This window comes from Ixodes scapularis, unplaced genomic scaffold (assembly GCF_016920785.2).
Source record: "Ixodes scapularis isolate PalLabHiFi unplaced genomic scaffold, ASM1692078v2 PGA_scaffold8__174_contigs__length_109621045, whole genome shotgun sequence".
Taxonomy (NCBI): Eukaryota; Metazoa; Arthropoda; class Arachnida; order Ixodida; family Ixodidae; genus Ixodes; species Ixodes scapularis.
Window position 1 is genome coordinate 109,017,867 of NW_024609883.1, and position 141,777 is coordinate 109,159,643.

At 47.1% G+C, this 141,777-nt stretch overlaps 6 protein-coding genes and 1 pseudogene across 11 annotated transcripts; 4 read left to right on the forward strand and 3 right to left on the reverse strand.

Moving 5' to 3' along the window:
* Positions 1–353: 353 nt before the first annotated feature.
* Positions 354–18,232, reverse strand: LOC8054044 (uronyl 2-sulfotransferase). The gene is made up of 7 exons (XM_029977859.4): positions 17,970–18,232; positions 14,820–15,081; positions 12,632–12,711; positions 7,102–7,240; positions 5,764–5,873; positions 3,583–3,743; positions 354–1,068 (listed from the first exon to the last, which is right to left on the reverse strand). The coding sequence occupies exons 1-7, from the start codon at positions 18,020–18,022 to the stop codon at positions 896–898; spliced, it is 978 nt and encodes a 325-aa protein (XP_029833719.3). The 5' UTR covers positions 18,023–18,232; the 3' UTR covers positions 354–895.
* A 12,747-nt stretch (positions 18,233–30,979) lies between these two features.
* Positions 30,980–33,710, forward strand: LOC121833653 (annotated as a pseudogene).
* A 2,576-nt stretch (positions 33,711–36,286) lies between these two features.
* LOC8024790 (EGF domain-specific O-linked N-acetylglucosamine transferase) lies at positions 36,287–61,291 on the forward strand. Of its 5 annotated transcripts, none has more exons than XM_029977846.4 (16): positions 36,287–36,305; positions 45,695–45,858; positions 47,534–47,625; positions 48,376–48,484; positions 48,827–48,927; positions 50,081–50,185; positions 51,994–52,100; positions 52,619–52,722; positions 54,433–54,519; positions 54,576–54,647; positions 54,705–54,788; positions 56,266–56,334; positions 57,154–57,240; positions 57,317–57,408; positions 58,215–58,317; positions 59,799–61,289. In XM_029977846.4, exons 2-16 carry the CDS (start codon positions 45,724–45,726, stop codon positions 59,961–59,963), a joined length of 1,512 nt encoding a protein of 503 aa, XP_029833706.3. In that variant the 5' UTR covers positions 36,287–36,305; positions 45,695–45,723; the 3' UTR covers positions 59,964–61,289. The 5 variants fall into 5 exon arrangements, with proteins under 5 accessions (XP_029833706.3, XP_042142789.1, XP_029833687.3 ...); XM_042286855.1 differs by lacking the exon at positions 36,287–36,305 and adding an exon at positions 38,255–38,281; XM_029977827.3 differs by lacking the exon at positions 36,287–36,305 and adding an exon at positions 44,220–44,412 and having other exon boundaries at positions 59,799–61,290.
* A 1,813-nt stretch (positions 61,292–63,104) lies between these two features.
* LOC8024781 (pre-mRNA-splicing factor 18) lies at positions 63,105–73,072 on the forward strand. Its single transcript, XM_002407060.5, has 8 exons — positions 63,105–63,620; positions 63,875–63,979; positions 66,929–67,003; positions 68,529–68,792; positions 70,179–70,463; positions 71,328–71,445; positions 72,053–72,090; positions 72,693–73,072. Exons 1-8 carry the CDS (start codon positions 63,555–63,557, stop codon positions 72,768–72,770), a joined length of 1,029 nt encoding a protein of 342 aa, XP_002407104.3. The 5' UTR covers positions 63,105–63,554; the 3' UTR covers positions 72,771–73,072.
* Positions 73,015–79,090, reverse strand: LOC8024782 (BLOC-1-related complex subunit 6). Its single transcript, XM_002407061.5, has 5 exons — positions 78,330–79,090; positions 75,906–76,084; positions 74,575–74,658; positions 73,541–73,617; positions 73,015–73,139 (listed from the first exon to the last, which is right to left on the reverse strand). The coding sequence occupies exons 1-5, from the start codon at positions 78,934–78,936 to the stop codon at positions 73,082–73,084; spliced, it is 1,005 nt and encodes a 334-aa protein (XP_002407105.1). The 5' UTR covers positions 78,937–79,090; the 3' UTR covers positions 73,015–73,081.
* A 1,479-nt stretch (positions 79,091–80,569) lies between these two features.
* On the reverse strand, positions 80,570–101,149 carry LOC8024783 (mitochondrial-processing peptidase subunit beta). 2 transcript variants are annotated; one of them, XM_002407062.5, is made up of 13 exons: positions 100,869–101,149; positions 98,569–98,787; positions 97,007–97,136; positions 95,791–95,989; positions 94,632–94,711; positions 93,314–93,429; positions 91,113–91,217; positions 88,895–89,034; positions 83,292–83,360; positions 81,774–81,890; positions 81,556–81,613; positions 81,335–81,410; positions 80,570–80,725 (listed from the first exon to the last, which is right to left on the reverse strand). In XM_002407062.5, the coding sequence occupies exons 1-13, from the start codon at positions 101,097–101,099 to the stop codon at positions 80,661–80,663; spliced, it is 1,605 nt and encodes a 534-aa protein (XP_002407106.5). In that variant the 5' UTR covers positions 101,100–101,149; the 3' UTR covers positions 80,570–80,660. The 2 variants fall into 2 exon arrangements, with proteins under 2 accessions (XP_002407106.5, XP_042142671.1); XM_042286737.1 differs by having other exon boundaries at positions 81,335–81,613; positions 100,869–100,992.
* Positions 101,150–102,231: 1,082 nt separating this feature from the next.
* LOC8024786 lies at positions 102,232–103,890 on the forward strand. The gene is made up of 2 exons (XM_029977819.4): positions 102,232–103,555; positions 103,689–103,890. The coding sequence occupies exons 1-2, from the start codon at positions 103,298–103,300 to the stop codon at positions 103,815–103,817; spliced, it is 387 nt and encodes a 128-aa protein (XP_029833679.3). The 5' UTR covers positions 102,232–103,297; the 3' UTR covers positions 103,818–103,890.
* Positions 103,891–141,777: the final 37,887 nt, after the last annotated feature.

The following is a 141,777-nucleotide window of genomic DNA, read 5'->3' on the forward strand; positions in this document are numbered from 1 at the left end:
CGCGCTGCTCGTGCCTTCAACGGCGGGCTCAAGATCGCCATCAGTGGCCGTCCCACAAAGCGCATGTTCTTAAAAACTTACAAAACAAATGTAAAAAAAAAAGTTTTTTTTTAACTGCAAAAATAAAGTCTACCTCGCCGATGCCTCGCAATGGGAAAATCGGGCCGTTCTCGGCAGTCTACGCCATTTAGCCCCGTGCATTCGCGCAGGTGCAGCGGGCGTTGTCGGTCTCCGTTTTACCACTGGAAATTTCCAGAAATGGCTTATAACTGTTCATTAAGACAACAGTTCATTCTGGAACGTTGCACCTGGCTCGGAACCATAACGCCATAATTTGGGAAGAAACTGAGAGGTCACGGCGATGAGTAGTTTACTTTTGCGATTAAAAAATGCAGTACATTTTGTTTTTCTGGGACACCCGTACACAGGGGCGGATGCAGAAATTTCTAGAGGGGAGGGGGAGGGGGGGGGGAGGGGCAGGTGTTGGTCAGGGTACCATATGTTTAGAACCCCCCCCCCCCCCCTCCCCCGTTTCCACGCCCTAAATTTTTACGCATGCAGAAATCAAAAGGGGGTCAGGACATCCGCCCCCCCCCCCCCCCCCCCCCCTTCTAAATCCGCCCCTGCCCGTACACCAATTTTGAACGCAGGCTACTTACTTAATCATGCCATATTCTTGCCAAGTAATCCCCCCCCCCCCCCCCTCACACACACACGCAAACACACACAATCACTCGCATTTCATAATGTCTGGAGCTAAGAGCTATCCTGAAATTCGAGGCCATCAGTGAGCTCGTGGAAGTCTTCTGGACCAGGTGTCAGGTTCGTGTCATTCGTCTCGACGGGTTCGTGCAGTATTCGGCCGCCTGCACTCGCTGCGATGCCGTGTCGGCGTTCAGCGCCTCGTCGAGGCACGGGCGTCCTCCAGTCGGAGCGTCCGCAGCTGGGAGTAGAGCCGCTGCCTGACCAGGCCGTACAACTGGTACTCGGTGCTCAGGTTGTGCCGCAGCTGGTCCCGGATCTCCGCAGGGACCGGCTTCCTACGCTCGTTCCGGTTCTGGTGCAACGCTGCAAAAGATATCGCTCTCCGTCAGTTAAACCCTACCCCCAAGAAACACCGACTCTTACAAGGGACTAAATAGAATACGCCTGTTACAAAAAAAAAAAAAAAAAAAGGAAAAAAAAAAAACCCTCCCTCCCAAAAAAAAAAAAAAAATGGCGCAATATATTTGCGTTGCGAGAATCATTTCAACCATTTCGTAACTAGAAATTAGTCTCGGAACGTATAGATTGAAGAAGAATTTTTTTTTTTTTTTTTTTTACGTAAACGTGCATTCTGAATGGTTTACGTTACTTTACCTCATCTTTACGGATATCGTTATCCGAGTTAGATGTTTGCATGAGGTCTCTAAAATGGCTATACCATTCTGTTTTTGGGGTTTTCACCGGCATCCTAAGGCCGAGCGATCACACCGCTAATTCGTCGTATACAAAACACAGTCTGCATGATCTCTGAGGGGTGTTCGGACATTTTGGTGTAGGACGCTTCGGTGTAGGGCGTTTCGGTGCACGGACTTTTCGGTGCACGGACTTTTCGGTGCACGGAATTTTCGGTGCACGGACATTTCGGTGCACCTTCAAGATGTGTTGTCCCGTCCCCTGTTTTTACGTATATAACTCTTTCTAAACCTACATCATTACCAACGCGCTCACTAAGAAGTTTACCTTCAATCAAAATCGCGTTTTTTTTTTCTTTAGAAGTATGAAGCACTATTTTAGCAAAGAAGTTTTTTTTTTGCACTTTTTAGTTTTGTAGACTTGGTCATCCATTTACGGCCACTTACTGGTATACAACCTAAGTGACTTTGTTAGGCTCAGTACAATCCTGCGTGAGGACTGGAGACGTTGGACGTTATGGTTCGTTGGCCGGTGCCTCTTTTCCAAGACGCACTAGACGCATCACACTGTGTTTGCGCGTCGGGTCGATACAGGCTTTCTCGGCGTCTTGTGTAAAGGTGTTGGCATTATTATTTATTGGTAATCTGTCTAGGAAAGGCCCCAACAACAAGAATCTTGAAATGTTGAAAATTGCCCGAGATTTTAGTAAAAGATGGTAAACTTCGTGGAACCTTGAGACGTCCTTCTTCCTGTGTCCTTTTCCGTCCACGGCGTTTCCCATTTTTTTTACCAAAAGACTCGGGTAATCTTAATGTGTCTTATGTCTTGATATTACAAACCTTGCGACGCGTGACGGATAGGGAAAACTTTAATTTCTCCTGTCAGAGGTGTGCTAAACATTCGATGCTATACGATTTCGCGGTGCACGCACATTTCAAGACATTCCAAATTGTTCTGAGCTATCACAAATAAAGAGCTTCTCATCTTTACGGGAAAAAAAAAATGGTGAGTGTGCAGGCGAGCTGGTGGATGTTGATCATGTTGACAATAACCCGAGACTGTGGTAAAAGATGGGCAACTTCGTGGAAGAAAAAAGACGTAGGAAGAAGGACGCGTCTCGAAGTTCCGCGAAATTTCTTAACTTTTACTCGGGTTATTTTCAACATTCTCAAGCTTCTTGCTGTTGGGGCCTTTCCTGCACGGATTACCAATCATAAAGCCAATACCTTTAAAGAAGTCAAGAACGCCCCTATCGAACCAACGCGTAAACACGATGTGATGCGTCTAGTGCGTACGTTGGAAAAGATACACCGGCAAGCGAACCATAACGTCCAACGTCTCCAATCCTCACGCAGGATGGCACTGCGCCTAAGAAAGTCATTTAGGTTGTATATCAGTAAGTGACCGTAAATGAATGACCGAGTGTACAAAATTATTAAATGCGGAAAATGAATTTCTAGCTAAAATAGTGCTAATTACGTTTAGAAAAAAATCATGATATTGATTGGCTGTGCACCGAGATTTCCGTGCTCCGAAAAGTTCGTGCACCGAAATGTCCGCGCACCGAAAAGTCCGTGGACCGAAAAGTCCGTGCGCCGAAAAGTCCGCACCGAAACCTTCACAGCGAAAAGTCCTAGACCCTGTCTGAGGTGTGTACCTTCCCTGTATGACAGCCCTGTCACGTTGGTCATACAAAAACAGTCTGCATGCATGTTCAAAGCATCATGAAGGAAGCATGCTTCTAAGATGATTTTGGGGTGTCCGCAGATGTCATCATGCCTGCAGTGTCTTTTGTACTATGTATGAGCATTGTGACTGCGGCTTAGGGGTGTTGCTGTAACACCCTTAAGGTGTTATCCCTGGGATAAGCTGATTTACACCCTTAGGACTGCGGTCTAGGGGTGTTCCTGCAACGCCCTTAAGGTGTTAGCTCTGGAACAAGTTGATAATTACACCCTTAAGACTGCAACTTATAGGGTGTTGCTGCAACACCCTAGAGGTGTTAGCCCTGGGACAAGGTGATCTACACCCTTAGGGGTGTAAACGTTTAGAGTGTAAGATATAAGCTATCCTCAGATTAGGCATGCGCGTGGCGGTCAGACGAGCGTGGCTTTTAGGAAACGATCGGAATGCGACCGTTGCCTCCCGAAAGGAGGACACTCGAACTTGGCCCACGATACCCACCGAATTGGCGGTACAGCTGCAGAGCGCCCCTAAAGAAGGCGGGCAGCCGTCGCTCGAACAGAGCCAAGGTGGCATTCATGTCCTCCAGCACCCCGACCACGACGAAGTGCCGGTCCACGTGCTCCATCGCAGTGCGCAGGGCCCATGGGTCTCCCACCGTCCTGCAGCAGCGGTAAAGATCGCACCTATATGGGCACACGCAGGACCAGTCTCGGCACGAAATTCGGGTTCAATTATCATCCCGGTTTTGCGCCGCCAGCCTTGCGCTAATTGTTGCACGGGCGGCAACTTTAGCGCACCCCTGGCGCTTCCCACGCTCCCCCAATTTCGTTCTAAGATTTATCGAATTAAAGGTTTTCGATTATACTTTCAGCAGGTTTCTGACTGGAACCATGTGTTTATTCTCACTAATTAAGAAGTTTAATTAACAGATTTTAGTTAATTGAGTAGTAGTAAGCGTTTTATTGGAAAGGAAAACCTGAACAGTTGGCCACTCCTAAAAATGGGGGCGAGTCAGTTCAGGTTAGTTAATTGACTGACTTATTGTGACGACTGTTCCCCTATATTATGTCCCTCTGGCCGTATAACTCACTTCCACAGACAGCATTAGTGTAGCTTTCGTGGCTTTTTAAAAACCTTCCTGTAAAAACAAACAAAAACGGAAATGTTTTTATTTAATGTGCACATGCGGCCCAATCCAAATGTGCGATAGCGCGTCATTCACTTAGTGGCGTCGGCATGCCCTCTCTGCACATAAAGATCGAAATATGGAGTTTAAAAAAAGGGTGATTGTCTCGATTTATTCATTTAGCCGTCATATGCAGAATGGCGTATCATGAGAAACGAATCCGACGCTTATTTACACGATGAGTATTCACCTGTCTGGCACGCGCCGTGGCGTCTTTTCGAAGGGTTGCCTCGTCGTCCTCTCCTCTCTTCCGACGACACGGAGAATGCACAGATTGAGGCGAGGAAACGTCGTGTGGGGTGACTAAACAACATTTTGACACGCGTGTTTGTTAGCGCCCCCATCCAGACTGAGAGCAGTTAATAGTGCTGCCGTTCATAGGCTTGCATTGTATGCGAGATTGCCGTGGAAACAAAATCTGCGACGTAGGCCGCCTTGTTTCTCTTGAAGGCAGACGACCAGACTCGGAATTCTGCCAGGCGGAAGATCCTCCTCACCATGGGGGAGGAGGAAACAGGCAACGGTCGACAGGGTAGGAGGGGGGAGAGGAGGAAGCGTGGGAAAAGTGGAGAGCGCGAACCGGTCGTCGGAGCCAGAGGCTGCAAAAATTAATTTTAACGGAAAGAGAGCGCCTGGTATGCAGATTTCGGTAGGTCAACCTGTGTCCCGTAAAGAGAGAAGCCTGGATGAACCCAGGGCAGCGAACAGGAGGCGCCTCGGTCGGCTAGAGTGCCTTCACACATGCATGCGCGCGCTTTTGCTTGAGTAACACTGTACTTGTGTGGTGACATCTCAGCCATTTTTCCGCCCAATCGTTTTTTTTTTTTTTTTTTTTATGCGTTTGGAAGTGCGCGCAATCCGGTGTCACTCAGCTCGAACGCGTAACTTTGGCTAATGCATAGACGCCATCTTATACCGCCTATGTCACGCACCGAGTGCGTCAGAGCGTCACGCGCTGGCACATTCAGGGCAACAATGGATGTCTTCACCCTCAGACAGAGAGACATGTAGGCACTCTATGGTCCACTCTACTCTACGGTCGGCTGCTAGTCAGCGCGGCTGGTGGCCAAAACGGGCAACTTTGAGAAGGCCGAACCACCTACCGACTGGACGCGAGCTGTGCGTCAGAGTTCGGCAGGACGTTCGAACTCGGGGTCGGGTCCAATGATTGCTGCCGCCGGCCGTCTCAGAGTTGCAAAAACACCGCATAAGGTGCCGCCACCTGTCGAACGAGTCAGATGGCTGACCACCGTGCGTCCGAATGAGCGCTGCCGGACCCGCAGCTTACAATTTCTCGAGGGTAAGTCGATTTTGTAAGCCCCTGACGAGTCTCATTCTTCGACGCTTCGCTAAGCTTCGCTTTCCAACCTTCTTTCAGGATGACGGGAAACGAGGAGGATTTCGAAGCATTCTTGAGACTCGAGAGTGCATACGATAGCAAATCGCAACTACGCGCGTAATGCGTTCTAATGAAATGGTGCCTTCATACGTACGTGCAGCGAACGTCGTGGCCGCAGAAGTACGGCATCATGAGCGAACGGTGCGTCTGTCCAGCCGCAAAGGTGCACTCCTCGTCGCCCCTTCGCACGCACTCTTCGAAACTCTGCGGGTAAAACGTGAACGCCGTGAGCACGCAATGGAGGGTGCCCGCGCATATGCCCGGCCCAGCGGGGTTCCGCGTTTTCTGTGTTTCGGTAATGTTCACATAAGCGTAGCTTTTATAAATTAAAAGAAGGTGTTTTGTTTTGTTTTTGGTGGGGATTCTCGGTTCGGCTTGACGATGGCGCCCCCTGGCGAAATTGAACCTCTCTCAGTGAATACTCCTTATACGATCCGATGGAGTCAATAGGGAGTTTTCGTAGACCGCGCTGCTCCCTCCGCTAAGCGTTCCGCAACGAAGAAGTTGCTACTGCGCCTGCGCGCCGATAGCTTTGACTGTGGAGTTCCCGCTATCGTAGCGGGTTGCGGAGGGCCCTTGCGGGACGGCGAAGACGATCTACGAAAACTCCCTAATCAAACAGCGCCAAAACTGCATCGTCACGACGCTCGCGCTCGTCGTCTTCTTTGTGCGTTCGCTACCACCGACTAAACCAATCACACAACGTAAAAAATGTGTTGTGCCAAAAAAAAAAAAAAAAAGGAACGAGCGCGGCGACAAAGCGATGCGTCGATGCGATGCGTCAAAGGCGGCAGGAGCGAGTGTTGAAGGGTCGGCGTGACAGCTGGATAGCGCGAGAATGCGAGAGCGAGTCCGCAAGGCTGCGCTGGGCTCCTTCTCTATTATAATAATAATAACTTTATTCACCACATCACATATAATGGGAGCTGGAGAAAAAAGCTGACAAAGCAGCTTGACGGCCTCGGAATCTCGAACGTTCGGTCCAGACGGTCCAGAGTGTTCGAGCGTTGAACACTGCGGAGGCTGACTCGGCGAGGTTATGTGGGCCTCTTGATATCTATAGGTAGACTAAACACGCATCCTCTAGGAGTATAGCGTTTCCTCTCGGTCATGCACGCGGCAATATGGACCGACTGGTGATGATTGTTAGAGCTCGGGCGTTTGTCGTTCTCTAGACTGGGATTCAGCGGGGAAAGAAAAGGTGGGGCGAGAGAGGCAGCAATACATTGAGAGCGCACAGTAACGTGACTCTGAACTTAGTAACAGTATGTACGCTTTGAACGCTGCCAGAGCTTTCACGCGTAAGTCGTTTGCGCGAGGAGGATCGGTGGCGGAGCCTCAGCCGCTCAGCCCATGCTCAGCCACAGCTCGCACATATAAGAGAGCAGGTGCCTCCAGTTGCATGCAAGGAAACATCGTAGAAGTGAGCAACCTTGGAGAGCCAGAACCTGCTGGGCTTGCCGGTGCCCTGCACTCCGGTGGCCACGGCTCGCCGGTAGTAGAAGGAGGACACCAGCCTGTCCACGGGGTCCCGAATCACGTTCACGTACGCGGGCGAAGGACGGCCGAACCTGCACCGACAAAAACGTCGTTCCCGTGACACGAGCGCAGTCTCCACAGCGTTAGCCTCGTGCGCTGCACAGACTTGGTTTTAAGTCCGGACGCAGGCAACGTTACGAGCTGATGGGACCAATCAAACCGCGTCCGGAGCGTAACAACATGGTGTTCGTCACGTGTCGGGTTCCATCATCTCTGTGCCCCAAATATCGTACAGAGAGTGACTTGCGCTTCCGAGGCTGTTTGAGTGGTCCTCTCAACTATAGTATCGGCTGCGTCCCTGAGACGAAGTATGTAGAAGAAAAAACAACGAAAGATGTTTACAAATATCCGTAATGCGAAACTAGGGCGCAGCGGAGGAGAAGGGGAGGGTACAAAGGAAAGGGTATGCCCCTCCTCCTTTCCTTCTCCGCCCCTTTTCCCGCTGAATTTGTTCATGGGTGACGTGACACAAAGTCATGTGACGTCATTTTCACCGCTAAATTTAGCGGGGAAACTGAACTGGTGTTGAGGTCACGTGACGTCAGTTTTCCCGCTAAACTTAGCGGGGAAGCTTAATCCGATAAATTTAGCGGGGAAATTTTCCCGCTAAATTGAGCGGGGAAAAATTACGTCCCACGACTTCGTGTCAAGTCACCCATGAACAAATTCAGCTTCTCCGCTAGATTTAGCGGGAAAATCGACGTCACGTACGTGACCTCAACACCAATTCAATTTTCCGCTACATTTAGCGGGGCGAATAGCCGACGGCGACGCCGACGCCGCGAAGCGCGGAAACGGGCACCCAAGAGCTGCGCTCTTTCAAAACGCGCTGAAAGTCGAAGATGGGCAGAACAGATTCGCATCGTTCTTGAGAATACAAACTTTATCTCACCGAACAGTCGTACGTGCTCAATCCACTATTGTTAGACAGAAAACCTTGTGTATAATAATATAGTTCAATAGAAGGTTAAAAGTGTTGTGAAGCCCCCTCATTATTTTCCCTCATTCATCCTGACATTCGGGTCATCTTCTGTAGGCATAATCCCTTGCAAACACCAACTGGAGATTTTGCTTTACGGATATTATCACACCGTGTCGATATCTTTCATGTCGTTATTTTTAGGAATCTCATAGCAAACCTCCGGTAGTTAAATAAATCTATTACTAACTATTATGCAATGTCCGCACGACACGAGAACGGCGACGGGACAGCGTGTGATACGAGAGCGCCGCGTCATGGGAGCGCGCGTCACAGGGGCGCGCGTCATGGGAGTGCGCGTCATGGGAGCGCGCGTCACGGGGGTGCGCGTCACGGGGGCGCGCGTCATGGGAGTGCGCGTCACAGGGGCGCGCGTCATGGGAGTGCGCGTCACGGGGGCGCGCGTCATGGGAGTGCGCGTCACGGGGGCGCGCGTCATGGGAGTGCGCGTCACGGGGGCGCGCGTCATGGGAGTGCGCGTCACAGGGGCGCGCGTCATGGGAGTGCGCGTCACAGGGGCGCGCGTCATGGGAGTGCGCGTCACGGGGGCGCGCGTCATGGGAGTGCGCGTCACGGGGGCGCGCGTCATGGGAGTGCGCGTCACGGGGGCGCGCGTCATGGGAGTGCGCGTCACAGGGGCGCGCGTCATGGGAGTGCGCGTCACAGGGGCGCGCGTCATGGGAGTGCGCGTCACGGGGGCGCGCGTCATGGGAGTGCGCGTCACGGGGGCGCGCGTCATGGGAGTGCGCGTCACGGGGGCGCGCGTCATGGGAGTGCGCGTCACGGGGGCGCGCGTCATGGGAGTGCGCGTCACGGGGGCGCGCGTCATGGGAGTGCGCGTCACGGGGGCGCGCGTCACGGGAGTGCGCGTCACGGGGGCGCGCGTCATGGGAGTGCGCGTCACGGGGGCGCGCGTCATGGGAGTGCGCGTCACAGGGGCGCGCGTCATGGGAGTGCGCGTCATGGGAGCGCGCGTCACGGGGGTGCGCGTCACGGGGGCGCGCGTCACAGGGGCGCGCGTCATGGGAGTGCGCGTCATGGGAGCGCGCGTCACGGGGGTGCGCGTCACGGGGGCGCGCGTCATGGGAGTGCGCGTCACAGGGGCGCGCGTCATGGGAGTGCGCGTCACGGGGGCGCGCGTCATGGGAGTGCGCGTCACGGGGGCGCGCGTCATGGGAGTGCGCGTCACGGGGGCGCGCGTCATGGGAGTGCGCGTCACAGGGGCGCGCGTCATGGGAGTGCGCGTCACAGGGGCGCGCGTCATGGGAGTGCGCGTCACGGGGGCGCGCGTCATGGGAGTGCGCGTCACGGGGGCGCGCGTCATGGGAGTGCGCGTCACGGGGGCGCGCGTCATGGGAGTGCGCGTCACAGGGGCGCGCGTCATGGGAGTGCGCGTCACAGGGGCGCGCGTCATGGGAGTGCGCGTCACGGGGGCGCGCGTCATGGGAGTGCGCGTCACGGGGGCGCGCGTCATGGGAGTGCGCGTCACGGGGGCGCGCGTCATGGGAGTGCGCGTCACGGGGGCGCGCGTCATGGGAGTGCGCGTCACGGGGGCGCGCGTCATGGGAGTGCGCGTCACGGGGGCGCGCGTCACGGGAGTGCGCGTCACGGGGGCGCGCGTCATGGGAGTGCGCGTCACGGGGGCGCGCGTCATGGGAGTGCGCGTCACAGGGGCGCGCGTCATGGGAGTGCGCGTCATGGGAGCGCGCGTCACGGGGGTGCGCGTCACGGGGGCGCGCGTCACAGGGGCGCGCGTCATGGGAGTGCGCGTCACAGGGGCGCGCGTCATGGGAGTGCGCGTCACGGGGGCGCGCGTCATGGGAGTGCGCGTCACGGGGGCGCGCGTCATGGGAGTGCGCGTCACAGGGGCGCGCGTCATGGGAGTGCGCGTCACAGGGGCGCGCGTCATGGGAGTGCGCGTCACGGGGGCGCGCGTCATGGGAGTGCGCGTCACGGGGGCGCGCGTCATGGGAGTGCGCGTCACAGGGGCGCGCGTCATGGGAGTGCGCGTCACGGGGGCGCGCGTCATGGGAGTGCGCGTCACGGGGGCGCGCGTCACGGGGGTGCGCATCACGGGGGCGCGCGTCATGGGAGTGCGCGTCACAGGGGCGCGCGTCATGGGAGTGCGCGTCACAGGGGCGCGCGTCATGGGAGTGCGCGTCACGGGGGCGCGCGTCATGGGAGTGCGCGTCACGGGGGCGCGCGTCATGGGAGTGCGCGTCACGGGGGCGCGCGTCATGGGAGTGCGCGTCACGGGGGCGCGCGTCATGGGAGCGCGCGTCACGGGGGTGCGCGTCACGGGGGCGCGCGTCATGGGAGTGCGCGTCACAGGGGCGCGCGTCATGGGAGTGCGCGTCACGGGGGCGCGCGTCATGGGAGTGCGCGTCACGGGGGCGCGCGTCATGGGAGTGCGCGTCACGGGGGCGCGCGTCATGGGAGTGCGCGTCACAGGGGCGCGCGTCATGGGAGTGCGCGTCACAGGGGCGCGCGTCATGGGAGTGCGCGTCACGGGGGCGCGCGTCATGGGAGTGCGCGTCACGGGGGCGCGCGTCATGGGAGTGCGCGTCACGGGGGCGCGCGTCATGGGAGTGCGCGTCACGGGGGCGCGCGTCACGGGGGTGCGCGTCACGGGGGCGCGCGTCATGGGAGTGCGCGTCACAGGGGCGCGCGTCATGGGAGTGCGCGTCACAGGGGCGCGCGTCATGGGAGTGCGCGTCACGGGGGCGCGCGTCATGGGAGTGCGCGTCACGGGGGCGCGCGTCATGGGAGTGCGCGTCACGGGGGCGCGCGTCATGGGAGTGCGCGTCACGGGGGCGCGCGTCATGGGAGTGCGCGTCACGGGGGCGCGCGTCATGAGAGTGCGCGTCACAGGGGCGCGCGTCATGGGAGTGCGCGTCACGGGGGCGCGCGTCATGGGAGTGCGCGTCACAGGGGCGCGCGTCACGGGGGTGCGCGTCACGGGGGCGCGCGTCATGGGAGCGCGCGTCACGGGGGCGCGCGTCATGGGAGCGCGCGTCACGGGAGCTCATTTGTGCGCTGTGCAAAGTTTCGGCGAGAATATTCACGACTATACAACTATACCTAAATGGTGACTATTCGATAAAGAAGGCATATCCAAAAGGTGTTCTGTAGTAGTTCTGTGCGTGTTTTTTTTTTTTTTTTTCTTCTTTTAATTGTGGGCGTGATGATAGCTTGTGTTTTTAGACATGTCATATTTTCATCCTCCAGACTTGATTTAGGGAGAATTTGCTGCCGATCCCAAGCAAGAATCGAAAATTCAAACCTAACCTACTAAGTTTGTCATGGCATGGACAAGGTGAGGGAAACAAAATCTCGATCAAAATGATCTCGTACAAATGGTCCCCGACTGAATTTCACGTAGAAATTAATCTTAGAGGCTATAATCGGATTCAGCCATCTTTCCAACGTGTCGCGTGATTTTGTCCTGCACGCGGCGGTTACGGCCAGTCATAAACTGGTTGCGCCCTCTCGTGTCGCGCGCTATCCCATCGGCGCTCTCCGATCAAATCTAAAATCACACTGGATCCTGAGTAAGTAGCGCTGTAGTGGCGCCAAGCTTCCCGTATGGTCGCCATTTTGGCTCATGAAATGAGCAATTTCTCAATTCACCTCTGCGTTCTTGGTGAGCCAATCTAAATTCGCCTGTGATGGGTGGCTTTATAGAGACGTTTCCTGTATATCGATATTTTGCTATGCACACACCGGAAGAAACAAGCGTAGAACTTTGTAACGCCACCACATGCGCTGTCGGGGCTTGGAGGCATTGAAAAATAATCTTCTCGTCTTCCAATACTAAAGACTAGAAATACAATTGTAAGAGATCCGTAGACGTGGGTGTGACTGACAAGTTGATTGCCTACACAGTGCCAAAGAAGTTTATACATTGGCGAGGAATGTTTTCCGTACGATGATGCTCCATGGCGATCTTGGTGCGACTAGTTTAGGACGACCCTTCGAAGCTTCGAAAATTTAAAGGGGCCAAATAGCGATTGTAATGGCAACGGACAACGATCAGCCAATCACCTTGCGAGGTTTTGGTCGTCTGTACGTTAGTATCTGTTTGTGTCCGGCTAGCAGGCAGGGAAGGCAATGGCGCTACTTTCCCAAGATACAGCGACTTTAATATAGATCTTGCTTCTGGTATCTTTGTTAGAGAGATGATATAAGGAATTTTGGCCTTATTTTAACATAGTATTATTTGTTATTTGACTATTATTACTACTAAAAACACGATTCATGAATAAAATAAGCCGCACTCTATTCGAGCAAGCAGCGAGTCTTGGCGGCGCTGGTCAGAGTTCAGAGTTTTGGACCTTTATGCGGCAATCAGGGAGAAACGAAAATAATACTGAATTGCCGCATAAAGGAGGAAGAACCAGAAACAAGCGCGGGACCCTAAGAAGGGAGGAGTCGTTCCACTCACTGTCCGAAGTCGACGAAATAGATGTGTCTGTCGTGGCTGTAAGGCGCCGGCGCAGCCGACATGTCTCGCACAAACTGGGCCTGCGCCGGTAGTGCAAGTTTTGAGGAACCACAAAACGTCATATAGCTTGGAAACAAGATGGCGTACAGAATCGCTCTGGTCGTTGGAGCCTGGACGTAAGGAAGAGAATCGATATGCGTTCCAGTGTTCTTGTGCCTCATCCAGGGTGTAAGATAGACAGGTGGGGAAACGAGAGCTAAATGAGTGACCGCATTGTGTCCTCCTCGGTGTTCTCTTTTTCTGTGGCGCCATCTATGTGGAGCACCGCGAACTCTCACTCCGGGTGGGCGACCGATGGCGACCGGCTAAACTGACGGAGATGGTTTTTTGTGGATTTTTAATGAAAGACGGTCGTGCTCTCGGTTAATTTTGCGCAGTCTCCCATAAAGTTCCACGCAAATCCGATTCCGATTTTTTTTCCTCTCGCCGTAGCGCCATCTGTCGAAAGTCGGGGGTACCCGCAAGCAGACGAGTACACAATCCGGTCACGGCGCTGCGGTAGGCTTCTATGGGCCGTTTCCCCACCTGTCTATCTTACACCCTGGCCTCATCTGACTCCCTCCTTCATTCGGTGTTTTCCCCTTTTCTCATGACTGCCTCGTTCTAAAGCAAGACTCGCAGAATGTGTGCCTGCAGGAAACGCCGAATAGACACTTTTGCGAAGTTCAAACCCCACCCCTGCCGGTTTCGATCTGAACGAGCATCTGACTGAAACTCCCCGCTGTCTAAACAAACGCACCACGCAATTAAGTGTACCGTAAGTGCACGTGTGATGTCACCGCTCCAAACAAATTGTTGCCAGTGACGCTGTTATATGCACGAATACGTGGGACTAAATTTCGCTCCGAAAGAAAGATCGTTTAAAAATCGGACGTGGAATTGAAACGTCTAAAAATAATATAGATGAATGGAACTTATATTTTACACTTACCACGACAGAAGTTTGCCGAGAATCGGCTGTTTCTCAAATATTTGCGACGAGAACTTCCGGTCCTCGAGACGCCTTTAGTGTGTAGAAAGTTAAACTGCTTTACGAGCTACCAGATTGCATTGCATTTTGAAGAAGGTCTATTCTACTGTTCGATTGGAACGAATATACCCATTGCAATATTACCCAACACTCTCAGAAAAAAAAAAAAAAGCATATTTTTACACCCCCTGTCCCATATACGACACCCCAAAACTTCAGTTCCACGTACAGCGCACTGTATAGTCGAACAGGCGGCCCCAACTTTTACGAGGGGCTTGAGAACGGTGATATATGCCTCATTAAACAGCTAAAGTACGTATAAAAGACTACAGGAAAAAAAAAAAAAACAGGTTTTGCAGTAGGGTTAAAAGAGCCCCGATTACTTTTTTTGTAGTCAGTATCTCGTGCATTAACTATTTTAATAAGTTGTACCACTCCGCTATCAAGCCGCTCGTGAAAGTTGGTACCGTCGGTTCGACGTCAGCGCGGTGTACGTCGAAATAAAGTTTTGGGGCGTCGTATATGGGACAAGGGGTGTGAGAATATAGGGAGTATTCACTGGCGGTTATAGTTGTGTGCGCGACTGCTGAGCGCGTGCTGCTGGTGAGCTTCCACGGTTCTTTTTCAGTGTGCATTCCACACCATCAGGATTGGCGGTCTTAGCAGCCTATCAATGTGACTTCGCCCTGAGCATGCGCTTTAAAGAGCACCCACAAATATGGCATCCAGTGAATACTCCCTATACCCTCTTTTTCTGAGAATGAAGAATCAAAGAGCATGCAGGGATTGGTGTTTCACGCGCGGCACACGCACGCCTTCCTCGCATAACAGATTCGAAGTAAATAACCAAAATAAAGCGTTGACGAACGTGCATACAAGATGCCGTTTGTTTTAGGTATTTGCTTTATATAGAGAAGTTACTACTTCTGAGGGCCAGCACGTGCGGCGCGTGGAACACCAATCCCCGCATGCTCCTTGATGCTTGGGTTATATTATATATAGCAATAGGTCTATTTCTTTCTCCCTTCTGCTCGCGATATCCTTCAATAAAAAAAAAAAAGAAAAGGATCAATTCTATTGTGGCACGAATTCTTTGCTTCCTTCTGCAGGTCGTGATACTCTTCCACCACGAGGGACTGAAAGAACCCAGGAGCGGACCTGTTGCTCGGGAGAGAGCAGTCTCTGGTTGTACGTCTTCGAGTGGACGTGGCTGAAGCCGTTGCTCTTTGACAGCCTCCTCAGCAGGTGGACCAGCGTCGTCGAGCCGCACTTGGGCACCCGGTTGTACAGCAGGCGGGCCGACGCGGCTCTCTCCGCTGCGGGGCGCTGCGGACAAGATGGCGGCGGGACGGCGTCCCGGATCTCTTGTCGACCCGAGAAGAACCAGAGGAGTGAGGCGCCCAGCAGGACTGCGATCACGCTGTTGGGGTCAGAAAGTTCAACGACGGCACACCACCATAGGCGGAAAGTTTGCAATTTCATGCACACCATGGCCACTGCATTTCCGTACGCCTGAACCTTTTTACGCATTCGGTTGTCCCAGAGCTAACATCCTAAGAGGGCTACAGCGACACCCTTAAGGCGCGTTCACACTCTTGCAACCGAGTACGACCGAGAAAGACTTCTTGAGACCGGATGCGCTGAGCGGAGCTGGTCCTAAGAGATCGCAAGAGGCTTAAAAACCGGTTTGGTCTCTCTCAGTCGTACTCGGTTGCAAGAGTGTGAACGGGCCTTTAGGCTGCTGGCGAACGTCCCGAAACAGGCCTCATATGTATGCATACATTTTTGCTGATGTGCATTAGCATCCTTCCCTCGCAATAGTGCTTTCAAGCGCTGCGAGGTAACGAAATAAATGAGTAAACAAAACTGGCTATCTTAACAGTGGATATATTTGTAGGAGCAAACGAGTTTACAGGCAGCGGACATCACATAGTTGTACGTGCACAGAAACCATAAATGTATACAGACGCGACGACGCACGCAGGAAACAGGAATTAGGATTCTGTGGACTGCTCTATCGCCTTACAGATTTAATGAACAATTGAAAGATACCAGTTGGCTGGTGACCGCCACTAAAATAAAATAATGAAGACTGCAGTTATCTTGCTTTGTTCTCGTCAATATTTCACATAAGGCGTTATATGTCGAAGTTCGAGCAAGTTCGAAGCATTGGTATAACCGTCAACGACTATTCAATATAATCGCAAAAAGAAAAAAAAAGCCTTCCAGTTAAATTGTTTAACGCGGGTGTAAGGTCGTTTACACCCTTTCCAACAGTGACAGCCGTTTCACACCCGATTTTACGCTTCATACAAAACTGAAGGTATATCCCAAGCAACAGTATCCCGGTTGCAGTTATGGGTGTAAGCTTCTGAAACATAATTTTTACACCTTAAGGGTGTAATCTTTTTTAGTCCTTGTTGTTTCAGCAACTATTGAACTATTAGTATGGAAACGCGCCGATTCGAATAAGAGAGAGAGAGAATAAACTTTTATTGAAGCGCCATGGTCCGGTGCCCGACCTGATTCGATTAAGAATAGAAAAGTGGGTGGATTCGAGACATGTCAATTTCTTCATGTGGCGCTTATTATTTAAGTAATAATATTAGTTTCTATTTGCGTTGTTTAGTTTTCTCTTCTCTGGAGCCTGCGAAGGTAGACAAAACGGTTAGGCAGGTGCGCCGGCTATCCCGCCATCGATTGAGACCTACAAAATGCTCGTAATTAAGCTGAAAGATGTGGTTGTGTCGTCTTCGTCTCACATGTTTATTCTTTCTTCAATCTTGACCCGCACCAACACGCTCTTCGTGCATTAATTAAGCTTCAGTTTCTGCCGCACTTGATATCAAGTTTACAGCTGCAGTTACTCTTTAATAACCAGAACAGATGTCAACTATCGCAAAATTTTAGCTCTATATATCTTCTGGTAAGTAATCGAACAAATGCAGAAGAATTAATCGTACTTGATCGAGTGTAACAAAGGCCACGAAGCCGCCGAGAGACAATCTATGGCGGTGGCGGGATTTGAACTCCGGGTCTCCCAATATCCGGTCGGGTATACTAACCCTTACCCGACCGGATATTGAAAGACCCAGAGTTCAAATCCCAGCTTTAGCAAACTCAACCGAGCACGGTCCATTCACCTGCATAGTTTCGACTGTTTCTCCTTTGGAGAGCACGCACGATGTTGAAAGCGCCCATCTTCAGGTAACTATATCGTTATTAGAATTGATAGTTTATCAAGCTGTGGTTGAAATTACGCATTTTCTGTGAAGTGCAGCAATTCTGATGAAGTGTAATGATTGTAGTGCAGGGGCGGCTTTATGCAACAGGCTTTGGGGAGAGGAAGGGAAAGGGGGGAAGTCTGACGTCACGAAGAGAAATGATGTTACGGGTGATGCGTTGCCCAGCTTTATTTTGTTCCTAATATTCACCATTCCACCAAAAGCTAAACTTTTTTTTTCATAGAAAACAACTAAAACGTGGCCCTTGGGGGCCGTTGGGGGGGGGGGGGGGGGGGGGTCGATATCCTTTATGTAGTGAAAGCTCGCGGTTAGCAAGCGCTCAACGACAATGCTAGCGCGCGCAGCTTTCACAGCAATTGAACGTGTACGAAAGGTAACAGTTTAGTTTGCAATAAGAAGAGTACAACGGCACGTCCTTGGCAGTCGACAAGCGAGGAATGCACGTACCAAGTGTATTATTTCAGAAGTCGGGAAGGCATAGCTCAGATCTGCGCTCAAGGTGATAGAAAGCACGTGCGCCTAAAACCTTAACTTCCTTGCAAAAAAAAAAAAAAAAGAAAAGACGGAATTTGAAAAGGCAATAGTTCCCATAGAGGAGATACCAGCGAAAACAGAAGCAAGAATGCTGCGAGCGATGAAAGACTGACTTCAACCAAGAGGGGAGCGAGATGAAAATCTAGTGTGGATGATGGGCTCAGGACTCCTCTGTGAATACTGGCTCGTTTCTGTACCAGCGTCCTTACGTGATGTGCTGAATTTAATGGGAAGTTCACCATCGACCAATCTTGGAAGCGTTCCAACCCGAGGACGCACACGTGTGCATGGAGTATGCAGTTAGCAACCTTAGAAATGTTGCGCAGGGTAGCACTTTCTCGTAACACGCAATGTGCGGTCAAATATCTGTTCACTGAACCTATTTACAATTGTCGAGTATTATAACGACTCTGAAAAGCGTGATATCACTTTTCGTTTTTTTTTTTTTTACGGAGCGATTTAACTTGATTGCAGGCGTCGAGTAAGTCGCGGAAGTCTTCTTTAAGTTTGCTCGACAAATCTCTCTTACCAGTGCAGCGTCCGTTTGAGCCGATGGCCCGAGAGCCGCTCCTCCGCGTCCATGTCAGTCGTCTGCTCCCCGGTCACGCACCGCCGCTGCCATCCAGACCTCCGTCACCATTTTGAAGCAGACGATAGAAAATGTATTCCACGCAACCCACTCGTTAAGCCTTATTTTTGTTCTTCGCAACGAACCCTTCCGAATAACGCAGACTCCCGCTGCCGCGTGGGCAGGTCGAGGCACTCCCGGTTTTTCGAGCGCCTTCGCACCGGCAGGAGGCGCCCTTTCCACGCTCGTCGCAGAGGCTCGTCGCGCCAAGGGATGGGATATGACGTTCTGATGACGTCACAGGCGCTCGGCTTGCGGCCGTGGCTCGAGTCCGCGAGCCCCAGCCGTGCATCCGGGTGGTCCGGAATAGCTCCGTGCGGCGGCGCACCCTCGACGCGTGGGAGGCCTGACGGCTTCAGCGTGCGTCCTTGGCTCTTTTGTTCGGATGCTTTTCCAGGACGGCGTCCGAGGCGCCGGGAAGCCGGTGTCAGTCGGGACCCATTTATTCGAACCCGGAAAAGGGCTCGTGGCCTTAATTGGAAGGTTCGCGCGAGCGTTACAAACACAACAAAAACACGTGCGACGAAGGGGCGCGGATCATTCGGATGCTTCTCATTTCTGCGGAGTCCCGACGACCGAAACATTTCCCTCTCTCGCTGCCAACAACTTTTAAAAGTAGAAGAACTTGTAGTTGGGCTAGTTGGTAAACGTTGGTATTCATGTTACAAGGTGCAAAAACACGGACACAAGAGAGAAAGAGACAAAACAGGCGCCACTCACAACTATATTTGAAAAGTGCAGAAAGAAAGGAATACAATCCTCGTCATCTTCATCTCGTCCACGCACGCGCTTAGCCATGTGACATACGCTTATCGCCCAATTTACAAAAACTTATCAAATAATCTAACCTCGGCATTATAGAGTGCAAGAGATGTGTCACTTACGCATTGTGCACCCCTTTTTCCAGTGCGGGGCGGTGTCAATAAGGCCTTACAGGAAGTGGTCACGTACAGTACTTTAAAGATAATGACCTTTGCCTTCTGGAGTCGGACAAAGAGGGTGGATTTGTGGCAATAACGAAAGGTGCGTTTGGTGAAAAGGCGGACGCTGCTATAAGAAAAAACTTTAACCAGGCCCAAACGAAGTCTTCGAGAGTGAAAAGTGCGTTCGTCAATCTGTGTAAGGGATTAGGTTTGGATAGGCTGGTGAGAGATGTATCCAAATGTAAAAATGATGCGCTAAGTGTGTTTTTTCCCGCTAAAACTCATAAGCCGGATGTGCCACTCCGTACCATTGTGAGTGAAAAAGGCGCTTGCCAACAGCATGTAAGTCGGTATCTTTTGAAAGCGTTGAACAGCCTGCAGGTGACAGACCCATTCGTCACGAAAAGTCTGACAAGGTGGCTGATTTCTTCAAAGATAACCAATGCATAGGGTATGCCTTTTCCGTAGATACTGAGGATCTGTTTTATTCGGTTCCTCACTGTGAATTCTTTGAGGCCATAAGGGCATGTATAGATGAAAGTGGCATCATTCCTTTCCAGAATGAGGCAGGAGTGACTGTTGACAATTTTTTAACTGTACTAGAAGCGTACCTTAATAGCACCTTTGTATCGTTTGATAACCAGCTGTTTTTACAAAAAAGAGGCATATGCATTGGGTCGTGCGTGGCTCCCATTCTGTGTAACATTTTTTTAGCAACGATCGATTGCACGCTTGAAAAAACACTCAGTGATTTTAACGTTTTCAAAGTGTTTAGATACGTAGATGATTTTTTGATTCTTTTTAATGAACGTTCGTCCTTGACGTACCTTGACGATATAAACTCTGTTTTAGAAGCTTTTAGACACAATGGGAAAGGATTAACATTCACCCATGAACTGCCTAAGCAGGGTAGTTTACAGTTTTTAGATTTAAGTCTTAAGGTTTTAGTACGACACACGTGTTGGATGTACGCCCCGCGGTCCCAAAAGGAACTCTTGCCGTATGATTCTGCGCACTCTAAGGTGATAAAAAGAGGTATCGCTATGCTATGCCTAGAGTCGGCTCTTAAAAGGTCGTGCTCACACCGGATGAAGACAAGTTTTAAGAACCAGGTGACAAGGCTATTGTCAGCGAATCCCGGAGAAAAGCTCACCGGAGAAAAGCTCACCGGAGAAAAGCTCACCGGAGATAAGCTCACCGGAGAAAAGCTCACCGCGAAACCGGCGGATGCGGAGAAAAGCTCACCGGCCATTGAGCGTATGCGGAAGAAAGCTCACCGATATTTTTTCTTCGTTTTATATGGTGGCTCTGTGATTATGCGTAACATATATCAATTTATTGTAATTAAAATTCGTCAGCTTTGTAAAAAAGAAAATGTCATTTTCTATATTTGTTAAACTTTTTGGGTATACTGCTCCCAAATTGATAATTGCGGGCGAGTGTTTTCTGTGGCTTATTTTCTTGGCAACTAAAGCCTAACTGGAAGCTTTATAAACTTGAAGAACAGGAAAAAGTTCGAAAACTTAATAAAGTCTGTCTAAGACCTAAAAATCAAAACTGTAGATGCCCGAAATTCGAAAGTGCATGCGGAACAACGCTGTGCCTGAAATTCTCTTTGAAGCTTTTGTTAACCTTTGAAAACTGCATAAAACAGTCAGTAGGATATCGAGGCTTCTTTCTTCCACGGACAAGCACGTTTTTTAGCCGTTCGTGCTGGTGTTTCCACACGTTGCGTTTGTGTAATAGTGCCCTTCTACGGTGAGCCACCCATGACCTTCAGAGCTGCACACTGGCACCGTTGTTACTCGTGACCTATATAAGAAGTAGTCTTCTGTAATATAGCGAATAGGGCGAGTTGGTAAGCGTTATATATGATGAAAACGGCTCAAACGACGACGACGGAGTGAGGACAACAAACATGACAAGACGAAGCTGTTCTCGAAACTAAAGGTTTGTTAGTCAAATTAACAGGAAGAGAACAGCGTAGCCGCCACTGATTACATCAACAAACACCTACTTATCTATTAGGCACTACACAATATTTGGAGCTGAAACGTTTCACACACCGCCATTCATATTAGCTCGCAAAAAACGAACCTCTTCATCTGACAGAGCTGCCGACGGCGCACTGTCAGCTGTCAATAAATTGTTGTCTCTTTCACCGGTGTACGATGTTCTGATTATATACTTGCGGCTTCATTAATATACAGAATGGGAGATTACTAATTTCCGAGGAATTTGTAAATATGCACAATGAACTTCAAGAATATTACAAAAAAGATGATTTATTTTTAATGAAGTGATGAATGCGAATCGTGTTAAATTGCCACGTTTGACGCAGAATCCGCTAAGTTAAAAAGGAAAAAAAAATGGTGAGCTTTTCTCCGCATCTGCCGGTTTTGTGGTGAGCTTTTCTCCGGTGAGCTCTTCTCCGGTGAGCTTTTCTCCGGTGAGCTTTTCTCCGGTGAGCTTTTCTCCGCCGCCCATTGTCAGCGGGCTACCCTGAAAAGGTCGTGACGAGTGTCGCAGAAGGCATTCTTCAAAAGGTAAAAGGCCATACCACGACGGCAAAGGCGAAAACGGCGCGGTGTCGAATGAGACCTGAGGTGGTACCTTATGTGCACAGAATGTCGCACAACCTCAAGAAGGTGGCGAACCGCTTTGGAGTGCCGCTCGTGTTCTCAGCACCGAGCAAACTCGGCCAACTATGCTCTCGTATCACCGGTGGCAGCGGTAAGAGGCAAGGCTGCACCACAAAACATGCCAGGCCATATGTTGATTGTGCCACGGGGGTGGTTTATGAAATCCCCCTTACGTGTGGGAAGTCCTACGTAGGACAGACGGGCAGGTGTACAAACGACCGACTAAGGGAGCACGCGCAAAATTTCAAGAAGAATGATGGGGCACATTTGCCTGAACACTGCAGCAAATGCCGGTGTGAGCCACGTCTTTCTGAGACAGCGATTCTGGGCAGAGGCAAGTGCCAAAAAGCGCGCGAGTTATTAGAGGCGTATTTCATTAGAAAAAGGGGTGCACAATGCGTAAGTGACACATCTGTTGCACTCTACAATGCCGAGGTTAGATTATCATGATAAGTTTTTGTAAATTGGGCGATAAGCGTATGTCACATGGCTAAGCGCGTGCGTGGACGAGATGAAGATGACGAGGATTGTATTCCTTTCTTTCTGCACTTTTCAAATATAGTTGCGAGTGGCGCCTGTTTTGTCTCTTTCTCTCTTGTGTCCGTGTTTTTGCGCCTTGTAACATTGAATACCAACTTTTAAAAGCAACAGTTTTTTTTTTTTTTAACACTTTCACTCGTTTGATTTGTGTTTCATCGTTCGGCCACCTTGCTAGTTTTGGCGAAAAGCGTCATCCTAAGAGATATGGCATTCTTAATAGCATGCTGAAATGAGGGGTTATGATGACCGACAATATACAGAATGCTGAAAATAATCCCTGGAGAAAGGGAACAAGAGGGACAAGGGACAAACACAAATCCCCAAACACAACTAGGTGACTGGTGAGCGACCGAAAAAATCCGCCTGGTCCGGGTATCGAACCCGGGACCTCTCCATTACAAGTGGAGTGGTCCCGGGTTCGATACCCGGACCAGGCGGATTTTTTCGGTCGCTCACCAGTCACCTAGTTGTGTTTGGAGGTCATCTCCAAACACAACTAGGTTTGTCCCTTGTCCCTCTAGTTCCCTTTCTCCAGGGATTATTTTCATCATTATTGTCCAGCTCGCTTGCCCCTTTGCATTTAATTGCATTATAATCATACAGAATGCCTTTCTTAATACGACCAAAATTTAAAAAAAAAAAAAAGCTAACTTGCGTTAGAGCTTTTGTAGTCCTGCGGTCTCAGGGGCCTCTAGAAAAGATGCGACATTGGTGAATTAGTGAGATATACAGGGGGCGTTTCCACAAACGCGAGGAAAATCGCTCCTGAGAAAACTACGCATCGCACAGAAAAAAAGGTTGATGCCGTAATGGTCTATTTCAACCATTCAGAGGAATTATTAGCTTTCAATATAATTGACTAATTATAATTAATTTCGAGTAATCAAACTGTTAAATATTAATTTTAAAATTATGTTTTTTTTATTAGAATCCTTCTGGGAGTCATCGAAAACTACTAAACACACCTACATTATGATGATATGAGACACGCGCAGCATTGTACGGCGTTCCAAAAAAAAAAAAAAAATGCTCCATTTGGACGCGTTTCTGGGTTTTTAATTCTTATCGGATCAGCTAATAACGGAACTAAATAATTCCTTTTTCCTAGTTTGTAACGACCGCTATGCCCCCCCCCCCCCTCCCCCCCCCTCAAAAAAAAAAAAAAAAAAAAAAAAATTTGGAATGATTACACTGTGATGTACTCGAATAGCATACTCTAAATTCTGAGCTGTTTCGGGCAGCTGTTTTGCTGTAAAAAGTCGAACAGGACTAAAGTGTTTCCGTGTTACGATAAAATCCAATAATACTCGCCGAATTTCGAGGCTCTCCGTTGCACGAACTCGGACCGGTTTTCATATTTTTCTGGGAAGCTCAGATATGTTTTGCGTTATGGAAACCTAATGCACCTATAAAGGCATCGAGCTCCACTCGTTATGTGTGCTCCCACCACGCGTCATGACGAGATGGAAGTAATTCGAGTTTCATGGCTTTAACAGGTATGACAAGGGGGGAGGCCCTCATCTGATCGAATAACGTTTATATAGCGAACGCCCACGTTTCATCGAATGATACTTTAGCGAATAGTCGGCCGCCATGAGCGTTTACGGGTGGGCCAAGTGGGTTCACAATTTTGTAATAAGCCGCCGCAGACTGTCGCCGCGAAGCGGCGTAAGCCAACACCTCCCAGAAAAGAAGGCCTTAGCGCTCTTCTCGTGACGTCGCAAAGGAAGGCCATCGGGGGCGCGCGTCGAAGCGAAGGCAACGCGCGTGGATCGAGCGTCGTAACGCGCTTTTCGTTACATACGCGTGTCTTATTAGCTAAAATGAAAGCTGCACATAGCAACGGGTCCAAGAAACACTTTATTACACGGGCAAAACATTACACCGCTAAATAATCGGTATGAAATGGCACGAGGTATGCGTAGAAGACGTCTATAGAAAAATGTGATTGTTTAAAATTGGGTCACGCAATTATTGCCAAAGGAATGCATATTTTACGCAGAAATACTTCGACAAAATGGCGAGACACGCAGTGATTGGACACAGCAATACAGATCAGTTAAAAATCAGGCAGACGTAGCCAACGCGGACATATGGCTCGATCGACCAGTGTCACTTAAGATGATGTAAGCGATTTTATCGCGTGAAGTCACTGAATTAAAATTAATGTAATTTCGATCGAATGACAATATGGGGTCGACAAATCAGCTTGCGACGCTCGTATCACTCAAAACAGCGAGCTGATTAAATCTCGTATCATTTAATCAAAATATATACTTTTCCGTGTGGCAGGGGTACTAAACTTACTATTTATACAGTCAACTAATTTACTTCTCCCTATGGGCTCGAGCTGCCTAATAAGAAAATATAACCTATTTTGTATACAATAATACTATTACCTTAATATAGTTAAGATTCTAGTATAAACGCGGTAAAGGCAATAAAATGACATTAGTATAAATAAACACATAAGCACAAACAACGCACTTTCAATAATAACACAAACTTGTTACTTACCTTCCAGTAAAAACTAGAATATTACCGCACATACTTACAAATGTCGACGCAATAGCAAACGGATAAAGACGAAGAACAAGATTCCATTAACCATGTTGAATTAACCTGAGACTGGGGTAGAGACGAAACATCAAAACGTAAAAGGGACAGAAAATAGACAGGACGACGTCGTCCTGTCTATTTTCTGTCCCTTCTACGCTTTGGTGTTTCTTCTCTACCCCAGTCTCAGGTTAATTCAACCTGGTTAATATTCACCAGCTCGCCTGCACCCTACGATTTTTCCTAAAATTCCATTCTATGACGAAATTTTAAAAAAAAAATCGACAGAAGCACTTTACTTGCGTCCCGTACGAAAATGTCAGATACAGGCCGGAATGAAACATGACGGTTCCGCCTGGACCCAAAATTGGGGCACCAGTTTGAATCCAGCCTGGAAATGCGCAGTTCCAGACGGGATACTAACTGGTGCCCCAATTGATCCAGGCGGAACCGGCTGGTTCCAGTGGCGGTGCCCCGATTTCAGACCCAGGCGGTGCGCCGCCGGAATTCCCGCTGCGCTCACCACTGGGCTCTACAAAAGTATTTTGCGCGATGTCCTTAGCCGTTACAAGCGAGAGATCGTCACGATTTCAGACCCAGGTGAACTGGGTCTGAAATCGCGACGATCTCTCGCTTGCAGCGGCTAAGGGCATCGCGAGAAATACTTTTCTAGTCCAGTGGTGAGCGCAGCGGGAATTCCGGCGGCGCACACGGTCATCCAGACCAAACACGGTGCACGGAACACACACACAGCACGCACAAGCACAGTATCCAGTGTTGAGTGCATCGGGAAGTTCCGGCGGGCAAGTGGTATCCGAGTTGTCCAAGTATTGTCACCAAGCACACCAGCGCCAAGCGCATCCAGATGCCGAGCCAAAGTGCATTGGGTCAGCAGCTTCACAATATATGAAGAATAAAAGCCGAGGTCAGTGGGTGTCCATCCAGGGCAACGATGGGCGCGTCAGTATTCGTGCGCCCGCAGCGCGAACGTCGCCGCCGGGCGAGCGCCGGCCAACAGTCCGACGAGGGCGAAGAACCTAAACTCTCGGAGCGCTGCCGCCGACTGCAACAGACAAATCCAGGCGCACGCGCGGAGAACGCCCGCAAGCGCCTGCGTCGCGGATGCGCCTGTCCCTGCGTGACCTGCGAGAAACCGCAGAAGCTCCCCGCTGACTCCCCCCGCCGCCGCCGCCGCCGCCCCCCCCCCCCCCCCCCCCTTCTCCACCGCTGGCTGGGAGCAGACCTCCACCCATCACCGTGCGGTTCCAGGTTGCGTCCCACTGGATCGGACTGGTTAGACCCAGAACCGCGCGATACCAGATCGGATTCGCGCGGATCTGAACTGTCCACCGCGTGGATCCGAACTGGACCCGCTCCGATCTGACATTTTTGTACAGGGTCTTACATGACCATGAAAGCCCGTAAACAAGTTGTTTCTCACCTGTCGATCGTATCGATACGTCCCACAAGATCCACCACGAAAACATTTGAACACGAACTTCAAGAAGTCGCTCTCTGCCGAGAGAGGCCATCGACCAGTGCCATCGTTGACTATAGTTGCCACACGTCACTCAAACTGTCGCAGGACTGGTTTCGCGAATCCGTGTAAATGCCGTAGTATCAAGCGAACACACACGCAAAAAAAAAAAAAAGAACTACCCAAAATTGCTGTGACGACAAAAAAAAAAAAAAAAAACGACGGGTAGGAGGATTAAAAGAACCACTGCACACACACACGAGAGCAGCGGCACCAGGACGAGGCTTAATATTGTCGACCCATCTCTTGCTCGTGTGCGCTCCTTGCGGCGATGACAGGATTTTTTTCGGATCCTTTCCCTTCTGAAATGTCTCAACGTTCCTTTTCAGACAGTCAGCAGCTCCCACACAACGTAAATTTACCAGAATCGAAGAAGATGTCGCATCGGAAATTTGGAGCCGGTTCATTCGAAAAAGGAGCGGGTTTTCGGACGTCGCTTCGGTACAAAAAAAGAAAAAAATCCCGGATGTGACGTTTGCTTACTTTAGGTCAACAATGTAGCTTTCGATTGCTTTTTTTATGTGTTTAGTTTTTTTTTTTTTTTTTTTTTTTTTTGTAACGCAGGTAGTTTACGTGTGTTTCTTAAATTTGTCAAATATCGAAACAGCCACTAGGTTGTAGATTCTGTGCGCATGCGCTCGCAAACTTCCCGCGCACTTTGAGAAAACGAAACTCCCACCGAAACCAGCTGTTCCGGCGATGGATCCTGCTTCGGTATCTGAATGCTTAGAAAGTGCGTCATCTGAGGAGTTGCGCGAGGAAGAGAACATTATAAGAAAGTACTTAAAAGACGCGAAGAAGAGTGACGGGCGATGGATAAGTTATCTCGACGACGATACCACGTTCAAAGAGTTTGGACGCTCACTGTTGACAAGAAATGTATCGTACCAAACCGAGTCCTCACGCTACAGCGATGATCAAGATTCGAAAGGTAAGCGCATATGACATATGTAAATCACTCTAGTTTTGTGGCGAATATAATCATCTTCACGCGATATCAGAAAAGTTCAGGATAACTGTGAGAAGTGGAATATTTGGTATTGGATGACATATCTCTCATAATCTCCGTGAAAGAGAGATTAGGTTCTTTTTCTTATCAACCGTGGATATCATAGAGGTTTAGTGAATAATTAAACACGATAAAGTATACAGCGATTTTTTAGAATACTAGTTTCGTAGAAAAACCAAAACAAAAATGAATCCCGTTAAAATTTGTGCGAACAGTTCTAAATTTATTCACAAAAAAAAACAACTAAATATAAATAACTTGAAGAAACTGGGCTAACACATTTGCTTTGTCGTTGGGCATATGCAGGTAAAATATGATAATCATAGCTAACTTATTTTATTAGATAATTAACAACTAAATAACGCTCATAATGAAAAAAAAAAAAAAAAAACACCGCGACTGGGACAAAGATCAAAGGGAGAGACACAAGGAATTAAAGAGCTGACTAGGAACTCAATTATTGGAATGAAATCATGTTTTCGTTCAAATAATAATTGAGTTGCTAGTCAGTGTTTGTGCTGTGTATCTCTTCCTTTTGTCCTTGTCCTAGTCGCGCTGTTTTTTTTTCGTTATGAATTTTTATTCCTTTGTCCAGTTATATTCTAGTAGGTTTTAATTGTGGCCACGGGTTTCATATATTTTCTCTAATATTAATGTTAGGAAGGTGAAACTTTTGCATGAATACTAAGTGTTTACAAAGTATTATAACAAAGTAGCAAGAAACCTTTTTTTTTGTTGAAGTGTCTTTTATAAGTTGTTTTGAGGAAAATCGTTTTATTTCTATAACTTAAAGCAAAAATTCCAGGAGAGCTCTCAGCCACTTAATTATTATTATTATTAGTAGTAGTAGTAGTATTATTATTAGTATTATTATTCTTATAAATCTTTATTTTGAAAGGATGACTCTGCGGTCTGGGTGGGGAGAGGGAGGCGAAAAACCTCATTATAAAAATGAGGATGCGATGTAAAATTCTCACCGTATTTTTATTATAAAAAAAGAAAAATACGGAACCAGTGGAAATATTTATTTGTTAGTTATCTAATTAAGTAATCTAGGTATGATTAATATGTTTTACATCAAATGCCGAACAGAAAAGTAAATATGTATGTTAGACAAGAAGACGGCCACGATCTATATTTTTTTGTTTTGTTTTTTGTACATGAATTGAAAATCGTTCGCACCAATTTCAGTGGGAGCAATCAGCTATCACAACATTCTTGCGAACATGAGTAATATTCTCAGGGTCGTATGAATATTTCACAGATGAATAGAGTTGGTCTGTTCTGCTGTTCTGCGTGTCTCAATTGCCTTTTTTTAAGGATGATTAGCTATCATTATTCTCACAATATCTTGCTTGAATGTTCTATTTATTTCTTCTTTCAGCACGACTGATGTGTGGTGCTAAGAGTGGAGCTGCGCCAATCGAGTTTGATGTGCCGTTTCGGATTGTTTCCGAAATGAGCAAAGGGTGCATATTTGGAAGAGAGCGTCACAATGTTCATTCAAACAAAAAAACAGGTCCGTGTTTTTGCGAATAAAACACTCTTTTGTTACATTTTACTGCACATTTCTATCCCTAAGATAACCTGTTGACCGATAAACTGTTTTTCTCTACTGTGCTGCAATTAAAGTTCGACACTATATGTTTCGACAAGTGCTTTAACCGTACAATGCGAAGGAATGATTTAAAGGAATTATTGAACCCGAACACTGCGATATAATGAAAGATACTTTTTTGTCCACTCTGCGCCTACAGGTAAGTCATGCAACTGACTGGACTGACGCTACCTTTGCAAGGAAGAAGACAAAGCTGCAAGCTTCAAAAAAGAAGGGGTGCACAGCAACAATGCACGTCAAGAAGGTCGAACTGTTCCCCGACTACAAGGTACTGTCGTACACACTTGTTATTTTGGTTGTTCGTTCCAACTTTTAATATTATCTTTTAAGCAGTTAAAAGCCAAAGAGAATATGGTTTTGGAGCATACCTACTTTTTTAAAAAGCGAACTGGTTGATCTGTGCTGCTTCATGACTCTATACACACAAACCAAATTTCAATGAGGGGACCAATTAAATAATACTTAAGAACAAGCCAGCTGGTGGTGATTCATTACGTAAACAAAACCCGAGACTCGAGAACACAGAGACGCTCTGTGTGTTTGCCTCCTTCTGTGTTGCTGAGTCTCGGGTTTTGTTTACGTAAAGACAAATGAACTTGTGTCTCAGTAGTAGGAAACTGGAGTAGGAATTTAAAACCCGTGGAATGTCTTTTTTATATTAGCCATGGTTCTGCTAACAAGTTACCATAGCAAAAGCTGTTGGGAAGAGCTATTTCCATGATAAATATCCCAGAGAGTCTTATATTGAGAGCTGATGTGCTCTACTAAGAACCAGCAATGCCGTTTCTGTGCTATTTGGAAATACAAATATTTTACAGTGTAAACAGTACTTTTCAATGTTAAGGGAAATTTAAAATCACCTTACTAGTGTTTCTTTGCATAGCATCACAGATCAATTCTAATTGTCAAACTGTTTGAATAATTTTTAACGAATCAAGTAATTTCGAGCTTGAGATTTATTAAAAGATATATAAAACATTGATTTCAAATTTATAATCTATTTAGGTTTAAACAAGTTTCTCAAATGGTATTTTGACAATGCAATGCAGGCAATGCAGCAGCTTCAAATAAGCATTTCTTTGTTAACCTTTTAATAAATGAAAAGTACAGACTAGGCCATAATTGGCATCCATAGCACCATCTAGTTTCTTCTTCTTATTCATAAATGGCATTCCCAATCAAGAAAGAAATCTAGTGTAATAACAGTGCATTCCACATGTCTACTCAATACGCTAATGAAACTGCTGCCATTGTGTTGCTTCGTTTCAGTACACCTGTGCCGTGGGGGAAGCCCACTGCACGGGGCTAAAATTCTAAAGTTCGAAAACTATTCACATTTTTTTTCATTGACTCGTATTTCATGAATTTACAATTGCATACACTGACATTAGAAGTAACATGAGAAAGTTTGGGACAATTGCACACATCTGCACTTTATAATATCAAGATGCTTAGACAATCAGCTTTTACTACCTGTTGTTTTCAGAAGTGTTGTCAGAGGGATTCTGCAAACCTTATGTTCACTAGTGGAGGATACCTCATTCCACCAACAAAAGTGATTTAACATAAGAAAGCTTATTATAAAAATACATAATTAAAGTTGATCTTGTTATTTATTTTGTTTTTCGTTATATGCTGCATTTACACTATTTTGCTATTTACTGCTGCTTTTCATTTAATGTTGGACTTTTCATGTTTCTCTTTTCATTTGACACATGTTCACATACGCGCAGAGTTAATATGCTGACACTTCGTCCTTTGATTTTATGTGATGTGCCTGTTTGGTGCCTTAAGGTGAAATAAGTATGTTTGCAGAAAGAGCAAGTCTGAGCTGTACCTGTTCTTCACAACCCAAAAATGTTCTTCATTGTCTATGTAGCTTTATTTTCCTGTAGATGCAGTTATGATGTGCAAACACACACTTCATAGCAGGTACAATAACATACAGCTTACAGAAAAAAGGAAACTTTTTCATATTGATTCCAAAACATCTGAAGCATTTTTCGAGAACCTCCGTACTAACAAAGTTTGACTACTTCTCCTTGGTAGAAGTTTGGTTGATGTTACAAGCATATTCTGTCTTATTATGACCTTTAGATGGATCTTCCACTACTGCACTCAACGGAAGAAGAAAGAAATTTCCAAGGCCACTCTGTCCAGGCTGCGCACTGCACTGTCAGCTGAAGATGGTGCTGGGGTGGTGTGTCAGCAAAGAATTTACGTAAGCATGTCTGGGAAAGATGCACACTGCAATCACCAGTTCGGCATGGCCCTTAGCTATGCACAACCAATGGATGCAGATGTTGCATCCAAATTCAAGTTGCTTGTAAAGGAAAGCGTCACGTCGGTGAATGAGGTTCAGAAATGCCTCCGTTTCTTTGTAGAGGATGTGCTTTTTGCTGGCAAACAAAAACCATCTGACTCTTGCCGTGCATTTTATCCCACACGTCAGGATCTATCCACACACATTCAGAGTGCCACCTGTAAAGACCGGTTCAGCTCCTCTGACCAGGAGAATGTCCTGAAACTGGTAGAAGAAATGAAAAAGAGTGACCCAGCTGCAAACTACTTTTTCCGCCCCTATCGGGTGCATGATACACCTAGCTCCGAGGAGCTCCAAAGCACCTCCGAAGCAGTAGCAACAAATGCTTTGGCTTTGGATGATGAGGTGTTGTAAGTAACGGCAAAGGAATGTGATGAAACACTTCTGTTTTGTCATCAGACAGCTTTCATGAAATCTGCAATGCAGAAATATGCAGGAGATGTGATTTGTCTTGATGCGACAAACAAAACGACTGACTATGCCCTGCCCCTTTTTGTTTCTTGTGGCAAAAGCACCCACGGGTTATATCATTGTCGGTGTGTTTATTGTGCAATTTGAAACTGTGGAGTGTATTGCAGAGGCATTGGAGCTGTTTCGGCAATGGTGCCCAGATCTTAGTCCTAAGTTCTGGATGGTTGACTTCAGCAATGCCGAGATTAAGGCAATTTCCTCAGTCTTTCCCGAGAGCCGTGTTGCTCTTTGTGACTTTCATCGCAAGCAAGCTTGGGAAAGGTGGTGCAGAAAGAGGGAAAATGGGGTAGCTGACAAAGACGCACTGCTGGGTCTCCTTCGTAGACTTGCGCATGCCAGTTCCGAAGACGATTTTAATACTGCACTCGAGTGCCTCAAAGCTTCCACCGTCTGGAAATCAAATCGAAAGCTGCAGAGCTATGTGGAGGGACCGTGGTTGAACGTAAAAGAAATGTGGGCTTCCTGCTTTAGGAGTGAGCTAACTGTTAGAACTAATAATGGAACAGAAGCCCAAAACAAAATGCTCTAAGAGCACTTCTTGAAATTCCACAGTGGACGAAAGAGCCTGACAGGCCTGCTGCAGACGTTGAAGACTTTTCTGAGCGATAGAGAGATGCATTTCTCAAGAGACAACTTGCACTTCTTTTCAGACTACAGAGTTTACCACTTGTCTGTACCGACAGCACAACAGGCCTCCTGCTGTGGTCAAACACATAATGGCAAGGCTACATGCTGCCGAGGACATTGCTGAGGACCACATAACAACAGATGAGCCTAGTGGCATATTTCACGTTCAAAGTGCTGCATCGGCAAATGTTTCTTACCTTGTGCGGTTCTCCACACCGAGCTGCAGTTGTCCAGATTTTCAGAAGACAAGACTGCCCTGCAAGCACTTCTGTGCCATATTTTTGCACATCCAAGATTGGTGCTTCGACAGGCTGCCTCTTATAGGAATGGCCCTTTGATGAGCCTTGACAGCTTAACTGTCACAGATGTTGCAGTAGCCACCCCGTCGGAAAGCTGTGGACATGTTGCGGCTAATGTGAGTGAAGAGTGCAATGCCAACCGCACTCCCAGACTTGGAACGTCACGAAAAGTTGGGAATAGAAGCGCTGAAAGCAAAAGCCCTAGCCGAATTCGAAAGGGGAAAAAGCTTATCCTACTACTGCACCAGCCAAGATAATCTGAATAAAGTGCTAGAAATGCTTGGAGAGTGCAGCTCCCTGCTTCAAGAAGGGACACCGTCTTTTGGCGGTCTGGGTCTGCGTGGCTTACCCACCAAGGGGTGCTCTGGTCAGTGCAAGAGACAATCGGGCAACTGCAGCGTGCCCAATGTCTCCGAGCTGAAACGACACGGCCCTCTTCACCAAGAGCATTGGTGTGCTCGGGGACGTGTTGGGGAAAAGTCAGCCATGCTACGAAAAACATACAATGTTGCACCGATTATGAGTTTTAGTTTGGTGAAAATTGGGTTTCGGTGGACGTCGGCTCATAGAGAAGTTGGTTTTTCTCATCTTTTGAATTAGGTAACGTCTCGTGCTCAAACTTTCGGCATTTAATCCCACCGCTATAGCGTCACAATCTCACAAAGTTTCAGCTTGCTGCGATGCGTCATTTATTTATGCGGGTCGAAAAATCCGTTTTTTATTTTCTCGATAGGATCCTACAAATAGTCTTGGTGGCAGTCCTTCGATATACGGAGAGAAAAGCAGAGAAAAGCGGCGATGGCTCGTTCGCCCTAACAGTGTCGCGAAGTGGACGTCGGGTCACGATAACATAGTACAGCTTTCCTAGGAATAAAAGCCACATCCAGTTTTTCATAGATAAGAGTTTACAATAAAAAAAAAAACAAAAAAAACTAGAACTATCAATTTGTTTAGAACTTGATATTATGAACTTACACCGCAGTTAACTGTTTCAAATCCAAACATATTCTTCGAGTCACACGATGTTGTCGCGTAACTGCTTTTAGTAGGTTTTTGAGCAATTCTTTTTTCGCAGGTCACTCGGCTTCTCCGTGTAAAAACTAAAAAAAAAAAAAAAAACACGCCGCAGTTTTTTTTAAATTTTTTTTTTAAACGCTGGTAGATTTTTTTTTTTTTTTTGTATTTTTGAGGAGTTACCGAGACCCGTACGTGGTGTTTAATGCTGCGTCGCCAGCTCCGGTTAGAAGAGGTGAGACGAGATTTCTTCGACCCAACGAACGTGGACTCGAATTCTTCCGAGGCCTCCTATGATTAGGATTCCGTGTTTTTCGGAGTTTAATTTACGTCGATAAATTGAGGTTTATCGCGGTTTATTTTTCGTAGATTCACAATTCCTTGAACTTTTTAGTTTGAGTTTACTCTGCTCCCAGTTTTTCCAAAATTAAAAAAAAAAGAAAGTTACAAAAAAAGTCTGGACATGAACGCATCCTAAATTTATCAGAACTCGCCTACATTGAATTATATTTCTCAACTGCATTTGGCACTGGCGCTTTGCTCTTGGTCATTAACTATATATCACCATAAATGTTGCAAAGAAGTGTTGCATCATCAACAGTCGATACTTTGAAAAACTAAACTCGTGGACGGAGTCGCTAGGAAGCATGGAAGCTTAGCTGCCCTACCCATCCATATATATATATATATATATATATATACAACGGGCATGGTGGCGGGAGGCCGAAGGCGTGGGTATATAACTGAGAAGAAAAAAACCCTTCGTGAAAACAGCAACGGACGATTTATTTTTCGTCGTTTCGGCCGGAGTCCGGCCGAAACGTCAAAAATAAATCGTCTGTTGCTGTTTTCACTAAGGGTTCTTTTCTTCTCAGTTATATATATATAGGGTGGTTCAAGTCACCAGGTTCGATCTAAAACGGACCGTAAAAATCGACGCCTGCACGTATACCAATCTAAACTTTAATTTCGTCAAAGGTGTATTTCACAGGTCGGTTTTTTCTTGTAAAATTACAAAGCGTAGCTCTCTTTTTGTAAAAAAAATAAGGCCAAGAAACTTGCTAGGGCTACTGCCGGCAGCAACGGCTGGCAGCAGTGACTTGAATCACCATATATGGGTGATTTCATATCAAATCGTGCCGGCAAAAAGGGTCGAATTTCTAATTTCGCTGAAAAAAAATCTATGTTATGGCGTCGTCTCTAAAAATGCATTAGCCACAAACCGGAAGTTCGTCAGATTTTTCGTTTTCGACTTACGAATTTTCAAAGAGGCCGCGGCAGAAAGCAGTGTTTTTCACATGCGTCGTGGGTCGGATGTTTCGCTCAACCTCCCGCCGTGGATTTTCAGCCCACATTATATTAACTTTTTTCAAGCACTCTGTGAACACATCTGAAAGGCTCTAATACAATAACACAATTTTAGGCTTTTTTCTGTTTTTCTGTAAAAATGTCAAAAACGCCCTTCCGGTCAATTGTTGACGAACTTTGACAACTAATTACTGGCGATCTACTTGGGTTACATTAATATTTTTTATGTCCACGGAGAGCCCAAAACACTCTCTTTATATATAATATAGAATGACACTGTTTTATAAAATATTTTTTGCGGGACATTTACGTTAATATTATGCGAAAACCAAAAAGTACCATTTTTGAAATCGATTTTCTCAAAAAACCTATTTTTAATTTTTTTTATTTTTTGTTAAAATGTAGATATGGTAGTTGTCTACACGAAAAGCAAGTCAATAAAGTGTGTAGTTTGTTTGTATGTTCTATATTTAAGCGTCAATAGCGTACAAAAACGTGTTTTTACGACTCGAAATTGACTTACGCCTTCACAAACGGTAAAACATTTTTTGCCAGTTTTCAACGTTCCCGAATAAAAATGAAATACAGTAGTTCCACCCTGTTCTATTTATTGATTAATTAAATTTTATTATAGGCGGCAAGATACATTGGAGGAGTTCAAAAGAGAAAGCAACACTTCTAAACAGATCAGCAGGCGTCGTAAATTTTTAATGTGTAGAAATCGGCCGACGTCGTATTGATTCGGGGCCTTCATTGGCCTATATGAACGTCCCGCCCTTTCGGAACCAGCAGATGACAACGACCTTTCGCGCTCGTTGTGTTAGATAGGACGGCCCGTGACAGTAAAGCGAGCAGCGCACCCCGTGTCACGAGGAGTGAAATGGTACGATTGTGTCGTTGACGCGGCGAACATCTCTCTCCGCGGAGATCAGATAACACCGAAGGGTTATCTCTTTTGGAAACAGCAAAGCCCGGAGACTGACATTAAAAACGAGCGTGTTGGTAAATATACTTGTGTTTATTCTGCCCGGAGACTAGTTGGGTCGAAGTCAGCCTCCTTCTTCTTCCGAGATGAAAAGTTAGCGCCGGCTGACGTGTTCTTTTGAAAAAGGGAAGGGGAAAGAGAAAGTTTGAGTAACTGCAGTAACTACCTCGAAAGCTCCTCTCCCGATATGAGGCTCGAGGCATGTTACGTCACGGTTACCTTCTCGCGCATCGCTGCTCGAATCTATTCTTCAGTTTGTTCCGCACAGCTACTGTTCCGCACAGCCGTCGTGGATGTGCGCAATAGAGTGAAGAACACATTTGAGCATCATCTGGACACCGTCATCCTGCCAGGCTCCAGTGTCGTGGGACTGGACTCGGCATCGGTCAGTTGACTTTTTTTTTTTTTTCGTCTGTGTTTCTTCCTTCCGCTGAACTTTGTTTCTCGGGAACGGTTTTGCTGAACGTTTTTTTTTTGTTTTTTTTTTAATGTTTTATGACTAACTGTTTGTTAGCATTGTTTAGTTAGGTTTCATTCGTCATGGCGTAGCGGCCTAACGGTGCTGTAGAGGGCGTGTACGCGCGCATTCGGTTGTGTCCCGTTTAGGGAATGCCCAGAGGAGTCGGTTTTTGTTCTTGCCATGTGCGGCTGAGGTTTTTCGTCTTTATTCAATCTTTGTTTCTTTGTCTTACCTTTACGTGTCGTCGACTTCTTTGTCTGACTCTCCACCAGGCGTGGACCTATCGCCTTGCCACCGCTCAAACCCGAACCTTTCTTTTTTTTTTTTTTTTTTAACGCAATTTTTGTTAAGATGGGGGTTGGGTAATTTTATTTTTATTTATTTATTTTTATTTCCTACCCCTCTCCGTGACACTTTCTCTGTGTGTTTTGGATCGTTTCTGTGTCATCACTTTTGTGTATTACGAAAGTGAAAGGATATTTCCTGGTGATCTGTGCGATGTGCGGTAAACAAACCCTAAAGCTTTTGGTTTCGGAAAGAATTGTATATAATATATCAATGACGCGGTGACTTTCTATGCCTTAGTAATATGACATCTAACCTAAGAACAATCTTTTAGCTCCACCCACAAGCGCATTGCGCCCATCTGAAGTGCCTCCGCCGTCGAGAAAGTAGTTCGCTAGCAACGTTGCTTTTTCTTCCTCCAGGAAACGTGTCTTAAACTACTACAATATTTATTTAATTCATTCAGGACATTTAAATAAGTTAGAATACGTTTTTGTCAACGAAATAGCTGTTTAGTAAAGAAAGAAAGTCATGTCCAATGTACCGTCTCCCCAATTCATTTTCTGTCCAAGATACTGTCTAACATACCGTCTAACATACCGCTCAGCAGTGCTAAGCCTCGCGCCCGCTTCGAAATTTTCGTTGGCGATAGCGTCGCTGGATTCTCACGTTGTCGCGCAAAAACTGCTGCAAACGCAAGCCGATACCATTAAGATTTCGTGGCGTAACCTCGGGCACGTAAAACACGGTGCAAAAAAGCAGAATAATTGTCACGAGAAACTAGCGTCGCGTTGCTAAGACCAGCAGCCATGTTGAGCTTTTTTTTTTTTTTTTTTTTTTTTTTCAAAAGGATCGCGATTGTACCACGGAATCGTGACGTCATGAAAACGATTGGCTGGCGTTTCTCGGCGTAGGATTACATTTTCCTCTGAGAGGCATTTCCGGTTTTTTCTTAGCTTGCAACCAACGTTACTAAAACACTCAGTTGGGAAACTCGCCGTCGAAACCTGGGCCGCTGGCGTCCACCGAGACCGAGCTAAATGCGACAACAGCGCCACTCTTTTTCGTTTGTCTGTACTATGGTCCCCTTGAGCTTTTTGAAAGCCTGTTTTTCGCGTAAAAACAAACGGGAAAGACTCTTTTTGTATGAAATTTATTGGAGTTTAGTACCAAATGATGGGCGCGTGATGTTTTTATCATCTTTAGTTCGCAAGGTTTTGCGGAACGATTAATATTGTTTTTATAAAACCATGCCTCAGCGGGCCTTTCAGGTAGCGCGTCCCGACCTAGGTGCATTTTAACTTCAGTACTTCAACGAGGCGCGTCCGCCGGGGAGGCGGAGGTTCACCCCTGTCAAAGCCAAAAATAGAAGTCACGTGCAGTTTCTCGAGTGGCCGCTGCGGGGGAAATGGTGGCGTTGTGTTCGTCATTAGCTCGGTGCTCGGAGACAGATTGGGGCCATATTTTTAGGGCTGTCTCTATGGGAGTTTCCCAACTGAGTGTTTTAGTAACGTTGCTTGCAACCGACTATAGTTTACAGTCAAAGGTTTATAAATCGAAACAATACAACGTCTGCGCCTCTTGGATATTGAAGGTCTACTAGGCCTGCTGATTTGGTGAGATATGTTTCTCGTGATTTCCCGCTCTTATCAAAACATAAATAACTATTCAATACCACGAAATACGTTTATAATTGATTACAAACGCAGACAAAAATTAAAAAAAAAAAAAAACGTTTTCACAATTCATAGAAACGCACTGGTCGCTAGTCTGACTTAGGTCTTGCAAAACGAAAACGGCTTTTTCCGATATTGAGGCTTAAATATAAAACATACAAACAAAATACACACTTTCTAGACTTGATTTTCGAGTAGACAACTACCACATCTACATTAAAAAAAAAAAAAAAAAGATTGAATTTTTGAGAAAATCGATTTTAAAATTGGTACTTTTTTGTTTTCGCATAATATTAACATAAACGTTCCGCAAAGGATATTGTATACAGCTCAGTAATATTTTAATATATATAAAGAACGTGTTTTGGGCTCTCCGTAGACATAAAAAATATTGATGTAACCCAAGTAGATCGCCAGTATTTAATTGTCAAAGTTCGTCAACAATTGACCGTGGTGGCATTTTTGACATTTTATAGAAAAAAAAAAGCAAAACGCCTAAAACTATTTCATAGTATTAGAGCGTTTTAGATATTCTCACGGAGGGCTTGCCAAAAGTTAATGTAATGTGGACTGAAAATCCACGGCGGGAGATCGAGCGAAACATCCGACCCACGACGGATGTGAAAAACACTGCTTTCCGCCGCGGCCTCTGAAAATTCGCAAGTCGAGAACAGAAAATCCTACGAACTTGCGATTTGTGGCTACTGCGTTTTTAGAGACGACGCCATAACATATATTTTTTTCAGCGAAATTAAAAATTCGACCCTTTTTGCCTGCAAGATTTGAGATGAAAACACCCATATATATATATATATCCTTTCCCGCAGAACACGTGGACAGCCAATCACTGCTGTTTGCGGAATCAGCTCAGCGAGTGACAATGCCGAAACATGTTTAGACCAAAAAGCGAAGTCTGTGATGTAGCATCACGCAATTCAAGCGTGATGCTACTGTTCTGTTCTAAAAACCACTACCCATCCTTATTCATCTAAGAAGCACAAATATAGGTACCAAAACCGTCATTTTTGCCTTTTATTTCGCGTCATATGGCCTCGACATTTTTAGTTTTTTGAATAAATTCGGGGAATTGACAGAAAGTATACCACCCAGGGATTTTTCGGATATATACTTTTTGTATAGGGGGAGAAAAGGGTAATCCAGGAGAAAAGCTCACCGGAGAATAGCTCACCGGAGATAAGCTCACCGGAGAAAAGCTCACCGCAAAACCGGCGGATGCGGAGAAAAGCTCACCGATATTTTTTCTTCTTTTTATATAAAGGCTGTTGGGTCGTGCGTAACATATATAATTAAAATTCGTCAGCTTTGTAAAAAATAAAATGTCCTCTTTTGTAATATTTGTTAAGCTTAACGGGTATACATCGCTCGCAAATTAATAATTACGGGCCAGTGTTTTTTGTGGCTTACTCTCTAGGCAGACAAAAGCCTAACTAAAATCTTTATAGGAAGCGAGCAAGCCGGCCGTGTCGCGGCGGTCGCCTATTGTTCGCCGCGACCTGGCGGTAGCCGCCGCAGGAGCATCGGGCAGCAATGGCGACGAACAGCACGGCGGACAGTGTCCCCGTCGTGATTACGGCGGAATTTAAGGCAGTTACGAGTTCGGAAAGTTCCTTCGGAAGCCGGTGCCGCCGGCTCAGAATCATCGCGAAGTACTAGCAACGAACAGCACAGAGGACAGTGGGCGACTACGAATCCGGAAAGCTTCTTCTGTAGCCGGTGCAGAATCATCGGGGGGAAGCAGTGGCGATAGCAGCACAGCGGACAGTGCTCCCGGTGTGATTACGACGGGGTTTAAGGCGGTTACGAATCCAGAAAGCTTCTTCCGTGGTGCCAATATAACGAAGAGAAAACTGTTTCACGAATCTGGCCGCATGTTCGACGTGAAGGAGGTCCGTTTCGACGAGCAAGTGGATGTCACGGAGCGCCGTACTCTGCAAACAAAATTAAGCGCGCCCGCAAAAAAATTTAGTTGGCGTTGAGTGGACTGCGGTAATTATGTACGTTTATTTCTGAATCAGCTTGACAATAACTGGGCGATTTTTTTTTCGCGCCGTTCCGCGATTCTCTTTACTATCTTCCTGTAGGCTGATGGAAACATCCAAGGGTAGGCTTAGGAGGGCGACCGCACTCCGCTTCTCGATTCCGGTGAAGTATTTGCTGCATACTTTAGTTTGCCGTCGGTGTCGATGCTGTTCCATCGTCGCTAGAAGAGAAAAAAAGTTAATTGTATTATTCGTCAGCAGCTTAAACAAAGCGCGAACTGGAAGGTAAGAAACACCACCAACCTGTATGGACGCATAAGTCGTACCCAGGTCGCGCAGTACTCCGCCTCGTACGGCTTTCAAGAGACGATGTAGTACTTCGTGCCACGCGCGATCTTGCCGACCACGCAGCAATTGTTGCGGCTTTCTTGGTGCGGAATAGCCATCTCAGAAATTACAGCGCTCACCCACTACAACGCACAACCAACGCAGCGACTGGCGGAAGATGCCCGATGCAACGGACCCGTTTGCCGCTAGGGGCGCCCTGGTCGGGGCCTGAATTAGATCCGCACGGTTCCTATGATCTTGAAGAACAGGAAAAAGTTAAAAAAACCTAAAAATCAAAGGTGTAAATGCCGAAAATCCAAAAGTGCACGCGGAACACCGCGGTGCCTGAAATTCTCTTTGAAGCTATTGTTAACATTTGAAAACAGGGTAAAACAGTCAATAGGATATCGAGGCTTCTTTCTTCCACGGACATGTACGCTTTCTAACCGTTCGTGCTTGTGTTTCCACCATAGAGATCATATACTAAATCTAGAGGAAAAGGTCCGCCATTTTCCCATACATTCTGGCTGCCGCAAGCGGCGGACCATGCAGGCAGACACTCTGGGTCCCAAACACGGTTACATCATCAGAGCAGTTTCGTGAACTTCAACAATCCACGAACTTACCGGTGGAAAGATACTCGCGTTCCTTTCGAAGGTTTCTTTTTGCATAGTGCGCAGATGTACGGCCTCGCGTTAACGCTAAACTAAACCATATACCCGGCTTCGCTGGTGGGGCGCGGCTGGGCGCGGTTGAGGAATACGAAACCGCGCAACCACCAGATTTCCGAGATTTCGACAGAAGGGAAGTTAATGCAGCGTAATGACTTTATTGCTTTTTATAAGCGTTAGAATAGCTCAGAATTTAGTTTACAACGTTAAATTATCACTGTTTATATTGCTGAGAGTTTACACTCTTCGCGTTTACCGCGTTTACCATGGCAACGTTGCTTTCTTTCTCTCGTGTTCTGTCGCTCTCTTTCGCGATCGTTCACTCGGGACCCAGGATGTCGGCGCACGGGATTTGCCACTCCTCCTCACCCACCTTTACCCCCCTGGTTTCCACACGTTCCCTTTGTGTGATAGGATGGATGGATGAATGAATACGGCTGAGCCCTTTGGATCGGGCGGTAGCTTGCGCCACCTAGCCATTTTGTTTTACCATTTAAGTTTAGAATTTAAATGTGAAATCTATATTCACTCCGCAGTGCAAAGAAAGCGAGGCTACGAAACCCCCTTGCCATCAGTGAATAAGAAAGTGTCCTTCTACGGTGCGCCACCCATGACCTTCAGAGGTGCACACTGTCTCCGTTGTTATTCGTGAGCTATATAAGAACTAGTCATTCGTAAGGTAGGTAGCGAATTGGGCGAATTGGTAAACGTTATACACGATGAAAACCGCTCAAACGACGACGACGGAGTGAAGACAACAAACACGACACGACGAAGCTGTTCTCGCAACTAAAGGTTTGTTAGTGAAATCAACAGAAAGAAAACAGCGTAGCCGACACTGATTACATTAACAAACATCTACTTATCTATTAGGCACCACACAATATTTGGACCTCAAGCGATTCACCACACCGCTATTCATATTAGCTCCCAAAAAACAAACCTCTTTATCTGACAGAGCTACCGACGGCGCACTGTCACTTGTCAATAAACTGTTGCCTTTTTTACCGGTGTACGATGTTCTGATTTTATACTTGCGGCTTCATTAATTTACAGAATGGGTGATTACTAATTTCTGAGAAATTAGTAAATATGCCCAATGAACCTCAAAAATATTACAAAAACGAGGACATATTTTGAAATGAGTGACGAATGCGAATTGCGTTAAATTGCCACGTTTAACGCAGAATCAAGCTAAGCTAAAAAAATATCGGTGAGCTTTTCTCCGCATCTGCCGGTTTTGCGGTGAGCTTATCTCCGGTGAGCTTATCTCCGGTGAGCTTTTCTCCGGTGAGCTTTTCTACGGTGAGCTTATCTCCGGTGAGCTTTTCTCCGCCGCCCTGGAAAGGGGGGGGGGGGGGGGTGGGGGGGGGGGGGGGGTGATTCATCCGAAAACACGGAACCCTAGCTATCGTGCAAGGATGCAGTTTTTTTTTTTTTTTTTTTTTTTTTTTCATTTGATGCTTTTACCACCTTCGGGCACCGCTGTACGTAGGCGGGCTTATCAATGCAATTTCAACGAGCAGGCCAACTTTTTTTTTTTCTTTTTTTTGCGAGAAAGTTTAGTGCGCAAGTATGCTTATTTTTTTTCTATTATGCTGATGTAATTTAGAAGTCCGAATTCTAGAGGTCACTTTCTACATTCTAAATTAATAGCATGTAGCATTACTAGCCTTGAGTCTCTCGCTTATTTAACCTAGAGCACTATATAGCTCCTTCGGAGCAGAGTAGCGCAATCTAGAACGCCGTCTCTCGGCGACTAGCGGCGAACGCCCGGAGGTTCCAACTGCGGTCAGAAATGCATGGAGAACGTGAGAAAATCGTTGTTTCTTGAGTTTTGTGGGGATGTGCGGAATGGAAATCATTTTTGACATAATAATGAAACATTTTAGAATAATATGCGATAATTTTTGTGCCATACAAGGACGTAACTTTTTTTAAAAAATTGCCTGAGCGGCATCATGCAGCAGACGACACGGCGACGTCACACCATTCACGTGACCCGCTCCGGCCAACCCGAAAAGCCCATCTCCGCTGCGAGCAAAAATCGTCTGCTTCGAACGCCATTGCCTTGGAAATTGCCTTCTCAAAATTTGCACACGCATCCGATATTATTAAAACGTTGATAAAGTGTTTAGCGCTTTACTAACTTCACAACAGGCTAGTTTTGAAAAATGTGAACTCGCCGTTAGTTTTTTAATCAGCCCTGTTATGTCGATCTCCATGTATTCTCCCATAGGGCGGGCCGCCTCCTGGAACCCTGAGTACCACGTGACTCGCGCCGAGCCGCTCTGTCGGCCATGTTGTCGGCAAAACACGGGGTTCAAAGGATTGCGCTACTCTGCTCCGTAGGAGCTATATAGTGCTCTAATTTAACCCATGCTTATAACTCGCCGTTCTCCATTGGTGTTCGAGACCTTGGAACGCGGGCCCAACAAACATGGTCGTCGGAAAACATGTTTGTTGGAAGTATAGCCCGCGTTCCAAGAAAAGCCTCGTTTCTTACAAACGTGCACATTCCAAACTGGTCAAGAGAGGTATAGCGCTAACATGTCTTCAGGTAGCTCTTGCAAAAAGTTGCATGGACATTAGTTTTGCTCAGCAAGTAAAAAGGTTCGAAAACGTAGGGTACCCACCGTACCCACCTAACCTAGTTTCGAGCTGATCTAAAAACCTACTTAAAAAAAAAGAAAAGCCTAAGAGGGCAGCCACACAAATGAAAACACTTTAAAAAGGGGGTTGGGACATTGTTGGGAAGGGGTGTGTTAAAACAAAATTTATGCAAATTTTAGAAAAAAAATAGATGACGAAATGTTAGGCTAGGTGGCGCAAGCTGCCGCACGTTACAAAAGACATAGTAGTTACCATCTATCTATTCATTCATCCGAAGGGGAATGTTGTCACATGACCGCGATATTATCACGTGACGGCCCTGTACCGGCGTGGAAAAGGCAAAAAAAGAAAACAAAAGACGTCCACCGAACACCGAAGCCCTCGAAGTTACAGGTTACAGGGTACTTCAGTAAATTACCAACCACCGAAAGAACGTTCATGATGGCAAGGTTCACACTTGGTGAGTGCAGCTCTCACTGAACGTTTAAAAGCGGTGCAAATTTTGCGCGCGGGCGTCAGCTGTTCGCAAAGGTGATGTTACCTCGTGCAAAGCTGTGAATAGCGTATTCATGAACCTGAGAGCGGTCACCCCGTCAGAAACGAACGACTGGGACATGGCTTTCTGTTCACCGCTTGGCGGCTGTCTGGTTGCATAGAGCAGGCGCCACGAAAATATTTCGAAGCACGCAGAACCAAACAAAAACGAGTATTCAGTTGCAGATTGCTCGAAAATATGGCGCCATATCCTTCAGTTTTCGAACTCCTGGTTTGAGAGTTTTTCAGCATGTCGTTGTGGGGGAGCGGCGCGTACAGTGGGTTCCTTGACCTACGAAGCTAGATCCTAATGGGCCTTTTTCACATAAAGGCGGCACCAAGTGGCAAATGCTCCCAACAACGGTTGTTAGATGAAATGGGAGCTGCGATACCCTTCCTGCCTCCTCAGCTGCTGATCCGAGTCGCGGAAGAGGCAGGAGTGGTCGTGCAAACCATAATTGTAAAATTACCCGAGACTGCGGTGACGACAGGAAGAAGGAAAGACTTCTTTCCTTCTTCCTGTTGCTTTTCTGTCGCTACACAGTCTCGGGTAATTCTACAGTTATGAACTTGCACCAGCTCACTTGCACCCTCACGTTTTGTCCATTAAATACTTCAAGACGCAAGTTTTGCCCCTCCCGCCTATTCCCTTCATCCTTGCTCAAAATTGAGACTTCTCTCCCTCTTCCTGTCTTTTTTTTTTTGTTTTTTGTCAGCGCAGTCTCGGATAATTCTACAATTATGAACTTGCACAAGTGTCGTGATGTAGGCGAGTTGGTTCATGGTAACGGAAATAAACAGCTTGCAAAAAATACACAAGGAATAGGAAGGTGCGAACGACACAAGCGCTGAACTTGCACAAGTTCACATGCGCCGTCACTTTTGTTGCAAACCATTCTTCCGGACGCCAACCGAAGTTAGAGCTTTTGCCGCTGCGAGAGGAAGGCCAGCGCACGTGCAGAACCCTGCTTGAAAAAGGTTAATTGTTGGCTGCCTTGAGCTGCAGTGATCTACATTTAGCTACTGACGCGTCACTTCTGCACCCATTGTAGCTTGCATTTGGCTCCCGAGTTCTCGCTAGAAAGCTTCTGCCCTTCCTAATGTCACCCTTATGTTTTTTGTTTATGGATTGAAACGCCAGGGACACTCTTCCTGTGGTGAGCCGGACAAAGAACTGTGTTTCTTTCCTTTTGTCTCCTCTACAACAGGTTTCACCCTGGCTGTAATCACTGGCAGAATGTTTGCGACTGTCGTAGCCACCGAGCGAAGGCCTTACGACGTTCAGCTTCCTGACGAACACATGGCCCACTTCTTCTATGGACACCCTGCAGCGCGTCAAAGCTGCATCGAGGATCCGGCCTGTCCTTACAAGGTAAAGAGAGACTGCATTATCAGAGTCTGCTGGAGAGCAGCTTCTACATTGTTTCCCAGGAATATTTGCTGAACATTTTCATTATATAGGGTGTACCTAGTGGAGCTTGCGCTGTAAAATGAGCTGGAAAAATTGGTGCCTACACATAGAAAGCTCAAACTTTCATCAAATGTGCACTGAGGTGCTCGGTATTACCTCGTGAAATTTTAGGGCATAATTTTCTTCCTATAAAAAATGAGACCAAGAAACTTGCCTCCTTTTGTAATGCTTTTAACAAGCCCCAAGATCTAATTTTTTTTAACCGTCTCAAACATTTTAAAAGTATGTGGTGAAAAACAAAAAAAAACACCATTGCGAAAAAAAAAAAAAAAAATCTGCTGCGCAAAAGAGCTTGTAAACATTTCTGTTCTCCCCCAATTTAAACTTCTCGCTTGTTTTTTGTTACGTTATTGGCGAAGGCATTTTTAAAAGCACGAAGAGGTGCCGCAGTAAGTGTTATTGTCATTCACAAAATATCTTTCTTTTGCGACGACTGTAAAGGTTCTACAATGCTGACTTAAAAAAATCAAAATGGGAGACCAGAAGTGTTAAAAAGTTGGCCGTCTCTTAGCTTTTTCTTCATACTTTTGACATGGCGGCACCTGGTAGCTGTGCTGAGGGCATCGAGAAAGGTGCGCACAATGGACCGGACAGGTTTTTGTTTTTGGTGCCGGGTGACCTTTTGGATAACGTCTTGCACTGCACCTTTGCGACGTCGCCCCTCATGCTGCTCACCAAGGGCTGCTACACGTCGTTTCCTCCCTTACATCTTTAAAAATTGTTTTAGACCGACAAACAATGCTAAAAAATAGAGGCACTGAAAAGTTATGCGTCGTCTGCATGTGAAGAAAGGTCTGGCGAAACACTCGCGCGTGTGGCCATGAATAATGAGGGGGAAAGAGAGAAAATAAAAGGACGCTTCCTGTTTGAAGTCATCCAAAAAGGCAAGGAAGGCAGCATTTCGCTAACTATGTCGTGGATTAGGGTGGGCGTTTCAAATCAAGCTTTCTGAAAATATTTTTTTCTCTGCGGATGCGCAGTTTTCAAGCTTGATATCATTAGGCTACCCCGGGAAATCACTTCTAGTCGTTTGCAATATTAATAAAAAAAAAATTTGATCTTGGGGTTTTCAGTGGCCCTTTAAGGTGAAACAAATAATGAATGAATGCCCATGGCAGACATGTTCGCAGACAGCCTAGTTTGTGATTAATGAACTTTGGCGCCATCTCTTGATGGGTGCAGCAAGCAGACAACAAAGTATGTTGTCTAATCGCTGCGCCTTTTGGGAGACGGTGCCACAAGTTACGTACCTCACTAACTCGGTCGTCTTCCTAACACATCCGCTGTTCACTTTGGCAAGTTTGTATGTCTCATTTTCCACAAGAAGAGAACTACGCCTTGAACTGGTCACAAAGTAAAACTGACCACCTCAATAGACACTCTGTAAAATTACAATCTTTTTGAGTACAGGCGCCGATTTTTCCGACTCTTTTTACAGCGTAATATCTACTCTGTGCACCCTATATTTGTAATTTGTTACGACACCAGGGCACTTGGGAGCACTTGCTACAGTGAATTGCCTGCACTTGTTGCAACGTTTTTTCTGCAATCCGAGACTGTATATTCACACTGCCAGAAACAGGCGAATGCGTCGGTGTGTTGGGGCTACGAGCTGGGCTGCGACAGGAGGAGCGAACCTGCTACTTGCCCCGGGAGCGCCAATGGATGGTGCGTTCCTTTCTCAGCTGGTCTTTTGCGGCGACTCTTTTCGTGTTGCAGGGAACAATAAGGATTGCAGATGGCTATTTGAGGACAGTCAGAATGCGTTGTCTGGATGTTGTTTTCGCAGGTCTCTGTTGTCTGAAACTGTGAGGTAAAATATCCACATTTCCGAAGCACGAGTGCATGTTAGGGAGTTTTAGTAGATAGTCCCAACCTCTCAGATATCGACACCTAAAACTCCACTGAGGCCTTTGCGCATGCATCGTACCATTATCGGGATCGTTATTGGAGTTATTGGAACAATTCACTAAAACTCCCTATTGACTTACCGAGGAATGTCCCAGTTACAGCGCTCATTCCTAAGAGTACCGCACTACAAGATTCAGAGAAGGGGCACAAGGAGTAACACACATCTGGCCACAGCAGATGTAGGCATACGTGACGAGGTATTGCTGGGAACTCGACCAACAATGCTGCAGGCATTCGGGCTTTCTTTTTTTTTTTTTTTTTTCGCGCTTAAGGCATTTACAATTTCTTTTCTTATAATTTTATAAATTACAGGTTTGGAAACCTATACATCTTCAAAATGGGGTAGTCTTGCATTGAAATCTGGTCCCAGCCCAGCGACACCTGTGCCCCCGTTTTGGACAAGTGGGGCAGAGCAGGGCCAAATGCCATCTAGGAAGGACTAGCCCGTCGAAACGCCGAACATCTCCATCGAGACTTGCGGTAACGTCTGCCCTTGCATTCTTCCAGGGCGGAGGGCAAGGAGGCACAGCTGAATCTCTTCTTCGACCAAGGGGACTTTGGGTTCATCCGCGAGCGGAGAAAAACACTCAGTCTGCTCTGCCGTCCCGAACAGCCAGTGAGCGGGCCCACCCGGGGCATTGGCCATTTCTCCACCTTAGCAAAATTGTACCAAATAGAATAGACAACTCTCTTCTGGCACTTTATGCGGTGGGCTGCATGGCTGAGTTCGGTCAACCTCGTCACTTTGGCATGGAAGTTGTAGGGTAGGGGTCTGTGCGGGCTGGAATAGCCAACCACGAAAGGTTGGCCATTTTTGCCCTTCCGTTTAGCTATCGGTTTAGCTGCAGTGAGCTGATAACATTTAATCGAAGTGCTGACTTTGCACACTGACTAAACTCGCTGGGCTTTGCTTCTTAGAAGACGAAGGAAGTTTATGCCTCACCTTCTTGCTTTCGAGGGAGACTCTCTGCTGGAGTGCGTCCGTCACATGGAGCTCTGCCGAGCCAAGAACATTCGGATGGACTTTGAGCGACTCGTCGGAATGCCGGAGCCAATGAAGTAAGCTGTTGCAGCTGTCTTTTTGTGAATTGGGTTGGCCGCGTTTGATTTTTGCACTGATCGTCATTGAGGCAACTTGTCATTTACTCGACGAACATTCATACAAGTTTTTTTATAGCTGGCTGTTGTTGCATTGTTATTTTCACAAATGAACACTGGTGGCACCAAATGTACTCTAGTTATTGACAATCTCTCGTGCCTCGGCGTCACCGAGCAGCGACAATAGGCCACGCTTGTGAGTAAGCAATGCTCGAGTTTGCTTGGGTTTCCAAACGGCGGCTTTTGCTGTTTGTGCTAGCCAGCTAGTTGTTTCTTCGCCTAATGAAACAACCGTTCCAATGAAAAGCCACTCTTTGCCCGCAGCGTGGCATGACTGGGCAGCAGTTTTATTTGCTATACAAGAATCGCATCAGGCATAATGAGTCCGCCCGACGTCAATGCCTCAACTGATTATTGGTGGCGGGAAATTTTCACGACCCTTATGGGGAACGGATGGGCCACAGAGGCATTAGTTTTGTGATTACTGAAGTTTAACTTGACTTGTGAATGCTGACGTCTAGCACACTTTGCCAAAATGGACGCACAGATCCCTGGCAGCCCACATGGTCCTGCAGACATCCTCGAGTGTCTTAAAGTTCCTTGGTCTTTTTCAAGGACGGTCACAGGGCACGTGATCTGCCGTGCTCCCAAAAAGTAGGCCCGTGAAGAGCCAGAGGTCTTTTCGCTCCTAAGTGCTGCAGTCACACATCATACAGAAGTCACTGTGTTTGCTACAGACATAGTGACAAATTTAGCCATAGACATGCATGGCCGAAGCATGTTTATTTCATACATGTGTATGTTTCAAACATCTCTGCAGACAGTTTCGGTATAACCAGTGTGACGGGACTGACATACAGGGAAGAACCATGCCTCTGGCAGCACCTGCAGACTGCCTTCCGTACAACATATGAAGCAGGGTGATTGCGGCTTTAGGCTTACAGACGACTGCTGTTTTCTGGCTCTAACAAGTTGATCCACTGGAAGTGGTTGAACATTGCGACACAGACAAAGGACGGTTGCAGTCTTTCGGCATTCCTTGGCAGAGGTCGGCAGGGCTGCGGCCTCGGTCGCAAGGGCGAGCTGTAGCGTGTGTCGGCCCCATCTCCCGCAGGTACCGAGAGGACGTCCTGGGGCCCGGCCTGGTGGGGGGCCGCTGTCGACTGGACGGGGCTTCGCTGCGCCTTGAGGGTGGCCGCAAGAGCCCGCTCCAGTCCTGGTACTTCCCCCGTCTGTGCTTCGACTGATGGGAGGCTTTGACTGTGCCAGTGTCTACGGCGTGTACCTCCTGATTTTTACGGAGTATTTCAATGAAAATATATTCAGTGCATTGCCGAACGCTTGGCCTCTGCCCAAATGTGACGCTACTATAACGGTCTGGACCGGATGGCAGTTTCAGAACAAACCGTTATCTCATTCAAAAGTTGCGTGAAGTTCTGAAAATTTTAATGGAAAAATGGAGTTTGTTCTTGGTAGCACCATTTGGCTCCATGTATTCGAAGGCACCGTTAGCCACACATTTTTTCATTGAAAATGTAAGAAAATAGTTTAAATTTTTAATAAGGTAATGGCTACCATAATATCCTGGTAGATGCCCCACCCCCGAAAGATAATGCACCCCCGTTTTTGGCATGATTTACTATTTTTCCAAAAACACCAAAAGATGGCCCACTTCTATTAACTCCAGGGCCTTGTACAATGGTGACCTCGGCAGAACTAGCGTTATGTTACTTAGCAACGGTGGGAGATAGGTGAACATCACTGACTTGGAAGAGGTCACAAAATTTAAAACTGACATTTTTCTGACTTTCTTTATTGCATGCCGAAAGTTAGCTGACTATTTATCTTCACTCAATTCGCTTTCGATTTTAGGTGGGCTATCTTGGAATGTTGCGGTTGTTTCGAAACTTCGACGTGTGGTCTGGTCTGCTAGCGCTACTTTCGGGTAGTAAATGAGCGTTTGGCAATCCATTGTTTATTTTTGCGCCAAAAAAAAAATGACCCGGGGGGACACACCTTGTATACAAGGTTGTGTGTAGTGGCGTGTGACGGTAGTTTATAGATGAAACCTTGATATGCTAAAGTGAGATGCGGAATCGGTCGGGTTCGGCAGATGCCCACTCGTGCATGTGTAGGCTTGTTACTTGAGACTTCCCGAGCGAGTTTACCACGCTGTTCCTGTTCGGCCGAGCGGCACGGCAGGCTTAGCTCGTCTCTTTTTTATTCTGTACTTTACACCTGCAGGCTCCCAGTTACCTAGGTGATAACTAAATTGAGCTGTTGACTAGAGAGCTTAAAGGTGCACTAAAGACGCTTCTGAGATTGTCTGTTCTTAGTGATAACTCGCTCTACGGGCTCCAAGCATCCCGTAAATCAAAACATTATGCTTGTGCAAAGTCTGTTTCCCTGCTAAAAATGTGACAGAAGTTTGTGCCATGCCCCTTTCTAAGCGGAAATATCTGGAGCACAGAATTCAGCAGAGGCGTCGGCGGCGCGACGACAGCTGCGCGCCGGTCAATCGCCAAGCAAAGGAGCCGGCAGTGGAGGCACCTCCGCTGGATTCTGCGCTACAGATCTTTCTGCTCAGAAAGGGGCATGGCACAGACTTCTATCATATTTTAGTAGGGAAATAGATGTCACACGAGCATAATTTTTCAATTTCAAGGATGCTTGGAGCCCGTAAGAAAAATTTTGACCAAGAAAGGACAATCTCAGAAACGTCTATAGTGCACCTTTAAAGTGCCTGCACGTGTGCTCTGTTACACCTTATGTCAGACAGCAGAAGGTGCCACGAGCCGTCGGAGCCAAGGCAATAAAGTGCTAGTTTCACGTGACCTTCGGGAGGCACGCAGCGACACACAGTGACGCACAGGGTGCATACTCACGTGATAAGTTCACGGCACCGGATAGCCTGGGATGGCTCGTAGCGCTTTCCGCGGTTTGTCGCAAGGTGAAACGGAGTACAGAGACCAGCCCAAGCCTGCTCACCAATTGCTCGCAGCTGATGCCACAATCTCCATAAAAAAGGTATGCGGAGCTGGGACACTTCGAAGAGCTGCCCTCCGTGCCTTCCGGGGAAGACGGATGCGACGTCGTGTTGGAGCGTCCGACGGTGGTCATGAAGCTTGACGCCAGTGAGTGGGGTCCGCGAGGATCAATTATATTTTTACGCGTTTTATTGACCAATTTTTATGGCATTCTGCGACGTTTGGCTGTAACAGTCAGTTGTAATGGCTGGCTGTAATGAGAAACTGATGCCGAAAAGTGTAACGTCTATAGGGAACCCTAAAAATAGACTCAGTCCCTCGGCAGAATTAAAACTTGCCACCTTGAGATTGTGAGCAAAGTGCTTGGCCGACTGAGCTATTCAGGGTTGGCAGTTGGAGTGCACAAAAACAAACTCATTCGCGCGCCGCGCGAAGGCGCGGTCGTGCGCTTTGTGCCATCTCGTGGCCCGTGTCAGAAATGAGAGGAAATCTTCGGCAGGCAGAGCCGTTCGGACGTTCCTCTCTTCTCCCCTGGAAGGCCCATCACATGCTTACCAGTCTTTGTCTGCATGATAAATTTGTTACAAGACCTTGACGGCTGGTTGTTTTGGGGCCGGGCGTAGGGGACAAAAGTGGTGAGAGGTGCACTTTCTTGTCGTGTGCAGCGGTGAACATGTACCATCACTTCTGTGACTTCGTCAACCTTTACGCCAGCATGCATTTCAACAACACGTTTGGCAGGGATTTCGACATCCTGCTTTGGGACACGGTGAGTGGCTGGCAGAGTGTTGTAAACTCGTCGAGACGAATATCTTTGTGAAACAATCGAGAAGCACTCGAGCGCAACTTGCCACTCGTGTGTGTCACGAAAACGAACTTGGAGAGAAAAGTTTTGCTTCATGCAACACTTTCATGCTTGCTTGAAAGCAGACAGTTGTGCTTGCTCTAGCCTTTACTCAAAACAGCTGACAAAGGAGTTTCTCGGGGATGTTTTCCTTTCTGGTGACACTGGAGAAACGATTAATCGTAATGAAATCAATGTATGCCAGGGTTTCTTCCTGTTGTCTCGAAGAGTCATAAATATTGTCACGGGAGATAGTTGGTGAGGTGGCAAATAACCGGGAAAACTAAGCTTGTGACTGTGCAAGGTTGTGCCTAAAATCGGTACAGTTATTGGTGTGAATGTCAGTATGATAGCAGGATGGAACGCTGACGCCAGATTACCTTGATGCTGCAAGCTACAGATTCGATCGCTGGAAACATTCTAGACAAGAACACACGAATGGACCGGAATGCAATGTGTCGTGATCGAACTGGGGCATTCCAGAGAACAAGGCGGTGTAAGAGCATGGGCTGAGTCTTCATACTTGTTGTGCAAGAGTTGCGGTGACATCAGAAAGACGCCAAATTCTGATTGGCTCTTATTGAAGGGTAGTGGGTAGACCTCAAAGTAAGCTGCCTTGAGGTGTACTCACTACCTTTCATTCAGAACCAAACGGAGCTCGGCATTCGGACGTCCAAAGAAGCAGACAAACTTACAATCCAGATTGGATGGATTCTTTGGCTTCCCCTTTGTAGCCGGTGGTCACAGAACTTTGGATTCTGGATCTAGCCAGTGGTCCCTCTGCCACTACCCCTTCTGATGTCTCTTCCGTCTGTGTCTGCCGTTGCCTGACTTCTCACACTCCACCGTGCTTTCCCCCGTCGTTGGGTGTCCTGCCACCACACCCCCAGTCTCCTCTTCATCACCTCCACCGTTGAGCGAATGTTCTCCCGTCGCTGCTCCGGTCGTTTCCCTCGTTCATCCAGTCCCTTAGCCGTTTCCGGTTCTTTCAGCAGTCAGTCCACAAACCGAGCAGGCCCTCTCCTGTCCCTCTGTAAATTTGACTCTCCAGACCCGAGTTCGTAGGGTCCCCATGCTGGCCTTTAGAGAAGCCCACTACGCCTCGAGTTGTCATAACGTCTCTTCTCCTCAGTGGCCCTCTTCTCTGTGAAGTACAGTCTAAGGGAAGGTTTGGTCTCCATTCTGGCTGTCCACCTTCTCATCTCTGCCACCTGTATAATTTCCCGGAGCTCTGCGGGTTTGTCTCTGCTCCTGCTTACACACTCGAGCCAGTTTGCCTGAAATTCGTAACGCTGCTGTGGTCTTTGTATGCAATAGATCCACCTGGTGCCTCTCTCTTCGAATATGACGTAGCGCAGCGTACAATGAGCCCGGTTGTCCTTCGGCAATCCATAGAGACGGCTTTTGTAGCTCGCCTGGGATCTGGCCCCTCTCGCCTCAAATGTAGACCAGCCCAGGTCCCCCTGGCCTCTCTCGTTGGGCGCTGCTTCCGTGACCATCAGGGCCATCCTTCCCACATCTCTCTGCTAAGCAATAACAGTAGAACTTACGTTGCCATATTTTCTTAGTTTTGTAAGTTAGATTTGCTGCCTGGGCATCCATCGTAACCGTCTGCATGCACGCGCTCGTTTGCAGCTCCCATACAGGGGCAACTTTGCGCCCATGTGGCGGGCGTTCATCGACGGCGAACCGAGGACCCTGTCGGAGTTGAGGGGCCGCAAGGTAAGTCCCGCCACCCCGCTCGTTTGCCAGCTCGGGTCAGCGTGGTTTCCCCGCAGGTCTGCTTCCGCGAGGCCCTCTTTGCCTTCCTGCCCCGCATGATCTTCGGACTGTACTACAACATGCCCCTGGTGGGTGGCACTTCCCCACCGGTCCGGGCACGCACGCTGAAGTCGCCCTCTCTGCAGGTGCCCGGCTGCTCGGGGAGTGGGCTCTTCCGGGCCTTCAACCGGCACGTCCTGCACAGGTTCGGAGTCACCGCCAAACCGCCTGTAAGCCCTCTTTCTTGACGTGTGGCACAAGACTGCGGTACTGCGCCTACAACGCGTCTGCGAGTGTGACTAACGCCCTGCACTGCCCAATCATTCGAAATGGCAAAGAGTTACATCACGGGGTCTGGTGTGTCACGTTGGTTGGTGTCGCAATCCTGGAGGTTGGTTGTATAAGTTTCCGCAAATACGCGAGCGAACGCCAGTGTCGCTGTCGTCGCGGCGTCCCAACTTCTGGCTGCCAAAGCTTCGTGGACCGTCGAGCTGGAGAGCGACCTGCAGCAGAACAAGCGTCCGTAATGTCCACGTCCATCGCCGTACCGCCGCCAGAAGTGCAGCGGGCAACAGCATGATGGATTTGTGATAATGACTGGCGAAAATGAAGGAACTGCAAATAAGGGCACGGTAAACGCACCAGTCGGAGACGCATTCCAGGTACCGTAGTTACGGTGCAACCCACATGGCTGTAGCAAGGTGATGAGAGACCTTGTGTTAACTTTGAACGTCTTATGAACAGCTTGCACTCGATCGACACTTTGCGACAGGTTCGGCCCAAAGATTGCTTTTGATTTGTGTAGGTCATTTATCCACCCCATACTTGTCCGACCCACGACGGTGCCACACAAGCTTCGTTGCTATGGTAGTTTTAATCAAAGTAATTGTGGTCTTTTGATCACGCAAGGAAGATGAAGGGTAGCGGTTCTGTATGGTGCCATTCGTGTTATGCTATGCACTCATAGAGAGGCTGTGAGCGAATTTAATACCTTAACTCCCCACACTCTTTACAGGTTAAAAAAGAAATGTGAAGCTAATTTGTCCTTGGCTTCTTCGCTGACTTCCGGGACAAAGAATCTGTGTCCCTGTGCTTTTGGCCAATGGGAATTTAACTGCAGTTTCTGGCTGCAGACGGTTACAGACAGTGCCAGCTTCGCTCCGTGGGACAGCTAATGCTTTCGCATTAATATTTACAGGTTTCTTTTACCGCACAAATAAATGAGACGTTCCCAAACGCTCATTCTCTGCCAAAATGTAGTGCTAGCGGTCCAAACCACGGTACAAAGTTTCAGAATTAACCATTACCTTATTAAAAAGTTATATAATTTTCTGAAAATTTTAGTGGGAAAATGGGGCACATTCTCGGTAATTAGTGCTATTCAGCTCCCATGTATTCAAGGACTCCATCAGCCGCCATTCTCCCAATAAAATTTTCAGAAAATCCCTTAAATCGTTTTAATATTTTAACGGTTAGTGCTGAAACTTTGGCATTTAGTTTGGACCACTAGTGCTACGTTTGAGCGAAAAATGAGCATTCAAGCGTGCATAACTTATTTTTGCTTTGAAAACAACAACAAAAAAAAAACTTCTGATTTTTGGGAGGACATCCTGTACACCTTTTCAGAAGAAAGTTTGAAAGCTCGAAGATCTGCAGAAGTAAGGTTTGCTCGCCCTTTAAATTGGGAGTTTCCAATTCCTTCCGCAGGATGGCGACATCCGTGTGACACTGCTGTCTCGGAAGACCAAGCACCGCCGCATAGTCAACGAGCAAGAGGTGAGCGCCTTTCTGTCGATGAAAGCAGGGGCCCATTATAAGACACCTAAGAAGATAAAGCCTGCACGTCTACATAGGCATTATCTTTCTAGGTGGGACAGCACGCAGGGGAGCGGCTCAGTTGGCAGGCCTTAGCGTGGCCAGTACACTAGAAGTGTGACCCTAACGCAAAATGTTTCTCGAGACGCAAGTTTTGCACTAAAAATTTATTTTATTGGGAAAAGTTTGGTTTGTGGCATGGAAAAGAAGAGAGTGTAGTTTTAACTAGTGAAGTGAAAACGTGCATGTCAATCTCTTGTTATATCTTGTAATATCTTCAGGTATACTGAAAACAAACAATCACAGTATTCTTTAGGCTGCAGTTTGGGCTAGTTGGTTGTTCATACCTTTGAGGTTACAGTGCACAAAGGGAGACACCTAATTTGCGCAGGCACAGAAAAAGACACACTCGTGTGGGGCTAACAACTCTTTCTTAATTTCGTCGTCGTTTACTCTTTTTTTCTATACGCTTAAGAAGAAACAATTAAAAACCTCCACTACTATCTCCTCAAACTTGTGGCTGAGTAATCTAACTCCTTCCCTGGTCATTTAGCCTCTTTATATTTTCGGCTTCGATAATAGCTTCCTTTGATTACTATTCCTCCCTAGTACCTGTGTGCTTGTGCAAATTCTGTGTCTGCTTTTGTGTGCTGTAACATTGGAGGTAACCACAGGATTGTACTTGTGACTGCAGCGATTTTGTCTGGGAATTTAGTGTCTCAACATGTGTGCAGCTCTTGAGACCCTTGTCCCAGTTGGGAACCCTGTTTTGGTTTGCAGCTAGTTGCGGCAGCCAGGTCACTTCCAGGGGTCAGGGTTCGTCTGGTGGACTTTGGCCACTCCACAGACTTCATGCACCAGCTCGAGGTGCGCCCAGTTTGTCACTCGCAGCTCTCGAGTAGCTCGGTGCACGGCTCAGTGGGGGATTGGTGGGGCGTTGCAGGTGACTGCCAACACCGATGTTCTCATTGGAATGCATGGAGCTGGCCTCACCCACGTGCTTTTCCAACCTGACTGGGGCGTTCTCTTCGAGATGTGAGTTAATAATAATTATAATATTCTTTATTTTTTAACGAAACAATTCAATGTTGGTGAAGACAATAAAAAGAAAAGCTGTTTAGAAACAAATGTATCTCCTATTATGTAGCTGCTGCAACGAAAGGGAAAGAAACAAACTCTAATCCTGCGTGTAAAGTCGGAAGATGCAAAATGTGCAGCAAGAGGGCGCATACATTCCTCCTTATATACGATTAAAAATTTGCTATCTTTATTAATTACAAATAATTAATTAGCGAGACCCGCTACAATTAGCCATCTGGCGGTTTTTTGCAACTCCTTCGTAACATTATGCTTATCTCGCAGACATTGGCCTATTTGCGGCCAAATAAATAGCAGCCTGCTGCCTTCTCTCAACTTTCACGTGCGTCTGCGTTTCAGCAGATACCCCCATTTGTTTTATCCATGTTCTCGGGAGAAAGTGCGTCCAATCACTGGAGTCTTTCAATGACATTTCACCAAATACATCTTTAGATGCTTTTATTAACTTAAAACTCTATTTACTCATCATAACCATATCGCTTTTTTATCTGTGTGTTGTGCAAATTGTATATTCGCGAATGGCACATTCGTGATTATAAAAACTGTTGAGCCTTGCTCAAGGCTCAGTAGTGGATGTAGTTTCCAGTGCAGTTGTGGCAAATCTGCCAATGTAGCGATGGCAGATGATCTTGACATCTTACGACGATAAAGTGAACAAAAGAGTAGCTGATGCCAGACAGGCATGTGCAAGCACGTTTTGGCTGGTAGCAGACTAACTGGGTCACCCTTGTATCAAACGTTAGCTTTAACTGCGAAGACCCCGGCTGCTACTTGGATCTGGCACGACTGCGTGGGGTGGAGTACGTCACCTGGGAGGCTGCTGACAAGCTCCACCCAGAAGACGAGGTGAACACTTTCTGCCTTTGACCTTGTGGCTGCTCAGCACGTGGGCCCCTCTCTGTACAGTCCCCAAGCGCCAGCTGCATTGACGTGGCCAGCCAGCGTTTGTTTGCTACCAGCTTTTACGCTGGTAGCAAACAAACGTTCCAAACTGCCCTCTGCAGTGGACACTAGAGCATAAGTTCTCCAATTGAATTCCTAGGAACCCAGCGGTTCTTTAGAGGTAGAACCCTTATGCGATCCTCAGGATACCCCCATGTCGAAGCTTTGCAGAGTACCCTCCTGGGTTCCCCATGTTCCCAAATTTCCTCGACCATTCCTGTTCCCAGGTAAAGTGTTCCACTTTAAGTGCTAGTTGAGCAGGTCTGAGCCACTCACTGATGCATAACTGTGAATCGGGCACTTCCTAGTATATCCACATTATTGTTTACAAAGTCTGTAGACTTCTGCACCGCTTCATTGTGTCAGTCGTTCAAAGCAGATCTGGGTTCCTCGGGACCAAAAAGTTTGAGAATGCCCGGCTTAGAGTACTGTCAACATCCCTGGCTCGTGAAAGCTGCCATTTTGCTGCCTAGTGCAGGGCGGGTGCAATTCGTGATTGATGACTCAAACCGGCCAGTTCTCGATCAACGGTTTTCGGGCGGAAAGAAAGTGAATTTCGAGCCGCAAATTGTGTTCCGGGTAGAGTGGCTCTTGCATGTCATGTACAACTAAAAACCTGGGCGAGCATAAATACCCTGTCAGTGTCCAATTAAGGGTGAAGGTGGTTGGTCACAATGTTGATATGGTTTTAAAACTGAGCAAAAACACAGAGGACCAGTGGAAGAAAAACACGGACACAGTGCTGATTTTTAAAATGTTGTAGTTACAATTGGAAAATCTATTTCTGCATGGTGCAGCAAGTTAAACATAAAGAGAACAGTACAGACACAAAAGCAATAAACCGGATAACATTCTCCCCTCATGCCAACACATGCCTACACATACTTAACCAGCTCCTTATAAAATCAACCTCGTCACTTGCTGTTAATCAATGCAGCCAGGGTCATTAAAACAATTTCAGCCAATAGCGTGCCCTTATTTTTGCCCTATTTTTACCAACTAACGACCAAACTCCCTACATAAATGGCTCTGGACGATAAAACACACTGGTGCCATCTGTTGGGCAGCTGTGGAACACCTTCAGTGTCCGCGTAGTTCCCCTTTTCTTCGAGCATCATGCTTTCTTTCTTGGCTCGAAAAACCTTCGACAATGTTGTAATTGATAATTTTTCGTAGATAGAGTATGTACATTTGACCTGGCAAACGCTGCAGAACATTTGCTCTAGCGAAATGTAGTTCTAGGGTCACTTCGTAGATGACGCCAGCGTGCTCTCCCTTGTAAGTGCGAACTATATATAGCTCGGTCCTAAGTAAACACTGGCATTTGAATGGGCCCTAACTGCTCGCTGGATTCTTGCTGACAGTGTCGCAATCTTCTTCCCTAGGGCCACCATCCCACCCTCGGAGCCCACGCCAAATTCACCAATTACCGCTTCGACGTCGGCGAGTTTCTCCGGTTGTTGAGGAAGGCTGTCGACCACGTCCAAGCGTCGCGACCTCGCAGCAGAGCCCCTTCGCGATCGTCGAGTGTCGTACATGACGAAATGTGACACCGGCAGTTGCGACACCAAAGGCATCCATTGGAACGATCTGCTTCTGACCGCTGCTCATGGTTTTAACTGTTTGTGGGACGAGACCTCATGGCCTTATTGAGGCCGTCGTGCCACAAAGAGGAACCTGCAGGCCAAGGTGTCTGACAGAATCTCGTAGAGACCCCACGTGGAACTGCAAGAAGAAAGCACGAAGTGCGTCCACGAGTGTAGCTATGGTGCCTGGAACGCGTTTCCGACAGGTGTGCTTACGTCCTCGCTTGTGGCCTCTCGGTTGCCTCCCGATGACGTCGCGCTCAACTCATGCTTTTTCCCTCCTACGGTCCTGGCGGTGTTACAGCGGCGCTGGTAGTCGTGGCAGATGCCCGTTCTGCTTCAAGTTGCTCTTTTTGCATTGTATTCTGCAGAAACTTTGGCAGCTACGAGTCGGAACGCTGCGACGACGACGCTTGTCTTAGCTCGTCATTTTGGCCGGAACTTGTATGACCAACCGCCAGGATTGCAACGTCCGGCAGCAGCTGCGACGCGATACTTGGGGACTACTTTGATTGCGCGGGCTGCATGGGGCACTAAACGCACCAGTCGAAGATGCCTTCACACCCTAGCGTGGCTGTTGCAGGTCGTCGAGTGAGGGGAACCACGTTTAAAGTACTATAGCGGGCATTGAAACACTTCTGTGGGTGTCACTGGAATATGCGAGCTGACCCTCTAAGTGCAGAGTGACTTAATCTGCAAGTATCCGTACCGCAAATTTGATTTTTTAACTAAAAACGGCCATGTAAAGTGCAGAAGACTGGGGACTTGGCTGAGCAGCTTGCTGGATTTTAGCTGCCAAACCAAGTGCTTTGCAAAAAAAGAGCTGATGGAATTTAATCGTGTCATATGCATGCTTCAATGCCGTGACAAGGTGTCGTACTAATCATGATGTAGGAAATCCGAGACTGGTAAAAGCAGAGAAACTTGGTCGAAGAAGAAAGACAGGGGAAAAGTATGTCTCAAGATGTACTTTTCTGAGACATACTTTTCCCCTGTCTTTCTTCTCCGACCAAGTTTCTCTGCTTTTACCACAGTCTCGGGTTTTCTACATCATGATCAATATCCACCAGCTCGCCTGCGCACTCACTGTTTATTCATTGTCGTACTACTATGAAGTCTGTTTTTCAGTCAACTTTTCGTTCACTACACCCTGTGATACTAGAGGTTTTTACAACGAGGCAGTTGGAAGGTGTACTTTTACAGCACCTGCTACGTCATAAATGTGAAATTCTCAATAAAAACGAGCCTTATTCTCAATAAAAATGAGATGTTATTCCCACGGTGACTTTACGGTTGCCTTCCAGTTGTCCCTCTTGCTTGCACGCAATGATGCAAAACCACAATGGCCTAAACCTCCAAGTAAGTATGTTCATTTTGGTTCGGGCTAGCACATATTTCTAGAGCATTTCGATGAAAGTATAGGACAGTCCAAGTTGGAAATCAGGAGTGTGATAACAGGTACACCCCACTAACAACTGCTTACTAATTATTAGTAGCTCGCCAGTTTTGTCATGGGTATGGACAAAAACTAACAGTTTCTTATTATAGAATCGTAATAAGAGCATTTGTATTGGCAGGCTAAAATATGTTCTAAGTAGTACAAACTTGTCCAGAGCAAGGATAAACTCGTGTCCTTGGTGCGCTATTTTGAAGACTGGTTGAGATCCATGTATTGATGGCACCGAATAATACATCTGGCAGGGTAGGCCATTTGATGCTCTTGCAAAGCATGAGAACATGTTTTGCAAGACCAGGACATTGGTGGATTTGGACGAGAAACAAACAATGCATCTCTTCACTAACACAGAAAAACTAGAACGTGGTTGGTTTTGCTTCTGCACAATTGCACAAAGTACTGACTGTGTGTGTGTGTGGCACTGTGGACTCTGAAGGAGGGCAGTTAGAAAAGTTGAAAAGTAAATGCATAGGCACTTCCTTTGTTAACTGAGGTAAAAACAGATCAGTTGGTAACGTTTAGCTCGTTTTGGGGAGGGGGGGGAGGTCGTCGCAGTTAACCATTACTAACATTTAGCTAGGAATTGTTTTTAAGGGGGAGGAGGTGGGTGTTACGCCAAGCTCATTTGTTTGCTTCTCGTGCAGGGGTTGCGGTGACATTGGGAAGCCGAGTTCTGATTTACTTGATTGGAAAAATAGTGGGTGGGCCTCAAGGCAGCTAGCGTTGAGGTCTACCCACTATCCTTCCAATCAAAGTCAATCAAAACTCTGGTGTGCTAATGTCACCGCAACCCCTGCGCGCGCAAATAGCAGACAAACTTGCGCTCTGCTTACCTCGATGGCTTGGAGGTAGGAAGCTTCTGGAGGTGAAATGATGCCACCAGAAGTGAAGCCGGGTGGGTCTTCCGGTTTGGAGGGATGCCCCAACGATGACCAAAAACCAAAAGACGCTTGAATGAAAAGGAGCTGATTGGCATTTTGGCCAGGTGTTTTTGGCCACCCTTAGGGACATATCCGACTGACTGGGACCTCTACTTTCTGAGTGGGCTTGCGCACACCAGCTCTGAACACGTGTAGTGAAAGCTCGCTGCAGAATCCAGGGATCCTGGGTTCAATCCCCACCCCTGCCCGTGTCGATCTGGATTAGCATGGTAGCGGTGTGCGGTCGTGTATTCCTGCTGCATGATGCACATTAAAGACCCCAGGCTAGCAGTTGTACAGGTTGCGTCGCATCTACAAAAGGGTAACAATGCCACCATGTTTCTGGCAGACTAACCCTGCTAACCCCCCACTGTATAAGCAATTAACGCAAGACCCCTTTTGAAATACTGTCCTCTGTTGGCAGCTATGAAACCCTGCACAATGGCGGACTAAAACGTCAGGGCACACTGGAAAAAAACACCCACAGAAAAAGGTTGAGAGCGCGTAGTGACGTTGCACTTTCGACGCTGATTGATTCGTCGGCTCGGAGTGTTTGTCGCGCTCCGACGTTCGTTATCGTATGGGATGACTTGCACGTTCCTCGAAGCAGTTGTTCCACCATTACGCAGTGGTCCAACCTTCTGATAAACGGCACGTGACTTTCGAAAGGGGCCTATTACTTTTTTTTTTTTTCCTCTGCTCTTTGCCCTAGGGTGCCTTGCGCTTTTTGTACATTCTGTTTACCCCCCAAACGCGCCCACGTACTTTCGTTTTCCTCCGTCCTCAACCAATGACGGCGCGTGCCGCTGAGAGAAACGAACAAAGACTGAAACCAGAAGGCCAGAACAGAAGACTCGCAGTTTTCGCGTAGTCGTGGTTTTGGTAAACGAAGATATATTTCGACCACAAATACTTTTTATTGGCGCAGTGGACAACGAATTTTGTATGTATTCGCCGTCCCCACGTTCCCACGCCGAATTTCGATTCGCTTACGTCAAGTTTAAGCCAAGGAACTCCGTTTCGTCAGCGAACGCTGGGTAAGACTCGATTTAACTGGAATCCAATCCGATCCACATCCGATCTCTCGACAACTGTGTGCGTCGTTTTTCGCGTTCTTGGTGGTGGTCCATCACTTACTTTGCAAACAGCTCGTATGGCCTGTTCCCATTTGTGGTCCGCATGATGGACGTGTTAAAAGCCGAAATAGAACGCAAGCGTCGTCAACTGAAAAGCAAAGATCTCATCGTGAGTTGTCCTGCCTTTGCACCGTTTTCTTGGATCCGTGACTACTGGGAGAACCTGTCACCGAGATGTTCAAATTGTGATTTGCACGGATACTTTTCTGTTCCGAATGAGGGGATAAATGATCCTAGCGTTAGGTAAAATATTCGGACCAGTCGTGCACAAGACGGCCATATTTGTCGTCGTCTGCCTGGCCGGCTCCGTAGGTAGGGGGAACGAAGGTAACACTGACGCCGATGGTTGCATTCGACGTGCAGGGGCCGAACAAGAAATACTTCAAGCGTGAAGAGCTCATCAAGAAGACCGAGGAGGAGTACCTGGAGCGGCGGAGGGCCAAAGGTACCGACGAAGGAGACGATCAGGTGACGATGGGGCTTTTCTCGCAGGCTGCTTTGTTCACTGCCCCGCTGGACTCGCTGGCAGCCGAGAAGCGGTTGCTGTGCTCTGCTAGAGGCTGGTTCACGCATTCGACACTGCTTACGACCGAGTGCGTTAAAACTTCTAGTGATCCCTTGCATATGTATATATGTATGTATATTTGCGGCGCAATCTCTTTGTATCGAGTCTTGAAAGACACGCCAATAAACTGAAAAAAAAAGGACAGCAACGGAAGAGAATTGGTCAGCACGTGTGTCCAAAGTTCGCCAACGGTCACTTTCGCACAGTTAAAGTTAATCAGTTTACATGACACCATAATCTTGGTCACGCCCCTGATTTTTCAGTCGAGTCTGCCACCATGCCTCGAGCCTCTGCTTGGAGCATACTACATGGATGTGTTTGTTGGTGAAACCAAGTGCCTGCTCCAAGCGGGCACCCACGACAGGCATTGGGTGTAGTGCCCTGCACGCAAGCGCACTGCATACCGTTTCAGTCACACTGCCATCGTACTTGCGTCGGTATAGGCGGGTACTTAGGGCACCACCACGGGCCTCAATAAGCAGTCGACTGCCTAGTGTGTTCCCTCAGAAAGTCACCGGGGCAATCTCCGTCTTCAGAGACGCACACATGCGCATGGAAGGATGTTGTAGCATGCCGCTCATCCAACGGTCCCTCTCAACCTTCTTCACTTCCTCCCGCACTGTGCTCATCCACTCCTTTTCTGTTTGAGGTTCAGCGGCCAAGCTGAAGATCTCACGAAAGAACACACTGGCGCCATCTATCGGGTAGCCGTGGAACCCTTGCAATTTCCGTACATTTCCTTATGTTTTTTTTCTCATAATTTTTTCTTTATTGGCTCGAAACACTTTTGACAGTGTTTTAAACGACCGTTTCTAATAGGTATACATAATTTGATCTCGTAAATACGGCAAAAACCTTCGCTCTAGGGAAAGGCAGTTCCAGGGTCACCTCATAGATTGCACCAGTGCGCCATTGCATTTTCTCGACGTACGAGAACGCAAAAAGTTGGTCGTAAGCAAACGCAGGTGTGAATCAGCGTTTAGTGTGGCTCGAGGAACCTCGCCTTCAAAACGTATGCCTGGCCCGCTTTTCTTGCCCACACCGCCATTGCAGTGCCTTCGGTTTTGGGCAACTTTGAGGAGCAGCCAAGTTGTGCATTTCTCAAAAATTTCTCTAAAGGTTTGTGGCCAGTTTTAGGTGTTGCTCACAGACTTTCTTGCCTAAGCATCAAGCCCTGCTTCTTGCATATTACCGATATTTTTATTTCTTGGCAACTTCCTTTACATCATAATCCTCTAGCACACACAAAAAAAAAAAGGGTTGATTAAAAGTTGATTGCGACACTCCTATATCGCCTCTTGATGGTTTGCGAATGAGTCCGACTTCGAATTTCCAAATGGGCCGAGGTCGTCACAGTGAAATTAGTTTTGACTGAGTGCACTTCAGTTCGCTGTGAAATGGTGGAACCGAGTGTTTTGCTGCCATGGGGTAGGAAGAAGTGGAAGTGACATACCTGCTCGAGCCAGCCTACAAAAAATATCAAGTGAAGCAAGAAGTGGAGGTTGGTGGGAATGCTCTCAAGGGTGACCAAAACCCAGCCAAAACTGCTGTTGACACTGGTTGGCACTGAATCAGCCATCCTTTCTGTCCAATAGCGTCTTTTGGTTTTGGTCATGGTTGGGGGCGTGTCCCTCCAAACCAGAAGCTACCTGCCTCCATAATTAAAATATGGCAACCAACCAATTCCTAAACATGTAGGAGCCCTACGTTTCGAACCGACTCGGTTCTTCGTCAGGGGCGACTGTGGCCGTTGAGGAGCGACGTTTTTCGATCTTCTTTTTCTTTTCTCAGGGATGTGGCGCATTTCTCGATCTTCTTCTTTCATGAATATGGCGAAGCCCGTTCACATACACTGTTGGTAAAGCACCAAGGCACCTATTTATGTTGCCTGGCGTCGTTTGAATATGCCAGGACTCGACGAAAAGCCTATGTCGGTTGTTAGTCTCTGCGTCGATAATGCTGGTGTTGTCGAAGTCAATTCGGTGGTCTTTGACTTCGCAGTGCTCGGCGACTGCGCTGCGCTCGTGGTCGAGCTTGCGAACGTCGTTTTTGTGTTGGCGTATTCTTTCATTGAAATTCTTTGTCTCGCCGATGTCTCGCCGATAAACCACGCCCTGCGTTTTTAAGAAAGAAAAGAAAAAAAAAGAAAAAAAGAAAGAGAAAAAACGCAGGGCGTGGTTTATAAGATCCCTTGTGCAGATTGTCCAGCCACTTACATCGGCGAGACAAAGAATTTCAATGAAAGAATACGCCAACACAAAAACGACGTTCGCAAGCTCGACCACGAGCGCAGCGCAGTCGCCGAGCACTGCGAAGTCAAAGACCACCGAATTGACTTCGACAACACCAGCATTATCGACGCAGAGACTAACAACCGACATAGGCTTTTCGTCGAGTCCTGGCATATTCAAACGACGCCAGGCAACATAAATAGGTGCCTTGGTGCTTTACCAACAGTGTATGTGAACGGGCTTCGCCATATTCATGAAAGAAGAAGATCGAGAAATGCGCCACATCCCTGAGAAAAGAAAAAGAAGATCGAAAAACGTCGCTCCTCAACGGCCACAGTCGCCCCTGTTGAAGAACCGAGTCGGTTCGAAACGTAGGGCTCCTACTTGTTTAGGAATTGGTTGGTTGCCATATTTTAATTATTGTATTCCCCAACCAGAAAGATTTCTCTCAAAATGTTTAGTTTCATACCTGCCTCCATGCTTGCTGCACACGCGCTGCCTGTTGCCGACAGATGGATGCATGCATATGGCTGAACCCCTCCGATTGGGCAGCAGTTTGCGCCACCTAGCCAGTGCTTGTGCCCCATCTGCTGCAGTGCCCCCTGTGGGCATCTTTTGCAGGCCTCGACGTCCCTCTCCGTTGCCAGCTTGTTGAAGAGGAAACAAGAGGATGAGCGAGTGCTGCCCAGGAAGGAGGTATGCCTCCCCCTTCAGCTGTGCTGCTTCTCATGAGCTTTTATACATCATTCTGATAACTGCCTACTGTGCACTGTGCCACCTTTGTCTGCTGGGCGGTAGAAGTTGTTCTAAGTACGTGCAGCAGCTCCCGTGCTAAATACCAGATGCCACACACGTGTCCGCAGCCCGTGGCTTTGGCATTTTTAGCCCGGGTGACGGCTAATGAAAAAGTGTACGGTAGTTTTAAACTAAGCTCGAGAGTTTGTTCACTGGATGGACTCGGTGGCACACTCTTCCTTTTGAAGGAACTCAATAAACCAGTTCGTCAACAGATTGCAGTGAGCACAGGGGCATAATCAGATGGTGCATGCTTTTGGTAGAAATATGGAAGGACAAGTTAACTGCCCAAAAAAATACAAAAAAACAAAACATCCCTTATCATTGTCCTTGCTTATTAAAATCACCAATTGACATGGTGGCCCACTGCAACATTTATTTTGGCAAGATGAAGGATTTAAAATGTAAGTCAGTTTTAGTTACTTTTCCTTCCACCAGGTAATAAATGCCTGAGTGGCCTACATATCGCAGAAAAAAAAGGGAGCTTACCTGGATGTTTGTTTATAGAAAAGAAAAAAAAATTTGAATTCTTTTTCCTATGTGGAGTGCAGGTTAGTTTGCTTTCTGCACACGGCTTTAGATGATGTCAGTATGCTAAGCTCTTATTGGCTGGTTGAAAAAAATAGTGGGTAGAACCGGAGGCGCCTAACATTGAAGTGTATCCACTATCCTTTGAATCGTAGCTCGGCGTTCTTTTGACATCACCGCAACTCCTTTGCAAGAAGCAAACGACTTGCTCTCTGCATTGATTAAAATGAGCTCATGTTTTGACACTTTCAAATAACAAATGCGTCGCCTACGGGCACCTCTGTAGGAAATCGTAGCGCGATTCAATAAGACAGTGGTTCCCAGCCATGGATGTGTCGGGGACCCCTTGCGGACCACTTTCAGTGATGGGGGACCCCTTCCAGCGGGGGGGGGCGGGAAGGGAGGGAGGGGGAGGGGGAGAGGAGGGTGGGAGGGGGGGGGGGGACGTTAGTAAGTTAACACATCTGGAGCATGAAACAGGTGCCTTTTATTGCTACATAGCAGAAAAACATAAAACAAAGGTGCCACATCACTTCATTCTGGTCAGTTCATCAATACGTGGCACACTCGCGCTTCAAACTACAAAAAACGTGCCAACTAAAAAAAAATTTTGTTGAGGGTTTTGTGGACCCCAGAAGTGGCTTCGTGGACCCTCTGGGGTCCGCAGACCCCTATTTGGGAACCACTGCAATAAGAAATCGATTTCTGCTGTCCCTTAGAAGGACCAGGGCGTCAGCTGGTTCAAACCATAGTTTAGGAATGGCCGAGACAATAGTGGACCTTTGCGGCATTTTCCGTGATAGAAAAACGGGTGAAGGAGAAGGAAATAAAGTTGGCTTATATTCCGCATACTGTCAATTTCTGTTGCCAACTGGTCCACTTTCTGTTCCGACTCCAGGTGGTCCGACGGCTGCGAGAGCGGGGCGAGCCCGTGCTGCTGTTTGCCGAGACGGAGACGGAAGCATTCCACCGGCTTCGGCGCCTGGAGATCCTCGAGCCGGAAGTGGACCGGGGACTGCGCAATGACTTCCAGGAGGCCATGGAGAAAGTGGACCAGATCTACCTGGACGAGATCCTCAAGTCGCAGGGCAAGACCGAGGACGGAAAGTCCATCCACGACGTCAAGGTGGACAGCGAGGGCACCACCATCGACGACATTCAGGTGATCCGGTCGGCGCGTCCGTCGCGGCGGTTTGCCGACAGCCGAAGGCGCTTCGTGTCTTCGCGAGAAAAACAGGTTTCATAGTCCTTCGACAAAAGCATGAACTAGTGAGGGAATATTCTTTAACAGGTTGTCAGCATTGCTTTAGTACTTCCTGAAACATGACATAATGCTTCCTAAACTCCGTTTCACTTTAAGTTACCGCAGACGACGCTGCGATTTGAAGAACAGCGCCAAAAGTGCGTCGTCATGGCGCTCGTTTTCTTTTTTGGTTTGTTATTACTGGCATGCAGGAAAAAGTGCAGGAACACGGCACGTTCACTGTGTGTGACTGTGGTCAAACTTAAAGTGCCACGGTGTAAAAGTTTTTAAAAACATTTCTGCACAATGACGCCAGTTAGCCCTTTTGTCTCATTTGTCAATTAACACATTATTCTTTCAACTTGCTAATGGTTTGCATTACCTTTGTTTCACTGCAACTACTTTCTCCAATTTATTTGTAGTTGCGTGCGGTAATAGTTGGGCAGTAATTCTTTGCCGAGTTTCCGATAATTTTGGTACGATGCATCACAGTTGTCTGGATGTTGCTTTTATATAAGTAGTGCTTTTCGTGACATGGAAACATCCGAAACAGCAGCGAGGTGGACAGTGGGGCCCGCTGGTTCATCTAGATTATTAGAAAAATAGCAGTTTTCCTTGAGCCAAGGCTACTGCAAGGAGCAACCCATGCAGTAGCCCTTCACACGAGGGGGGCACCGACACTTGAATTGGCTCTCTGGAGACGTAGCATTTGCTGTTTGCCAAGTTACAGTGAAACGGAGTATAGTGGCAGGGCATGTGTGCTAGCTGCTGCTGGTAAACACGTTTCTGCATTCGTTCAGTTGCTCTTGCGAGTTTTTGAACCTAGATGCATCCTAAAAACCCGCTGACACACTCGCGACTGCTTACCACAAAGTTCTTGCGATCTCTTACGACGAGAAAGCACACTGGCATGTTGGCAACATCCATAAGGTGGCCCTGGAACGGCAGTACACCAGAGCGAAGGCTTTGCGGCATTTGTGAGATCATATGTACATACAATCTACAAGAAGAGGCGTTTTTAACACTGGTTGAAGTTTTCCAAACCCCCCCCACCCCCCCCCCCCCCCAAAAAAAAAAAAAAAATTATGCACAAAAAGATACAGAAACTGCGAGTGTTCCATAGCTGCCCAATAGATGGCGCACTGGTGACTGCATACGACTGTTAGACTGCCGTATGCAGTCGGATGTGCGTTAAGTAGCCTCGATGCGATGGCATAAGTGCTTGAAGCACCTGCGCTAGGAGGGAAGCGTGGTCCTTTGAAAAGAAGCGTCAATGCCGTTCTTTGCATTGCAACCCCCGCGCAGAACATAGCCAACGAGCTGGGGGAGCGGCGGAACAAGGGCAAGGACGCGGAGATGATCCTGACGGCCCTCAAGTTCATCCTGCAGCTGTGGGGGGAGAAGCTGAACTCGCGGGCGGAGGCGGAGAAGACCTCGATGCGGGGCAAGATGTCCTCCGCGACGTACAACCAGACGCAGGCGTACCTGCGGCCCCTGTTCAAGCGGCTGCGCAAGAACACCATCCCCGAGGACATCCTCGACCACCTGGTGCGCATCGTCAAGCACATGCTCCAGAGGGAGTATGTCCGGGTGGGTGCCCATTCTCTTTCTCTCTCCTTCTCCCTCTGGCACTCACCTCTCTGACTTTGAGTGTTTTCATTTCGGCCCTTTGTGGGAAAGGGATTAGGGGAGAATGCGAGGCTAGGCAACGTTTTATTTCCGTCGATTCTATCATTCGAGAGTTGCACTTGCTACATACCTTGGAAAGGGGTCTCCTGCTTTCAAGATGCTCCTCCCCACGTTTTAATTTACCACCTTCCGCGTGTTGTTTGTTCCCGCCCTTTGTGTAAATCATGTAAGTGGCACTCGAAATAATTAATATAATTTTATATTAACACACAGAGTGCAAACGAGTGATTACCAGCTTAATAAAGCTTGGGTTTGGGCTAGTTGGTTTTTCATTATTTTTTGTGTTGCGCTGCTAAAGTTTACAATCTAGGACGAATCTAGATTGTGAACTAGAGGTGTGCAAGTGTCATCCTTCTTCATCCTAGATTGTAAACTTTAGCGGTGCAGAAAAAAAAATGATTACCAGCGTTTTTGTTTTTTCTTACAATTCAAAGCATACCATAAAACAATACAGCGCGGCAGAAAGAACTTGTTTGAAGTGCTTCGCATCTCGCACGAATACCTTGCACAACTAAAATGTGAGAAAATGCCGACGTTATTTTCGTGCTAACAGCATTGCTTGTGTACACGCTTTAAAGATGGGTTATCTAGCTAAAACCGGATGTTTCCAGTCAAAATCATTCGAATTATCCCCATAGAAACCACACATTAGAAGCGGCATCAGTCCGTTGAGACGGCAGAATGCCAAGTAGGCTCGTGGTCCGGCTTCCCACGCGAGCGTGGCCCGGCGAAGGCGCGACGGAAGGACTTTCATTGGGCTCGCAGGCCAACGACGCCTACCTGCAGATGGCCATCGGCAATGCCCCGTGGCCCATCGGCGTCACCATGGTGGGCATCCACGCTCGGACAGGTCGGGAGAAGATCTTCTCCCAGAACATCGCCCGTATCCTTTGGGGAGCCTGCAGCCCCACCACGCGTCTTTTTTATGATGGCTGAGCAAAGTGACTGCTGCTTTCGGTTGCTGAAGTTGCAGACGCCAGCGCACCAGCTCGAACGGCGCTTTCCTTCCACAAGCACGTGCATGCGACTGGTAGGCACGGAGCCCGATTTGCATCTTCCACTTCGCTCGCGGCAGAGCCACTGTGCTTTGCTTAGAGTATAGACACTTTGTATCCGAATTGTTGTGGGCGCCGCTATTTTGTTGCCCGGTGGAGGGTGGGCACAATCGGCAGTAATTACCGATTTGAAAGTGCGACTTCCTCGGCTTTTTATGCGGTGTCGGGAAGCTTGGGCGGCATCGTTGCGCTCTGTTTCGGACCGTTTTTGACGTTTCCAGAGGACAGGAAAGCGTTCCGCAACTTCAGATGAAGCCTGGGACGATTGACGACACTAAATTTTAAGATGACCGGGGTGTCGTCACTTCCAAAGCGTGGCATACTTGGTGGCTCTGGTGCATGCATAAGGTGAAACAATCTGTGGCTAATGCTGAATGCTTCGCTGGTCGGTTCTCGACGGCGTTTTTCCTTGACCGAGGTTCCAACGTGCGGCAGACGTCCTCAACGACGAAACGCAACGCAAATTCATCCAGGTAAGGCCTTTGTGAAAGGGTATCCACCCGTTTGTAACGTCCACCGTGAAGCCCTGCACGAACGCCCTTCCCCGAAAGATTGCCCCTCTAATTTTTTTGGCCGAATATCTACAACATAAAAGTTCAGAAACGTCGCAACATAAAAGTTCAGAAACTTCGGATATCGCGCGGCGTTTGACGGGAATCGCATCGACCGTGCAAATTGCGGTATGCATGCAACGCACGAGTTCGTAGCGGGTTCTTGCGCTTGTTGTCCACAATGTGCGCCTGTACGTGATAGTGGTTTTCGTGATGCCAGAATTTGCGGCGGGTTCTCGCGCGTGTATTGTGCCATGAAGCACAAATCTGCTGCCTCTGCAGTCTGTAATATGCGTTCCCGTAACACCCGAGTTTCTGGTGAATTCATGGAATGTGAACTAGCCGCGTCTGCGACCTACGGTATCGGTTCCCGTTTCACATGGCCCGTAGCGAGCACCTCAATGTTTATCGCCAACTTTTAATGAAATTTTGCTGTTTCGGTACTACTGACCCCATATTTTTGGCCGTTTATCTCTTTGTTTTGGGTGGGCATTCTTACGGGATCCCACGGTGCTCTCTCGCAGGCCCTGAAGCGACTCATGACGCAGTGCCAGCGACTCTTCCCCACCGACCCTTCCCGATCCGTCGAGTACAATGCGTGACGGACACGGTTTTGTGCGGCAATGTGCGGACATCTTGCGGGACGTGTGGCCCACTTGTGGAGAGACGACTTGTTTTACCAACATCGCTCTAAACGACCGGATCTGAACACGAGGCGAAAAGTTCCATTGTGTTCTCTCGACCTCTGGAAAACAAGCCTGCTCAGTTGTTTCCCCTTGGGCAGCAACGTAGGACGAAGGGAAGTCGTAAGGCAAATTCGTTACAGGTTCGCTAGTCGGACGTAAATAATGCAACATCTTTTAATAGACGCCATAAATAAAGAAAATATGTTGCTCTCTGAAAACGTTTGGTGTCAGGTCTTTCCTTCCACGGCATTCTCGAAGTGATCCAACAGCTTCTTGATGTTTTTGCTGAAATACGGGTCAAGGAAATGTCGCTTTCATCTGTATGCAGTTACACCGTCATATAACGACTCAAAACTCGGCGGGGAATTTTCCAGTTTCTGAGCATTGTGCATAGCATTTAATTAGAGCAATCTAACGCAAATAAAATAGTGTGAGGTGGACAAGGACAAGCCAGTAGGACCGACAAGCACTGCCTTGCTTGTCCCAACTGCCCGTCTCGTCTTACTTTGTCCTTGTCTTGTTTTATCTGCATTGAAATGCACCAACTAGCCGAGGAACATACCTTACTGGCAAAATCCAGTTGTGAATCAGCTGTCTTCAAATTCATAATAAAAATGTCGGCACATTAAAAAAAAATACAGGAGCTTCTCAGAAACTGATGGCAGAAGGCAAGTGGGAAAGGATACACTTGGTTTGCCAGGCTGTACAGGGGCTTCATGGAGTTGCTCACTTCTTCGTGTTTGGCCATCAGCTGGTACATTGCCTGGAAGCAGCATCGCCACAAATGGAGGAACACTACGAAGCATTGGCATCATGACCCCCTCGTTCTTAGGTGGTCGTCACAAAAGTGAAAAGTTGCAGCATGCGTGAGAAGAAGGCTGCTTCCTATGTGCCGACACATTGCAGGGAAGCACATAGTGGATTGTCAGAGGTGTTTCCAGGCACTAAAAGGATTGTGCAGAAAAAATTAATTTGCCCAAATAAAATTTTTTTTTTTTTTTGCTTTTTTTATTTTAAGTTTTTAGTATTCTGAGTTTTTTTAGTTCACTGACAAGTTTATTATTTACATTGTACGACATACTGCTGAAAAAATAGCTCACTCGAAATGGTTGTCGCCACAATTTTACAAAGAAAAACCCTTGTGGAAATTTTCCCACAAGGGTTTCCCACAATTTACATCTACAGTAAAACCTCGTTATAACAAAACGGGATATAACAAACTAATGGATATAACAAAGCAATCATAATTCCCCTTGCTTGCTAATAGTGGGAAGAAATGGACATTGGCTATAACAAACTAATGGTTATAATGAAATAATTATGACCGCTCCTTCAACTTTGTTATAACGAGGTTTTACTGTACTTCATATCCAACCTGTACTGTTCCGATTTCGAAACAAGGACTGTGGACACTTTGACCAGACCAAAAATGGGACTTGCTGACCACAATTTTTTTTTTTTTAATGTAGGATACTGAGAAGGAACTTCCTCGAGGTTCATGTTTAACTAAGAGACCAGGCTTTCACAGGGCATCTTGACTTAAACAGCGCAAAAAAGTCACGTAAGGAAGAGACAACAGGAAGGAAAGAGCGCTGTTTAAGTCAAGATGTCTATCCAACTCGCCTAGCAACTCATTTTGGTTTCACAGGGCACTGGATCATCATTGGTCATTGGAAGATACATGGTTTTCTCACTGCTAATTCCTTCCACATGTACTCACCTTGATGTTTGAGTCTGCCACATCGCACGTCTTGCACATTCCTCTTTCATACAGGCGAATGCAGTCGACGGTCATGGACGAGATCTGGAAGAACAAAAACCACTATTGCCGTTTGCTTTTAAGGTTGCGGTTCTCACTTTTTACATTGCCCCGGTGCAGCAAGCCCAGGGAAATGGCGTTTGCTGGCTGGTTTATATTGGTCCCGTTGCCTTCAGTACAAGTGTCTGGCCAATGGCACCCAGATGGCAAGATTCGCGCATTACGTCACTGTTGGATCCCCAACCCATGGCGAAGATGGCAAAGCTCAAAGAGAGAACTGGGAAAAGCGGTGATGTGTACGCGAGCTAGGCAGCACTGCATGGATCCACTACTGACAACTAGGAAAGGCGTAAGCGCTGCCTTCTAGGAGGGATGATCCCGACTCGCAGTGATGCGAGTTGGGGAAGTCGGCCAGGGAAGTTTTGGAGGCCCAGCATGTACCCGGTGCACAGGGTTCGGCCCGGCGATGCCGACGCGCCTTGTGGCAACCGTACTTGTGGGTCGAAACTATTTGCCAAGCTCTCCGAATATATGCAGCCTCTGGTCACGATCCCGGAGCAGCTCTAAAAATAACTTGTGTTGCCCGTTCCTAGGCCCTTGCAGGATCTACAACATTGCAAGTAGAGTGGCCCCCACACTTAACGCCGCCGTGCGGTTGCTTAGCGCAGAATGACCACAGGCAACTCTGCAATCTCGGCGGCTTGTACGCCTCCCGGGGAAAATACCAGAGATGTCTCTTCCAATTACCGCACACTTTGAACGGCAGCCACGGCAACTCTCAAGCCTGACCCTTTGACGGTTGTTGCCGTCCACGTATGGTGGCAATTACAGATTTGAAAGTTTAAAACCGTCCCCCGTTCTGGCTGACGAGCAGCCAGAAAGGAGGAAAGTGCTTCTCAATTCCTCCTTTCCATTAGACAAAGAGGGAGACCTTCTTCCCTTCTGTGGGGAGTAGCTCAAAGACTTACTCCTGCAAGAGGGAGAGAAAGGAGTCCGAGAGGGAATGGAGAGAAGGAAACCATTATTTTTCCCGATAGAAGACACTTTTGTACGTCGGCCACTAACACTGTGTGCAGTGGCATTACGTTCGAGGTTCACTGCACACGAGTGTGCCAAAATATCGACTTGGGTGGAGTCCAAGAGCAACACCTGCCGACCAGGTTTAGACTGGTACAGTGTGCCCTGCAAGGGCACGAGGCACCAGACTCGGCAAAATCCAGGCACAATGCCCGTGGCAAGCATTCTGCGTGGATGCTGCCTCTGCAAGAGGTGGTCGGAGTCGAGGTACTGACACTGTGCATGTTTGCGCTGAGGCTCTGAAGCAGGGAGTCGACGGAAGCGGCCACGGTCCTTGCTTCGCCCTCCAGGTCGGCCAACACCGTGGGGTCCACGAGGGCAAGCTGCGGAGCGAGCAGCTGCTTGTACAGGCTGGGAGTGGAGGAGCGCGACGTCGGGAACGACGGCAGGCCCTCTGCGAATCGAGGGAGACTGCATGCATCACACACGCTAGCAGCACGGATCATTCGGGACTCGGTGGCTGGCATCTCGTTCCAAGTTTCTAGCATACTTAGCACTTGGTTACAGGCTTTAGATGAGCTAGATGGTACCTATTGCTAAGAGTGTAACTTCTTTGTAACTTAACATCTTTGTAACTAATAGTTCTTTTCCGTATATTGTTAGGAAGCTGAAGGCGACAGGGCAGTGGCACGCATGACCATCTCACATCAGGCCTCACATACTTGCCCAGTCTCCACAAATCCTGTCTGTTCTGTCATGTCCTGCACTGTCCTTTCTGCTACCAACAGCATAATCCTAACAATATGTGAACAGCCTTGGAAAAAGTCGATTATGCGCATGAAGAAGTGTACCAAAGCAAAGTTGTTAGTCAGTGGCTTTGTCCTGTTCCATCCTTTCTTCAATTTCTGTAAGATCAAGCTGACCCTTCACCAATGCCGAGAGCAAGTCGTCTGCTTCCTGTACAGGAGTTGCAGTGGCCTCAGAACAACACCAAGTTTTGGCTGGCTTTGGTTGAAAGGATAGTGTGAAGACCTCAATCCTAGGTGCCTTGCGTTCTACCCACTAGTTTTTGGAGCGCAGCTCTTAGGCACCCATTTCCTGCTTAAGCGTCATCGGCGTAACTGCACGGTGCATGATGGGTAAATTTCCCCGCTAAATTTAGTGGAAAACTTTTCCCGCTAAATGTAGCGAAAAAATTTCCCCGCCAAATTTAGCGTAAAAAAATTGCCCGCTAAATCTAGCGGAAATACTTCCCCGCTAAATTTAGCTGGGAATTTGTTCCGCTAAATTAAGCGGAAAATTTTGTCCTAAATGGGAGACAAGCAGGAGAGGAGGAGGGGCATAGCCTCCTCTCCGTACCTTCCCCTCCTCCTCCTCAAGAGCTGCGCTCTAATTCGGCGTTACAGGGAGTTGTAAGCGGCTTTCATTTTTTCAATCAGCCAATAAGAGCTTGGCGTTCTGATATCATATTGCAGCCCCTGTGCAAGAAGCAGACGAACTTGCACTCTGCATACTTAGGATATCACAAACTACTCCCATGCATAACAAGAGCACAAAAACATTCTCAGGATGACCCCCATGGCTTAATTCCTTCAAAATGAATGAACAAACTATAAGCATAACAACATACTCAACAGGCAAAGGAATCAATAACTGAATAGGCAAAAGATCCTGAGTGCTATGCAGAGAGCAAGTCGTCTGCTTCTTGGGCAGGAGTTGCAGTGACGCCAAGACGATGCTGAGCTCTGATTGGCTTTGATTGGAAGGATAGTGGGTAGACCTCAATGCTTGATGTCTTGAGGTCTACCCACTAGTTTTTTCAATCATCCAATGAGAGCTCGGCATTCTGACATCATCGCAACCCCTGTGCAAGAAGCAGATGAACTTCCACTCTCCATAGCGCTACATTTCCCTCAGCAGCACACAGAGAGAAAGCACAGCTATTTCCTCTCTCTTCATCGGAGCCTAATTTGTGCAACTAACCTTTTTAGTATCACATTACACCTAATGAGAATGCTATAAGCGACAGAGGTGACAGTACACACGCTTCCTTGAGGCACCTTTTGATACTGCTAAGGCCCTTCTACCTTTCACATTATAATAACCGTGCTACCGAAAACAGCCCCAATAATCCCTTTCCTTGTTCACATTTTTGCACGCTACCCTAATGGCTAAATAAATATCCCTAATAGACTACGTCTCAACGGTACCACCTTTATAGACCGAGTGAATTTGGGAAAGGCTTTGTGCCCCTTCGAAAACTATTTCCGGAGCTCACCCATGTCTCTCTGACCACTCTTTTCTTTGCATAGCCAGTTTTCACATAGGTGCTACGGGACAATTGGATGTTGTCCTCGTTCAGCTCTGCACAGGGATCCCTCCCTATTTTTAGGAACCTGTCTTTTGCGCGCTTGTTTTGTCAATCCCTTGCTATAGTTTCATGATGAAAATAATCCCTGGAGAAGGGGAACAAGGGGGACAAAGGACAAACATAAATCTCCAAAGTCTGCCTCGTTGGTATGCCACCAGGACCTGCCTTTCTTCCCGTTGCCACATCAATCCCAACTTTTGCCAATGCAGCATTGTGAAAGCTTGCCGACAAATCGTCTGTCTCGTGTTGGCGAGAGAGTTGTTCGAATATCCGCCGAGTGGGGACACGCAGCTAGAGAACCCTCTTCAGAAGGCAGCACCGGACCCACCTGCCAACTTGGTGACGGGGCTGCTCAGCTTGATCTTCTCCTGCAAGTCTTCGGCGACGAAGTTGACCATGTCACCCTCGTACGTCAGCGTCCCTTGAAGATCGGACAGACCGCTCGCCTCGCTGCCGTACCTCCCGTGCACCAAAGCGCCGTCTTCGAGCGCCTCTTCGGCACTGAGCATGGACGAGCACGGACTGGTCGCCTGACTGTCCGACACGGGCCGGCAGCGGGCCGACGACCCAGCCACCGGAGGCGACCTCAAGCCAAGCGTCTGCGGCCTCGGTTGGGCGCCGTCACGGTCTTCTTCGCGGTTGATTTCGTCGACCAGTCGGTTGATGCCCTGCGTGGCGTCTTGGACTTCGGCTAGGTCGGAGATCTCGCCCGGAAGCAGATCCCCGTCGTCGTCCTCGTCCAGACAGATCTCGCTGTAGGAGGCCGTCATGACGTCGTGAAGGTCGTCGTCGTCGGAGTCCGCGAGGTCGGGGGGCGCGACGGGTGACGCAGAGCCACTCGCCCCCCCGCCGTTGGCGTCCTCTTCATCGGCGGGACGTCGCGCCGCCGAGTTGTCCAGGTTCTCCAGACGAGGTGGTCTGTTTTCGACGCTCATGACTGTCGGAGACACCGCCTCTTAGCTTGAATCACGCTGAGAACCCCCCTGACTGTGCACTCCGCCAAGCATCGAATCATCAAACCGCATCAAATCAGCATCAAATGCATTGATCAAATGCGTCTGTGTTGCTGTTGGGATTGGATTGGATTGCGGCGGCTTCAAATGCTCCATCTAGCCAAACATGCACACACAGACACACACACACACAGACAAAGCTTTGAATATTATTTTTTTATATTAGTTACAATGTATCTTACTAATAGTTAATTGTGCTAATGACACTGATTTTCTTGGCACATTTCGTTTTGTGGCCAAGCAAAATGTGAAATCCAATCCAAGACAAAATAAAATTGCGCCTCTTTCGAACGCGCTCTCATGTCTTCCAACCTCCTTGTGCTATCGGGCTGCCGTGCTGCTTGCTATCGTGTCACTGTGAAATTCAAAGTTGGTTAGGCGTTTTGTGCGGTGGCAGCTTTGCTATAAACATAGGAGAATGCATATGCCTGAAGCAAGTAGTCTAGCTCATGTAAACACCACCAGAAAAAAGTTCTTGGGAACGTCAGACCGTCTTTTCAGTGTGGAGGACAAGCTCCTCCTGCAAAGTCCTCCACTCTTTCCACATGAGGAGAGCGAACGCTGGAGAGGAGGAAAGTCCTTCCTCATATCCTCTCCAGCATTCCCTCTGCTAAAGTGGAAAGAGCAGTGGGGGCAACTTGTCCGGCACTCTAAAAGCCGGTTCTCGCATGCAGCGAAGCGCTAATGCAGCACTGCTCACGTGTCGTCAGCTACTTATCGTCTGCCATGAGCAACAGTTTTGACGGTGGGATAAAGCTGGTGAACACTCCGGTAATGCATGCGCTTAGTGCGAGGTTAGCGCAATGCTTGTAGCGCTCTGCTGAATGTGTGAACAGGCCTTTAACGTGACACCAACTAGCTGTATCGATGGTGTTGACACTATCATAATTTCAGGCATGTCCATATGACAAGCCTCATCCTGGAGTGTCAGAGAGTCAGGTGAACTGCGCAAATTGGTGCTAGCTTTTCGCTTCAAGAAATAACTCGCATAGCCATGCTACCGAGCAAGTTCCATGCGCTCGTTGGAAGCTCAGAACCCTTGTCGTTCTAATCCCCTCGATTACAGAAATTCGCTCATGTGCTGCAGTAGTAGATCACTCTCGACATGATGACCCAGTTGTCACTGCTATGGAGATTGGACAACTTTAGCACACTCGTTCTTGCATTAATTGTCACTCTATTTCAAATGTAGTTCTATTGAAAAACAAAATGTAAAATGCTAAGGCTCGATTACCATGCAAAATCCTGAGGCTACATTGAAAGAGTACGACACTTTCAGGGCGGAAACCCTCGAAAATAGTTTTCCATTAAACTATACACGATTCATACATGCTCAGCTACGAGCTCTGCGACTGGGAAAGTGCAACAGAGAAAAGCAAAAATGCAGGAACCACATTTTATTATTGTAACATCTCACACACCTACCTGCAACATTCACCGCACATCCAGTGAAACAGAATACTGAATATTTCAATGGGTAGTTAAATTTGTAAATAGGGTAGCCACCAAAAAGGACACCACAATAATGAATTAACACAAAAATTGACACACACATACATGTCAAGGGCACCTTTATTTAACAGAAAGCAACCATCTACTATACAGGATTCAATTTTCTTTTTCTTTTTGAGAGAATTCTGGCCCCCCTAGAATCGGAGACGATACATGTTGCTGCGGACGTTGGCATAGTCTGTGAGGGCCTCCACCGGTCCTGCAAAACCAAGACCAAGTCAGATTACATACAAACATGCTGTGCCAGATGCTGTCTGATTTGAATTAATCTGGCAGCATGCTGCTTCACAGTAAACCTTGTTGATGTTTGCCAAGAGATTGCAATAAGCGTAATCTGGAAAAACAAATGACAATGCCCTTAAGTGGACTATGCCGTTTATTTTAGCCAGGCTTTAATGGCTGTGGAGAACTACTTCTGCTCATATGGGCTGACATCTAAGCAGCAAGCACAATTTTCGAGTCCACCAAGCTAACCCAAATGCTCTCTTGCATCAGTCATTACACCTTCCTCGGATCATAGTTATTTTTCACTGCGGTCTCCGGAAGAACATATTAACTGAATTCTACCAAACGCTCGAGTGACCAGTAGGGGCAGAAAAGAAATCGGTGTCACAGCCATCATCTCTCAAAGATCCTAGAGCTGAGTTCACAAACAAGTTGAACTCTTTCATCTTCAAGGTCTTTGGAAAAAAACATTAGGCAGGAGGAAGTCTACAGATGCAAAGCTTCGACCAATCTGTTCAGCAAATGACATGTAGTACGCTTGAATTTGTATAACTGAGAGTGCTGTACAAAAGAATGCACATACCGACTCCGGCAACAGCGGGGCACCGGTCGTAGATGTACTTGGTGCAGACGTCTCTCACTGTCTGGGCGGTCACAGCCTGCGAGAGACCAAACAAAATTGTTTCTACAATGACAGCTTGATGAAAAGGGACAAGGAACATGACTGCATTCAACTAAACTGTTTCTCTGGAAGCATCTTTGAACAAGGCGGTAATAAGTGACCGGCACTGCGGTGCTACTCACGTCGATTCTGGCCTCGAGCTCCGGAAGGGGAATGCGTCTGCCATAGCAGAGCATTTGCCTGGAGAGAAAAACAATCCGCACAATCAGAAAACAAAAGAAATTGCTACGGCGGTGACAATCGCAAAATCGCTCTTCAATCATTGAAAACAAATGACGGCCATGTTTTTTGTTTTTGTTTTTGCTTAGATGGAACTATAGAGTGGTAGGGTGGCAGTTACCGTCCAATGTCCTCGCACACAGGCGTGGTTCCGTCCAGCTGGAGCAGCATGTTGGTCTTGAGGAGGTTCTTGGCCCGGGTCACCTCCCCCTCCGTGGCGCTCATGCAGATGCGCATCCTGACACAAGAAAGGGACCCACGTCAACGTTACCCTCCCATACACGTCCGACAAGATCAACAAGATGCACATCAGCAACAACACCACCCGCGATTTTTTGCGCGCCACCATTTTGAGAGGCAAACTCTGAGGACCCAACATATCTGCCCACCACAGTCACCAGACGACTTTTTTGGAGGCCGATTCTTCGGCGTCCACAAAATGTGTGATTTCCTCAGTTTACAGCCACAAAACAGCCGCCACGAGCTTAGGCGCTGCCATTTTGGTTGTTTTGATTTTGCCCTGTAGCCTCGATGCCACGTCCTACGCAATAAACAAGCTGGGTTGAGGCTATAGTTGGGTTTTCCGGTTCCGCTATAGCCAACATGGCCACCGTCTGCCCATTCTTATGGTCCTTCCAGTTCTTCGCGGGGTCCCTGTTTTTCGAGCGCGACCGCGAGAAGACAGGCCATCTGCCGTTCTTGTGGTCTTTGAGCGTAAAGGTTTTGCCGACAGGCTTAGTATTGAGGCGAGCTTCGTGGACTAAACCTTGTCTCCAAATAGTGCCAAATGGCGCCAACTTCAACTCTGCTGTTTGTGTCAACCAAGGCGCCGACAAAGCGCAACACCATGATCAAACAGATCAACAAACCAGTGAGAAGTAAACAATATAAAGCGGAAGTTGCATGAACAATATGCAGCGGAATATGACCGGAAAGTTCATAATTTGGCTGAAATCAATGTTTGGGACCTATCGATTATTGGGACAATTTCGGGGTCCCCTCCAGGTCCGAAAAATCGGTCGGCGACCGTAGTCCCTAGTCCCGCAGACTAGGGACTAAGGCTAAAGACTATTGCCTAGTCTCGGTGTGCAGGAGTATCACGTGGCAGGGTAAACAACCGTAGGACTTCTTGCTTTTTTTATTTCTGTGAACGTTTGTCGCACTGCATTTGTTTGCTGGTTGAGTTTGTGTGGAGGGGACAGCTTCTTGTCAAGTTACACTTTGTAACCTTCCTCCGTCTCCTCCACCCCCCTTTATGAAGTGAATAAAATTGAATTGAACTGAATTGACTAGTGCGCGATTGTGTCCCACCTTAGTGTGTATTCTCCCCGACTATCTGTGCTGTATAAGAGTAAATTCAAGATGAAGTAACTGTTCAGATTTTTTTTTTAGGAAAAATCTTCACTACATCAGTACGTCAAATGCACGTACCAGTAAAAGAACCATCCTGCAGTATTGATTCACTCTATCCTATACTACAACAGGCAGGTTCTCTGGGCCGGTTATACAGAGGTACAACCGGCCCAGAGAATTACGGAAGACTTCGGGATTCCAAAGACTAACGATACACAGTGCAAGCAAACATCGTGCATCAGTGTAAACGAAAATCTACATTGTGGACGTGCAAAGAGAAGCTGACCATTCTCTCTGAATGGCGTGCACCAAGAAGTCCATCTCCTCTCTCCCTTCCGACACGAAGTAGATGCCCCTGGAAAAATGGGAAGAGAAAAATGCACCACTCAAAAAACATCCTGGGAACAACGCGGCAAATGCTCCCACAGTGCAAACTGAATAAAGAAAACAGCCTCTTTTTATTTTCTACACAAAAGTATATTACGAACGACAAAGTTTCTAAATAGTGTTGAGAGCAACTCGCCATTTGCCCAGGAAGAAGACAAGTTTTAGACACTCAAATTTCAATCATTTTTGAAGTACCTACTCTCCATTAAATGCAATGCACTTGTCGAGACATTCCTTTCAGGAGTTCAAAATAGCCTTTGAATTCCTCAATTTTGATACCCTTCAGAGCTCCTGTCACTTTTTGTTTCCCCGGATTGAAGAAGCTCTCAGTATGAAACGGTTTGCTAATGTAGAAGGGTGAAAACAAAAAGCGGCAGCACTGAAAGGCATCCAAATTGATGAGTTCAAAGGATATTTTGTGCATTGGAAGAAATGGCTTGACACGCTCATTCCATCAGGTGGACACCACTGCGAAGGTGACTACAATTTGAACATGTAAAAATAAATGCACGATTTTGTAAAAATACCGGTTTCTTTGAGGTCCCCCCCCTTAGTTTCAATTTGATCTAATGAGACTGCCTGTGATTGGTTCACCGATTATTATTTCTCAGAAAGCAGAAGACAGTATAGACCTCTTACAACATAACCGCTTATAGTGCAGGACCGGGTACAACGCTGCTTTTTTAAAGGGACCATGAAGGCAATTTAATTTTTTTTTAAAAAAGAAGGTGTTTTCGGAAGCATTGGGGTCCTGGCATGCCACGCAATTTTTTCTAGAATGTTGTGACTCTTATTTCTGTCCCTGCAAATAAATTTGCAAAACCGAAACAAACATTCAGATTTCTTCCCTTTTTCGCCTCTGGAAAGAGAAGTGACGTCAGGGAGCACTGTCGGCATCGGTAGGATTTAGTGCACACTCAGTGTGGTTCCCGTGGTTCGCTCTAGTGCACGGCGGTCTGTGAAGAAAACCTGGAAGAAATGGACGACAACGCCGCGCTCGCAAACAAGTTTGAGCTCCCGTTCAGCGACCTCACGCCGACTGAACGGGAGATGCTGCTAAAAACGCAGAACTCTGGATTGGCGACCGATGCAGCAATGCGCAGCATCGGTTGGCAGTTTAAGCAAACTAACGTCGCCCGATCGACCGCACGTCTTTAGCCGACCTTTCGCGCAACCTACTACTGCACATAAACGCGGCATGATTGGTGAGACACCAGTTCGCAAAGCGAACACGAGATAACGCACAAAACCAAAACCAAAAGTCCGCCGCCTCCGGCGCTCGTACCTCTTTTTCTTTTTTTTGTCCATGGTTGCTCGATGCTTGTTACGCGCCCGAGGTAGCAGTGCGGGATGCGTTCAACCAGTGACAAACGGAGGGATCGCTTCAGATTATGCTTTTATACACAGTATGAAACCTATTAATTCCCAACTACAACTTCATAAGATTATCCAACGTTCAAATAAACTTTTTTCATCACATCTCACCACCGAAATCGAAACCAAGAGCGCGTCTATCGTTTGAACCAATCGCCAGACGAGGAGCCCGTTGTCGTCACGCTTCGGCGCACTTTAGTTCATCTTTCTGCCGCCACCTCGGTGGGGTCTCAGGCACCGTTCCCGGCGCTATTATTACCGCGCCTGTTTGCTCGATTGGTGCGGCAGCCAAACTTCTGTTCGAGCTAGAACTTGGTCAACAGTATCTGAGACGTGCCGGACATCCATTTCAATCTTCGAATAAAGCTCCGAAACTGCCTTCATGGTCCCTTTAAACCACCGGTTCACCTCCCATAGAACTCCCTGTAATTACATACCCAGTGATGTGATTGGGCTAAGCTGTTTTGGAGCACCTCTTGGAGCAGCTAAAACAATGTTTTGGAGCAGGACAAGTGGCCTTTGGAGCAGCCAAAACAGTGTTTTAGAGCAACAAAAGTGGCTTTTGGAGCAGCAAAAGTAGCTTTTGGAGCAGATATTTTTAGAAAAATAAAAATATTTGTTTTACGTGCCGGACAAACGAAGGACACTTTGCTCGCTGCAATAAACACATTATAGTCAAGTTAGACTACCTGGGGGTCTTTCAACATGTTAACTGAAATGCCAATGACATGGCAGATTTTACAATGCTTCAGTTAAATGATACATATACAGGGTGTCACAAAAAAAAATTTACAGGGTTTTTTTCACCGCAGAAATAAACTAGACATCGCCGAACGCTCATTCTCCGCCCGAAGGTAGCGCTAGAGGACACAACCTGAGGCCAAAGTTTCAGCCCGATCCAATATTTTATTCAAAAGTTAGAGGTGATTGTCTGAAAATTTCAATGGGACAAAGGAGCCCATTTCTGCCGGTTTTCGGTTTCTGGTGCCATAGAGCCCCATGTGTATGAAAACTCCGTCGGCCGCCATTTTCCCATTGAAAGTTTCAGAAAATCACTAATAACTTTTGATTAAGTTATCGGATCGGGCTGAAACTTTGGCATCTGGTTGTGACCTCTCGCGCTACCTTTGGGTGGAGAATGAGCGTTCGGCGATGCCTAGTTTAATTTTGCAATAAAAAAACACCGAGTTTTTTTTTGTTTTTTTTTTTGTGACATCTTGTATATGTATTTGCTATAAGTAAATAAGAACCAAACTGCACATAATAAAATTTATTTAAAATTGACCCGCTTAGCACTAAATAGCGCAGCATTAGGTTGACTAGTGATATAATAAATGAAAGCAGTCTCCAACTGATGAAACACGTAACTACTGCAGTGCAATGCGAAATTGTCGCGCAAGCGGAGACGGCTGTTCGATTGAAACCATGCCACTCCGCTCCGTCGCTAACTGGTTCCCAAAATTGTCGGGAAAATAAAACTGTCCAGCATACGAAAAAAAACAAAAAAAACAGTCCAGCGGCACGTGCTCGCCAGGCCGGCAGGCGAGGTCAAAAGCTAAACACACAGAAAAAAAAAAGAACCTAAGCACACCGATGCAAGACATCTCGAGTGTTCTTGGAGCGCTTTGTGCAAGGACTGAACTCGAGAAAAACAAGCTCGCTGTGCAGGTTCAGCGTGCAGACATTGCCTTTCTTGCTTTAGCTCACTTCCCTCCACCAACTGTCTTTCGCGGCAGATTTTTTCACGCACCGGGGTCCCTCTCGAAAGAAAGCCTACCGAGATAAACCTAAGTAATCAATACTTTTACACAGCAGTCTTTGAGGTAGATGAATTTTTGTAGCAGCGTATTAAACAAGAACAGGAATGTTGATGAACATTAGGGCGGACCTTACGTTTCAGTTTAGAAAGCGCCGTATCTGCAGCGATGTGGGGACGGTAACAACCGACGTCGCGCGACCACGGCGACTGGCAGGGAGGGACCAAATATAGTTTTCCCAATGCCGTTGCTTTCAGGAAAGAGTGCTCCAGCTCACAAAGTAACTCCCGCGCCTATCCTTAAAAAAGAAAAGAAAAGCGAGACAAGAAGTTGCGAGAGCGCGGAACGAGAGAAGGTGGGAAAACCCATGCAAGGGGGGGGGGGGGGGGGGGGGGGGGGGGCGGACCGGATGAACGATTGATGCAGGGTACTTTGTGTCGGGCGGCCCCTTGCGCCACCTACCTCACGCGTGCTCAATCACAGTACTCAGTTTAGTTTCGGTGTTTTGAAAGGCGACCGAAAATGGTCCTTTGGCGCAGGCTTGGTGCAGTTTACCCCTATTTTGGCAAAATGTAGCAGGATGTAGCAGGGTTAGCCCCTTGGCGCAGTTTGGCACAATTGGCGCAGCAATCACATCACTGCATACCGCTTAAAATGCAGGCGCGCGAAGGGAAATACCGGTTATAGTGCGGTTTCTGGAAGAGCCCGCCGACCGCGCCGTCTGACCGGCGCAGCGAGCATGCTTCCCTGTGCTACACTAAATAACGGCGCTAGCCACAAGCAGCACTTGCAGGGCAAGGAGGTTGCTCGAAGAAGCGGGGAGAAGCGAAGAGAGAGGCTTCAGTTGCCATAGCGACGGAGGGACGCACACATGTGTCGTTCACGTGCGTGCGTCCACAGTGCGTGCATCCCTCCGCTGCGTTGGAAACAACCGCAACGACAGACCAATCACAGGTCGAAGAGAAGTGTTTGCGCGCGTTGCATGCCGGTCGCGGGCCGGCTTCTTCTATCCGCAAACATGGCGTCGGTTGTGATCGTCGACGTAGACGGCATGGTGGAAGCTCATCGTTCCGCGTAAAAGTGCTATCCTTGACTGTGAATTTTGGTTGTGTGTCGCTATGATAACCCAGCACGTACTAGAAGGGAAGATCCACTTACTCGTGCGGCGATGTTGTGGCGGCACTCTCAAGACGGCAGAAACGCCCGTGTCGTCGTGTTTGTTTACTTCGACTACAGTGGTGATTTCTAAGCATTTGTGTTTTCGAACATTGCTCGGATTTCTTATTTGGAGCATTTCATGCCTGTGCTCAAGTTGAAGGTATTACTGGCGCGTACCATATAAAGGATGCGAATTTTCACGAGTTTTCATCGCTGGAGCCAAGTGATTAGGGTTAGCAATCCTGAACGCTCGCAACGTCCGTCCGCAACCCGCGATGCCGTTAAAAGGCTGCGCCAGGCAAAAGTCGCTCATTTCTTTCAAAATGTGTGACTCACTTGAGAGAGAAGTGTACTAGTCTGGTGAAATAAAGACTTTCCTCAAACTAAGCTTTATTTTTCATCTAAGATAAAATAAATTGTTTTACAAAGGTAAGTTGTCTCATGGCATGTATTTTGGCCTGAAAAAATTGATGTTTTGGTTATAACGCGGTACCGCTTATAGTGCGGATTTTCGCGACTCCCGCGACATACGTTATATGCGGTCTACACCGTAGTAACTGTTCGATTCATAAGTCCATCAGCCACTACAATGTGGGATCACACCTAAGTTTGGTAGTTCATACGGTAGAATGTTTAGATGCTGCTAGACATCTGACCGATCAAGCGACATCAGAAAGCAGCACTGCAGCTGTCTGGTTGATTGCTCAATTAGTTGTATACACAACTTTTGCAGCTCACGTGACAGAATGCATGCCGACACACTACAGAGCAATGAACTATCAGACACCATAAATGAGGATGTTATGATTTGTAGATTGGTTGACCATTTAGAGAGAAATTGACCAATCAATCACTGCCAGAAAGCAGCGTAACAGCTGTCTGGGTGACTGTCTGTCAGGCAATCAAACTGCAACTGACTGATCAAGTGACCTCAAAAGCTGTTTGATCAACTCGCATGTCAACCAATCAAACTGACCAATCAATCACTCCCAGGAAGAGGAATATCACAGCTGCTTGATTGGCTAGTGAATCAAATAATTAACTAATCTGTCGCTCTCAGGAAGTGGCATATCAGAGCTGTTTGGTCAACCAATCAAACAAATGACCGACCAATCACTTCCAGTGAGCAACAGATTGCAGCTGCTTAACTGAACTATTGGCCGACTCGTCCAGCTAAACATCAGTGAAGCTGCCATCTAGGACATGTCCTCACCAGAGTCCGGTGTCCTTGTAGCAGGTGTTGAAGGACTGGAAGCTGTGGCAGGCATTGTCCGGGTCCTTGACGCACTCCTCGGCGAGGCGGCTCGACACGTTGGCACCGCCTCCGTGAGAGCGGTCCCAGTTGCCAATCAGCTGCGGGGTCACAAGCGCCAATCAGCCCATTGTTGGGATGTCATCTAATTTTAAACTGACCAGCTGCAAATTAGCGTAAAAGGCCGAGTGTATACTCATGTTACAATACACCTTTTCATTTAGCCTTGCACCCAGCCATGTTGTCCCCCTATCCGGTATGCGTTCCGAACAAAAAGCAAGAGATTTCAACCTTGAACAAGTAAAAAAAAGTATAAAAGGGTCATAACAAGAACGACTGACGGTTGCAATTAAAATGCTAACACGTTCTACTGGCGAGGTGAAAGAAAAGCAATGTTTTTACGCATACCGGAAGGTCAAGAGTTGAAGATGGCGGCGCTCAGATAGAAAAGGTGTATAGGCACCCACTTTTGAAGAATAAGCAAAAGGTGCAACCCTGCTTTGGCTGCTTCACTGTGCACGCCGGTGCAAAGTGCTGAAGACCACCCTCTCGTGAGTCCCTTCTGCATTTTTGCTCTCAAATCTGAGCGCTCATTTTACAGTTTATCAAGATTATTTCCCAATTGTTAGCGGGCGCTTACTCGGTATCTCATAATAGCCACAAGCTCTTTTTTTTTTTTTTGTTCTTTAAAAGTAAAGTTAAAAAGTGAAAGATGTTTACAAATCACTGTAACGCGAAATTAGAACACGGCTCTTCAGGAGGAGAAGAAGTGGGTGTACGCCCCTCCTCCTCCTCCATACCCTCCCTGCCTCTTTTCTTCCTCCTCTCCCCTGCTTCTCCTTTCCCATCCTCCTCTGTACCCTCCCCCTCTACATACCCTCCACTCCTCCCACACTTTCCCTGCTAAATTTAGCTGAAAAAATGGTGCCACGTAACCTCAACAGGAGACCTGCCAACCCTACAATGCTGAAAATACTACAGGGGACGCCAAAAAAAAAAAAAAAACACAATTGTGTGAAGAAATACGAAAACTGTTTTATTCTTCAAAAACTTGGTTTAGGTAAAAAAAAAAGCCTCAACTTGGGCACAAACACATCATACATTGCACAAAATGTCTTACTCTTTAGAAGTAGAAGGTTGGGCTAACACTGAGGAAGTTGCAGCTTTTGCTTTTCTTAGGAAGTTGTTGTCGAACACTTGTTCATGGCACTTTCCGGACTGGCTGCATCTCACCACTAACGACTGTTCAAGAGTGTTTTTCGACATAGAGGAGCGGAACTGCGTGTGTGCCTTCTTCACTTTACTGAAAACTCTTTTGCCTGTGCCTGGTTTAACAAAGACGTTAAAGAGCAAAGTTCTTCCTCTTTAACATCTCTACAACAACCGCTGTGAACGGCACGTTCACAGCGGTTGTTACTACACTTCACTCTTACACGCTTATTAAAACCATTTACGAGCATAGGCCTTAGATCGGAACCCTTTCTCGCTACCACCGCTAGGGGATTCTTTTCGGCTTCTGGTTGGTCAAGAGAGCATGCCAAGCCCTCTTTCCGAGTCTGGTGCACTCCCTGGCTCTGCCTGCGCCTCCCATGGACCAATCTCTCTCTATACACAGATCTGGGCTATACCACCCCTTACTACACTGACCTCAATGACAATTGCCTCACAACGAGGAGCGGTAGCTTGTGCCCCCTGGCATACAAGTCAATGTACCAAAGTTGCCAACCCCAAATTGTAAACAGGCGAGATGCAGCTTAAATAACAAATTTTTTTTTTTTGTTATTTTACAAATATTGTTGTTAATAAGATAACTGTAAGAAAGCACAGGAAAGCGGACACTTTACAATAAAATCGTAAAACTTGGCAGGTATGCAACAGCATTTCAATTGCCCGCTAAGTTTAGCGGGGAATTGAATGGCTGTTGAGGTCACGTGACGTCAATTTTCCCGCTAAATTTAGCGTGGATACGCCGACGCCCTCGGTGACGCCGCGAAACCCAGAAACGGGTGCCTAAGAGCTGCGCTCTAAAATTCACCAGCGTCTAAGATTATAAGATGGCAAGCACAGATATGGCGTCTAAGTCTTTTGACTGCCAGCAGTCGCCAAACACGGGCACAGATGCAGCTCTATGTACGACCCTCATCCAGATCGAAACCTAAAAAGGGTGAATGGCACCTACGGTGTTGGCGACCATGAGGGGGATGTTGTCGGGGTCAGCCCACCCGCAGCTCTCCACTGCAATGGCCACGTGGGCGTACGGCATGTCGTCGTCACGAACACGCACCTGCGGCAAAAGCAAAGAGTGACGAACAGGCAACAGTAGCTAATGGCCGGCTCTGGTGGCCAGTTCATTAGCAGCGGCTTTGTCAGAGCCACCAAACCCTTGAAACTGGAACCAAACAGAACCGCTCGTTTGCAGAGGCCACCCAATGTCTCGAGTTCTCTTACCTGAACGGAGCATGACTCAGCAAGTTGGCTTGCTGGTATGCTTCTCGGGGTATCCCGGAACCTTCATTTGCTCTAATTTACCCCTATCCCAATGCAGAATGGTTCCCTGGTTTAGGCATGACTTAAAGGGAAAGTACAGCTCAGTACAAATCACATATTTTTAACCTTCTGCATAAGAAAAGTAGTATCGTCAAAAGGGTAATGAAATAATTTGTTTCGTACAAATGAAATGATACGAATGAATTGTATAACAGTGATGTGATTGGCTTAGGCCATTTTGGAGCACCTTTCGAAGCAGCCAAAACGGTGTTTCGGAGCAGCAAAAGTGGCTTCTGGAGCAGATATTCTTAGAAAAATCAAAATATTTGTTTTAAGTGCTGTACAAACGAACAACTTTGTGTTGTGTTGCACCCTGATGTGACTTGTTGTGACGGAACTCGCTGCTTGTGGTTTTACTGCTGAGACACCCCACAAGTGTACAGCACGTTGCTGTATGCATTGCCGAGCAATTCCGAAAAACCACTTGCCACCGTTTTACTGGTTCCCGACAAGCCAGATTTTCGTCAAAAGTAAGCAAACGTAAAACAATGGATTGCAAGCGTCCCGGCTGGTACCTCTGTCGTTCAATCATGTTCGCATGCACGTGAGGGAAACTTCGCAGGCTTGCAGTTGCGCGTGCTTCATTGGGCGAGCGAAGACAACGACTTTTTGATCGAAACCAAAAGCATGACAAGCGCGCTGTGCACGTTCAGCGTGCAGACATTGCCTTCTTTGCTTTAGCTTCCTTCTCTGCACCAACTTTCTTTCGCGGCAGATTTTTCACGTACCGGGGTCCCTCTCGAAAGAAAGCCCACTGAGAGAAACCTAGGTAATCAGTACTTCGACACAACAGTCTTTGAGTTAAAGAGGTATTTTTGTAGTAACGTATGAACTGAACAAGGACAGGACTGTTGATGAACATGCGGCGGTGCTTAGTTTTATTTTAGAAAGCGCCATGTCTGCGGCGACGTGAGGCCGACAATACCCGACCAAGGCGACTGGAAGCCAGGGACCAAATATAGTTTTTCCACAGCCGTCGCTTTCAGGAGCAAGTGCTTCAGCTCACAAAGTAACTTCCGCCAAGCAAAAACGTGGTTTCGTTTCACAGCATGATCGCGTGGCTGTTACCCGGCACGTTAGCGTCGAAGCGTCCGCACACACCCGCGTCTATCGTTGAAAATATTTAAAAAAAGACGTGAGACAAGACCCGCCAGACGACGAGCGCGCGAAACGCGAGAGGGCGGGAAAACCATGCAAGACGGGATGGACAATTGATGCAGGGTGCTTTGCGTGGGGCGGCCGCTTGCGCCACATAACACACCCATGCTCTATTACGCTACTCAGTTTCGGTTTTGAAAGGCGACTGAAATCGGTCGTTTGGACCAAGCTTGGTGCCGATTACCCATATTTTGGCAAGATGTAGCACGATGTAGCAGTGTTAGCCCCTTGGAGCAGCTTGGCCGCAATAATCGCATCACTGGTATAATCTCAAAGGAAGAGGGAGCTCGTGAAGCTTATTTTTCGGCAATTTTTCCCTAAATTCCCCTACCGAATGGATTAGGAATAAAAATATTATTATTATTCTATCTTCAGGCCAGATTTGATTGTTACCAAGCGTAGTCTCAAGCTTGCTCGCATCCAACCTGCGAGCACGATTCAGCTGAAGTGGTTAGGGTGCCTTTGGCACTGCGAAGCACCACGGTAAAAAAATTTAAAGTTTTCCGAAGGAGAAAAAAAAACAAAATCCATTCATTAGATAAATGTTGTAGCGAAAATTAAACAGGATCCTTACCCTCATGTACTGCTAGTGTGCTTGTGTCGTACTACACAAGATGCAATTCACACAACTCCAACTTTCAGTTAAAAGAGAGCAGACGACCCCAGAGTGCCCACCTCACTCCCGGTGAAGCGGCATGGCAGGTCCAGAGGAGGAACCTTGGCGTCGTAGTCGGTCTTGATGGAGCCAAAGTGCTGGCTGGCCAGCTTCACCAGTTCGTCGTGGTTCACACCTGTCCACAAGCCACACAGTGGCACCCAAGACGTTTGCATGCAGAGAAAACAATACCGGACGGACACTGAATGCCATTTAAGGACGCACGTTAAAAGAGGATGTAGACTGGCAGATTTCCTGAGTCTCGCAGCTTATGACTAAGCAGACCGAGTTTCTTTAGTTCAATCTTATTTAAAAGAGGACGAGGAAAGCAACCCTTGCTACCTTTTTCTTCCAAAAAACCCTTTCTTGAAAAAAAAAAAAAAATGTAGCAATTATTTAATTTAAGAATTTGAGCAAACATTCCACATTAGCTAAAGAATCGAGCTTCAAAAAATCCATGAACTTAACACCGAAAAAAATCACACTCCTTATTCGGAAGTTATGCGAGTTGAAAAGCTAGAAGAAAAAAGGCTTGGGAAGCCAACAGCTGATATGAAGAGTGGAGCAAGTGTTCCCTCGTTTTGAACAAAATACAAAACAGTTTGTATTACTTGGTCCTCAGTTTCGCTTGGTTTTTCGAAATGACATCGTCCAACAAAATCGTAATTGCATTCCTTCGGCAGTTCTGCACCCGGTTAAAAGGATGTTCAACTGAAATTGGGATTTCACAAAAATAAGGCCGCAGAAGCATTGAACGGGATGCTATCACCTCCAAAGAATCCGTCACACGTCAATATTTTCGAACAGACGGCCGTATTTTTGGAAAAGAATGGCACGATCAAGCGAGGAATGTGACATCACGATTCTCTTCAAACAGTTGAGAATGAGGAAAAGCGCTTCTCTCCTCCTCGCTTCGGTTCACCTGCTCGAGGGGACGAAGCGAAGAGGACACGGAATGAGAACCGCGTCGCAACATGTCCCGTCAGCCTTGTCTAATCACAAAGTTTTTTTTCCGAAAATATGGCCATTCGTTAGATATCGCAGTATGAGTGATGTATTTGGGTTTTGAAGCGTCCCGCCTATCGCTCCAGCCTTGTTTTGTGAGCTCGAGATCAGTTTAGCATCCCTTTAAACAAAAGCCCAACCGTTGCCCCAAAATGCCATCTAGTTCCCATAAAGGGCAGCTGTTTCCAAGGGGTCTACTACTTCCTTCCACTTTGAGAACCCTTGTTTGGGTTTTGTCGTGCCAGCATTTTCTTCAATAGTTTTTTTTTATCGAGTCATTGTCAGCGCCTAACCCTGCGGAAGTGAACAGTGAAGCGAGAGTGAAGAGCGCACCTCCGGCTCCAGCCAGGACAATGCGTGGTCCCTTGTAGTGCAGCGAGATGTAGTCCACAAGGTCCTGCCTCTGGATGCTCCTGCAGACGGTAATACACGCCAGTGCAGTGGGTCACTCTCAGACACCAGACAACGTGAGAACAAAGAGAAACTTCCAACTATACTCTCAGTCTTGCCAAAGGTACAGAGTAGAGAGTGTAACCCAAGCAGTTGAAAAGGAGGGGAAGGAGAAGATTTCCTGTAACCCAGACCCTCTTTTGTAAACCCCACATCGCTTTGCGCTCCCTCGGGGATTAGCCTCTCACTCAGAATTCATTCAAAAGAGGCTTTCCTCATTCCATCGCCCGTAGCTTCCGCAGTGAAGAACCGAACTAAGATAGGCCCAAATAGGTTCGCACACAAATACCAACGCTTATTTACCATTTACCTTTACTTTTTTTCATTGCGTGTTAAGGATATTTTACCACCCTAGTCCATTTGCTCCCTGTAGGGCGAAATAGGGCTATCTTTCGAGACATTACGGTACACGAGTCAACTCTTCATCCAAATTTATGCTACGCCATTCGTGCCTATGAGCCAAAAAAGGCGCAACTTAAATTAGAAATCGAAGTTTAATGTCTTAAACTTTACCATCTAACTGCAATCCCAGAACTGTCTCTTCCTCGATCATAGCACTGGCCGATCACTGCGCCGCCTACATACCACTTGACACCCGACGGCTCCGATTCCTAGCAATTACAGCACGACTTGAATCGTATTCCTCTACGATACAAACTCTGGTCAACGGAATTAAACGTTACAGGGTGCGAAAACTAACGCTCATGGTTGGCAAAGTTGTTCACCATTGCAATCCGTAATTCCCCTAACACCGAGTATAAAACGAACAAATAAATCGCAACCGACCCACTTCGGGACTTCATTATCGGTCAATGTCTGTATTGCCAGTAGTTGTAAAAAACGCTGCACCGAGAAGTTAAATGCGTTGCCCTCGTTTCAGTGCACTGAGCGGCAACAGTAGACGACACGGCTGGCAGTAACAGGACAGTTGTCTGACGTTGTTGGGCGTAAATTGAGGAAAAGCTTTGTAGGACACAACAAACACGCGCTCTAGGCACTCTGTCGAAGGCCACGGGGTCAAGAGGTCCGCGGGTGCACTCACTTGATGTTCTCGGTGGGTCCCAGGATGGTGAGTCCCAGAGGGGTGCCCTGGAAGGCCACCGAGTGCAGGTGGTCGAACACCACCTCCTGCAGGTTCGTCTCCACCTCCTGCATCTCCCGCAGGATCACCCCACGCTCCCGCTCAATCTCCGCCTCCCCAAACTTGCTGTTCTGCAGGATGTCTGACAGGATCTCCACGGCTGCGCAAGACGGGAAAGGAAAAGCACCGTGGGGACGGGCGCGCTGCGGAGGGGCAACTTTAGCGACGGCCTTTACAACAATACTCCATAATTGTACGAGTGAGGGATACATCTTTTCCAGGTCTCCCTAATGATGAAGCAAAGAAGTATAGCAGCTGCTTATTGGTAACTCTCTGAACAACATAAAACATTTCTCCACTCTTTGCCATTATTACCGCTGTGCGGCCTCAACCGAATGTGATGCCGTGCCGTATCAGCCATGCAGCACATTGTCTGCAAATTTATTTTCCGATTCCTGGCCTAATGGTGCGGGGCACATACACAAACACCGCGGGCCACTTCGTACACTTGTTTCGTTGAAGAGACCAGATGACAGCAAGGTGAACCATTCATCCGGCTAAAACTTCAGTGACCGTCGGCTTTGCCCTAGAGCGGTGGTTCTCAAATGGGGGCCTGCGGACCCTCTGGGGTCCCTGAAGGCTTTCTTAAGATCCCCAAAGCCTTAGGCCTTCAGTTGAACCAAACACTCATTTTTCTTTTTTATTGATGCTGGCAGCCCCAATAGGCGAAACCATGTGCACTAAGTGAGTAGGGTGGATTATTCTGTTTTCAGGGCTGCAAAGTTGGTTTGCACGCATTTAATGTTCTTCATTTACCCGTTTGTCACTGCAATCGTTCAATACCACCCCCGCCCCTGGCAGATGGAGTCTGCCATCACTTCCGCCGACCAAAAAGCGGTCCCCTAGACATCTGTGGTTGAGAACCACCACCCTAGAGGATGGCGGTTAAAAAGTGCCTTCCACCATCACAAGGACTTTCCCATGACATACTTGGCAAGTTTTTGACACACCAGCTTTAGAACCCTTTTCCGACACCTACGACTCAAGTTCAATGCACCTAATGGAACGCAATGGAAATGCACGCTTCAGCATTATATTACTGGACACGAGGATTCTGTTCTTTCAATATATACGAGAAGTTTCAATGCCGACTGGCCGTTAGTGCAAGCTCACCCACCCCTGGGCATGTCCTTGGACAGGCACTTTGCGTAGTAGACGGTCTGCTCCCGGGACGTGTAGGCGTTCAGGTGGGCTCCCATGTTCTCCACCTCCAGCTCGAGGTCCGTCTGGGACCGCTTGGAGGTGCCCTGTGAGCAAAACAACATCCTCACTTCACGCAACTCTTTCTTCAAGATAGGACAGAGGTAGTGCCCCATGCAAATACGAGAAAGGTCAAGCCAACTGAGTTCATCATGAAGTCAAAAAATAGTAAACCTTGACTTTGATCCTGCACCCCGCTTGTTTTGGTCCGAATGAGCTTCATACCAGCATGCGGTTCTCTAATCACTATCGCGTGATGCACATTGGAGACGTCATATTAATGATCATACCACAGCACAAACTAGCGTCGACATACCTCGGAGACGGGTCAAACTCTCACTGTCTGAACATTAGTCTTTCTTTTTTCTGTCGCAATTACTGACCCTACCACCTACTTCCTTTCGAGATAAACACTATGAATAGTAACTTGAAGAAATAACACAGTTGGAGTTCACCCAGTTGGCAAAATTTCAGCAAAACAAGAGTTTGGTCTAAAAAATTGGTGTGTGTATGCTTATACAGCTGTAAGTTAGTCTGCCTCAATGGGTGACTTGTCTCAGCTGTAGACGAGCAATTTAGCCAGTGCCATAGTCTCCTCTATACTGACCAAGCCTGGCAGGTCGTCACGCGACGCGGCTGCCAAAAGTGAAAAGGTAGAGCGGCAGACAAGAGTCATGTAACGGGCGCCCCGCCGCGACGAGACACCGAAACATGTTTGTCCCGAGCGATGGAATGTCCGCTCATGCTTCTCGTGTCCCTCGCGCTACGGCCTCGTTTCTCGTCGGGTTTGAAAATCATGTTTCGGGTCCTCGCTGCTGCAAAAGCTGTGCGCTGAATACCAGATTCCCCGAGAAATGCTCTCTGCTACCAGATCCTCGCGCTCCAAATCTACGACCGGGCACTCTATTGGCTCCGTCATCGAACTGCCAGGCCTTGTGAGTATAGAAGAGGCTATGCCAGTGCAGCACAACTGCTAGCCTGGGGTCTTCAAAGTGTATCACACACCGGTCTGATGCTCATCCAGATCGAAACGGGCAAAGGTGGGGGTTGAACCTAGGATCCCTGGGTTCTGCAGCGCAAGTTTTCGCTCCACGTGCTCCGAGCTGGTGGGTGCTAACCCACTCGGGCACTGACCCCCCCTAGAGTCGGGTCTAAAGTTGTTAGGACAGGAGTCTCCAGGAATTGATGCTGACATAAAACGACTCTAGTCACTGACAGGTAGAGAACGGCGCCCCCATTCGGAGACCCCACTCCTTGCCTTCTACGCGCTTTGGCTGTACATGCACGCTCAGAGCTGACGAGACGACCAAGTGTCGTCGGAGGTAGGAAGCTTGGGCTGGAGGCAGGACAACTGAATGACCTCCTTGCCGTTGTCACCCTGTCATTGACTACACAAGCAATGCAAGGAAACAGATTCCCACAGTTCGTGACTCTAGCCACAGCGAGATAAAATGAACAGCAACAGGGAGCGGACGCTACCTTGAAGGCCATGTGCTCCAGGAAGTGTGCCACACCGTTGTTCTTCTCGTTCTCATAGCGGCTCCCGGCGTCGATCCAGACGCCCACGGTGCACGTCGGGTTGCCGGAGTCCTCGGTGGCCACCCGCACCCCGTTGTCCAGCGTAGTCACCCGCGTCTCCGGCACATTCAGCAGCGTCTGGCTGAATGTCGTCGTCGCCAGCTGATGCAGACGGCGGGACTGCAACGGTGACCCAAAAGGGACAGCTCAATTTCTGCGGATGCCTGCTCACTCTTTGTCGTGCGAGATGGAGCCTGACGACGACTCGCATAAATGTTACGCGAAAGGTACAGCAGTTTGTCATCACAATGTCGTCGTCGTCAAAATTTTTTTGTGACGTGAATCGGGTGGTTAGGCTCAAACCCGACCACCGGCTTAGGTGTTATCCCTAAACAATTCGGTCTCAACCTACAATGCAGATTTTGTGACAATTTTCGGATTAAATGTATCGAACTTCTTTGAGGGATGTTGTTTCTAATATTGCCTTTAAAGTTTAACCTATTTCACAGCTATGGTTGGAAAAAAAAAGGAGTAAAAAATCTGAAAATCTTTGTGGGCTAGAAGTTATGCACTTTAGTAGAGGAAAAGCCCCAGCATATTTGTTAGGAAGAAATAAAAAAATATGCAGAGAAGGTGAGGAAATTAACTTTCACATGTGGGGACTTGGCCTACCAGTTCTGCAAGTTAAAGACACTCTAACACCCTCCAAAAACATGTTTTTTTCTTCTTATTTTTTGCCAGACAATTTAATAGTGCACCATTTGCAGCGCCCGCCCTGTGCGCTTCTCTCTTTGTCCCAGTCTTCTTGTGCGCTGCTTTTAGTTCTTTAAATCATGAACCAACTCGCCTGCATTGCTACCTTGATTTAATATGGGGTCAGGAGACTACCCAGCCAACGTTTTGCTGTAGAGTCACATATATTTTCAATAAAGTAAAAAAACTCAACTGCTTGAACCTGAAACACGAGCATGGAAGCTCATGGCCGGAAAACACATAGCTCCACCCGACCACATTTTTCTTTCTCTCAGCTTCTCTGGCTTGTGAAGCAGACGACGATGACTAAGAATTTGCGTGCGATCTGATGGATAGGCTCCCACTGGCTGGCAAGCGTCATCAAGGAACGGGGCTCCCATTGGCTCTCGCGCAGCGTAGTTCCAAAAAATGTCACCAGGGAAGCCCTCTCCATGGCGGCGCAGCGCACGCAGCAGCTTGGCCGCCGGCAAGAGGGAGCAGTGGCCGCAGAGCCCGCCCAGGCAGACTCCGGAGAGGCTGCACGGCCGAGCTCAGCGCGACACGGCCACTTCACGTGAGCACGCGCTTGACCGTCAGCTGCTACCTCGGCAGTAGTGAAACGTGGGCATTTACGCCCCTACGTCGCAAAGGAACTAAGGGGCTGGAAGAACGACATTCGTGCTTTTGCATTCACAACTCATAAAATGCTTAAATGTCCTCGAACTTTTTTTTTTAATCAATTTATTTTTTGCATTTTGGAGGGCACAAAGATGGGTTCATATCTTTTATATTTTTAATATTTGAATGTGTGCCCTGATAATCTACTACTTTGCATACATTTGGTACACGTGCTGTGTTTGAACACCTTGGAAAAGGGAGCGAGTTTTTTCTTTTGGTCCTTTCGAGGGTTGGGCTATCTATCTGGCCACCACTTAAATGATTTTGTGACTCCTGGTATACATGCTTTGCACTGACGTCACATCACCGATTTCGCACCACCACGGAAGAGAGTCCCGGTGAGAGGGGAGTTCCTCCTTTCCCTCTTCGGTGGTGGCTGGAAAGCTGACGGGAGGACGTCAGGTGCAAAGCATGGATAGACCGTAGCGTCCCTCCCGATACTATATATACATATACAAAACACAACATAGAGGTAATGAAGAGCCTGCCTCAACTTTCTTTTTGGTCAGATTTGCGGTTCGTTCCATACATTCAAGCGAATGCGACATGCTTTGAAAAGTTCTGGAAGCGGACAAGGACACTGGTGTTAGTTAGGTCACCGATCTTATCATGAGCAAAACTTTCAGAGTTCACACAAACTACCAGCTGAAGCTAACAAGCTGGCATATATCAGAGCTTCAAAATAGGTCTTCAATGAAAAGCGAATCCTGCGGCAACATCGGGCACCTCGGACACGCCGAATCTATGGAAGGTATGGCGCTCTTTCATTTTCGTTGAAACGAACCCAGGGAAGACGCTGAATCTTAAGTAAGCGTCGTACTGCGCACTAAAAATAAGTCTAGAGGGCTTACGTATGTTTTTCTTGTAGCATTTTGCAGCAGAATCGCCGTACCCTTGAGAAGCCGCGAGGTCGCCATGTCTACGGTGTGCCCCGAACGTCTGGAGAGAGGTAAAAAAAGAGGGCGCCACTGATCAGCATACACAAAAATAAGCAAGAAAGACAAGAAATAAGCTGCGTTTCTTGAATTAGACAGTGGCTTGCGCCACCTAGTTAGTGTGGTTGCTGCCGCCTTTTCCGCCATCTTCCGCTTTTGTATTTTGACGTAAAAGCCTAGGTAGAGGTGGTAGAAATCTGAATCATAGAGTTATTATAATGTACGCTAGAGGTTCAACTGGCGCTAGTGTCTACGCGACTTCCGGGAGGCAAATTGAAGCAGAAAGCAACCAGTCTACTTTTGCGGTGCTCCTGTGCATTCCTATGGGAAAACGCACGTGCATTTTGTCTCTTCGCCGGAAAACAACATGAATAAGTTTTGTTATTTCTGTCGTACGGAATAGTATGTACCTTTATTGGTATTGTGAAAGTGTAATTGCTTTAGTTACAGCATTTTTCTTTACCGCTGAACGATGTTAAACTTCGCTGTATTTCAGGCCCAAAGCTCTGTTCCGCGGCAGGTATGCAAAAACGAGCGACGATTCTAAGCAAAATAACGATCGAAAGGAATGCAGAGTGTGTTCAAGCTTCGCTAGCATTCCGGTGGCGCTTATGTATTGCTAATATGCACGTCCTATCATTATATGAAAATGACTCCGTCGTGCGCATTTTTACGATCGGTTAAAAAACATTTGAACATAAAAAATAAAGTACGTTGGCCACAAAAGGTGTGTCTTTTTATTATTTCCTATGACGGGCAGCTTTTATCGGGCACCTGTTCTCTGGCTTCTCCCTATCTGGAAAGATTTGGAGCGTGCGGGTGATGCTTTGAACCCAGAACAAGCATCTTCGCACATGAGTAGAAAGAATAAAGCAGTACTTATTTAATGGAAATCGGACTATATTACGTGGCTTTCAATTTCTTTTGATCGTCTGCATGCACAAGAAGTTAGTTATCCAGTGTTACTGCAAAGTTCTTGCCGTCTATTTTGGTTTCCAGATGTCCTTCGTTCGTTTGGCATGTATACCCCCATGCTGGAAAGCGCCGACGCCGTGTTCGCGCTAACAGTGTCCGACAGTGCACATAAATACACGTACGAAGCGGTTTTAGCACCGTTTTTCAGGCCACGAATTTAAAATAAAAACGCCGTAAGTGACCAATTATTTTGTCTGTGTGACTGAGAAATGTTCCAATGTGCCTAGTACGTACGAATTATTCGTGATATTTGTCCTTCTAATCGAGCGCAGAGATAAAATGTACTCGCTTTTTCCCATAGAAATGCAAAGTATACGCCGACACTCAAAACATCACTTGCTGCATGATTGAAGACCGCGTCTTTCTTGATGAGTGTATCGATAGGGACCTGGCATTCCTAAAGTCTATACTGAACTCCATGCACTAAAACGCATGCAAAAGAGATCTACTTGCAATGATCCCCCAGCTTGGCAAGCAAACTATGTTTCTCGAATTAAGTGCCAATGAGATCCGCTGACCACATCTCGGGGTGCTCTGTCCTTTGATCCGCGACAGTAACGGAGCCGAGATCGGTGATCCCATGAGTGAACTATGCTCCCTGTAGTGAGCGACTTACCGTGAAATACCGGGCAAGCACCCACTCAAAATTTAGAGATGATCGTTAAAAAATAGGGAATGGGCGCTTGTCCGGTCATCAATTTTACATATAAATGGTCTGCACGTATTTCCACAGGTCTTACAAATATGTGTGTGGGCGCTCAACGTGGAATCGGCGGATGCGCGGTATTCTACGGTAGGTCAATGAGGATTCATTCACTTGCTCTATGTACTTCAACAAACTGGTGGGCGTGGTATTGCGCATTCTCAGCAGCGTGCTGCTGGCTACCAATCCCTTCGGCCGCCACCGTGGCCTTGACTTCTTCAAGTGCATTGAATTCCAAAACTGCGGGAGTCTGCGCACCTACACACTGCTGTGGCTCGAGGCAGATCCCCAGGAATCCATATACGAGCACATGCGTCTCATCACAGGCTTGTGATCGGTGTCTGCTGCTTACCTGCCCCACACCTACGCCAATCAAGTCCACAACCAGACTTTCAATGGTTGTAAGAAGAACGATCTCGCACGGTGCTGTTGCTTCAAAGTTTCATATTGGCCGCTTGATACCACTAGCGTGCTGCTACCTCTGAACAAAGGCGATGCTTGTCGCGATCACTGCAGAAAACGGGCGCTTCTACTGCATGCCAAACTTGCTGAAAAAGCTTATGCTGCTTTCGACGAGTTCCCCCTTGACAACCGCTTGACATTGCTGGAGTATTTGGACATCATCAGGGCCATGTTTTGACGACCCACTGTGCTCTGCAAGTGCACCATGACTGAGTTGTGGACGGACACCTTCAATCCATGGATCGTCACTGTGCTCAACTCCAACATGGATCTCAAATTCATCATCGACGGGTACTCCTGTGCGGCGTACATTGTCGAGTATGTAAACAAGAGCAATTATGGCGGGAGCAGCCTTCATCGCCAGCTTGTGCAGCTGCAGGTGGACCATCCAGAACTCGACTTCGTTGCACTAATGAAGAAAGTCTGCATCAACATGCTCAACTCCACCGAGATGTCTTGTCAGGTAATTACCTTTCCCATCCCGCTCCTGCTCGCAATTTCTGAAACTTCGCTTCTCGGCAAACACATAACGCTTGTACTTTCTACGCACTTCAGCTACGGCAAAAATATATGGTGCATATTTCTTTTCTATGCAGGAGGCAGCCTGGCATTTGCTACGCCCACCCATATCGGAGACAAGCTGCAAAGTCGAGTTTGTGCCAACCATGTGGGCCAGCGATCGAGTCAAGAGCCACAAGGAACGAGAGGAGATAGATGCCGAGTGACTCGACGGCTGAGTCCGCCGACCTCTGGACCATGTATGAACAGCGCTTGCAGAACATGGACGATTTTTGCCTAGCCGACTTTGCAGTGTGGTCCATTGTTGTTCGTGATTGCGGGATGCCTCTGATGTTTACTATTTATCAACGGCGCATGCGGGTTCTCAAGTATACCAATTACCATATGAGGGAGAAGTTTCCCAAGTACAAGTGCGAAGTGGTTACACTCCATTCTTCTTTTTCTTCAGATGCGAGCACGCCGAGATCACCGACCACACGCGTTTCCTCCAGCCGTATGACGAACATTGTGAGGTTATCGTGGTCAAATTCGGCCAGTACGCAGTGGTTGATATCGACAAAAATCTTGCCGAGTACAACGTGCTGTGCGCTATTGTACAGGAACATGGAGGCCGTGGATGCCGCGCAAGACCGCACGGTAGAAGCACAAGCTACCGTCACTGCCAACAATCACGGCATTGAGATATTGTAGTTTGGCCACGTGTCCAGTGCTGTACGCCAACATACCGAAATCCTGCCGTCACCTGCGCCTCACGATCCCGGAGCAACGCGATTTCTTGCTCACACTGCTAGAGGTGTTGCTTGACATCGGCCACGAGCACTGCCTCCAGCTCTTCCTAACTGGTGTGGCGGGCAGCGAAAAGACGTTTACGCCCAATGTAGTCAGGGAGACGGTGATTCACACAGGCACAGGGATGCAGAAACAACGCATACGTAGCGTGCGCACCCACGGGCAAGGTGGCAGTGGCAAAACTGACTATTCGGCATTCAGAATTACCATATCCAGAAGATCTAGCCCCTCACTTTCACGTGAGGTTATCCAGTCGTATCCGTTAAACATTTGCCGAGGTGCGACTCGTGTTTGTCGACGAAGAGAGCACGATCTGGGCCGGAATGCTGTGCACCATCCACTCGTGTATGGGCGACATCAGCGGCGACTTCGACGATCCAATCGGTGGAATGAACACTGTCTTCTGTGGCGACAAGTGCCAGTTGCCCGGCTGTCTTTAAAACCCCATGTGATTCCGTTGACGGTGCAACGCTTTGGCATTCCCTCGAATTCAACTCTCTCACCCGAATTATGCGCCAGCCAGAATTCATATTCTCTGCAATACTCACCAAGATCAACAGTGGCGACGGTCTCGCGGCGAAGGAAACTGTAAGGATTTAGCAACGCTTCAGAACAGCCCAGTGGTGCAACAACAATGTGCCCGCTACCATGAGCCTCTTTCATAGAAACTGCGATGCAGGGGTGGAACGGCTGCGCCATTTGCGCCATTTTGCGCCAGACGCATGTGTCTGCGCCATCCTGCGCCATGTTGCAGAAACTGCGCCACAGCCAATACCTCGCGCCATTATACGCCAAATCGCAAGACGTGCGCCAAAAAACTTTTTTTTATTTCGTCTTAGTTTCGGTTTCTATCGATTCGATTGGCAACAATGAGGGCGTTTAGCCTGGTCGGCCTTGCAATCCTTTGTTGTGTTTATTCCCCCTGTCTGTCCCGAGTCGGAAGCGCGCGAAAAAAACTCGGATTCTAAGCGCTACACCACCTGCGACTGGATTGTTATTCTTCAACCATAAGCGGTAGGGCAAGTCGGCCGAGGTGAGGTCGAGTCGTTAAGCATCAGATTGCATGAGGCTCTGCGGCCCGGAATCCGGACGTCATCCAGTCGAAAACAAATGAGCAAAAGATTCCTTTTAGTACTTCATCCTTAGGAGTTGGAACCGCATTCTCGCAAGATAAATCGTGATTCGATAGAACTGAAACGCGGTCCGATCCGAAACCTTGCCGGCCAGCAGCTCTTACCTTGCCGGCCAGTAGCTCTACTTATCTGCTCGGCGTACTTTAACCTTGCTCCTGCTTATCGCTTCAAATACGATAACTTCGTTAATCGTAGCCTGCTGCTTCGATACCGAGTTGCACAATAGGATAAACTCGAAATTTGTTGCCCTGCTCCTCCGTCCAACTGCACGTCTGTTGTTTACGCACGTCACGTGGTTCGCACATGTAATTACTATGTCAATCACGTGCGGGTTGTGCGATAAGCAGTGCATGGTTTGCATCTTGAGCATCTGAAAGCCACTCAGAAAATATCAAGGACGCTATCTTCAGAAACATGGAGTACTTGCTTTTTGATTCCCATTAAGGCTCACAAAGTTTCAAGTTTTCGCATCTATTACACTGTTATCCCATCTGCCTGGGTCCCTAACCACTGATGTTCATCTCTGCTCCTAAGCACAATTGAAATTGCTCCCGTGCTTGTCTAAGACACAAGCTGAAGTGCAATGCAAACTGATCTGAGCTGCTCCTAGCCTGCTCCAGAATGTAGTTTTAGCTGCTCCCAACCTGCTCCAAAGCAGCTGTTTCAGCTGCTCCCGTGGCTGCTCCCAAGTACATTTCATGAGTTCCACCCCTGTGCGATGTCGACAGGCACGTCACGGCGATTACTCTCCAGCAGATGCGTCGACACGTTCCATGGCTAGAGGAACGATCGAGAACTCGCTAATGCCAAGACAGTGCTGTACAAGATGAGTGTTGCCGAATGTGGCAGCCTACCCTTCCTCCTGCAGCTGTTTGAGGGAAAACCGTTTATGGTGACCTGCGACGTGGACGTGGACGACTGGCTGGTGAACGGTGGCATTGGCAACGGCGACATCAGGTGTTTGGAGCAGGACACAGACGAACAGGACCAACCTTGGCGCTTGTGGCTTCAGTTTGAGAGTGCCTACATCAACTTAAAACTACACATCCAGATTTTTAAAAAAATTATTATTTGAAATACTATTGGTTTTACACAGGACAAGATGCTCCCAACCATTCCCAGTATGCCGGGTGCGTTAGCTCTCACGACTGGGTTCCAGTCAACACACGCCACACGACCATCACTCTATTGTCCACGATCAAATGCAAACGAGTCTATACTCGTTTTTACCTCAAGAAATGTAGTAAGAAAAAGTCCAGCTTGTCGAGGAGCTTTACTAATTTCCCCCTCTGTGGAAAATTAAGATATATGTGGGTACATTTTAGATTAGATATATGTTATTTTATCAAGAGGTGCACATTTCAAATGCCCATAGCATGGCTTCTTTCTCCGACAACCAAATCTTGTAAGAACTACTTTGCATGGCATATGAACAATGCGCAAAACATCTTTTTCCCTTGAGGTGAAAATGAGTATAGTTTCCCTTCTCTCCGGCTTTTGCACATACAGACGAGAGGTCGCAGGGTGCCACATTCAGCGAGATCATATTCTACTACAGCAAGGCACAGGATCAATAGCTATTCTATGTAGCTATGTCAAGAGTTACACCGATCGAGGGGTTGTATCTCGCAGACACCACGCCAAAGGCAGCAACTGACTCAAAACTGTGGACCTGTGGACTGAGCTACAACAGCTTGCCAATCATTCATTAGATACAGCATGTGCACGTGCACACACCTTCCTCGCCATTCTTCCTGGCAAATCATCAGCTTCCCTGTTCGCATGAAACATTCAGAGCTTGCGTGCTCATGCTGCTGACTTCGAATCAGTTGTCGTCGTACAAACCGTCCATCTTCTCACACTCAACGAAACATGCCTCGCTGACAGCGACGGAGTCCCCGTCGCTGGATTCGAACAGGTTCTGCAGTTGAAGCGTTACGACGTTGGAGCCGGTGGCGTGGCCGTGCAGCGCGAGAGCGGGACCCATTGGGGACCTTGCACCTTTAACCGGGTGTCCATCTTGCATGCACCAGGCAATCGGTGGTCGAGTGGGCGTCTCGGCTCCGAGCGTGGAGCGAAAACTTGCGCTGGGAACCTGCTGGGTTCGATCCCCACCGCCCCCGCCTGTTTCGATCTGGTTGAGTTTCGTACCGGCACGCGTTTGTGTAATCACTACTGCGTGATGGCACCTTAAAAACCCCAGGTTAGCGGTTGTACTGCACCAGCGAAATTTCTCATCCACAGCTAAGGGACCGGTCACCTGTTGAGGCGTACCAACATCAAGGCTGTATAAACATGCGAAGCAAGAAAATTTTTGGCGTCAGCAAAATCGCGTTTTTGAGAGCGTTGCAGAGGCTGGTGGCAGCGTGCTAAAGACACGTTTTTCTACTCGTTCGTCGGTATTTGTCGAAGAAGTGTCTTAAATCCCTGTGAAAATAGTGAGAGACTCCTCAAGAACACGTGGAAATTCTTACGAAAGTGCAGCGCCGCAGGAAAAAGGCACAACCCGTCAAAAGCAAGTTTCGCCGGTCTTGCGGCGTGATAAACAATTGCGGTGCTTGGCTCGTATATCCTGGCATAGCTCGGCTACGCCAGGATATACGTAGCGTGAGCTTATGCGCACAAAATGAGAGGTGCTATCAAGCGGCTCCGGTGCAGCGTCAGACTTGGCTACTGCGCAACGGAGGTGCACAGGTGGGCACGCGGCGGCGTCAGTCTGTCTGCCGCAACTATGACGTCACTCCTCTGGAATCCGCAGACCGGCGAGGCGGGCGCGGCGGCGGCTTCGCGTGGCTCTCATATTGAGCCGTGCTCATTATGCATGAGGGTCACGCGAAACTGCTCAACCACGGCCAGTGTAGCTAACGCTACAAAACTTTCTTGGCACGCCTGCCTTTCATTTGTTGTTCGAGGAAAACTCCGCAGACAGCGTTCGTTACTGGAAAAAGGTCCATTCTCACAGGGAACCAAGAACAACATCTTTGCTGGCAGTGCTGCAAAAAGCACAAACCGATCGCAAGTTGCCTGTTCCTTCCGCTCTAATTTGAATCGTTGAACTCCCACACGCACTCTTGCAGGGTCTCGACTTTCAGCATATTTGCTCTCCCACTTGTCCCCTACTGCTCTGCTTCTCGGATCCCGTCACTTGAGAAAGAGTATGCGCTCGAAACGTCTGTGACGTTATGAAGCTTGTTTGCGTGTTTTCTCGAAATTGAAAGACCAGAAGCACTTGTCATCACTTGATTTGTGAATATTCGCTTTGTGGGCTTTCCGGGTGGTCTGTTCTAGTTGAGGTGGTGAGGTCGATCGAGGAGCGCAAACGTGCCCGATCTGGTTAGGAAGTGTCGGAGAAAAGATTGCAAAAGCCGTTTGAAATTCTACACGCAGTGGTCGTTCATCTAACAGTGCTTCCTTTTCACTGCTGCCGTGTTCAGCGGGCTTGACAGGGGAATGTTGCCGAAACATTGCTGTCCAAGTTTTCAAAAGAAGCTTCGTGTTCAATGAAAGATTGTGCGCAAGTAGTAGAAGACGATTCGATTGACGAGTGGATTAAAGTGGCATAAGAAAACACCTACAAAGCTGATTGCAAGGTAGGACGTATTATTATTGAGTTGACATTTGCACGATTTTTACTGCTTCTGTCCCATTTCACATCACCAAAGAAATCTGAAATTAGAATTGACCGATTGTAAACTGGCACCATGATTGGATATACCCCAGATCTACCGGGTGTCTCAAGTAGCAGCCAGGCTCTTTAAATTGACCGCAAAAGTCGGTTTCTTAACCTATCGCGCTACAATTTTGTGCATCGTTGCCGACAGGTGGTGCATTGTTTTTTTGTTGTTTTTTTTTGTAAAATTTGCAAAGAGCGAACTTTCCTGTGGGAAAAGTAAAGAAAGAAAAAGGTTTAAAGCGCGATCCAAACCTACGCGTTTTTGTGCGCGCGTAGGGCGTACGCTTCCTGGAAATTGCGTATTTCGTGATGTCGCGCCGATTCCTTGCGCCTTCCGGGCGCGCATGAGAAAGTTGGATGATTTCAACTTCTGAACGCGCACGAAAACGCGCTGTGACGTAGTGGGGCGCTCCTCTCCTGGCCAATCGATGGAGGGCACCAGTTCCGGCTCCGCGTTTCTTCACCGTCTGGCGCGGATGCTCTCCACTCGCCCGAAAGCGCACCGTCCTAACCAATGCGCATGGTTAGGACGGTCACGTCATGAAACACACAACTTCCGGGAAGCGCGCGACCCACGCGCGCACAAAAACACGTTGGAAACGCAGCGAAGCCACCGGTCTTCAAGCAATACGGCGCCGTTTCGCACGGGAGACAAGAGATGGCGCTAGCGGTCTCGACGCCAACGCCGCCAAGCCGGCGTCATTAGCAGACGATCTTTTCGACTCAAAAGTAGCCTGCGTTCCGCAGGCGGCGAGAACTCGGGAAGAGAAACACGCAGCATACGCTTTATCGTGTTTCTGCTTACCGTGATTACAAACACACAAATATGTTCATTTGAATATGCACGTGTTTTACAGCGGAGCTGTTAAGGGCTAGGTTCCCCAGCTACCGCCATCTATAAGAGACGGCGGCAAGCACACTACCAGTCTGGTTACCGCCGTCACTCATAGATGCAGGGACGGCGCCAAAGGGAGGCGAGGGGTGGCGGGCGCCTCCCCTAAAATTTGTCCTGCCACCCCAAAAATATGCCAGCCTTTACATCCCCCCCCCCTCGCACTAATTTTCGCGCGCAGACCCGCATACGCTATATGGCTCGTCATTTTCTTAATTTCCTCGTCCCATAGAAAAGGCACTGGCTTGAAGGATAGCCAGCCTGAAGAGGTCTCATACCGGACGTTTCGAACTTTTTCGTGCCATCCGCTTTATTTCCTTTACGCACCCCGTGAAGAACGATGCATGAATATTTGTATGGCTTGCCGAAGCTAAGGTGCGTCGCCTACCACTCAATTTCTCTGTCGCCAACCATAAAATACTTCCTGAAAGTAGCTTCACCCAAATGATTACTCGGAGAGACTTGAAATCCCATCTTCACTGCACCGTCGCTTCGTACCTGCCAGACAAAGGAACTCAAGGGCACTGTTCATGTTCTGACCGAGGAAATTTCCCAAACTCCTGACACGCTCGGGCCGAATGCGGGTTCCCAAGGGGCGGCTTTGATGTGTCTAGGTCAGCCTGCTTATTTCAAGTCTCTATGGGGTCCTTGAAGCAACTTTGGTGAGCCTGGCGGTTCGAGAACTGCCATGCTCCCATCATTAGTGACCCTGGGGCAGGCACGGAGTCCCTTCGAGGGACTATCCCTCGAGGTTGGAGGAAAGCTGAAAGTGTTTCTGTATTGTGGGGGGGCGGGGGGAGGAGAGAGAAAGAGAGAGGGGGGAGAGAGGGAGGTAGGGAGGGAGGGAGGAAAACAGTGGAAGTGCTGTATTTTGACAGAGGGCTATCGAAACTGGAAGAAAGCTCTTCAGAAGGAAGGAGGACTACGATGCCACTCCAACAGTGCGGCACGCAAGATGTCCCAAACATATCGGCTTCCTTCAAGGAGATGAAGAAAAGTGGCGCGGCTAAACAGTCGCCGTGTACCTTCGCCAGGCGTATTCAGCAAAGAAGGGAGAATCGTCACTACATCTACATGATCGCTGACGTGCTCCGGTTTTAGGGGACTGCCTAAAGAGCAGATGATGAGTCACGACAAGCGTGAGCGTGCTTATTTAGTATTGCGGAATGTAAACATGCCTGGATATTTTGCAGGTAAAATGCTACATTAACCAGAGTTGTACATAGGCTGTAAAATAATGAAATAAACTGAGCTGATTTCTATTAAAAACTCCCTAAGTGCCAAGTTATCGTCCCTGGATGTTTGTTCTTTTAGTCGGATCGAAAGCTCATGCTTCCCCAAAAATGCCGTGCGCCTCCCTACTGCCCCCTCACTAAGAAAAGCCTGGCGCCGTCCCTGCATAGATGGCGGCAACCTTTCCAGCTATCCTGCAGCTATCATGGAAGAATGAATAGTTGGGCGCGTCGGTGAAAATTCATTGTTGGAAACAGCGCGCAAAACAGACGACGCCAAAGAAGAAGCACACGTAACGAGCGCAGCGCTCGTCATGTGTGTTTCTTCGTCTTCGTCTGTTTTGAGCGCTATTTCCTACGCTCTTATCAGTTTCGGTTTGGACTAATTTTGAGTCCAAACCGAAACTGATAAGAGCGTAGGAAACAGCGCGCAAAACAGACGAAGACGAAGAAACAAACTTGACGAGCGCTGCGCTCGTTACGTGTGCTTCTTCTTCGTCGTCGTCTGTTTTTCGCGCTGTTTCCTACACCAACGCGCCCAACCATCCATTCTTCCTAGAGCCTGGCAAAATGGACAATTGGGCGAGTTGGTAAGAGTTCATAATTACTTACAGCGCGACTGGGACAAGGACAGACAGAGGAGAAACACAGAAACAGCGCTTGTCCTGTGTTTCTGTGTTTCTCCTCTGTCTGTCCTTGTCCCAGTCGCGCTGTAAATAATTATGAATTCCTAGAGCCACTAAATGAGCTGCGCTTAGAGTATCGGCACTCCGTTCCCCGGCATTGTTGTGGACGCCGCCATTTTGGCTCGTATGCAGAGCAGACGCAACTGCCGATCGTCATGATTCAAAAGTGCGACTTCCTCAGCATTAGCTTTCGTGTTAGGAAGGTCACGCATTATTACTTTGCTCTGTCACGATTTGTTTAAACATTTGGGAAGGGCGGAAAAGCGTTTCCTGTGATTTCAGATAAAGCTTCAGATAACTGGCAACCATGATTTTAAGACACAATATGGCCAAGTGTCGTTACTCTGAAGTGTAGCTTATTTAGTGGCACTAATTCTTCCCACTGATCTCTAGGGGTGATCTCTAGTGAGATCAGTGATTCTTCTAGTGGAGATCAGTGATTCTTCTAGTGGAGATCAGTGATTCTTCCCTGATAGCTGAAAAGGTTGCCGCCATCTATGAGTAACGGCGGTAACCAGACTGGTAGTGTGCTTGCCACCGTCGCTTATAGATGGCGGTAACTGTCCAGGTCGGTTTGTGTCGACATATTGGACACGATCCTGGGGAACCTAGCCCTTAACAGCTCCGTTACAGTGGCTTAAAGGAGAAGCGGCACAGCGTTGGAAGACGGCCGCGGGTGTCGCTGGCGCTTGCACCACCGTCGTTCCGGCTATGGCTCCGGCTTGGTCGCTTGGTCAGCTTGGCTCCGGCCAGCTCCGGCCAATTCGCAGCTGTCGACTACACTGTCGTGTGCTAGTTTTCAAAGTTTTATTCTCCTTCAAACACAAATCATGTCGTTGGAAGTTCGCTGCAAACAAATAATTGTTTTTGAGGTATTTATATTAGTTATGAAGCCTGTTAGGGTGCCTCTATCTGCCGGCCGATTGAGGCACCCAACGGAGCTGTAGGGTGCCTACATGTCTGTCTGTGTCAGGGTGAAGACATCCATTGTTGCCCTGAATGTGCCAGCGCGTGACGCTTTCGCGCACTCGGTGCGTGACTTGGGCGGTAAAATGGCGTCTATGCATTAGCCAAAGCTACGCGCTCGAGCTGAGTGACACCGGATTGCGTGTACTTCAAGATGCATATAAGAAAAAGATCGGGCGGAAAAATGGCTGAGATGTCACCACTCAAGCAGAAGCGCGCGTGTGTATGAAGGCACTCTACGGAGCTGCGGATCGAAGCGCCACCTACACCGTCTTCCAAGGAGCGGCCGTTAACCACGCGATAACCACACGACCCCCTTTAAGCCACTGTAGCTCCGCTGTAAAAAAGAACTGCAAAGCAGACGACATCAGTACCCCGAAAAAAAGTGAAAATATCTCGACAAACCATTTTTTAGTCGATTATGTGTCCATTCAATGCGTTTTTTGGTAAGTATGATAAAATAAATGCATTGGCAACTGATAGTAAAAAAGCTCGCGCCGCTTTTGAGTCGAAGAGATCGTCTGCTAATGACTCCGGCCTCTCGGCTGCCTATGCTCTTCGTTGTCAGCAGTTGGCATCACGACCGCTTGCGGCATTTCTTGTTTTCCGTGCGAAACAGCGCCGTATTGTTTGAATACCGGGGGCTTTTCTGCGTTTCCATAGGAGTTAAGCCTTTTTCTTTCTTTACTTTTTCCTCAGGTAAATTCGCTCTTTGCGAATTTCAGAAAAAACAATTACCATTTGTGGACAACGCTGCTCAAAATCGTAGCGCTGTTCGGGACACCCCGCGTGTTTGATTCGTGTATACATTATGGCGGTCACGTCTATTTTAAAGTTATTTATGATGGATCATCAGCATGTATCTGGTAACTTAACATTTTAGGGAAAAAAATTGAAGTCGCCTGTTACTTTTGCCAAAGAACTATAAATGTTTTATCATGTAGTGGATTTACCCAAAACTGCCTTAAATTATGATCTTGTTGAGGGAGCTATTCATGGTAAAAATTGAAATAGAAAGAATCAAACATGTTAATATTGGTTATCAGGAAAATCTTAGTTCCTCAAGCAATCAGATTCGCTACCGTCAACAACATAATGCCTTATGACATGTTTATGGTAATTGAATGCATGTTAGGGAAAGTTCCTTTTGAATGTTTTTTTAATATATTTTTTTAATCTGACGACCAAGTAACGGCGTTACTTAAGCGAAGTAACTGTAACAAGCTACTCTTTAAATTTTGCAACTGTAACTGTAGCAGGGTTACTTTTTTCCCTGAACAACTGTAACACTTACATTTCAGCAGTAATGTGCCCATGACTGGACCCAAACTCCAACGCGCAACCCCCATTCGCAGTGTCGCCTCAAGCTTGAGGAAATTTTTCTAGTCAATGTTACCTTCCCTAGCTCAGTAAACACACTCAAAGCTGAGTTTGAGACGTTGTCTGTCCCTTTTTCGATCTCTTCCTCGCGAGATTCCGTTTTTCAAACCACAGTCTCAGGTTTCAATCATCATGTAAAACTTTTGCATTGTTACCAGTAGACTTGCACTTTTGAAAAACACGGTGAGGACCAAAATCGTAACTTCAATAACTAACTATTCTAGAGAAAAAAAATATTTTTGCTCAATATTCATGTTACTATTTCAGCGGTGATTGTTGGTGTGTTTAGCAAATTTTTAGGCATATTTAGGACTATGAAGAAAACGCCGGCGTACCCCTTAAATAAACACTGCAATGAGAAAAAAAAAAATGTAAAGCTTAATCGGGACATGCATACTTTTAATAATTTTGCCACGAACATTTTTTTTTTGTGTGTGTGCAATATTTACGCCGTTAGACATAAAGGGACATCGACAAGGTATTTATGCTCGTCGAAGTTTTTCGTTGTCCGTGACATATGAGAGCCCAACTACCCAGCGTGACCTGAAAGTCACTACCATTCGTTGGTTCATTGCTTACGATAGGCCAGCTGAACAAAGATTACACACACACACACACACGCGCGCACGCACGCACGCACGCACGCACACAACCCCCAAAAGTGTAAATGTCTTTCTTTTGTTTGTTTTGTTTTGTTATGTGTGTGTGTGTGGGTGTGGTGTTCTCTTTGTTCAGCTGGCCTATCGTAAGTAAGTAATGTCACTCCGCTGTAAAGTGCGCGGAATTTCGAATATGGGTTCGGCATCATCTTCATTTACGGTTTTCAGAGTAGCCATTTTGAACTTTGAGACAATAGATAGAGTATACCGTCAAAATTAAAGTCCGGGTATTCAGAAAATGCAATTTGTATACGTAGCTTAGAAAATGGCCGGAACACCAAGGGTATAAGTCACTTCCAAAAGTATTTAAGTTACTGTACTTTATATTGTTCTGTACACAAAAACAAAAAACAAAAAAAAAACATTTGTAAGATACTAAATTATTTTTTAAAGTATTTAAGATACTTTAAATCTGCGGCCGGCAGCTAGCCGTCGGCCGCAGATGCAAAACGATCAAATCCAATACAATTTAAAATGTTTTCTTCACATTTGACGTTTTAATGCCCACATAAGCCAAGAAGGTTTGCGCGTGGGACGCGGCAGTAGCAGACAAGTACAGGGGAAAAAAGTAATCTAACGAATGCCTGTCTTGGATGCTCAATAAAAACCAAAATGTAATTATTTCTGTCTTCTAACTTTCTATATTTTATATTTCTGTACTTATTTAGTGTTTTCTTTTTCAAGCATCTGCGCCATAAAATAAATCTTGGGTAGTTTTGAAAGCGACGAATTCTAGAAAAACGAAGCCACTAAGTCGTCAGCATATCGAAAAATAGCGCACAAGCAGCAAAGAAGACGTAGGACGGGGCGTTGTCCTTCGTGTACCAACTACGTGTGCACGTAGTGGGTACACGTCAAACAAATGTGCGACTAGGACACCTGTACAGGTGTACACGTGTCGTATACGTGTACCACATGGCTCAAGTCTCCACGTTACCAAAAATTTGACGACATTGTTGCCCATAGTGTAAATTTGGTTTGTACAGTACAACTGCTAGCCCGGGAGCCTTTAAGGCTGCGGTCCCACGGCAGCCATCTTGAACAGGGCGTTAGTTCAACCAATAGATGGCGACACGTACCCGTGGGGTGGCCGAAACATTGGTTAACAGTGGGATGGCTCGAGCACCATCACCTTCCCCTCGTGGCCTTGCTCGCGCCGCTGCCAGCTGTGCTCAGCTAGCTCAAGTAGCGTTGCCCATCAAACGGATGTATCCGAGAATGTCAGGCTTTGTATAAATTGTTCTCTGATATAGGAAGATGCGGTTCGGCGGTTGTAACGGACTTTCGCAATAAATCTTACCAAGAAGGAATAAAATGTTGATTGACGTGTCAATATTCTATCAATGAAAATTTCTTCTGCAGGAATGCACGCTCAGTAGACTCAATCTTCCAAGACACCGTGGAAGCGGACGTCTAGTGAACGGCTTCGCTATTTACGGTACTCACCTCACCATTTTAATGACGACTAAAATAACGTCACGATATATTGTGTTTCATGGGATTCAGAAGATGTTGTAAAGGTTGTTACATTACAGGGGGGGGGGGGGGGGGGGGGGTTCCCAGAAAACAAACGCCATTGCAATATGTTCGGAAGTACCGACACACATAATGTTGTAAGTACAGATTAGGAGGAATATGATGAAAACCATCAGAAGAAATAGGGAGGCGTTTATTTGCAATGATGACGCTACGAATGAATGGCGTTTAGCGACGGCAAGTTATGAGCGTTCGGGAATTTATAAATTCACGTGATTGCTAACTATGGACACGCGTTTTTGTCGGGAGATGGTGTTGCGGTGATGACCTGATATCGGACGACTCGTGGCAGACGAACAAGCAAGTTTCGTCTCAGCGAATGGTAAGTGTCCAGTGTCAAGCACAACACGTGGCTACCGACGTTGCTTCACTACCGACGTTGTCGACGTTTCGAACACTTACCGCTTTCGACAAAAGTCCTGGCACCTAGGCTAACTTTCTGGAAAGACTCGAAGTCTTCCTTGAGTCCAACGCCATCATGAACAGTAAGTGAAAACGATCCACTATTCAATCGGTGGGTGGCGAAACGTATCCGCATCTGCGGAGTCATGGGCGATGCGTACTCTAAATGGCTGGAAGTTTACACGATGCCTGCCACGACGTCCAAACACGTCATTGACGTTCTACGGTCTCTTTCACCTACTTTTGCCCTACCGAAAATACTTTTCTCTGATAACGCGCCAAATCTTGCGTCAAACAAAATAAACAAGTTTTTGAAGAAAAAAACCGGCATCAGGCATCACGTTAGTGCACCATACCATCCTGCAACTAACGGTCATGCAGAACAGATGGTGTGCGAAACAAAAAAAGCCCTTTCGAAGCTTACGGAAGAAGCAGTTCAGTGAAGAATCGCCAGGTTGTTGTTCCAGCAGCACGCGACGGTCTCCTCTTACACGGTAGAAACACCCGCCGAAGAAATATTCGGTGGACGAAGAGCCACACCCCTCGATCTCATGATACTATGGCTTACAAACGAAGATCGAGAGATTCCCAGATCGGGAGTAATTGCAGTTTATTCGGTCAGACAACTCGTCTACGTAAGGAATTTCAGCGGAAGTCGGGCCTTCCATGTAAAACTTGAGTAGAAAAGGCTCTATGTTGGTTGACCAGAAGGTGTCATCTCTCTGTATACGTTGGATATCAACGTCCTTGAGTGCAAATATAACTAAATCACAAAACTCTCTTTGTGTATTGTGTAACTGCCCTTGTATTTGATAGTAGAAGCCATGGTGGGTGATTTGGACCTTTCACACCAGGCTCCTTTTTATTATTTTTCGCCTCATACTCCTTTGCGGTTTAAGTATGTTTCAAGAATCTTTTGTAACGGGGACACTTTAGGTCAATGAGGCCAAAAGTTCCAAGTAATCAATCAGGGAATGCTGCTAGAAATCCGTCCCTCTTATTAACGACAAAGCCGCACTTCTGCACAGTGCAGTTTTCCTGTTCCACGTACAGTTGTAAAGTAGCATCCTCATCGATTCTACCATATTCTGTTGCGGGAAAAGAAAGTCTTTGGGTACACGATACTTCAAACAAGTATGGCACTGTACGTTGTGGTTCGACTCTCACTAATGTCGTCGTCCTTATAGAGCCTCATCATTTAATCATTACCTCGTTACCTCATATTGCTCTTCATCAACAGCAAGTACTATAGGCTACGGCCATATTACAATCCAAGAATTAAAAAATTGAGTCGTTGAGTCCTTCAACAAGTTTATTATTTATATAATGTTATTACGTTACATTACCTCGAGACGATCGACGTCCATCGTCGATCTTCAAATACTTATGCCTATATATAAATGAGACGCACAAAGGGGGGGGGGGGGGGGGGGGGGGTCGGTGGCCGAGTGCATGGTCTAGCGCACACCAGCTCAGAGCACTTGGAGCGAAAGCTCGCACTGCAGAAGCCACCCCGCCCCTGCCCGTTTCGATCTGGACGAGCATCCTACCGGCGTGTGGTCGTGTATCACTACTACGTGGTGCACGTTAAAGACACCAGGTTTGCGGTTGTACCGCACTGGCTAAATTGCTTATCTACAGCTGAGAGTCAGACGCCCACTGAGGCGGACTAACTTCCGGCTGCATAAACATACACACAACAATTTGCAATTAGACGCATAATAACAAAGAGCACAGCGTGCCGCCTCTTTTCTTTGGATGCCTTTTTTTTTTTTTTTTAAACCAGCGCAAGCTCGCGCGTTTTCTCTTTTGAGACGGTTAGAACGGTCGCACATAAAACCCGCGTTTCTCCTACGTGGCCGCTTCCTCCTCTTTTGCAGAGCAGGCGCAACAGCCGATCGTCATGATTCAAAAGTGCAACATCCTCAGCATTAGATTCGGTGTTAGGAAGCTCATGTAATGTTGCTTCGCTTTGTCGCACACTGTTTACAGTGGAAAACGGAAAAGCGTTTCTTGTGATTTCAGATAAAGCTTCAAATAACTGGCAATCATGATTTTAAGCCACAATATGGCCAATTGTCGCTACTCTGACGCGTAGCTTATTTAATGACACTATTCATGCTCTTGTTCAAGAGGCTTCTAATACCTGGAGGGGCCAAGACGTAAGCCCCGTGGATTCCACAAGCCGCTACCTTTTGACACCTGCCTCTTCTTCATTGTTCCCGCTTGTGCCAGTAAATTAGCTACGGTTCAGAGTAAAGACACTTGGCCATATTGTGGCTTAAAATCATGGTTGCCAGTTACCTGAAGCTTTATTTAAAATCACAGGAAACGCTTTTCCGTCCCCCACAAATGTTTAAACTACCCGCGACAGCGCATTGCAATATTGCATCAGCTTCCTAGCACCGCATCTAATGCTGAGGAAGTCGTGCTTTTGGGTCATGACGATCGGCAGTGCGTTTGCACTGAACAGGACCCAAAATGGCGGCGCCCAAAACAATTTTGGGGAACGGAGTGCCGATACTTTTAAGCTCATTCAATGACTCTAGGCATGAAGTGAACTCGGGTGTATTATTTTCCTCTTCGTCTTTATTGTTTATTGATTTCAATCATATCGAATAATTAACACATTATATCACGCTACGCGTGTGTAATTATTTGTCTTAGATTTATTAACCTGACCCAGTACTTAAACCATTCATTTATCGATAGTAAATCTTCCTATATATTTTTTAAATGTGGAGGTAAAAAGACACGGCGATTGATGATGATACAGATGCCAACGCCGCCCTCGGAAATTTTTCGAACACTAGAAATCAGCACTTTGTCTGCCATCCGCCAGGTAGCGCAACAAAACACCCAAACCGTTTTTAATTGTTTTTAAAATTAGCTAAGCTCTACACCTATTATAAAACCAAAGCAAGATCATTGCGAAAATTTAATATATCGCAATGTATGTCTATTCCAAACAATAAATGTTATTAGATGCCAATAAATCTGTTTGATGTCCAAAAAGATATGCGTCAAAAACAGGTAAGTTTGAAGGGCTCCTTGAGCGTTATGACTTTGAAAATGAAAAAAAGCCATCGTCCACCTCTTGGGCAACCATTGTACCTCTAAATGTTATAAAATATTTTATCATAGTTTAAATATTTCCTCAGCGGCATTTGAAGTACGATGACTCAAAGCACGAAAAAGTGCTACGTTTGATATACAATATCTAAACAAAAAATTTTTACACAATATTAAATTTTTTTCTGCATATTACCAATTATAAGCACTACATCTGTAGCTAATTTCATTGCCCTAGCGCTTGTGAATAAAAACATATTTGTGCTGAAAAATGTCAATTTTAGGGCAATATTTGGAGGGATGAAAAAAACAAAGTAGTGCAAATACCAAAAAAGTGTATCGTTACATTCTGCTCCGACATCATCTTAACAAAACTGCTATATTGGAATCGTGCTATCTTTAATGGATTGTTCATAAAACATGAACTAGCGGAGCAAGTGAGGGTCCGCGCCATCATATTCGCAACGCTACAAACGCGCATGAACAATAAAATCCAACACATACATAATATCCAATGAAAGAGGATTGCATTACGTTTCGAATGACATCAATCCCACAAAACAGTATTTATAAGGAGATGAGTAATGACCTGGCAAAAAGTACCTAAACTGCCACATTCAGTGGGACCGTGGCCTTAAGGCATGGCGCAGTAGCAGAGAATTTATCAACTGCGTTCAAAGAGACAAAAAAAAGAAGGAGACGAGGACGAAATGAAGTTTTAGGAACAATCAATATTGCATTTTTTTTTATTTTTACAAAAACACACACACACACACACACACACACACACACACACACACACACACACACACACACACACACACACACACACACACACACACACACACACACACACATATATGTGTGTGTGTGTGTTCACGTTCTATGGGCATGAAGCATTACAATATTGTTTTGCAATTTCTTTTCAGAATGCGGAAAGCTATATTGACTCAAAAGGGTCGCCTTGGTTTGGTAACGAGGATTTGGGAACGCTGTATACCGACGGAGGCCCGCTTTTTTTTTTTTTTTAATTCCTCTCTCGGCGCCCTCGGGAGTGTATAGATGATGCAGCGTGCACGGCCTTTAGGGATCACGGGCGGACGTTTTTTGTCCAAAAGCGTGATGTTCCGGCGCCGCTCTCCGCTGGGTTCACTAATTGGGCGACTCGATTGGGCTCGCCACGTTCGCGATTCCGTCTCGTCTATAGAGACGTATGCACAGTCCCTCGGGGCGAAAGTGGCTTCATTAAAAGACTGCCGCGTGACATTTGCGACAGACAAGGGAAAAAAAAAAAGGGGGGGGGGGGGGGGCGTAAAGAAATACTATACCGTTTTTTGACGTTATCGCCTTTCGACCGTGGTGCGTGCTCTATGAGGACGTTCACAGGCTTCTCTCTCTTTTTTTTTTAAATATCCCGGAAGTAGGTTGAGTATTTGTGGTTGTCGTAAATCCAATAACAAATGAGTCATTAGTTGTTTAGACAGCGGGAGTTTCGTCTGCCAGAGTTCGGCGACATTGTTGCCCCTTGTAGACGAAACATCTCGCCGGTGCAGTAGGACTGCTAGCCCGGAATCCTTAGCGTGTATCGTGCAGTAGGGACACACGCTGCTCATCCAGATCAAAACGGGAAGGGCTCGAGATTGAACCCAGGATCCCCGAGTTCTGTAGCGTGAGATTTCTCGATTCCTTCGACATATCTTCTGGTCTTGCGAGTCATTAGTACCTTCCTTATGGTGGGCTATAGAAGAGGAAGTGCGACGGTTGCGCGGGCGAGAACGGTCCCGGGATTCACGCCTACAAAGCGGAGAATAACCTTCTAGGCTGTAGCATTTCAGTGCCAGAAGAGAAGATGCCAACAAAAATGGCTGGAGTCAGTGTTTTGCTACACTCTCCAGGGATATATCGTTTAGCCGTTCATGGGAACACGTACCCTTATAGCTTTTTTAAGTATATTTCGTCTGCTCCATTTTATTTAGAGACAAATTTCCAAGATATGCACTGGTCTTTGCCAAAGTGGCGCTGCTACCAGTTTACAGGTGGTAGTAAATAGGGGTACATGGAGGTATGAAGTGTGGAATCACTCACGGCTGCAGTTAATTACTTCAGGCTCCCGCCCCCCCCCCCCCCCCCCCCCCCTTATTCAGACTAATTTGATTGCTTCCGGAGGAGATGAAGACACCATATGATCGAGTTATTGGAATGTTCGCAGAGCGCAACGTGGATACCGCGAACGTCCTCACGTTGCAGTTTCGAAAGGTTTCGAAAATTGCAAACTTTGTAAAGGTTCAAATTTAAAAAAAAATTCGCAACTTTCAAACCCCGCCGAGGTTCGAAATCGAAAAGCTCGAAGATGTGGAGGTTCTTGAAAGTTCAGGATGGAAGTTGTCGAATTTTTTTAAAAATCAAGATCGAAAAAATCAAAGATTAGAAATTTATTTTAACTGGAAGCTTAAAAAATTTGAAAATCCCGAAATTTTGCAGTGCAAGTTTGAAAAGTTCCAACGAAGGTCGAAGTCCTTCGATTCTCTTAAACGGATAAACGAGTTCTGCAGTTTCCAATAAAGTTTTCACAGATTTATCGCCAAAAACTGCAAAAGTTGCGACTAATTTTACCAAAAATGTTGGACACTTTTCGGCTCTTATCTTATGCCGTCAAGTAGCCTTTTTCTTTCTTTCACGGCACAACGGTACTTACGGTACTACACATTAGAGAGTTTTAGGGAACCGTTTTTGCACATACGATACGGTACGATGGGCCCTCCGGTACGCACTGCGCATGCGCTTGTCTTCTGCGATCTTACCGTAATGCGCTGGTGGAACCGTAAGGCACGACCAGCCCTAGTTACGACTCTAGGTGTCCTCTTTTCCACTTTTTTTTTTCCACGCTGTTTTTGAACAGCAGGTTACGCTTGGAGCTAGCAAAGTGCTGATGACGTCATCCGAATTTTACACTCAGACCCCACCTTTTTGTCTAGAGCTAGAGTGGTTCCATCGGCGGGGGATTGTGATGTCAAGGCACGGTACGTTCACAATGAACCCTTTTCGGAAATCGCCGTTTCAGGGGATTCCATTATGAAACACGCGAACACGTTCTCATGCGAACACGCGTTCTCATGCGAGCACAGCCACTCCCTCGGCCAAAGAAGCGAGATCCTGCTGGCTACATTGAGCTGCAGAAATCTCATTCTGTTCTTAGTAGGGGTGTCGCGAACCGGCCGCGGTTCGAGTTGGACTAGGTTCGACTTTTTCGAACTTTTAGTGGAAAGTTCGACGAACCTTATATTGAGGTTCGACTCGTGTGCGCATGCGCGTCAGGCTGGCTCGTTGGCTTCGGATTGGATGGTAATGGCTAAGAGATGAATTAAGTGCAGCGCTGATTGGCTATTTCAGTTAATACAGTACTAAAATTAAGTTATTAACTTCTTCAGTGATTAGATTTAGTTTCTTTTAATTGCAGCTGTTCGCAAAATAAAATTACCCTTTGCAAAAAAAAAAAAAAAAAAAAAAAAAAAAAACTCTCCAAAGCTAGACATGCTTGTATCAAGGGCTGGCCACACTGTCCACAAAGTCGAACCGGTCGAGTCTGGTGAAAAGGCCGAAGGTTCGTCGACCGGTTCGACCCAGTCGAACCCCGGAAGTTCGACCAAAAAATCTGGTTCGACAAAAGTTCGCGACACCCCTAGTTCCTAGTGTGGCGTATACTTTTAACCCCGAAGCTCGTGCGAAAGCGTTTCTTTCATCTCCTTCCGAATGGGCGCATTGTTTCATCCTCAAAATCCTCGAAACCAGTTCTCCGCCAGGTGGAGTCATTTACGAACTAGTGTATTCTGACTATGGAATATTGACCATCTTGACCTCAATGCGCCAATAATGATTTGAGTTGATGCAGAAGGGGAAAAGCGGTTTAGAAGCGATTTTGTAAACACTCTCCCGTGCTTCCCTCTTTGACGTTTTTTTTTTTTTTTTTTTACAGTTTGAATTATGCAGGTGTTTTTTCTCGCTTTTGACTGCGAGGACAAAGTACTCGCCCTTGGTTGTTAATCAGCGACAGAGGCTGCTGTACTCGAGTCGATGTTTCTTCGGAGCGTGCCATTGTATCGTTCACTCGCGTTATCAATTATCATTAACCTGATGAACTTCTAGTTCGGCTGTTATGAGTATGCAGTGCCGGACTATATGTTAAGTGCCCCGAATCGCGGCGGGGCATAATACGAACATATTGCGGAATGCTTCGTGAGCCGAGCCTGTCGTCAAACTAAAGCACGGCAGGTGTCCCGTTTGTCTCCAAAATATTTCGGCAGGGATTATGTTGCCTATCCAGAATCATTTGAGTAAACTTCAATTGCAGCAGCTAAAGCGCTTCTTCAAGGTCATAAATGCCACAGTAAAATGTGATTTTCACAGAATTCTTTACGAATAGAGCACGACTTTTTACTTTCTTATTCGTATATTGCGGGCTCGCAAAACTTGCAGTATCTTTGAATGCAATTCAAATACCTTTTTCAAATGGGTATTCTTAGCAGTTGTACTCTACTCAAGATAGTTCGTACGAAAAGTAACTTGAATACTACTCTAAATAGATTTTCAAATGGGCATGTCTGAAATACTTTCGTGGAGTATTTGGCAGAACACTGATTTCATTCTAATCCCCCCCTCCAGCCCACCGCTCGCCCCCTCACGCACAAACAAAGAACCGGAGCAGCGGGGATGGTGGCGGAGACGGTGGCCCTGGTGCTGCTCTTACCTCATGGTTCTGGTTGGCGTGTTCGTGCATTAAGCAGTTCTAACAGAAAAGCTTTCAGCCTTTCCGCTCTGGTGAAGAAGGAAGACTAGCGGAGCTGTACAATGGAAAGTAATGGCCGGCCGCAAGTCGGCAAGCCAGAGTGGCAAGGTTGCAGCCATCTATGAGCGACGGCGGCAACCACATACGTGGCTTGCCGCCGTCGCTCACGTGATGGCGGTAAGTGTCCAGAGTTCGGTGTCTTCACTTCTGACCTGACCATTTCTTATTTGTAGCCAAATACATTAATTTGAGCGCACTGACCAGCGTCAGCGAGCAGCCGCACGGGAAATCCTGGAGAATCTATCCCCCCGTCTTCTTGGAGTTACCGCCTCGTCACCTCTAGGGCGTTGGAATTGCGAACACCCTTTGCCGGTTTAAAAAAAAGCGACACTCGCATTTAAAACTCGCTTCTCTGGAAAAAAGTAATGTGTGTTGTGGCGGGAAGCGGCGGGTATAGTTTAGGCAAGCGTGCGCCATTTTATCCGGGCAGCTAGCCAATCAGGCCCGATAATGATGATTTTCAGGCCCTGTACCTAGCGCCACCGCGTGGCGGAAAAAGTCTCAAGCCATTTTGTTCTTCTCTGTCAGTCTTTCCCGACGAATGGGGTGGCCGGACGAGAGCTTTGCGCGCCAGGAATTTCGAAGGCCATGCCCTCTCGCACAGCTGAATGTCACGAGGGGGCTAGATGTTACGTGGGAGACAAAAGGAGCGACGTCTTGGGATTTCTGCAAGAGGTCCGTTGGACACGATCTGAACCTCGCCCGCGCCCTGACCTCCTTTGGCAACCGTCCTTCAGCCACGTTGTCATCGAAACTGAACGGGAAAGCGACAACTCTGTCATTTGGAATTTCGCCATTATCAAGCTGAGTTGCAGACGAGGAGAACAGTAGCAGGAGACGGTTCATCACAATGAAACACCATCATGATGAACTTACGCAATCCAGCCAGATCATCATTTTTTTTTTTCTCTGTTCTCCGTGTAATTTATTTTTCTCCTCATCCTGCGCTCCTCTGCCGATATCTCCACAACTTGCATTTCTTTCCTCTTCGTCTCTCTTTTTTCTTTTCCTTTTTCTTCCCCTACTTCCTTCTTCTCCCACGTTCTAACAATGTCGCCATGTTCTGGCAGACGAAACTCCGGCTCTATTCACTCTTTCTCGCTTGACTTGAAACGTGGTGGCGGCAAGTGTGCAAATAGCCCCCGACCACATCCGGTTCTTTGCTAGACGGCGGGTTTCGCAGTATTTGCGACATCAAATATCAACGCTGTCTTCTGGAAATGGCCACTTCTGTCAAGTTGAATTCACTCTTACGATAAAAGAATGAGGAGTAAATAAATTGGAAATATACGTGAACCGGAAGTATGCCGGCGCTTCCTAATAGATGGCGCCACTGAGTATGTTGCAAAACAAAACAGTGCGAATGAACAACTAGCGACTACTTTGTTTTTGTATTTTCTTTTCTTTTTTTTCTGCTTCCCGTTTTTTTTATGGTACATTTTATCCTTTCTCTACTTCTATTCTTATTTAGTATTATTTTTTGTTATTCTTCCAACTATTATTTCTGTCATACGCCAACTCCTGGTTCTTCTTTTTATCCGGATCAATTAAAAGGCGCGATAGCTTCCACGTGACATGGAAGCACACATCCGACTCGTTGGCCAGCCTCGCTCTGCTGCCTACGCCAACGGGAAGCCCGGGGAAGAAGGGGGTAACAGCTGCTGCGACGCCGGTCAGAATTGTCGCCGAATCAATACGAGCGTGTTCGGACGCCGGATCGACGAGCTCGTGGCGAAGCCAGGCGTTCGCTGGGGGGGAAGTCCCCCTAGGGGGACACTTTTAGTGCCTGACGGCAGTCACGGCTGCGCCGAGCGGTTCGGTTAACGATGTTCCCTCCTTTTTACGTGAGCTTTTACTGCCTTTCTCTTTCTCCCGCTGTCTGGCCCGTCTTTCTGTTCGTGTTGCTCGCGGACGTCATCGCCGAGGACGAGACGCTGTCGGCGATGGATAACGCTGGAGAAGCACGTATTGTTATCGGCTTGATTGCGCGAGAGAAGTTCTATGTGCGCCAGTGGCAGGCTGGACCGGACTGAATGCTTCCTTGCGAGACACAGACATGTTATAGAAGTCTGTCCTATTATCGGTGACAGCCTGGAAACCGAAGTTTCCAACAGATGTCAGGTGGGCCTAAGCGCCTAATACCGCTTACTTATTTTTGAAGCACCTCGGCTTAAGAAAAAAAAAAGTAGAAGTGTTGTTTAACAAAAACGGCCAGCCGCGTTATTGCTCATGTAGTCAGGATTGACAATCTACCTACATCACTATCCGCGACTCCAAGGCCCTCACTAAAGAGCTTTGTATTTTCACCACCAGGCAACCAACAATCTCGTTACATAAGAGTGAATTTACGCGTGGGCAGGTTCGAATGTAGAACGCTACGTGCCGTGTGTTTCGTTGGAGTCGCGAATTGCAATTTGACGAGCCAAGTCAAAGGCCAAGTCACCATCTGCACGAGCTGAGGGTAGAGCAGCTTATCGTCTGCTACGAACAACGTTTATGCCGGTGCGAAAATGATCTGGCGAACGATCGTTGTCAACAGTCGCCTACTCTCGAAGTACAGAGCTATGACCGCCGGAGAATCCTTCCTACACGTAGCGGGTAGTTGCGGGCACTTACGTCTAGGTACGACCACGAGACAGCGACAACCAATCCGAGGAGTAGCCTGGCGTCCGGCATGCGAAGCACGCGTGTTCCGCTAATTCGCGCTCGTATTTCGACGGAAGTCCATCTAGCGTTGTCAAACGTGGTAAAACGCAACTCTGGGAATGGGCTGGAACCCGAAACTGTCAGAAGGTTTCACGTAAACATGTTGGCTTTTAACAAGTAGGCCATAAAAAGGGTGCGTGAATGCAGCGTACCCTGTTAGAAGATAAAACACAAACGATGTTTTCTAAGCTTCCAGGTGACACGCTGAAAGTCTGGAGCCGCTAGAGAGAGAAGTACTAAGCGCTTGGGAGGAGAAAAAAAAAAGACACTCGTGCTCCTGTCACCTTAAGAATAAACTACGTCTTGACGAACGCTTTGTCTCCGCCGAATTCTTGCCCAAACGGTTGCCAAAACTTAAAAACTTGTTGTTTTGAGATTGAAAAGGTATACGTGATTTGTAGAGTTTTAATGAAAATATAATAACCAGTGAAGTCCGGGAATACACGGAGACCGATGGAGTCTGCTATTATACCCTCACAGTAACACTCCTCAATCGTACAAGTGAAAAAACAACAACCACAACATAAGCTTATCGAATCTCTCCTCAATCGTACAAGTGTAAAAACAGACACACAAAAAACAATGTTTTCGCGCTAGGAAGCACCGTTCTTCGGCCGTTTTAATGTCGCTCGCAGTACTGCCGAAGTCATCAGGAGGCCTGAGCGTCAAGATAGACTTCTGTGCAACTAAACAGTGCATGTGGTTTTCGACTCCCAACGGCCTCTTGCCGTAAGAAGTTGCTGTGTGTGCGTGCGGTGGGATGAGCGAATGCAGTGAAACAGAAGGAAGGTGTCCCATACTGCCACAAGCTGATAAAACGGTACGCGACAAGTCGACGCACGCTGCCAGCATAGGGGACACTACACCTCCCAAAAGTTTTTTTTTTTTTTTTTTTTTTGCCAGGCGATTTATTAGGGTGCCAGAAGACTACTCAATAAATATTTCGCTACAGCTTCACGCATATTTTTAATAAAGTAAAAGATGCAACTTCTCGAAACCAAACCGAAACAGGACTGGGGAAGCAGAAGAAATGTAGAGGAGAGAGTTGCGGAAGTCACGTGGCTGTACCCGACCGCTTTTTTTTTTCTTCTTCCCTCGCTTCGTTTTTCTGGTTGTGCGAAGCAGACGAGAAACGCGCACGTCGCACTTGGCACAAAATCTTCAAAGGCAAGCACTTGAGGTTTGTGCGTTTATCAAGCTCTTATACCAATTTGTTTTCGTAAGCCGTGCGATGTCTTCAGCTGCAGGAGAAGGGGCGACGACCGGGCGACATCTTCGTGCGTATCAGCTTGATAGTCGTGCGTGTCATGCGGAATACATCCGAATGGCTTTGATCAATAAAAGATGTTTATCTTTCGAAGCTAGATGAGTTCGGCGGTACCGCGAATGACAGTTCTCGAGTAGAGAACTGTCATTCGCGCTGAGCAAAGGCCGTCATCCGCCGCCTTTGCTCAGCCCGCTTCGTTCAGCCACCGAGGGCCCTAATCTGGACACTTGGCGAAACAGGTTGCGAGATGTCCGGCGGCTGTGATTGGCCACTGCCAAGTTCAAGTGCGGCATCGGCGAATCGTGGCCACCGGATTCCTCGCCGTGTTTTTCGCCAAGTGTCCAGGTTATGGCCTCAGCCCCTGACTCCCGCCATACGACGCTGTGTTGAGAATCACGCAGAGAATGTACAGAGTACTTCCGGTTCTCAGTGCAACTTTTTTTTTTTTTTATTTATTCAACGTACTTGCAGCTTTTTAGATGCAAAAAAAAAGTGTGGTATTTTTTTATATGTTTAATATTGAGTGCGTGCCTCCGATGACCCACGACTTTGATTTTTTTTGTTATCTCTGTCTAAAGGCCGGTTCACATATACAGCGGAGCGCTTAGTTAGCGCTACGTGAGCGCTCGAAGGAGCGCTCATGTGGCGCTTTCTAGCGCGTGATGTAGCGCTCTGTTAGCGCTTCAGAAGCGCTTTGTTAGCGTTCTGTTAGCGCTTCACAATCGCTCTGTTAGCGCTTCAGAACGCTTACCGCAGTGCACGCTCTAATCCGCAGCACCGCGGTACAAGAAACGCTAATAAAGCGCTAACACGGCGCTACTGAAGCGCTAACAAGGCGCTACTGGAGCGCTAACCACGCGCTATATTAGAACGAAGTCACACGCTGGAAGCGCCACATGAGCGCTCCTTGGAGCGCTCACGTAGCGCTAACTTAGCGCTCAACTGTATGTGTGAACAGGCCTTAAAGGTACGTTTGTACTCCGACGTAACGTCGACGGACGTGGCGTATAGCGCAGCGTGCACAGATATTGATTGGACGCAGACATCGAGTTTCTGGTTGCCGGCCAATGAAAGGCGCGCGTTCTGCGCTACGCTGCGTTCAGTGCGCTCAACGTCGGAGTGTAAACATCCCTTAAACCATAGAAAACGGCACGTGACCACGGAGAGGAGAGTGAGCGCGACTCAAACCGGCCAGTTCTCGGTCGGCGGTTTTCGGGCGGAAAAAAAACGAATTATACGAGCCGGAAATATGCTGTCTGGGTAATTGTGTTCCCATATGTCATGTACCAAAATAATAATAATAATAAAAAAAAACATTTTGTCGAGAATAAATACTCTGTCAGTATCCCTTTAAGAATCACTGGCCTATTTAATCTCCCTTCATGATTTGTTTTTGGTGATCGGGTGATGCCACAATCAGATTGGCTGCTGAGTGCCAACAATTGGAACTTGTTAAACTGACAGGGTATTTATGCTCGCCAAGGGTTTTATTTGTACGTGACATATGAGAGCACAACTCCCCAGAACAGAATTTGCGGCTCGAAATTCGGTTTCTTTCCGTCCGAAAACCGCCGATCGAGAACTGGCCGGTCTGAGTCGCGCTCACTCCCCTCTCCGTGGTCACGTGCCCTTTTCTAAGGGTTAGACGCAACCACTAAATTTAATCCAAGTCTTGGGTCATCGAAGGCACTCATGCAATATTCAAAATAGAAAAATAAATATAATACCCGTTTTTTGTGCATTAAAAAAAAACAAAAAAAAAAAAAAAAAAAAAAAAAACAACCCTGCAAATTCGTTGATTGAAAAAAAAAAAAAAAGTTGCACAGCCACTTGATTTTTGGTAAAGTTTTCCTCATCTATATTTCTTCCTCCTCTCCACTTCAGTTTCGGTTTGGGTTTCGAGAAGTTGCATTTTTATTACTTTAATAAAAATATACGTGACGCTATAGCAAAATATTGAGTAGGTAATCTTCTGGTACCGTAAAGAATCGCCCGGCAAAAAATAAAAATAAAATGTTCATACATACAGGGTGTTTCACGAAAGGTGGACAAATTCGATATTGCAAAAACTACGCGTCGCAACAAAAAAAGGCTTTTGTCTTTTTGGTCCTGGGCCAGGGGCCTATTTAGGAAAATGATTAAGTCCAGGATAAGGAAGTTGTTAATTATTTTTGCGTAATTAACTTTTTAATATTGTGTTTAAGGGCATGGTTTCAATTAGAAAATTGCTCAGCATCATCGAGAACGCTAAATCCACAAATTGCAGAACGATAGAAGGCATGAGCAGCATTTTTCAGCTTTCTGAAAAACCGCACAAAATCGGCAAGTTTTTACGTTTCGGTTTGCAATCGGAGCGCATCTCGGCCCCGACGGCACCGCGCCCCGTGGAGAAATAGTGCAATCAACCTCTGGTGCGCTGTCCTCACGCGACGCGGCAGAGGCTGGTTGCACTATTTCTCCACAGGGCGCGGTGCCGCCGGGCCAAGATGCGCTCCGACGGCAAACCGAAACTTAAAAACTTGTCGAATTTGTGCGGTTTTTCAGAAAGCTGAAAAATGTTTCGCATGCCTTCTGTCGTTCTGCAATTTGATTTAGTGTTTTTTGATTATGCTGAGCAATTTTCTTATTGAAACCATGTCCTTAAACACAATATTAAAAAAGTTAATTACTCAAAAACAATTAACAACTTAATTATTCCGGATTTTATTAATTTTCCTAAACAGGCCCCTGGTTCAGGACCAAAGCGACACACGTCTTTTTTTGTTGCGACGCGTAGTTTTCGCAATATCGAATTTGTCCACCTTTCGTGAAACACCCTATATATATATATATGCACACACTCTGTATGGTCAGTGACAGACAAAGGGGCACTGACAACCCGCTCCTCCCCCCCCCCCCCCAAAAAAAAAAAGTATATATATATATATATATATCTTTTTTTTTTGGGGGGGAGGGGGGTTGTCAGTGTCTCTTTAAGCGTCTCTTTGTCTGTCACTGACCATACAGAGTGTGCGGAGGTACACAAACATGACAGAATTTCCGGGGGGGGGGGGGGGGGGTAAAGCGTTGCTTCTTGTTGGCTATTGTTTTTGCTCTTTTTCGAAGACCCGCAGTGAGTAGAGAGTATATTAGAAGTCTCACCGTCGAGTGCTACCTGCGGTACCTCCTAAACTTTACTTATACGGGATCGACATACCTTCCTCATCGCATGGATAAAAAAAAAGATCACTTATTCCTCAAAGAAAATACGAATCTGCCGAAGGTATCGTGGGTGCATCTTCCCGGCTACCTATTTCGGCCACCTGGTTCATATAGCTGAGAACGATTGAAACGCTGCAAATCCTCAAAGGCGTTCAACTACTTCGTGAACGGCAAGGCATCGGCGATGGGCATTTACTTCCCCCCAGGAGCCTAGGATAGGCACCCAGCTTCCCCGGGGGGGTCGCCGAGCTGGGTCTGAGTTTTAGCTGACAATCGTCCGGAACTTTTACAGCGGAGCAACTAAGGGTTAGTTTCTCCAGGATCGTGTCCCCCGCAAAGAAATGGACACCGAACTCTGGACACCTACCGCCATCTATGAGCGACAGCGGCAAGCGACGGATCTGGTTGCCGCCGTCTCTCATAGATGGCGCCAGCCTTTCCACTGTAGCTTGCTGACTTGCGGCCGGCCATTACTTTCCATTGTACAGCTCCGCTGGTCTTCCTTCTTCACCAAAGTGGAAAGGCTGAAAGCTTTTTTTTCTTATAAGCTTCCTTCAGCGCATACGCGAGTTTCTGTAATGCCCAAGACTTTATGTTTTGACTCCCTGGCCTCGGTATTCGAGGACACTTTTACAGGGCACTGTGTCAGCTTGCGTTTCCACGTGCCATAATAACCCCGTTGGCACGTCTCGTTCTACGGAGATGGTCTGTCGAGGAGCCGCTGGCGCCGCATCCCGCCAATCCTCGCGTGTCTTTCCTTAGGGAGCCTGTGTCACAGAGAGTGTCCAACTGCGCAATCGGGATCGCGTGGTTTTTGGGCCGCGTTTGCAATACAAGCTGCAAGGAGGTGACAAACGCGTTGATCGTCTGCGAGCGTCTCTGCCTTTCCCCCTCGCCGCGCGACAACGCAGCGCATGCGCTCTGGCGACCAATCGGCGCGGTAGGCGTCTGCCATTCAATCCCGACCCGGGTTGCTCGTTTATTTATTTGCAGCCCTTCTCGACCGGTATAGCTGTAACAAATCAGTGTCCTCGTCGTGTTCTTTATTTATTCAGCTGTTTATTCGTCTAGATGTAGGAGGAAAGGCAGCCCGCTGTAAAAATTACAATATAATAGAGGGATTCTTTGGTTACACTGCAAAATAGTTTAACGCGATAACGTTTAGGAGTTCGTTTCGCAGAAAAATTCGGCGTCGGCGTCGGCGGGAACGAAGAACAAAAAATCCCATAATGCAGCGCGCGCAGGTTCGTGTGACCTCACGTGTGACGTCACACGTGGCTGCGCGCGTGGCATTGAGATATACCCGCTAAATTTGGCAGGATAATTTTCCTGGGAAATGTAGCGAAAACTTCTCCCGCCAAATTTAGCGAAAGGTTTTGCCGCCATACTTAGCGGTAAAATTTTCCGGCCAAATCTAGCGAAACATTTTTCCGCCAAATTTAGAGGGTCGATAGGGTCGTGACGTCACAGCCACGTGTGACGTCACGTGACACGTGACACTACCAACTAGACCACGCACACACGCTTGCACAACTTGGCAACAAGCACGCGCTTATATGAGAAGGTTTTGTGCAAACGGGACCGGATAACCCTATCGCGTTTTACACTTAAAGGCGAAGCTTAAGCGTCCCTCATGTTTTTTAAAATTTATATAAGGGCTCAAATGAAAGAATACAGCGAGGCACATTAGGTGCTCGAGATTTAAGGAAAATTGTAATTGCTCAAATATAGCGTCTGATGAGGATGTATGTAGGAAAATTGAACAACACATAAACCTATCGCTGGGGTGAAGCGAAGTTATGTCCAGGTATTTATTTATTTATTTGAAATAGTATCGGTCCTACACAGGACGAAAACAGGAGTGGATTTTCACCAAGCGGAAACACGCGCTCAAAATGCACAGATCAATAACACGCATAGAACACAACGATGAAATGACAACTCTAGGTACTGCTGTCTGAAATGTATGAAACAAGGGAACTAAACTCTTCTCGGGTTCCAGCAATCAGGACATGTCCTGGGAGCTCGTTTCATTCATGCGTTGTTTGCAAAAAGAACGAGTACCTAAGACAGTCCTTGGAAAACTTCCGAGTATGCTTGTTGCGGGTTATACGCGACATGCTCTCATCGATATACTGTTGCTTATTTACGAGAACGAGGTTATTTATTATGTTATAATAGAGATTAAGTCACTTCTGCTTTCTCCATACTTGAAGGAGGCGTAGATTCGCCCTATAATAAAGAGGGGACAGAGAGTCCAGCCGTCTTTAGCGAGAGAAAACAAAACAAAATTTGCCTCCGTAATTTAAACGACTGACAGTTTCTTGTCAGATTGATTTATACATAATGTTATTCGTATACAGGAGGTTGGATTTTAATTCGAACGTATTTATCACAAAAGACACCCGTAAAACCTACACTAATACGTTTTGTATACAGGTGAGTTATACGGCCAGGGGGACATTATAAAAGCTACTAATCTTCGTCATAAGTCTAATAATCAACTAAAATTTCTTAGTTCTTTTTAGTTAGTGAAAGTAGCCGCACGAGTGGTAATTTTGGTGCACCCCCTCTTTTCCACGTGCTTCGAGTCGCTCTAAAATTAAGCGATTTAGTGGTTTTCAGGGATGCTCAGCAAGTTTATAATTGAAACCACGTTTATTTTTATTAGTTAAAATACTAAATGTATTTAGTTAATTATCCAATTTATCGCGAAGACTAGGCGCCTATAAAATGTCCCCCTGGCCGTATGTAACTCACCTAGACATACCGCTGTCATTTACAAAAAAAAAAAAAAAAAAAAAAAGTGTAAAAATATGTTGTTTTTTTTTGCTTGTTTTGCAACATGTTTTTGTTCTCCTTGTTTTTTCGAGGTTTCCTTTTTCATTTCAAAGTTTGTCCGCAATTTTTTGTCTCTCGCTTATGTCTCTTTATTCTTTCCCCCGGCATGCAGAGTTCTCCTATGCCATGGTTCGCCTAGAAAAAGGTTAATAGTTTGCGTTTTTTTAATTTGTTCTACGTACGGAGCTCCCTCGCAGAGGATCATATTCTTACTTTACGGAGTAAGCATCCAATGTGTCTCCCAGGAAACCGGCCAGCATGCACCCACTCATATTGAAGTCTGCCGTTTCGCAGAACGCGACCGCAATCACGACCGATATGTCGCTTTTATATAAAAAAATAAGAAATGGCTCACAAACACCGAAACACGCAGAAACTACTACCTCCGCATAAAAAAGAAATAGACAAGTTTACATATATTTTTACCAGTAATACCAACGAGACCCGTCAGAGTGCGCGCACCGCGTGGGAGTGAGAGAGAGAGAGAAAGAGAGAGAGAGAAAGAGAAGGAGAGGAATGGCAGCGCCAGCACTGCCATGGTGGCAGGAAGAGGCACTATTAATCTTCCACGTTTGGCTGGCGAGGAGCACATGCAGGTAGCTCGAGCAAAAAAGGAGGGTCATGGAAAAAAAAAACAGGGATGAGGAAAAGGGGGGGGGGGGGGGGGGGGGGTTGGTGCCCTGAGGTTATTTTTCTTAGCTCACCGCCCTCCCACGAACGCAATTATGGACTCCCAGCATTTCTCGGAGAAAGATCCGGTATGACGATCTCTGGGACCTGTCCTCCTCCTCATTTTTGCTCTTCTTGCTTCTTCTGGGTTTTTGAGGTGGTTCGTATGATTTGTCGCTTTATTGCGCGGTTGTCTCGTTTAAGGTGTGTACTATAAGGAAAAAAAGTGCGATGTAACGATGCAAGGAAGAGCGGAAAGATGTATAAACAAAATGGTCGCGCAAATGAGCTCAATGTTCGTTTTCGTAACTGCTGTCGTTATACGTTCTAACTGAAAACGAAGTATCGAAGAAGGCGCTGCTGGACGGCATGAGACGATCGCCTCCGGGCAAACTCAAAACGGGGACTGAAAAGAAAAAAAAAAGAAAAACAAAACAAAAAACACGACGTATTACAGCTTGACTAGTTTCTCCCAACATCATTACCTGACTTTTTTTGCGCTTTGATTTCTTTTATTCGCCAGCTTTCGCACGCGCTTCGACATAAAAATTTAATTTGTTTCCGGTTTTATTCGAGTAACGACACTAAAAAAACAAATCTAAACTTCGCCCCCCCCCCCCCCCTCCCCCCCAAACCAAAAAAAAAAAAAGTTATTGCAAAGTTGGCCAATGGGGCAACACCCCTGGAGTAATTTTGACACCCGGGTTGGCCAACTTAAAAAGGAAGTTTTTTTGTTTTTGGAAGAGGGGGACGGGAGGGGGGACCTAAACGATTCTATCGGTTCTTTTATTCACGTAGAATGTTTTATATATTTTTGTTTTAATAAGGTTCGGAGGCGTGAGTTTTAATTAGTTAGTGGACACGCAAAGTGAGCGTTCTGCAGCGGAACAATTGGGGCAGGTTTAGAAAAGAAGCGGCGGCAGCAACTGAGAACAACCTGCACGGGCAGCGAACGAGGAAACGTCGCTCTTAATTATGAAAGAAAAAAGGGAAGATGCGGAACATGAAAAGTGTGTCGCTCGGGCGCTGAGTCCCTTTTTCACCGGAGTTCTTTTTTCTTCTTTTTGTGAGGGTGTTGTGGCCAGCTGTTCCAAATTGCGTAGGTTTTTATGTCGCGTAGAATGTTGATTAAATTTTTATTTCTTAAACGCGCCACACCAGAGTTCACGTTTTAAACATTTTGTTTCTAGCGAGCAGCGCAGGAATCATATAACGACTAATTAAGACGAAAAGTCAGAAAATAAAATGCCTAAACGTCTCTTCTCATCAGTATAGCTAAAACATAACATAAAATTATGAGTGATATTTAGTTCTTTTTTAAAATTACCGTGTCATCTAGTATTCACACAAATGAATATTTTGTCGCAGAATAATTATATAGACCATGATGGCCGTGGGAGTATTAAGCCGTTGGAATTTATGCGATATGTTTCACAGGCGTACAGCGTCAATAAAGTAGTGGTTGGGTGATCATTCGGGTGAATAACTTACGTCATGGTGCCTAGATTTCACCATACATAATTTCAAAAAAAAATCTGACCGTTATATTATAAAATTGGCGATAGTATTAGATGGAATATTAATTACCACGAGTAACTTAAGGGCAGCGAACAGGGAACGTTACGGCCAAAGCATCGTGTCACAAATTACGTACACATGCAACTGTGCAAAGAACTCATCTTCCACGATTACTTCTAGTGTACATAAATTCACATCAACGATTAACAAATCAAAATATTTCAAATATACCGCAGAGTATTACACCAAACACGACATTAATTTGTGCCATGTCATACATTAAGAGTTCCCGATATTTTATAAAAAGGACGACAGTGGCTCCGCCTGTAAAGCGTGCTCCACCACTGCACGACTCACATTGCGGCGAAGCCAAACTTAGAAAACCGACTTCTCGGTTTTGCAGCTTAAACTGGAGATGACGGACGACAAAAAGGAGACGCACGCAGCACGTTTCAACCTGTTGTGTGCGTTCTCTTTTTACCGTGCTGCAGTAACGGGAAAAAACTCCAAATGAATTTATATATATATAAAACAAAAATGTACGGCAAATTTCTCGGCAATCCTGTTGCGTACGTGAAACGTCCAAGCATCACACACGTGTAGCAATACTGTCACGGCGCTCCTTGTTAAATAATTTAACGCGTACCAGTGTACACATGACAGTTGTTCCTAAAACAAAGCGCTAATCGGTCTCCTCTCCCTGAGTGCGTCCAGGTGGTTGAGCGCCTCCTCGCCGACCTTACTCCTCCTCACTCTGGTCAAGTGACGTCAATGTTTCCGCTACGTATAGTGACGTAGTGAATTTTTTAGGTCACGTCGCACCAAGTCGCGTGAGGTCATTTTCCCCGCTAAATTTAGCTGGAAAACTGAATTGGTGCAGAGGTTATGTGACGTGAATTTTTCCGCTAAATCCAGCGAAAAAAAGTGAAGTCACGTGACGTCACAAGCAATGGGTTTACGAAATTCGGAGCAACCAGCCAAAGGACGTTTCACGTTCAAATGCAAACGACCACAGAAAATGTTTTGCGATTGAAAGCGGCAGCTCAAGCATTGTTGGAAGGTGTGCTTTAAGATATTTGCTTTAGGAACTTTTATTGTAGTAGAATAGTTGGTGGAGATGTGCTATAGATGATGTGTGGAAGGCGCGCTGCCCTGTGCCTAATGGTTAAAGTCGCTTAGTCGACATCCTGCGCCCTCTGCTGTTCTCGAGCGGCCCTCCGCCTGCTCGTCTTGTGGGCGTTCGTATCCGCTACTGCCGCACTCTGATAGGTTGCAGACCCATCATGAAATGCTGGAAATTGGCCACGCCCAATGTTTCTTCAGTTGCCTTTGACTAAAGCCAAAAGACAAATGGTAACGGCTTGCTCTAAACCGCTGTCTGCCGGATTCCCCTCGTACGACGACGGTCTCGTCAAAAAACAACTAGGAAACAAAGTATCGTCGAGCACTTCGGGCAAAGAACGAAGACGGATATCTCTCTTATTTGAATCGCTCGATATTTCACTCCCAAGTCAGTCTGTCGGCTGACCATTGCCTTTTTATTGAGACACCTCTCGTGTTTCCGACATCATTTTATGTCTGGCTTTCGATCCTTTTCCTTCTTCTTATTTTCTTCTTCGAGTTGACTGGCGACTCGAGAGAAAACTCCAGGGACATGCGTAGAGATAATAAAAAAAACAAAAAAAACAAGGACAAAGAAGAAGTAAAGAGGTTGGGAACAGAGAAAAGAAACTGTGGGCATTATTGATCGCTATCCCGCTGGGAAGATCCCGTCGATTATCCTCCGTGGTGTCGCCTTGATGCCAGGTGGGTTGCGGGAAAGAAAAGTGAGCGCCCGAGAAGAAAAATTAAAAAACAACAATAAAACATTCCTGTCCCGCAAGAAAGAAAGCGAGACAGAAAAGACGTACACGCAGCACAAGGCTCAGGTAGTTCTTTCGGGAGACATTTCTGGCGAAGAGCTGTTTCGCCTCTTTTCTAATGCTTCTCTCAGAATATTTGTTTTTCTTCGCTCGCTTTTCTTTCGTTGGTAGCCTGCGTTAGGTTTTTTTTTGTATGTGGTCGCGAGAATACAAACTTAAAAGCAAAAATTTATGGGTGGCATTTGCTCGCCTTTTATTGAAAGCTAAGTGATATTTTTTTTAACGTGAAACGGTTTTTGGCTGGTTTCTCCGGATTCTGTGAAGCCACATTTTGTAAAGCCATAGCCCATGACGTTACATGACATCACATGACAACGTCATTTGACCTTTACACATATTCAGTCTCGCCCAATAAATTTCGCGGGGAAATTGACGTCACGTGACCTCATCTCACGTGACCTACGCACCAAATCAACTTCCCCGCTAAATTTAGCGGGAAAATTAACGTCCCGTTACCTACACACCGATTGAACTTCCGCGCTAAATGTAGCGGGGACGTTGCCGTAAATTTCGACGCTGATTGGATAACGGGGGAGGTCACGTGATCAGAGGGGTTGGCGTGAAGGAGCGAGGTAGGCGAGGAAGAGCTCCACCACCTGTGCGCAATGAGGGAGGGGAGCTGGAGAGTATGGAAGACTCTGGAAGATCGCCGGGTTTATCAGCCATGCATTCGTGGAAGCTCAGCGAATCGCTAAACGTTTTGATGGTAGAACGTTTTACGTATGCAACACAATCGCCATAGAAATGTGCCGTACTTTTTCTGGACCCGTTGTTAAAGTTTCATGATTTGGCCGCCAAGTTCTGCGCAGGTTTGTTGCCTCCAGTTAAAAACGAGGGGGGGGGGGGGGGCGGTCTTGGCAGTGCTCAAAAATATTGACAGGGAAGGTAGAGTCAGGGACGGCTAAAGAAACGCTTGTTTCCCCACGATTCGTAACTCTTGGCCGTTCTTATCGGTTGATGGCGCGATCTCATTGGCTTCAACACGACAAGAATGTGCTCGGGACTGTCCATGCCCAGCTGTTATTAAGCTGTCTGCGACACGCATGTCACAATGGGAACACTTCGCTTCCCCCTACCCTAAAATATAAAAGCCGAAATGTGTATTTCACGAGGCCGATTTGAGCGAATAAAAACAAAAAAAAAAACAAAAAAACGAAGCTTCTTGCTCGGTGATTGACGTCTCGAAAGAGAGGCGCACTTCGGAATCGCTCCTACTAACTCAATATGGGTTAAACGAAGTAAATATTGCCGTAAAAACATTTGGTCCCCGAAAATGTTTTTGTTTTTACTTAGATGTTTTATTTATTTACTTAAATCTTGTTTTTTCTAGTAGTTAAGTGTCTGTTTGGTCTCAACGCTGGGAAGCGTCCTTTTGTAATTTTCCCTGTGCTATCTTTCCAAAAGAGACGTGTGGGGTCAAACAAGCCTTGCACGCCTCACTGTGAACGGAACTATAACATAGATGCGCGCTTACATGGAAGGTGCCGGCCGGCTCCGGCACAAAACCTGCCGATGAAAACGAGAGGACAGGCGACCGATCTCGACGGTGAGGAGAGGAGATCTGAGGCGAGCGCCCCGAGCAGATTTGTTTCTCATATTTTTGGTGACCGATTCATGTCTTGCCGCCACGCGGCCCGTGGTTTTGTACAACACGTGACACGTGCAATCGGCGCAATGTAGGTGGTGCCATCTCTGAATGAAAGACATCACTAAACATGATCACTACACGTCCGTATGCTCTTTTTTTAGAAAAAAGCCAGGAATCCCAATTTTGGGCGTCTTTCTGATGCTCACGAAAGGGAGGGTCTCTGGCAATGTTATTTCTTAACAACCGGCTGATACAAAAAAAAAAAAAGAAACAAAAAGATAATGATTAATAACTTGAATGGTCGATGTTCATGTCCTTTTTTTTTGATAGCTGAGTGCGTTAACCAACCGCGGCTCGTAGCGCGTGGAGTGAGAACTCGCGCTGCAGAGCCCAGGGATCCTGGGTCCGATCCCCACCCGTGCCTGTTTCGATCTGGATGAGCATCGTACCGGCGTGCGGTCGTGTACCACTGCTGCGTGGTGCACGTTAAAGAACCCAAGCTATACTCCGTTCACCCTTAAACTGAGTGTGCAGCCGATGCCACAAGCACGAGAGCTCGAGGTCGCTGCTTCGAAGCGCTCTTCTGGAGAACGAGCATTCGCGCTAGAAATGCACGTCTCAAAGCCAGGAGAGCGCGCTGGCTCGCGCTTGCACCTTTGGCTGCAGTCTCAGCTTAAAGGTTCCCGAGGAGGTTCTTGTGGTCGCCCAAATCTAGCGATAAGTCACTCTGCGGGCTCTAAACATCCTAGAAATCCATAAAACATAACGATGTGCCGCAGATTTCTCTATTAAAAAAGAAATCGAAGATCAAACGCACCGAAGTCATCTCGGACGATGGGAGGAGCATTGTCCCGGCAGCCAGGACGACGTGTGACCAATGAAAACGCGACATTTCGTTGAGATTGCGAACGCTGTTATTACAAAATGTGTATTCTTTTGTAGATGATAAAAGCAAATAAGAGTTGTTAAGAAATGTATTTTTTCTTTCTTTCGCGGAGAAAGAACACAATACTGCAATAAACGTCTAAAATACAACGCACACATTTTTTTTTTTTTTGTTACGGGAGTGATATGTCCGTTTGTTAGTTCTAGTACGCTTTCGCTGTGTTGAATCGTACTCCGGGCTGTGTGGGCAACGAGCCGGGCGCATTCGAGATATCCCTCCGCGGTTCCACCGGTCGGAAGCGGGAG

Excerpts from the sequence above, each read along its gene's own strand:
- LOC8024786 (XM_029977819.4), top strand. The coding sequence starts at position 103,298 with ATGACTGAGTTGTGGACGGACACCTTCAATCCATGGATCGTCACTGTG. Across the intron at positions 103,556-103,688 it reads CCACCGAGATGTCTTGTCAG|GAGGCAGCCTGGCATTTGCT; the intron begins GTAATTACCTTT and ends TTTTCTATGCAG.
- LOC8024781 (XM_002407060.5), top strand. The coding sequence starts at position 63,555 with ATGATGGACGTGTTAAAAGCCGAAATAGAACGCAAGCGTCGTCAACTG. Across the intron at positions 63,621-63,874 it reads TGAAAAGCAAAGATCTCATC|GGGCCGAACAAGAAATACTT; the intron begins GTGAGTTGTCCT and ends TTCGACGTGCAG. Across the intron at positions 72,091-72,692 it reads CGCAACGCAAATTCATCCAG|GCCCTGAAGCGACTCATGAC; the intron begins GTAAGGCCTTTG and ends GCTCTCTCGCAG.
- LOC8024783 (XM_042286737.1), bottom strand. The coding sequence starts at position 100,934 with ATGGCGACCTCGCGGCTTCTCAAGGGTACGGCGATTCTGCTGCAAAAT. Across the intron at positions 97,137-98,568 it reads TGGAGCACATGGCCTTCAAG|GGCACCTCCAAGCGGTCCCA; the intron begins GTAGCGTCCGCT and ends TTTTGCTCACAG. Across the intron at positions 80,726-81,334 it reads CCCCGCTGTTGCCGGAGTCG|GACCGGTGGAGGCCCTCACA; the intron begins GTATGTGCATTC and ends TTGGTTTTGCAG.
- LOC8024790 (XM_029977827.3), top strand. The coding sequence starts at position 44,244 with ATGACCGCGATATTATCACGTGACGGCCCTGTACCGGCGTGGAAAAGG. Across the intron at positions 47,626-48,375 it reads CCCGGGAGCGCCAATGGATG|GGCGGAGGGCAAGGAGGCAC; the intron begins GTGCGTTCCTTT and ends GCATTCTTCCAG. Across the intron at positions 48,485-48,826 it reads TCTGCCGTCCCGAACAGCCA|GGAGACTCTCTGCTGGAGTG; the intron begins GTGAGCGGGCCC and ends CTTGCTTTCGAG.
- LOC8054044 (XM_029977859.4), bottom strand. The coding sequence starts at position 18,022 with ATGGACGCGGAGGAGCGGCTCTCGGGCCATCGGCTCAAACGGACGCTG. Across the intron at positions 15,082-17,969 it reads CTCAAACGGACGCTGCACTG|CGTGATCGCAGTCCTGCTGG; the intron begins GTAAGAGAGATT and ends TGACCCCAACAG. Across the intron at positions 3,744-5,763 it reads GGCCACGACGTTCGCTGCAC|GACGGTGGGAGACCCATGGG; the intron begins GTACGTATGAAG and ends CCGCTGCTGCAG.
- LOC8024782 (XM_002407061.5), bottom strand. The coding sequence starts at position 78,936 with ATGAGCGTCGAAAACAGACCACCTCGTCTGGAGAACCTGGACAACTCG. Across the intron at positions 76,085-78,329 it reads CCCCGTCACCAAGTTGGCAG|AGGGCCTGCCGTCGTTCCCG; the intron begins GTGGGTCCGGTG and ends CTCGATTCGCAG. Across the intron at positions 73,140-73,540 it reads TACAGCCTGGCAAACCAAGT|CAAAAACATCAAGAAGCTGT; the intron begins GTATCCTTTCCC and ends CCCGTATTTCAG.